Below are 114,199 nucleotides of genomic sequence, written 5' to 3' on the forward strand. Positions count from 1 at the left end.
GCAGTGCATCGTCTAGAATTCAGACTAAGGGCCCTTTCACGCCTTGCTGGTAGTAATACCATATTTATGTTACAGTGACAACGAAATTTACAAAATGAATTGGTTCATTATTTTCTCCATTGGAATGCTGAGACTATTTTTTAAACACTTTATTCAGAAAATATATAATCGCCAAATGGACAGCACACAAGGTCAAACACATGCTAATCAATGTCACATATAGTTAGATGCGGCCCACAAAGGTGATGACAACATGACATGTACTTATGCTCCCTACATTACAGTGTGAAACCATAACTAACCAGGTCGCATGTAAACAATGTAACGAAGACATACAACTTGGTCTGGACATTCAGGTGTTAAAACATTCTAACATGCTTTACATAAACTGAAAGAGTTTATTTAAAAAGTTAATTCAACTTTTTAAGTTGCAACAACTTGATGGATTACTTTAAACTAACAAAGAGATATAAGGTAACACAGTTTAATATAAATACTTATTTATATATATTTACATATTTATTCACCTTCTTCAAGGCAATCGATCAAATTTTCAGATTTTACAATACATGAGGGGACAATGGAGCTTGGTTACCTTGCTCCTGTCCACTGCCCAGTTTATTACATCGGGAGAAAATCCACAAATCTGTCCTGCGAGCCCCTGGTGGCTATTCATGAAAATCAAGAGCACGACAAGGAAGCTTCTGAGGTTTGCACATAAAACCTTTAGTGCCCATCAAGTCAGGCTCAGAACTATCTGCAGGTCACAGTCCCATGCTGATAACATCACTGGAAGATGGATTTAGTCTTTTTTTTGTTTCTTCACAATGACCTCTAACACCAGGCTTGACTTCATGTGATGCATTTGGCACTTCTACAGCCACACAGGGGTCCATCTGTATCTCAACATATCATGAATCATTATTTCTCTAAAACCAAAATTGCTGGTCCTCTGGTGAAGCCCTTTCACAGGGGCCAAAAGGGCAATTTGTATGAAGGAAGCAGTTCATCTTAACTTTGCTCCAGTTTTCTTTCTAATTTCTCTTAGCACTGACTTCCCAGGCAGCTCAAAGCCGTTAACTTAACATCTCACACCCATAAATGACTGAGGCGATCATTCACACGTGAAGTAATGCTGGGCGGACATATTGTTGGTGATGAAATGGATCAGAAACATAGCCAATGGAACTGGTTCTGTCCAATTTAATCATGTTTCTGGATTGCTTTGTTACTTGAAAGCAAACTGTGGATGGAGGTGATAGATTTCCCCATAGTATTCAGCGATGTATAACAATACCATGCACAGTTTACATATATAGTATGTGCTAAGTACATACATATACAACTCTAACTTTTTCTTCAAGCAAAGCCCTGTAAAAAAACTACAAGTATCATGAAAGACAAAGTGGAAATGCTTGTCTTAAATAACGCCCATGTGACCTACTTCTATTACCCACCTGACAGCACTTCATTCATACAAGCTGGGAAAGACCCAGCAGTCCTTGGCCTAAGCACATTACATTTATCCTGCTTTATCTTCAACTGTTTCCTCTTGTTGCGTGAATGCCTGTTTTATTAGAACTGCCCGATCTGTCACAAAGCACAATGGAGGTCTTCTGTAATATTCCTCCCAAGTAAAAACTCTCATGTTCAATGAAAACAAACAAAAAAAGACATTAATAAAGCACATAATTTCAGAGTTTATGAAGTGGTTTTCTGCCAAATGAACCTTTTTATTTGTAAGTCCCCCCCCCCCCAGGTCCTCGCTGCCCAGTCTGAACAATGTCGGTATTATGTTAGCCGCCGCCGCCGTCGGGCAGAGTGGAAGGAGAGCTGAGGGCTTTGATACAAACGGCAAAAGGTAGCTGATGAAAAGATTGACGTCGCTTCATGGTGCTCCCCATTGAAAGTCATCACAGAGACCGATTCACATGGATCACTTAATATTCTGCAGGCAAGGCTAAGAATACACTGTTGATACTTGCTCATAATGAGAGCCCTACATTCTGAGTGCAGTGATACTGTTTGGCTTTCTAATGGGTACACTTGAACCCTGACCCCTCACTCGCTCGGCGGTCTCGACGCTGTCACTCTCCACCAAATGAATGCAAATGGCTCCCTCTTGGGACATTCATGCTTCCAGGTAAACATGTACAGTCTGTTCCCATGATAGACTTCATTAGCAGGCATTAAGTGTTTGTTCAGTAGCTCCAGAACATTGGTTTGCTGGTTACCCACTAAAAAAGATCTAGAATGTGGAGCTATTGAAATCATTAAGTAGCCTGGAGACAAATCAAATCCACCTTGAGCCTTCTTCATCAAACACACACACACACATGCAAGCTGTATGCGTCAATGTAATTACAGGACTTGGATGTTGTTATTGTTACTATGACCCTGTGCTTTGTGCGAAGCTGTGCAGTGTAATGCAGTTATATTTGTGCTCTACTTTTGAAAGAAGATAGGAGTGGCTTGCTTGTCATGCCAGGGTTTTCAAAAGACCCTTTGTGTTGAAGCGTCGCTCGTGGCCAGAGACATCCTCCTGGTATTTATTCTAGAGTCCCTCCAGATGCTGCAAATTGTATCAAATTGGGCCACATTAAGGCGCACTTTCATAACACGCATAGCTGCTCTGAGGAGCTTCAGTGACTCCCAACCGCGGACATTCACGTCCCAGAGCGGACTTTTGCAGTTGCCGTCGGGTATGTGGGAGATTGTTGAGGTTGCTTTCTCCCGTGTTTGTTTGTTTGTTGGTTGTTGTTGAGCAGGATGATGGAAAAACTGTTTTCCACCAACTGGGTGGAGGGATGCGGCCTGTCCCTGGGAAGAATCCATGAAATTTTGGCATCAATACAGATTTAACTATTGTCTACACTGCATTCTACATTGATTCAAAGTGCTGATCATAATTTGGGAGTCTACTTATTGTGGTGATATGTTATAACCCATATTGATATGATGTCAGTATAAGGCAACACAATTAAAAACAGCACAAGCTGCATGCTCCAAACTGACCATACAGATGAATCAACCTTCTCTGTATAGTTTCAGTTGTCCTGCCTCAATTTAACCACACAGGCACAAGAATAAACAACAGGAATCTTCTCTTAAATGAAATGATTTGAAATAATTAATCAGAAAAGGCTGCAATCTGCCAAAAGACAATTAAAAACAACTGCTCTATAGCACAAACTGAAAAACTGTTTGGTACTGTTTAACTGCAGTCGGCTGCTCAACTCACACAGCTCACTGGGCAGTGTAGCACCTCATGGATTTGTCTGTGCATGCCCTCTGGTCGTCCTCAAGGATGGTGGGGTCAACTAGTCCTGACCAGTGTCAGAGGCCCCTCCGACACCAGGCATGCAACATGCCTAGGGGTGGGCTGACACTGCAGGAGAAGTCATAAGACGAATGCAGCCTCTTTCTCTAATTAGATTTCCCATGGGTTGGAAGCTGAGCTGTAGTCAGCTGTGGAGCTGAGGCCGACTCTCCACTCATGTTTGAGATAACAGAAAAGAGGAGTCTGGAGGAAGGACACTGTAGTTAAATTTTCCTGTTGAAACTTTTCTCAGATATGGTGAGAAGAAGAATGGGCAGACAACTCGTCTTCCTCTCCTCTGCTGTGTATTTTGGGTGGCTGTCCAGTGAGTGGTATGCTCATGAACCACTCATGAGAGAGAGAGAGGGAGGCGTATGCATCTTTGTGGGTTGAATGAGAGGAGGGATCCACCTCGCTCTTGATTATTTAAGATCTTATGAGAGTGAAAAAATAAAGAGTAATGTGTTGTTTCCAAGGGGGAAAGTGATGATGCAGCGTGGATGAGAGAGGGAGATGAATGGGATTTGTTACATAACCTGACCAGTTTTCCAAAAAATTGAGTTTGAGGTTGAACCTTCAGCTTCAACATAGAGTTTACAAGATCAATGGGAGTCATAGCCTACAAATTGCCAGGGTTTATGTATATTATTATATTTGTAAGTTGAACTGCAGCAATTAAAATGCTTCACACTGTTATGTAACATAAGGAACGCAATGAATCCACCATGAAAGAGGCAACATGGACTTAAATGATCCAACAATGATGATCCTGACTGAAAAACACATTAAGAAGTGAAAATATATTTAATTCTTATTCAATTTATTACATATTATACCTGATTTAACTTGACTGCAACGATTGACGCAGATGCAGTGGCCATAAGTCAGAGTCCTGCTCAAAGGAACCAGAAAAAAACGCATTGATGTAACTTGGCAGAGAAAGTGCGTGTGGGCACATGGACCGAGCGGTGCAGCGACTGGAAGGTACAGTCGATACATGCAGGGGGAGTTTCTCCTCGCAAAGCTGCGCACAATCCCTGCACAAAAAAAAAAAAAAAAAAGATCCCGGTGGTGACTTCAGATCCAAGGAGGTGGTGATATTCATGGGAGCACGATTCAAACTCTCTCTCACTTGGAGTAGGAGCGCAGCCTCTGGAGCCGACGCGCTGCGCTTTACGCATCTTGTTTAACGCACATTGAAACAGATGGAATAATGTCTGCATAAAGTTGATTCTAGAAGAAGTGCTAGAAGAAGAAAAGCTGAAACTCTTGGAGCTGATCTGATAACCTGAAGACATCCCGCGTCAAGTCTCTACCTGGCCATTATGAGGAGGTATCCAGGCTTTTTTCATTCTTGGGAGAGGATGTCGCTTTGCTGAACACTTGTAGCCTGTAGCCTTTTAGCGACTTTTTCAGTTTTTTCCCCTTTCTCACATTTACTGAGTGATCAAGCGTAACTCGATCTCCCCTTTTTACGCGGTAGTTTCAAAAACTTTGCATGCGTAAAAATGGACCGCGCAGGATTTGCAGTTTTAACAGTTTTGATTGTTGCGCTCATGCGAGTTGGCGACAGTCACAAAGACACAGCAACAGGTGGGAGGCAGGAGTTTGCAGGGGCGCACCGGGCGAAGCAGGAGCAGCAGCCCCGGGTGAGGAGTCAAGGTCACTCGCCAAGAGGACCCGCAGAGGACGGTGCATCCTCACGACAACCATCCGGTGAAAGCTCTCCTGCATTGAGGACACTGGTCCGCCTGCCCAGGAACGCATCCTTCCAGGTGGAGGGCAGGCAGACATCCAGAGTGGGACCGGCTCATGCTGCAGGAGTCTCCCGGGAGGAGCAATCCCCTGCGCCGCGGGATGTTGCGCAGCGCACCGCCAGACAAGCAGCCGGCCAGCAGCAGAGGACCAGAGTGAACCGCAAACCGAGCAGCAAACCCGGCTCTGCCCACACCAGGAGACTCGCTGGGTAAGAGCGACTACCAAGTGTTTTACAGTGTCAAGTTTGAGCAGCAGCACCCTCTTACATTTGTGTGACCTATTTTGCTGTAAATCAGTCCACGTGGTTTACTGTGATGTTGTGTGGTGGCTCACTTCAGCAGCATCTTTATTCCTGTAAGGCAAAAAACATGATGATGTAACTGAACAACCCACAAAAGAAAATCCAGAGCTGCAGTCCAACTTCATATGAGTTACAGTCATGTATGTATTTTGTCATCGAGGTCACTGCAGGACATGGAATAGTAGCCGAGGTTAAACTCTGCACTGCTGATTACTGGCCTGATAATGGATGCTTTATAATGAGCAGCAAATGTGTATGAATGGCTGAACTGTGTCTGAACTGTTTTGAGACTCATGCAGCATTGCATTATCACAACTTCCTCCCATTACCACACATTACAGTGTATTTAAATAGTAGTAGGAGACTGAGGCTGCAGACTACTTCAATGTGTGCCCCAGTTTCGTGCATGTTGCCTGCAGGCCTTGTTTCGTAGCGTTAGCTGGTGAACATTTGTGCAAATTTGCTTAGTGATCAGAAACACCTGTTTCTCAATGCTGCAAATCTGCCCAACTTTTTGTGTCTCTGTGGTGAGATGGAGCGCTGTTTCCATATTAAGAGCTCTTTTCTTTTTGTGAAATGAACCCCTCGCCCCTCCAGTCCTGTTTGTTCCATAGGGACAAAGCATGATACACACTGGAGGGGGGGAGAGTGTTTACATAATAATCTGAGGAGGGGTGGATTTGAATGGCTCACCTTGGGTTGCAGACAGTGAAATAGAAATGAAATATATTTCTTTGTGTGTCATAACAGGGCCCCCTGCCTTTAGGAAGTGGATTATTTATATGACCAATTTATGGGGGACGCTTTACAAGCAATAGGAGGATTCAGCCAAATGATTTGCCATCTGTGGCCTTACATATAACATGTACTCATCCGAGTACAGCGTAAAACGTGGTGAAAACGTAAAGGAGATTGACTAATGGCCTATACATTTCATTTCAAGCCCCAAGTCTGTTCCTTCACCCACCTGCTTGCTATTGATACTCTTGTCATTAAAGATGGTGAAAACTAACACTAACCACTTAACGCCTAAGAGGAGTGAGTGACAGCGATCATGTGCAGCACTTTATGGATCCTGTCTATATAATAAATGTGCTGTACCATCAACAGGCCCTGATCTATCACATGTTAAAAAAAACATGTGTCACTCAGACAGCTGCAGCGAGGCATGGCTGAATTGAGGTGCTGTCTATTTATAATAGAATTTAAAATAGCTGCCTGTAGTATGTGATCCAACATGCTTTATTGCAGCGTGGGGCAAGTGCCTTGGCTGACATTGCCAAAAATACATATTTCAGTGTGAAATGAATAGGGTTCTTTGAGGCATAAAGGTAGCACTACATAAATCTGTGGGAACATTACCTTATAGTAGTCCGCACGGTGATTTTAACACTTTGATTCATTAGCTTCAGATGAATCATCTGCTGCTTGTTAGAGAAAGTGCTCTCATGACACATTTCCTCCTGGAATTCCCACTCGGCGTGCTCATTTACTGTACCCTGCGGCACAGTGCGGCGCTGGGTGCACTTAACGCTCCTTTACATTCACACCGGCTCACTGCATCTCGCCCTCTCCTTTCAGTGCACCTGTCAGACTGATTGATCCAGGTAGCTCAGCGGTGAAATGATACTCCACCTCTTTATGATAGGGTTTAAAGAAGAAAAATATAACAAGGTGTGAACAAGGTGTTATCTTTATTCTAACCTGAGGGCTTGATCCTAATAATGTTGTGTAAAGTTCTCCATCAGAGACGTGCAGTGATGGAATTCAAACGCAATGACTGACGTCTTTGGCGTTGGCCCTGGCCTCATGTGTTTCATTTACGACAAAGCCAAAGCCTGCCAGGGCCCAAACAACTGCATGTTCCCCCTGGGAAGCCTCAGAAACGCTTGCAGTATATCTAATGAGCGTAGTCCGGCCTGAGGTCAATGAGTCAATCCGTGTTATCTTCTCAAATCACTGTGAGTCAGACATCCACTTACTGTAATGCCTTGTGAAAAGATGACGGGGCACAGATCCTTGCCAGTGCGCTGACTGCTGCCCCGAAGTTGCTCTTGCGGTCTGGTGCCTTTTCATCTACCTTGCTGCAAAAATTGGCCTGCGCCGCAAGCGAGGATTAAAGAGTGCAAAGAATCCAGTTATAACTGTTTAAAACTTGTCATCTCTCATTTGCTCAGTGATTTATAGAAGATGCAGGGTGCTTTTCATGTCCCGTGTGTCTAATCCCTTCAAGGCTCAGATAACTCTGTATTTGTTTTCACTCTGGACACTCGCATAACAGAACGAAGGACTTGTGGGTCTGTGCTCAGACAGAGTTTTGTGACTTGTGCCCTGAAAGTAAAATTACAGAGTAAATTCACTGATGTTCATATCAATACAAGAGCCACACCGGTGGAGATCTGAAACTGTGGAAGGCCTGAGACAGATCTGACTACAAAGGCTGCCAAGGTTTCAGATCGCCCCGGTGTGCCTAATCATTTTCAATTATGATTCAGTTTCCTATAACAGTTTTTGTGTATGTCTTCTTTTGTTCAGGCCAAATGTCTGCGGAGGTCAGCAGTGCTGCTCTGGCTGGGCCGTGGCACCAGGAACCAATCGCTGCATTAAACGTAAGGAAAAAAACTTAAATGTCATTTGTAAACTTTAAAAAAACATGTAACATACATGAATACGCTCTCATTCAGCTTAAGATAACAGTTTTATTGCTTGGTAACCAAGGTCATGAAAAGACACACAAACACACTGACAAGCATCAGGTACAGTAGAGCTTTTTCAGCGAGAACACTTTCCAAACAGAGAAGCTTTACAGTCTCATGTGCACAGGCTGAAAAATAACATATTAAATGGATATTAATGACTGTCCTGTCAAGCGGTATTAGTCTATGAAAGTTTTCCTATGGTGATGCTGCCCCATGGTCATGTTCATCATGTTTCTCCTTTTTGTTTCATGTAAGGTCCTTACGTAGAAATTACAAGCACTTAGTGCTTGGCTCTCTCTGAGACACAAGCCCTTAATTATGGGTGGGACTGCTCCTTCTTTTATTGGACCACAGCGCTACTGGATTTCCTCACAGCCAGACAATTAAGAGTGCAGTAGAGGACACGGGCTGAGAACGAATAATTAGTCGCTTTCTTAAAAGCAGCACTGACGCAGAAGCATTCAAGTTTAAAGATATTTCTGGATTTAACTTGTGTGTAGACACGGCAAAGTCTCGATAAAGAGGCCAAACTTAAAATAGAAATGTCAACGGCAATTTTACTGATTGCATGTCATGTGTCCCTTTCATTTTTAACCACCATTGTTTGCTGCAGATTGAAATAACAGTCTGCCATTAGAGTTTTTGCTTTTTTAGAAAAAGTTCTCTTTAAATTTTACAAGTACAACCACATGGCAAACGACATATAGGGACTATAGCTGTGTCTTCTATCTATCTATCTATCTATCTATGTTGCTGCTTCATGCTTATTTTGACTTGTATACTGTTTCCTCTGTTTCCTCTTAGCTAATTCTCCTCTGCACACACACACACACACACACGCACGCACGCACACACGCACACACACACACACACACACACACCATCACCCACATTTCAGCCAGTCCATTACACAACAAGCAGACTGGCTCCAGTAGTCACCTAATTAGATCTCCTTCCCTCCTGTCCAATGCAAAGCCTCCGTCTACTTTTTTTTTCTCAGGTTCCAGCTAAAAGCACAGTTACCAGGGTGTGAATTACATCTAACATGGAGTTGCAGTCACCTAAATTAAAAGAGTAAATACTTATAATCTGCCCAGTAAATAACAGGTCCAGTCTAACACGCCTATGTTAAACAAGGCAGTGAATGAGCAGGCCAGGGTCTTTCCAACCATCTGGACCCTCTTACAGCTTGGCCCTCACCCAGGTCTGACTGGAGGCTATGCTATCATCAGCTGAGTGAAGCCCCAAGGCAGGCAAGGTGCCAACACAAAGACCCCAGACTTGAGCTGGGACTGGAAGCCCCCGCGTAGAGGACCTCCGTGGAGGAAAAAACAGGCTCAGGCTATCTTTATTCCATCCCCAGCCTGAGTCCCTTCTCTTTTTTAAGAGATGGCAGCACAAGAAAACATGTTCACAGTGGGGGAAAGAAAAGGAACAAACCTGTTGGCTGAGAGCATAAGTAAAAACACATAGTTTCTGAGCCGCGTCTGGGAAGTTCTGGCCGAAGGGATTGAAGTAATGTCTGATATTAAAAGTGTCAGCGGCAGACTTCACCCGCGAAGCTGGATTGGGTGTCTAGAGTTATGGCCTCCTAACAATACCTTCTTGTTCGATTGGGTTGAGCTCAGAGCAAATATATGACAGGAATTGGATCACAAGTCGTCCAGGGAGTGCGTCTGTATGTGTTTACTGTATAAAAAGGTCTTCGTCTTGGCTTCCCTGGGTCTGCGTGGTTGGAGGCTCTCTGTAGACTCGGTACTGCCCATGTCCTGGCAGGTTTGGTGCTGACGGCTTTGTTTTCTACTGCAGTGTGGATGGTTAGCAGACCTGTTTGTGTATGAAAGCAAATTCAATGTGCCAGTGTCGTGTGATAGAAAGCTTTGATCCATTAAGAGCATTCATTGATTTTCATGGCTGTCATGTTTATTTCTCTTCTTGTCAAGTTAACCACTTTTATTTTCAGTAAAAAAAGAAAAATCTAATTTTTTTCTGTGGCTGATGTTTTACATAACTGATTTTTTTAATGGTAGCCAAGAATCAAAGGTGTGTGTGTTGTGGTTGGCTGGTAAAGTGAGGCCAGGTGTGGGGCTGGCTCTATCGAGGCTGACGTCAAAGTGAATGGAGCATCTTGTTTCTGGGTCAAGCACTGCTCTTATATTTATTCCCCCTGTTGTGTTGAGATTCACATCTGCTCATGTGTTCCTGTTTCTTAGATGATGAGCAGAGAGGGGCCATATTGTAGCCTCGCCCAGTCACAGCCCAGCAGTAGTCCTGTCTAAGATATAAGACTCAAGACTGACTGTCTGCATTATTGTAAATGTAGACGGTTTGACACAAAAGCAGATCAGATGTTCATGCAGAATGCTCCAGATGGTGCAGGTAGCTGTCAAAGTTCCAGAAGAATCTCACAACAATGTAAAAAATGCTTCACCATCCCATTTTTGATAAAACATACCTACAATAATAAGCTGTAGAAATATTTGTACACCTGCCTAAACAGTAATTGCAAGAAAAGAGAAATAAGAATGTTGGTTCAGTAAAATGTGCACCATACACCACCACTTTGTATTGAGAATGGATGCAGAAATCTGTTTACAAAACAGTTGATTACCTGTGGAATTCGGACAAAAGTATGAATTGCTGGCATGTTTCATAATAAACACAGTAACATCCGATTAAATGTCTTATATATCTGAAAATTACTGTTTTGACATTATGGCTAACAAGATTTCTACGACAAAAAAACAGTATAGTAAGAACTTTTAAAGCCTGTGTTACTGGAGATTAGGTCTAAATTGTATCTCTTCTCCCTGACTCTTGTTTTTGTACACTTAAATGTGGCTTTCACTCAAACCTGGCTGTATAATTAAATCTTGGAAAAGCTAACAGGTCGGATTATAAACTGTAAATAAAGATGGACGACATGCCAGTTCCCAAATGTGAGGCCAAAGCATCTCAATTGCCCCCTGGTGTCCCGCCTCCTCCACGTTAGCAGGGACATGGACCAAATCAAAAGGTCAAAGTATGCTACACGTCAAATTTTAGGTAAATTTCATTTTAATTAGTTATGTGATGCTATAAAAACAGGGTGAAATGTCATGATTGACAGCTCAGACCGACTCATGACTGGCCGAGCATGCTCTCTACAGTGACTCCACCCTGATTGCTAGAGAACAGACTCTGGCTCAAAATGCACAAGATGGAGTTGTTCGTATCTGGGAACTGTGGCTTCATTTCTTGTTAGTGGGAAGAAGTGGAGATGCTTCGTCTATGGGTCAGATTCTCTGTTAGCCTGAGCTATGAGCTGTAAGGTGGGAGTAGTGAAGATACCAACCACCACAAGATGAAGATTCTATAGCAATGCTAGCTGCTCTGTTAGTGTATACTTACTTTGAGTATAGTGATAAATGCTAAAATCAGTATGCTAACATGCCCAATGACAATGTTAGCTAATGATTAACTTACAGGTAATGTTTCAAAAAAGTATTATGTTAAAATCATCATTAGCTTGTTAGCATGGTCATATTAGCAACTACTACTACAGCTGAGGCTGTGGAGAATGGCATACGTTATTTGACTCAGAAATCATAGTATTCAGCTAATTGAAAGTTTGACCAGATGGTGGCACTAGAAGAAACATTAAGGGGTCAACTAAGTTAATGCTATTCATCCTGAGGGTGACATGAAGGAAAGCCTCCAATGGTAAGGCCACTAAAATTCAAAATATTAAAATTGCACCTCATAGTAATTTATTCAATAGTTTTTGAGATATTTCATTCTTGCCCCAAGCAGTGGACAAAGCATCCTAGTATCCTGGTGGAAAACGAGCACTATAGGTGTTGGCGTACATCTGGTGAGGTCACTATGAATCAGAGTTATGTCATGTTGCCCTGGCTTCTCCAGTTGACATGGCTGTTTTAGTAATTGGATTGATGGCATGGTCTACCGCCCACAGAGTGAATGTATGGGAGAACATAGAATACTCCAGAACAGGGGAAGACTCCCTACACGGAACTGGCTTTACTTTATACACAAGATGATAGTACTCCCTAAAGTGCAGGCTTATAGATTCTGCAGTCACCACACTATATATCATAGTGTTTTGGTGAAAGCATGTGCTACATATGGCAGCATGCTGCAAGTGGAGCCAATACTGAAAGCCTGATCCCCTGCTTATATAAAAAAAAGAAAAGCACACACATGGCCCTTGATTCAAATCTGTTGCTGTCTCAGAGAGTGCAGATGAAAGGTGCATCATTCACGTGGAAGAATAAAGTTGTTGTCAGTCTCTTAAGCAGTTGGTGATGGACAGAGTAAAACGCGGCAGTAGAGTTTCTTTTTGATTGCCCTCCAGCTTTCTTTGGCCTGCTGTGCCGCTCAGGGCCCCATCCCAACTCTGAAATAACTCCTTGAGCAGAAAAATCTCTCTCCCTCTCTTGCTTACTTCTGCCATCACAACATTAAACCAAAATTCTGAGTGTAGCATGTTTCTCTTATTCCATCATGTCTCCACATGAGTTCGCACCAACATTTGTTGATACATTTTTATTGTGACCTCCTTTGGATTTTAAAGAAAGCACATTTTAAGCCCGAAAGAGGAAATTAGATTTCCATGGATGCAAAATCTGTCTTTTATGTGAAATAATTATTGAAGCATTTCAAAAACTCTATAAAACAACCCTTCTGCATTATTTGTTGAGTCATTTATCACAGTCAGTCTTGAGATCTAAACCTGATCTTGTGTGTAAAACACATTAGATGCTCTTTTTGTTTTGTTCGACATGTGTGAAGCAGCTGGTAAAGTATCAAGGACCAACATGTGTTAACGTTCTCTGACCTCCAAAACAATACCCAGAAAAATGCAGGTTCACCATCTTTGGCTAATAGATACAAGCCGTCTCAGTTTGCTTTTAGCGACACACCGCAGAATATTCAAACATGGCAGACCCGATCTTACAGGAGGATTTGTTTTCTGCTTTCAGACAAAAACACATGCTAGTTCAAGAAGCTGGCTCAAAGGTAGGTATCCAGCTCTGTAATATGCGCTCTAATCTAAACAAGCCACATGTAGTATCTGTTTTCATCTCTGGCAGATGAGATTTATTGTGCATAACCAATGTTTGAATTGCTCAGTTAAAGGTTTGTCATGGTGTGTACACTGCATAGGACAGTATATATGCAGTAAGAAGTCATGAGTCCAAGCCAAGCACATGATAGAGCCACAAACCACAGAGTCACAAGGACTTCCCTGCTGAATAGCGATGCTAAATGCATTAGCATCAGCAGAGTCACTGTAAATACAGTATAAGTCAATTAACTGTTTACAGATAATTTACAGCAGTTTATTTGATGAAAAAGAATTTCATGATAATCACATGAGTAATATCAACCTAGTTAAATAACACATTTATTCTGCAGCTTTGAGGGGATGAAATAACCAAAATAAAAGAAAGAAAATATTATTCCAAAGGTTAAAAAAATACTGAATAGAACCAAGATTCCTGAGTGGCGTCCTCTGTTTTACAAGAACAGGAGGTTCTTAAGACACTGTCATTTCTAGTGTTGTCACTGAGCCGGGGTTAGAAATTACGGCAACACAGACAGCCAGAGCCCTCCTCTGCTTTATATGTCGTGTGTGTGGATTTGTAGAGGTTGCACAGTTCACAGTTCAGGGGAATAACACTCCCCTGGCAGCCCTGCAGAGAGTTATGGGCCATTAGACAGATCCTGTAATCAATACACACCCCGTCATCCCAAACCCATCATTAACATAGACGCCGGACAGCTCGCTCTGAGTTTGTCTCCCCGAACCAGGAGTGCAGCTTTCTCCACAACCAGCTGGTGCGTCTGTTTGTAGGCTGCAAATGGATCTTGCTTTGGCCTCCTGTGACACATGTTTTTCTAATTGCTACCATAGAAAGAGTGTAGTTAAATGAGGTAGTTCTCAGCATCTCAACCCAGACATGTTTCTGTAGAATTTCTTTTTTCGTTTATTTGTACAACTTGAGGTGTTTCCTTATGCAGAAAAAATGGAGAAAGAAGTGGAACATAGAATCTTGGCCATGTAAATCTGAAAAGCATTCTTCAAGAACACTTGAGCTGTTTTCAGACATGTAACTCTGGACTTTCTCATGAAATGATCTGGATGAGCTTTAGGTGAGAACGTAAGTGTCTAGGTCAGTTCCTGCGAACATTTGCCAGAGTTTTTAAAATGTTTGAAAAATGTCAGAGTGAGCCCAAGTACAAGTACAAAGTACAGCAGGATAATGTGAGAGCGAGTGGGCGTTGATGATGCTTCTAACACAAGAAAAGAATACAAACATCCCCTGATGAAAAAGAGGTGCCTTACTCGAGGAAGACAAATGAAGATGTCCAGAGTTCATGCCTGAAAATTGTTTTGTTTGCTTTTCTATTATTTCATGATGCAACAAAAGTTAACATGCTCCTGCTGATGTTTGCAGCAGAAAAAAACAGGATGAGGCCTTACTGACACAAAGAGAAACATTAACAAGCCAGCACCCCTCCCCTCTGCAGTCACACACACACTCCATTAGGCTGCAGTGTTGTGAGGGCAGCTCATAGACAACAATATATCATGGCACCCTCCTGCTTAAAGACCATATGGAAGTTGTTGGGATGTGATCCCTCAGGAGGATGGGGTTTGTGGGTTTTTGGTGAGCACCACGTCTCACAGAGTCAGCTTTACAAGTTGTGGGCGCACTCCCCCAGATCCAGCTATCCTCCACAAAGTGCATGTGGCTCATTAGGAGCTGAATCTGGGAGTTCGTGGGGTGCGGTGGAGGCATGATATAGCGTAGCTAAAAGTAATGTACACAGTGTCGTGGGTCAAATGTAGGTTAACAAAATCCCTCCACGGAGCTGAGGTGGGTTAGGAGGATAAAAGCTCCAACTACTGTATTGGACAGAAAAACCTCACACTGTGATTGAGAAATGTGGATTTATGACAGAGGCACCTTCATCTGGTGAAATGTTACAGTTGTAAGATTTACCACAAAGAGAAAACAAAGGATCAGTCTAACAGTGTCAGACTCCCGTCTTCTGCTTCTTGTTAGAACAATACAGACGTTAAATTGTGAACCTTTAATGAAAGCATGCAGAGTTACAGTGACAGCGGTTAGGTGCAGCAAAGTTAGCATTTGGCAAACCTGATGATTGCAATTGTTCTGGCAGCCATGTGGAAATCACATGTCTTAAAGAGATTAACACTCACTTAAAATGACTAGCATTGAGAGGCAATTGTATTAACTGCTCAATAGACCAATTCTTACTTCTTCAGTGGATAGTGAGTCAGAATGAGAGGTGAAACCTTGAGCTGGTCTCTCCCGCTGCCTCCCACAATCTTAAACACTTGACCTATTTCATGGGATCTGCGAGGGTCTGTGGTGAGTTCTGCACAGAGCCGACTGCTTTCAGCCCAGGAGATTTGCCAGACTATATATTCAATCACCAGAGGTTTACGATTGTCTGTGATTGTGCAGTTTTGCGCAAAGTTGCATAATATTTATGACCTAAGTTTAAGTGAATATTCCTCCTTTTAACCTCTTCAAAAGCTTCAAAAACCCATCATACCTATATTGGGAAAATGTTCTAGAGTATGTTCGGAGGTGGCCTCAATGCAATAGCTAATCACAGGTAAGTTGCTCAAACCACAACTTCAAATGACATTTTACCTTTTATTCCTACTTCCTCGCTTTGTCTATTTTTTCAGGGTTTGAAAAGGCCTTCAGTTAAGCCTTTTGTCATATTCTACCGAATTCTAATCTCCGGAGCAGCTCACAGCCTCCTAATCTCATACTGGCCATCCCCAGATCATTGCGATTATGCTTTCATTATCAATATTATTTTCAGGACTGTCAGGTTTCCTCTGGTAGGACTGTTGACTTATGTAAAGTGAGGAGAGTTCTCCACGTGTTTGAGTTATCTCAGATATTGGTTTCAAATTGCCCTTTGCTGAATGAATGGACTATAAAGATTTGATGGGTTGTATAACTGTGAGTGAGAGAGGGCAAAGGTGAATCACTGGTGGATTGTAATGGACTGGAAATGAGTGCTGAGTTGGAAATGAGATTTCAGTGGAATGGAGGGGGGGTTCCTTAGACATGCTCATGCAAAGCTAAGCTTATAACAGGTAAGAGCAATCCACTTGAGAAAACTATGAAGAATACTCAACTCAATAAAAACCACAGGGTCGCTTTTAATGTATGAAGAGAATTCCTTCTGTGATCATCTAAAAAGTAACCAAGCACTTTGACAGTATTTGAAAAGGGCCTCTTTAACCTCCAAGTAAAAACCACTGGCAGGAGGAGTGTTTGTATTTACTACAACTGTTCATAGAGTTTCTTTAATGATAACTTTATTCATAAAACTATTTTAAAAACAGCCATTACAAAAAGCAAGAATACAAAACACCAAGGAAAACAAGCAAAATAATACAATAGCATATAAAATCACGTAAATTATATAATACAACATCAATAAAAAGTAAAGGAAAGAAATGTTAAAAGAAACATTTCAAGGAAAAACAAACAATCAAGGAAAATTAATTAGTAAAAGTAAGTTTTGAATGTTTTAAAAATCTATCTTAATAACAAACAACTTTGATATTATGAGATGTCACTCAGACAGTAAGAACACCCTTAAACTTGTTCGATGAGTATCCCTTTGTAGCTTAAGTTTGAGATGTCCCGCTCACTTAAATATGAAGTTAAGGATATTTCAGTGAAGCCCAAAGAAAATGCTGAAACCATTTAAATAATGTGTTTTATTACTGATTCTCCTGGATCAGCATGTTTGTGTGGAAGGTCCAGCGCTGCCAACAACAGTCTTACAGTCTCGTCTTTTCAGATGACTGGATCCGGACACATTCTCCCAGAACTTGGCCAGTCTCTCTTCGTTGTAATTAAGGCTGTGGTAACGCCAGGAATGTTTGCCATTTCTCCCCTTTTATTTCCAGTGGATTCGCGTTTTATTATTACTCTTGCTAAGTAATAATTGCTGCACATATTTGTGAAATGGGCAGAATGTGAGGCAATTAGTTTTAATGATGTGCAAGACAAATCTGTACGACAGCAATTACTGTGACAATGTGCTCAACAGCCCAGAGGCAGGGCCCAGAGACAACACAGACAGGCGGTGATACACTGTACACTGCAGCCAAGCAAGAGGCTTCATGTGGGGCACATGTCAGGCCCAAGTCACTGACCTGTCTGCTCTATTGTCAGTGCAGGCATGTTTGTCTGGTGTCAATTCTGTGCCTCTCAACTGAAAACAGGTCGCACGTCACTCGATTGAAAGCATATCCCAGCGTCAGCCAGCCGTGAAGCACCATTTATTGGGTTATTTTTCTGCCCCGCACTGTTTCTCAATTCCATTCAGATGGTTTATTTGAAGAATGCAGTTTCACACATTACAGAGTTCTCCCCCTGCAGTAAAATGTCACTGGAATCTGTGGCCCATTTATGCCACCGCTTTATCCCCAGACTTGAGGTTAAACAGACTTTGGACAAGGCGATGGCACCCAGCCAGCCTGTACTTTAGTTAGATGATGTATTTAACTCCATGCCAAACAGAGCTCAGGCAATTCCTATTTCATCCCATGATGGAAAATTTGGATCACATACCAAGTTATACAAATCCACAACCACATTTCTCTAAATGTGTATGCTTCATCAAAAAAAGAGTCTACATTTTCCTCAGAGTCGTTACAACGAAATGCTTGAGTGAACTGCTTGGTCTAAATAAAATTTGCTTCAGCATAAAGCAGAGTAGAGTGGTGATTGTCTGATATTTAATCTTCAATTTGTTAGTTTTTCTCATCATACCACAGGCTGACGATGCGTAATGCAGTGGTCTTTCATTTAAGATACTCCCTGATCTGAATAAACCGAAATGCAGGGCTGAATGGAAATAAAAGTCTGACGCGCGTTTTTATTTTTGAGCTCAATCCATCAGGAACAGCATTTTTGGGCTCCACTGTTCTTTCTGTCAAGACTTAAAGCAACAACAAGTGGCCCTGCAGTCTGAGCAGTATCACAATCACAGGAAGTGTGCAGCAGGTACACCACTGTTCGCACCTGGTGGGGCCCTTTTTGACGACAGCTCTCCTTGCTGCCAAGAGCAGTGGCAGCGTTCCTGCCTGCGATCTGTCAGCGTCCGCAGCATCTGTGTCAATAGCATTCCATAGCCCTGTTGACAGAGCGCCGCTGTTTGCTTTTGCCACCACAGACCAGTGGCCTGATTTACTGTTTGAGGACAATGTCATAAATCCTCAAGTGCCGTCTACTACATACATTTGTGTCACAAGATCGAGGGCTTGTTTACTTTACATTGTGTGCCACAGGACTTTCAGTACTCCAAGAAGTGTGATGGGAGGGTGGGATTATATATTATACAGATAATTTTTCCATGACCATAAAGTGACCTCAGCGCTGTGTATTTGCAGACTTGATAAATATTATGCACACATTCATCTTTTATGTTCCATAAGCCCCTTCATATTGGGTTTGTTTTTCAAATAAAAGATACAGCTCCACAGGCATTTTCTCTTCCTTTTATTACCTTTTTAAACTGCCCATTTTAAAGTAAGACACGCAATGGATTCTAGATAAGTGACCAACTGTATTTTTAGGAAATCGCCCTTTACAGGAATTCCGGCGGCGCAGGCTTTACCTCAGTGAGAAATTGGATAAGGGTTTAATGTAAGTGATCATATGAATTTAGACGAAACTGCGCAGTTAAAGACTCAAGAGAAATTGAACATGACAGCCCCTCCAGGCTCTCCGCTGAATGAAAAGGACAAAAAAGGTTGAGAAGTGAAACTAATGGCCCTGTGATTGAATCAAGTTAAAGTGAGCCCCAGTGTTGAGATCAGGGAAAGCCATAAAGGAGCAGTAGCAGGAAAGCCACTCTGCTCCTTCTTACAAGGGGGGCACATGCTTGAACATGACCCGCTGAAAACCTGATCTCCATCTGTGCTCTCTCTTCAGCGGACTGCCAGCCCCCCTGCCAGAACCGCGGCTCCTGCAGCCGGCCACATACCTGTGTGTGTCGCTCAGGCTTCCAGGGCCCCCGCTGTGAGGAGGTGGCCCCGGAGCAGGTGTACTTCCGTGAAGGAGGCGCCCTGAGACGCGTTCATCCCGGCTCCAACCCCTTCCAGAGAGACCAACCGCGGAGAAGGCCCTCGGAAAGGCAGGTCATTGATAGCACCAAGGTTCAGACGCCACGACCTGCCACCACCAGACAGCCTGTGTAAGTGAAGCAGCTGTGTCACCCTGACTTATTATAGCAGGAAGGAGCCTCACAGCTTTGCCAAATAAGGTTAAAAAACATTCAATACTTTAACATGAAGATTGGACATCAACTCCAACTTATTGCCTGGTCACACCAGAAAGCGTTATATTATAGTAATATGATGATCGAGGGACTACTGCTGTTTTTGGTAAGCTAATGGATAACATACTAGCAAGTTAGCATTGCTCAGTCACAATTCTAAATTGAGCTTTTCTCCACACTGTGCCATTTACTTCCCCCTGGCATTTTATTTGTTATTGAAGAGAATTTAATAATTCGTTGATCACAATCGTTCAAAAGAGCAAGATAAAAGAGGCCAAAATAAAAACAAAGTTAGCTAGCTTGTCAATTAGCTGATGCTCGGGTTAATTGGCAGATGACAGTAATACAGAGAGATATTAAAAGGCGGATGCCAAAGTTAGCTAGCTTATCAGTTACCTAATGCTAGCGTTAAATAACAGTTAGCAATACTTATAATAAATTATATATATATATATAGAAAGCTAGGTAATTCATGAGAAAATAGGGTCATTAATTCAACTAGCTTCAGCTCTTGTTTAATAACTCTCTACAAACAAATTGATGTTAGCCTATACATCAGCAAATTGGTTTTCAATATAGTCTTAATTGAAGCACTGACTTTCAAAGCAGCTTTTTTTTAGAGCATATACAACTTGTACTTGCACTAAATGCACAGTATTTAGTGTTTTTCACAGAAAGATATATTTGAAATGATATATATATATTTGAAATGATCTAAAGGCTTTTAAACAAACAGTTAACAAACAGTAGTTCATTACAATTCTACAATTCTATTCAAGGTTTTGTTTATCGTTGCAATAAATCAAACCAGATGACAATTTACATCCTGAATACGCTTTTAGTAAAACAAATAGTAAGTAAGCTTTTAATGCCATTACTGCCATGCTTGAAAAATGTATTAAGGTAAATCTTTAAAATATAGGAAAATATAACATGATATACCAGACTAGAATATTAACAAATGCTATTTGTTATGAAAATAGAGCTTTCAATGTTTCAGTTGGTTCTTTGATTCAATGTAATAACTGTGACGATAATGTATCCAGCTATACATTAGTTGCTCAGACTAAGGCCTCTTTTTGTGCATTCAGCAAATTCTCCAAAGACTGCTAATCAGACAGGTTTAACAGTTTCTTGGCTTGACCATCTGACTGTTTTAGTTCCAATAACTTTTTGGTTTGATTAATCACTTTACCGTGGTTAGAACCATATTCTTGATCAAGGATGTTGAAAAGGAGTAATTGTTACCGGGAGTATTTTGATGGGCCGTTATTGCTCACAGGCTCAGACTTATCTTGTCAAATTATGCTCAATTTTGGACTCTGGCCCAGCGCTATTCTAATCTTCTCATTGTTAGTTATAGTGCCATAATTTGTTTGGGCACTGAGGTCATCATTCACTTTTTAGCCAGTTTGTCATCTGGGATATTTCTCCCCAACAAACCACTTAAACATGTTCTATTACATCTGACATTTATGGTGCTCCTCTTGATAATTAAGAGGATCTTATGTCATTTCGTGCTTTTGCTGGTGTTACGGAATTACGCTGGCTGAGCCATCCACATGTTTGTGGTAGCTAAATGAAAATCTACTAAATGTGTTGGCAGATGGGTCATTAAATAGTTTTATTTATTCATCCCCATTTCCAAAATGTTCTAATCAATACAAGACCTCTGTAGAGTTGCACAGTTGCTATGCATATGTTTGCTTTGTTCTTGAGTCACAGGACATTTTTGCGTCCTGAGTCACATCTGGGACAAGAGAAAGAGACAAGGTTACAGGTTCAACACTGTAAGAAGCAGACAGTGTTCTTGAGTCACAAATGCCCTTACTATGACTACACTCACTGCCATGTTTCTATTGAAAGTGACTAACTGTTTGTAAGAGGTGCTGTTAAGTTCAAGATGAGCCATTTTCCCCTGCTGTAGTGCAAAATTTCCAAGCATGCAGCTCAGACTAATCCAATTACTAGTTGACAGATTTCCCTGAACTCATCAGGACATAATAATAACTTCTGCCAGAATTGTAAAACATCTTCATTAAAACATTAAGCTAAGAATCATTTGAATGCTTTACTCTCTTTCATTGGTACTTCCAGGAAGCAATTTGAATGCTCATGTAATGCACGTTTTAAGCTCAGTCCTCATGAACTGCTGCGAATGCTTGCATGCTCTTGGCCCAGAATGATCTTTTCGGGTGGAACAGTCTTCCCCCTGGAGAAGTGGTGGATGCAAGTCTTGGTTTCATATATCAGCCTGAGGTTCCACTGTTTCCAAAGCCAGGAAAGCACGAGCAATGTGAGGTCACAGAGAGTGAGAGTCAGATAGAGAGACAAAACCAGTGCCAAGGCTCAATTAAGGAGTAAGAAGAGGAGTGGGGGAGGACAGACACTCAGGCTCAGATAAATCCACTTGAGGGAGCAAAGGCCACGTCGTACATGCAGCACTCAGCCAGTCACCTTTAATTTTTCCCAACTAGCGAAGGTGTGAGCTACTATATATGTCTTTCTTGGAGCGGACTAGGCTCGTTATGTCAGGAGCACCCTGTTACTGACCCAGCCTGTCAAGTGGCGCCAAGAACAAGAAATAGTATAGAGAAGGAATGAAACAAACAAGGAGTGACAGAAGAAAAAGAATGATAATAAAAGAGAACATCAATCAGAGAAAGGAAATTGTTCAGGTGACCAAGAGAGGGTGGTTGACTAGTTTAAAGTGTACAATCCGTTAAACTTTCTGTCTAGTCAGCTGTGGTTCCCAATTGTGAAGCCCCACTATGTGCATGTCAGCAGGCGGCAGACAGGGAAAGTGTAGTGTCTGTGGTTGAATTTAAGAGGTTTGTCAGCATCTCAGTTGATGCTTATCTCGATTTTAAGCAGACCAGCACATTAAATGTGTGAGGGGAAACACAGGCTTTTCTGATTAGACATTAAGCAACTAAAACAGGTTTTGGATTCTGTGTGAGAGAATGTTTTTAATAACACTTGATAATAGCAGCCGCCTTTTCTCTGTCATTTAACAGTAGGTGTTTTTAATAAACAGAATTATTGATAATATAATGCATCAAATTATGATTCCTTTGTAGTAGCCTTATTGCTCTTACTCAAGCATACCAAGAAAATTCAGAATTTAGGGTTTTATGCAGCTTACTGACATCAGAAGCTCTAAGAGTGATTCCTGGGGTTGATCTTGACTCCAGCTTTAGCCAGGGTTTGATGCTCTGAAGATATCCTGTCCAGCAGTTAGACTTGCACTTTCCCACAGTTTCACAATGTTCATTTGTAGAATTCTCAGAATAAACCCCTGTCTTCAGATATAACATAAAGGTAATTCTGCCCAGACTTTCTGTTCATATTTGACCATTAGACAATGTGTGTTGTTTGGGCCTATTTTCCCCAAAAAAGCTTGTGCAGACATTACCTGTAATCTACCTAGCAACACAATCAGTATTCAAACTATGGAGTAGCCATCAAGGGGCTTAGCTCCGCTAAAAGAGACAAGTTCTATGGAAGCACAAGTGGGGTGATAGATGTATACAATACAAACAACATTGAATTAAGCTTACCTTAGACGTTAATTCTAATAGTGTATATCCGATATGTGGTTTTAGCCCATCACTTGTTTACTTTGGTTTTCAAGAGAAAAGAAAAGAACCGTCCCGCCATTCCCCAAAAATCCAAAGTTAATCAACCCTGAACACAATGTACCTACCAAACATGTGTAGAATGTGGCGAAACAACGTTTTAATTTTGCGAAGGCACATCTGGCACTAGTCCAGGAGAATTAACATCAATTTGACACAGCACAGTCTGTATCAACACACCTTTACAATGTTTACTCTTTCTCTATTGGGCATACTAAATCCTTCCATCCAAAAGATTTGCTTATTTGAGCTGGAATTTCTCTCTGTCACAATTGAATGATGGCAGACATGTTGTCAACCCTGTTCAGGCACACCTCCACAATGAAATGTTATTTTAGAGGATCAACGGTTTCATGAATAATCCCAATGAATGAGTTCAGCACGTTTATCAGTGACAGCCTTGGGATGGACAAAACATATGGGCAGCCTCCTGTTCTGTGAAAATTGTGAGACGTCAACATAACTCCATACCATACTCCCTCTTCTTGTATTGCTGTCTCTGGTCTTTTCCTCTGACCCTTTAAACTGTGTCCCAAAGGTCTCAGCTGCCTGATCTTTGGAGTTTGAACTGTAAAACTGAAAATAGGAACATCCCAGCACATGCAGCTGGCAAACAAATAACAGTTTCCTCATTTGAGGCAGTAGAACAGCTTTTCAATGTAACCTGGCGTTTCCTGTGAGCCCTGTGCTCACCAGTGGTAAAGGACTTCTCCCTGTCAGCACGGGACCCTGTTCATCACAGCCAGTCCGTCATATCCCAATATGAAGGTCAGGGCCAGTGCTTAACACATAGAGTATGTCATGTAGGCTAAACTTCACATCCCTGCCATTCTCTTACATCAGTCCTCTGCAGGAAACAGAGCAGGGCAGTGCAGGATGTGTGTGCAGTATGCAGGTCTTCCCTCCAAATGTTATCTTCCTCTAGGCTATGTTACATAATCGGAGTCAGGACAGCTGGTAGCACCTACCTGGAAACAGAGCTGTAAAGTGATAGTATACATTCAAATGGCCATAATCTCTAAACTAGAGCGCAAACTTGATTTTATGACTAATCAATTGAAACATATAATGCAACAGTTCTTCATTAAAAACCAATAGACCTGTGTATTTTATTAATAACGTTCATACCCAGAGGAATCTCCAATTTTATTCAAGGTACATTTGATGAAGAAAAAACACACTCCTAGCCAGTTAGCCAGTCTTTTTTTAAAAAATAGATCACGAATATTCATTGATTTTTGCTGCATAATTTTATTTAAACTTTGAACATGATTTGTGCCTGAGTTGCATCAGATTTTCATCTGCAATGGTGATAAAAAAAACTCTCATGATCCCACTCTGCTTCATAACGTCATTAAGTCTTTTGTTATTGTTTTCATTAAGAGACCATTAGTGGCAGAAGTTGTGTTTACCTGAATCTTCTATCGTTTGGTGCATTATGGAGAGCAGTTGTTCTGCTACTGAGACGCAAGGGGTGTTTTGAACGAAAAGTAAAACTAGTTCACTTTTTGCCACAATTCATTGTGACATCAACTGGCAATTAATTCAACTTATAAACCTAAACTTATCATGAAATTAATTACCAACCACTGCAGCCCCAGCAGTGATGTTGTTTACTTCTTAGATGTAATGCTAACATTTATTTATTTAATAGAACAACCCACCTGCAAGTAAGGCAATTATGTATCAATGTTATTTTGATTGATTAATTCCTTGTGATCTGATACGATGTGTTGTATCTATTGAGGGTAGCACAGAACAAATGACATCATTGCTACCATTGCTAATTGTGGAGGATGGTGCAGATACGCCAGTGACTAGCTATAAGAGCGAGTGTATTTAAATGTTCAAAAACATTTCAACGTATCAGTTTTTTGGCGCATTACCTAAAATAACTGCTCTGTACACTTTCTTAAAGTGTGATCTGCTTTAGGGATGATTATGAATTTGGTTACACCCAGTAACACACTGAGACATTGAAGAAAAATAAAAACACCCAGTAACATGGAGAAAAAAGACCCTTAAAAGTGGGTGATACATACATCTTCCTCTGCATTAACTGCTAATATCAGCCCTACAGTTTGCCCAGTGACTAATAGGACTGGCGGTTCTGTGGCTTGTTGACTCAAGGCTTAGCACATAGCCACACAGCTGTTTCTCAGAGGAAACTGTGGTCATAGTGGGAGTTCTCCATGTTAATCATGGATCACTACTTGCTTTCACTCCAACTCCAGACAAACCACACTGCCAGCGCTGACAGAAGTCCCTGTCAAAATCCTGTAGGTGACCTCAGCACCTGTATTGAAATATTATTTTACAATCATCACCAGTTTTCTTGGATGTAATGATGAGAGGAATTTGGGTGTAACAGAAGCACAGGGCTTGAAATAAATATGATCATAAACATTGTAAGGCAGCAGTGGAAATTCACTCAAGAAGTTTCTCATAACTCAGCTGAGAGGCTAATAAATTAAGAGAAGCCCAAATCCCACAGTAGCTTTCCATCTCATAATACTCTTGATGCCTTTGGCTTTGATCAGATATGAGTGTTCATAAACCTAAAACATATATCTAAACATTCAGCCTGGGAAAGTTTTCCTACTGTACCACCTGGCAATGTGCTTTGCTGCTCCATGAGGACATGTACAGTCTTCCTCACGTCTCTGTTTTACTGTCATAGCAGAGGATGCCTACAGCCGAGCTGCGTGGTAAAGTGCAGGGTTATTCCCGCAGGTTGTACGTGTTGTTTCCACATGAATGGGACTCTATCTCTGTTTCAAACCAGGCATATGACCATGTGTCCAGAGCTGTAAATTGTATCCCTGCGTGGGTAGAATGGGAATGAACTCGAACGGGGTCAGGTTAACTGGCTTTCAGCTGGTGTATCGCAGGCATGTTTGTCTTGGCATGCTGGTGCTACAAACCTGACCTTTGCCCTGAGCTCGGTCTCTGGTGAGCATTTTCTCTTGCGATATGAATGGCATAGGGCTTTCCGGAACATGGACATCCTCTGACATGGTTTTGTGATGCTGGATGGCTGCATTGTGTACTTCTGCCACTATGGGTTTAAAATCAGCATGGCAGAGTGCAGACTCAGCTATGGAGGCCACCCTGTCCTCATGTGAACTTTCTACATGCTGGGAAGGGCAACAAGATTTTGCACATTTTGATGTAATGGTAAGAATTAATCAACACTATTTCTGCATATGTTTTAAAAGTGTTTCTAGATTTTTAAACATGTGGAAGCTGAACATACAACAATATTGAATAAGCCAGACCAGGAAGAGTTGGTGTTTTTTTTTTTTTCTACAAACACAGAGCCAAACGAGTCCCATGAGTGTTTGGCTTCCTGCTAAGCCAGAGGGAACAAAAGACCATAGAGAACTCAGCAGTCAGCGTGGGACAGATATGTCTTTCTCTCTCTCTCCATCCCAACGCTCTGGAAGCCCAATGCGAATCACACTCTGTGCTGCAGAGCCAGCAGGCCCGGCGTCTGTAGCCAAATCTATTTCATCCAGCAGGCTTGTGCAGATGCAGCTGTCGGAGAGACAGATACTGTACAGCAGTTATAGGAAGAGGGGCGCCTATCCCAGAATGCAGTCCAGCCTCCAGCTCCGGAGCTGAGGCAGATGGAGGCAACATCAATCAGGCTCGTTCCCAGATATTGGGGAATGTTTTGAAAGCACAAATTAGCGGTAGGTCTGTGCATAGGACCAGTCAATGTGAGCTCCTGAGGGGCCAAGAAGTGTAGCAGACCTCCAAAGGTGGCAACGATCATACTCAAGCTCCCATTTCTTCTTTGTGTCCAGACATCATCTTTCTTCCCTTATGTTCTCTGTGAACGTCTGCTAAAGGTTTTATTGCCGTGCAAACCAATGTTGCAGGTCTGTTCAAATATTCCCTCAATCATGCCTGTTGTTGGAAACCCTCTTCGGTTTACAGTCAAAGCAATCTGACATATGACACTCAGCAGTGTAGGCACAGTCTCAGTCAGCACTTTGTAATGGCTCTTCCTGCTGACCTGTCTTGTGGCATTTTACTAAGTAAATGATCAGAGCAACTACAATAAACTGGGGAGTATTGAATAGCCTCTTTGCTCCCCATGTTTCCAAGCATTTTGATTCTGGCCCCCGAACCACGGCAACCACACTGTCTCGCCTCCATCCAGAATTTGGCCTGTTTGGATTTCTTCTAGCTTGAAACAAAATGCTGAGGTGAAAACAGACAGGTTGCCCCCACCACTCCCCCCCTGGAGATGAAAAGGTAACTGCTTATTCCACACTTTTTGGCCTGTGATCGAGCAGACTGCAGTAGTCATATGTTTTGATCATGTAATGTCTGAAAACCTCAATGAGGTCAAATTCACAGAAAATCTATTTTCATGCCGACAGTGGGGGGAGTAATAGCTATAAAATTAAGTGGAACTTCATCTCTTCATTTGTCTGTGTAGCCCACTGGCTAATCTAAATAACAGCCTTTGCTAAATAAATTTCACAAGAAACTGTGCGCTCTCCAGTGTGCAATAGGCCCAGTTGTTGCACTAATATAAGCCCCATCCCCAGGGGGAGAAGAAAAAGCTTTCTGAATCAATCCAGCCCCTCTGTAATTCATTTCACCCAGGCGCTGGCTGCTACTAACGGGATTCCTGGAAGGCCCGTCCAGACAGAGAAAACATGATTTAATCCAGCCTCTGTGGCTGGTGCGATAAGCCCTCAGACACACCCAGATTTTCACAAGGGGAAATATTCTGCCAGGACCAACAATTATCCAAGTCATAATGAGAAGAGATTTTATCAAAAAGAGACTGGGCCTTAATTGCTCACTGATGTTTGGCCTTATGCATCCACGCATGAAGAACTTTTTTCAGGAGAAAGGAGCTTATCGTTTAAGCTCTGTACATGTTCTAGCAACCTGGTGTTTGCCAGTGATTCCTTTTTTTTAGTATGGAACATATACGAGACTTCTGGCACTACTGACAGCGAATAAATTAAATCAAGCAGCAGTCAGTCAAAATTTCATCATACAGTTTTTTTCTTCTTGTATTTCGACTACTCTGGAAATTCATTTTCATTTTTCCAAGAGTGAAATCTGTTGTTTGCCAAGACACATTTTTTACTTCACCCATTCATTGGTGCTCTAGTGGCAGTGATTGATTGCCATCCAATCTTATAGTTTGTGCACATCTATAATAGAGTGTGGCACACTGATATTATTTTTATATAACCAGTGATATACAATTAAAATGCTTAAAAGGAATAGTTCAACATTTTGGGAAATATATACAAGCTTTCTTGCTGAGAGTTAGATTAGAAGATTGAAAAGACTGATACTGTATCTGTGTAGGGAAGATGTGGTTTCACATTTGAAATCACATCTGTAAAGCATTGATTCGACTTAGTTAGCCCAACTTTGTTGTCCAGGAGGCCTTATTATGGTTTATTTGGATTCATGCAACTCAGGTTTTAATTTAAAATTTAATTTAGATGATTTTTTTCTAGTTTCTAGTCTAGTTTCACTGTTTTTATTTAAAAACCACATCATTTTTGTAACTATGGGTTGTTGAAGACGTTTAGCTGCCTGTGGAGTTACACGTGGACAAAACAATGGCAAAGTTTTCTGATGAAGCCATTTCTGACAGGTGATTGTTTGTCCACCATCTGCAGGCTCCTGATACCTTCATGATTGCTCATGACCACCATCACTGACAATGAGCTACAGTGATGTGTGAGACACATCTAAATCATTTCGATTCAGTAACATGATCAGAAACAAAAGTTGGATGGGTCGTAATAATGCTTCAGTTGTTATCACTGTTTGTAGGACTTCCAAGCTAATAAAATACAAAACCTTTTGGCAATCTCACACAGCACTATCATTGGTAATGGTTGATTTGGATAAAGTGCAATTCAAAGTACATTAGGTGCATGTAACTTATGCTCTGCTCATATCATGTTCACGTAACTTGGAACTCGTACTGACATTTACACATCTTGTTTTTCTGGCTCAGGATGAAAGGATGTTTGTGCTCCAGCTGTAAACCCTTTAGTGGTAAAAAGATCTGGGCATATCCATTTGTCCTTGCACTGACTGGCTGTTTGAACTAGCCTTTGGCATTGTAACACTATCAATTGACAGAGATCTGTCAAGCACTAAAGCTTACTAATGTGCAGATTAAATATTTTTTGATTGTTTAACAACATCATATGGCTGTTCAAGTTATGTTTGAACATGTCCTTCCAAATCACCAGTAGAGAACTAGTGCGGAGCACAAATCTCTGTAAAATTACATGTTTTCACACTTCACACACTGACTAAGAAATTGGGTTTAATGTATCAATTAGTTAGTATGTATGTATGTGGGTTTTTTTACGTTTCGATATGGCCATGGTAACTAGCCATTTATCCCTGTTCTTGCAGTCTTTACACTAAGCTAACTGGCTGCTAGCTTTATCTACTGTAGAGAAATGTTAGCAATATCAATCTTCTTATCTATCTCAGCAAGAAAAAACAATACTTCCAATCAAATCAAACTACCCTTGTAAAACAATTATCAGCATTGTTGAATTGAAATTGTGAAGTTCACATGCAATTATCTTGCAAAACAAGCTGTGAGAAAAGCCAAGACTTTATTTATTACCAGAGATTTAACATCTACAAAAAGCTGTAATTTAAGAAAGGCTTTAATGTGACAGAGGCTCATGTCGGGTTATTTTTACATTCCCAATAAACACAAACTTTACCACCAAGCCATCGAATAACTTTGTTGCTACGCTGTAACACAACAACAACATAATGAAAATGGGGTTGGATGTATGTATTTGTGCCTGCTAAGCATCAAACCTCCAGATTTTATTGGAAGAAACACACAGGGAGCTTGGTGGTGAAGAACGAATGGATGAGGGCGTTCTGCATAAAGCCTAAGGAATGAGATGTGTGACCGCAGTGGGGTTTGACCACTGGCGGTACACATGGTTTGGTGGACTGACTGGCCAAGTAAGAAAGGATTAATTATTTCCCTGCCCGCAGAGACTTCTTTCACCTCCTAAAATACACCATGGTCATTAAGACTGACCAAAATCTGAATCAAGCTTTTCCCATCTTTGCCTGTGAGCCCTTAAAGCTACATCAGACTTCAGAAAACAAACACATCATCTCCCATTATAAAGAAATTGACCTACATTTTTCAAATAACAAACAAAGTAAATCATTTCTTATCAAAAATCTGATATAAAAGCTGACTTTTTGCTAAATCAAATTCTGAACAGACAAGTCATACTTGGAACAGGAATCACAGTCAACCTGTGATAGTATCTGTATGATCTGGAATGTTTTCCTTTTTCGTAGCTACATCGTAGTTAATGCTCTGGACGTCACAGAGATTCATAACACTGTTGGGCTTTGAATAGCAAAACATGAGCAAGTGTGACTGTGTAAGTCTTTGCTAATGTTCTTGAATAACACCTCCTGGGACTAGTTTCAACAGTCTGCACTCTCCTTCCTCATCTACGAGCTTTCGTCTGTGAAATGTGGAGCTTAATCTGTCTCCTGCTAAAAACCATCTCTCTTGACATTCCCAAATCTAGAGCAGAAAAGAGAAAATGATCCTTGTCCATTTCAAGGTGTTTCCCTGTTTAACAGTGTCTCACTAATATATTTGGGCTGCATGATTTACTTGATTCATCACAAACCACATGAATCCAATCTCATAACTGTTGGTTTGTCGCTCCGAAGGGAATGCATAAAAGCTCTGGAATAGAGAATAATAGCCAATATACTTTGTTGAATCCAAAAACTGTTTGTACCCCAAACATAGTGCTCTCTAAAGTGTTCAGTTCTCCTTTTCTGACTATAAAAGTGCGTGTCCCAAGTAGAGTTATAATTCTTGTCTTCCAGTGTTTGCAGTGGTTGAGCAGCACAAAGTTTTCATTGTTTCAGCTGAGTGTTTTAGATTTCTGCTGTTCCCTCCAGTTAGACTGATGATCCACATATTCGAGGTCAAGTTATGAAATGAACAAAAGTCTTTCACACATTCTCTGAGTGAGATGAATGTGTATAAACTTTGATTTACACTTGGTCTGATGGCCATTATTTCATTTCCCATTTACCAAGTAGCTTTCAAATTGCCCTAATTATGTTCAGCTCTTATGTAATAAGGGTTTTTGGCTGACGCTCCATCTTGGAAAGAGGTGAATGGAAGAATTAAACATTTTGTTTAAATAAAAAGATTAATGACTTGATTTTCCTCAGCAGGATAGAGAGACTCTTGTTTCGGCTTGCTGATGGTTTGCCACTCGTCACTCTGAAGGTCATGTCCAGTCCAACACACGAGATCTGTGACGAGACAAAGTGATAAAGCTGGGAGCTACCGAGTTGTGCGGTGGGATCCAGACCGGGATGCTCGTGCTGGACACTTCTGTCTGCTGTCAGACTCTTGTTTTGACAAGCCTGTTCAAAGCCAAATGGCTCCATCCAACCACCAGACGAGCTTTTCATATCAGTCTCTTTTCTGCATTAGCTGCCATAAGCTGACAATCCAAGCCATTAGATGTGGGTTCGGAGTTTGGTATTCTCAAACAAGTCAAAATGAAAAATGAGCTTTGCCAAGGTGGACTTGTGCTGAGCTTGTGCTGCGAGGGCCTGTGAAAAACAATTTAATAACACAATCCTCTTTGACATCCCGAGCCCAGAGAAACTAGGTTATCTGTCTGAAATACATTAACTGACAAATATGCTTCATTTAAAATTTTAATTTATAGAGACAGAGAGCAATGAAGCACCTCAGAGACTTACACTGTAACTGTGAGTGAATGAGTCAGCTGTGGCCCATACATTACTGTGCGGTGCTTCACATAAACATTTTTCTGGTCTAGTCATGCTGAGTGAGCTATGCAAATGGTTTAAGATGTAAACAGTTCCAGAGGATCTGGGTCACTGCATGTATGTGTGTGAGTAAGTGGGTCTGAATTTTAAGGTGAACTGGATCATCAAAATTTCCCTGTCTATCTAAGAGGCTCCTTCTTCGCAGTGGGCAACCTACAGACACAACACACTCACCACTGGGATGATGGCATGTGGAGTTTTCCAAGTCGCCGTTATGGGGTTTCCTGGCACTTAAAAAAAGGCACCTAACCAAATTTCCAAATGTATCTCTCCCCGTCACACACACTTTTCATCAAAACATCAAAGTGCACCTAGTGTTTTGCTTGGCAGTGCAAATCATTTGGTTGACAACATGGTTTATGTACAGCATCAGCGGAAGCTGAGAGATCAGAGGGTTTGCAGTCTTTTTTGACCGTCCTCCAGTTCTTGGTCCTGGCGGGTGTTTTCACAGTGCTCCACAATGTGCTGTTTGCGCTCCAACACTCTCCAACTCATCTGGGTCAAGAGGCTTGGCTGGAACTGCCATCCATACTGCCTGTCATCCCTTCACGAGAGCAAATATTCACATGTTGAAATGCTGAGATTAGTTCAGAGACGAAAGCTATGTAGCAACTCAGAGCCAAGTAATACTTTTGCAAAAGAATTGGACTTTTTCGTCCACAGTGTAGATTCTTGGCCATTAGTTTGATTTTGTAATTTCCACAAATATGATGAGCTTTTGAGGTTTAGTTATAATTGCTCGCCGTACATGTGAAAAGAATAATAATGAGTGAAAGTGGACCACGCCAATGGCTTCGTGTCTTAGTTGGAGGCCTCCTTTGCTATCAAATATGAACCGATGCTTTGATCAAGTATTTGGACTGAGATTTATCAGCTCATGAGAATTTTTTTCTCTTTGAATATAATTATTGAGCACATGTTCTGAACTTGAAATAAGACATGTCATGTACAAAATCCAGTCGAGCCTCATAATGCAACTGAATCTCCCTCATGTAATCAAAGTGTTTACATAACAAAACATAATTTAGTCTGTTATTTCAACATTGTATGTTGTTTTTTGGCCAATTAGATTGATTGTTCAAGGTTTTTATAAATATAATTATTTGCTTTACTTCCAAGAGTAAGATCTGCAGATTGATACTAATGTCAAGGCTATGGAGCTAAAGCCAGGCAGCAATTAGCTTAGCTTAGCATTATACATGCAGGATGTTTGTATACAGATTAGAGAGGACAAGTGTCAATTAGTGTGATTTAGAGATGTTTTCCCCAGTAATGGAGAAGTGTAAAAATTAGATAGCCCAGCCAACGTGACAAAAGCAGAACCAAGTGTATTTTCAAATGGGGCAGAGTCTGATATCGATGGATGTCTAGTCTTTACCATATGCTGAATCAGCAGCTGTCTTATCATCCCTGTTGGTTAAAATTGTATTGCTATAATTCAATACCCCCAAACCTTTTTCCATCTGTCTTTTCAAACCATGTTCTGTGTAATCTTGGCAGAGGTCTTCAAAATTACTTTCAAGTCACCCAGAACAAGGAAGGGGAATGGTTCCTCCTTGGATCGCAGGGGCCTTGAAGTTCCCTAATTATGACATCAAATGTGCAGTGCGAGTTGCGCTTGCCCTCACCACCCCCCTGAACTGCAGGCTGAGAGGGCAGCGCTGAGCTCATGCTCGGCGAAAGTAACTTTGCCATTGAAAGTGAGGGAGACAGAAATAGCAACATCTGGCCAAGCCAAGGAAGCGAGACAGGAAGCTTGCAGGCCAGGTGTTCCAGTCAGCATTGGAAAAACGTGGTCATAATTTGGAGTGGACAGGGTAGCTGGGTCACCTCCTATCTGTCCTTTCCACCTTGACACAAGTACCTCTTATTTCCCTGTGACACGTCCTATTCCTGGGCCTCGCCCTTTACATTCAGGACCTGGATCAGCCGCTGTCAGCTATAGGTGCTGCCTGTAGTCGTATGAAAAGATGACGTAACAAACATTTGTCTCCCTTTTCCCCCTTTCATTTAGTGTCCCGTTTCCAGTGGCTACAGGAATTTAGCCTGTACTCTGTGAGGAGAAGAGACATGCATAGGCTTGTGCTACATCTAGCACAGCTGGGATAGGGTGTGTGTGTGTTTGTGTGTGTGTGTTTGTGCGCATGTACATGTATGCATTTTTGAGTGGTAGTATTATGTGTTATGTGCTTGATTACCATTGTGTATCTTCAGAGACTGATTCAGTGTATAAAAACGTAGTGTGTGGCTAAAAACCACATACAATAAAATGTTAATGCATGGTTTATATCCTCATTTGGTTTCTGATTACAACCTCAATTACATCACAGGGCCACAGGTGTGCTTTGCGGATGTTCTTCTGATCTACCCGACATTGTTCGTCTTTGTCTTGCTCTGTTGACTGTCTGTCAGGGCAGATCAGTGGGATCCAGATGTTTTCTGTGGGGCTGAATCCCAGCACTCTTGGAGTTTTCCTAGACGACTGAAGCCAAGATATGCCGGTCTGCCTTTCTGTCTGAGAGGCACGCACCACCCCCTAGGTCGCTCACATGAGCTCAGCTTCCAGGTCATGCAATACAGGCTCAGTAATTGACCCAAATCAAACGCTCACTGGTTAAAAAACGTGCCCCTTGCATCTCTGGTCGTGCTTTGTTCTTAGACCTTAGTTTTAATACTTCCTCCAACCCAGGGCGACCCTCAGAATGTTGCTCTCTGATCAGCCGCTGTCAGACAGAACAGGGAGTTCATAATCTAGTCAAGCAGACACAATGTGTGATGGAGAGGTTTTGTAGTCGTGATGGAAATATCTAATGCGTTTAATCACACAGTTTTCTCCGAGGCAAACAGACCAGCCACACAGACATGCACACATGTGTGCACACACTCACACACACACAAGATGGAACCTGTGAGTCTTGCTCGCTTTGGTTGCCTGATTTTCTGTTAATCAGTGATGAAAAATTGTCTCTTACGAAATGTCTTTAATGTTGAACATAATCTTTCATTAATTAGTGAGGGTCATGGCTCTCTGACTTACAGCAGATGTTGGTTGAGAAACCCTGTGTGCTTAAAGAATTATTTTTATTAATTTAATTAAAACTCTAAATTGTTGAGTCTTATCTATAAAGTCAATTAAGCAAAGCTATGACCTAAGAGTGCATGTTTGTCTCTCAGGGATATTATTTTCTGTTGCACACAATCACCATGCTTAAATGGATTTCACGGTGATGACCATACGTAGCTGATGGGAGTGTATATACAGTATGTGCGGGACATTAGCCTTTGTCTGAGGTCATATGTTTATGGTCCCGTGTTGATGTGATTGACAGGACCCAAGTGAGACGGGGACCCCCTGACACCTCCCCTCAGCAGACAGGGACCTCCCGCACTGTAAAACGTTATCCATCATCCTCTGGGCCCATCACCTCCAACGCTCTACCCAGCAGTAATGGGCATGGCACTGAGCACAGGAACTGGCATGGACACAGACATGGGCAAAACAACGTACACTCCTTTAACGCTCAAAGGACCAACGGGGACAGTCAGCTAAATGGACAGTTCAACAACGCGCTGCAACCAGCAGGTAAGGACAGAAAAAATAAACACTATCTAATCTCACTTTCCATGCATACTTAACATTTCCAATCTCAAAACAAACATAAGCCAATTCCACTCAATTTACAGAAGCTAACACATCCTGTGGTGTCATTGCTAAATGCAACTTGAGCCACAAACAAATTGGCTGCATCCCAGGCTGCAATTCCCCTCTCCCTCTGTCCAATCATACCACCCCCTCTGTGGTCTTCATCACACTGAACGGATGAATGTTTCATATTGAAGCTACATGCAGTGTGTGTGTGTGTATGTACTGTTTTTGTTGCATTTTTAGGACCTTTTCCAGCATATACATTGACCCTGCCAGGATTATGAGTTAAAATATAATTTCTGAGGTAGAGTTAGGGATAAGATGTGAATTGTGATTCGTCAGGTATAAAGTGGTCATGGCTAAGGTGGTTTAGTTAGGCTGTCCACAATTAATGTAAGTCAATGCAAAGTATTGATTATGAATAGCTGTGCAAACCTATGTGTGTGTGTGTAAGAGAGAGAGATAAGGTATTACTCAGGTTGTGAGGACCTACATTTCTTGACACACTCACATTGTGGGAACTTGTCCTCCTAATGGGGAAATAAAGGAAGTCCCCATAGTGTAAATCATTACACATTTGTAGTCATGTTTTAAGGTTAGGTTACGGTTAGTGTCAGGGTTAGGGTTTGGCAAGTAGTAATTACAGTTAAGGTGAGATCAAGTTTCCAGGAAATCAATGTAAATCAATGTGTGTAGTTGCTGGAGAAGACTATGAGCAGTGTGTTTGTTAATGCAGGTACTATGATATCTTTGGAAATGTGCACTGTCACCTCTCTGACATGACAGGCACTAAACACTGGCGCCTCGACCCTGAACAACAACAAAAAAAATGATCTCGTCTTTCCTAATTTTTAATTCCCTTTCACTACCTCATCTTGCTCTGATCCACTGTCCAGCGTACACAGCTGTCTGCTGCTCATGCTTCCCTTGTTTTTAAGCCGTCTACCAGGGCAACGGCTGTTGAACAGCTTCCCACCATTACACAATGTTCACTTGCACTCACACTTTCTTTGTCTCCTCCACACATACACACACATCCAAAACACCTTCTCCCAAAGATAAAGGGCTTGGATGCTCGCCCGATACCTAATAGTATTCACTCTACCATTTGTTGGCCTGTGGCACATCCACATCACTCATTCAGCTGCAGCGTGCCACTAGCCAGTCGTCAGCACACACCCTCACACACTTATAAACCTCCCTTTGCCCAGATGGGGATTGTGTCACAGTGAGGCTGAGGGAGAAAGGATGCAGCTCGTTTCCAGCCTGTCTCTGCTGGTGCTCCTTCTCAAGCAGGTGTGTGTGTGTCTTCCAGGGGCCAACCTCACCTCCAACCTGGACCGCATCAAAATCGTCTTCACGCCTATGCTGTGCCGCAGGGTGTGCGGCGACGGGCGCTGCTACAACAGTTGTAAGAAGGGAGACATCACCACGGTGTACAGTGAGACCTCGCAGCAGCAACAGCAGCAGGCAAAGAACCAGGGCTTCAGACTTTGTGAGTGTCGACTCCAGGCCCGCTGATCTTTCCCGCCTGCTGCCTCTACTCTGTGCTTTTCTCTCACTGTCTACCTTGCTTACTTTCCAATGCTCACAAACTTTCCTTGTGTCTCCATCCCCTTTTTATGGGGTGTGCTTTTACAAAATGGGTTCCCAGTGGCATGCTGCACTGTTCTGAATACCAAGCTCATAGGAGGCAGAGTGGAGGAGATTAAAACTGAGAGCTATGCTGAAAACTTTCACTGTCAATAAGAAAGAGAGACATGGAAAGTAGGAGAGACGGCGGTAGGGCAGATTAAAAGCGGGCTGTGTAAAAAGGGGACTAATCTCCCCTCGCGCACACACACGTGGTGGTCCAACGCTCACAACACTTAGCCCCATCTCTTTGCGGTTTACGCCTCACGGCTAGCCCCGCTGTTAACCATTTAATGTGCTCCCTGGGAGAGAAGGAGCGTATGAAAGAGGAGAGGGAGAGGCAGAGGGGAGAGAAAGAGTAGCAGCATGAGCAGGATTTTATAGGGATTACATTAAACCTGCCATTTATCCAGGGGGCTTTGCTTCAAATTCACGCAGGAGTGTCCGTGGGAAGGGAGGGGGTGGCCAATGCCAAGGGGAGGGTCGTACCCCCTGCATGTTTCTTAGTTGGGTCAGCAGCTATAAGGGTTCAGCTAAGACACAGACTAACTACTTCTCATGGATTAGAGGTGAAGGGTACACATCCCACACACATCCATACAAGCCCCTCGAACATGCACCCATCCTTCACCTCAGTGTGCAAGGCTCGTTGGGGAGGACCCAGCTGACTTATGAATATATAAACAGGTTGATATTGCAGATTTATGTGTCCATTAATGGGGTTTTGGAACGTGGTGTGGATATTCCAAACACTTCAGCATCCTGGCAGAGGCTGCCCACACGATTACATTCCTGGCACCTCCGCTTTTTCCCCCAGCAGCAGTTTGTTTTTATGTCCCATTTTTTATCATCTACGAATCTCCCTTCATTATGTAAAGGCATGTGTTAAAGAGCATGTTAAAAAAGAGATTGCTTTCCATTTAGGCGAGCATCCTGTTATTTCTCGGGTGTGCGTGTTCGTAGAAGAATGTCAAGTAGATGACAAACAGTTATCTCATGCTGTTGTTATGTTCTTGTAGACAGTGCTGTAAAATCAGGCTGAGCACTTATAACAGGTTCCCTGGGTACAGCACTTATTAAAAGCCTGATATTAAATTGAGTTGAAGTGTGTTTATTGAGGGAGAAGGGAGTGTGTTTATTTGGTTGTTAGTGGTTGTTAATGAGACAGATAGTCAGACAGGGAGCGTGGCGTACAGAGTCGACAGTCTAAGAATAGTTCCTGCCCCAATGTGGGGGTGGAACTGGCCTGAGAAAGACCAGGGCTGCATCTGATAATTCCGCTAATCAGAAGAGGCCCTCCTTTATGTCTGGACACAACACTGGACCCCTCTCAGTTAGTTTCTGTCTCTCCGTCCCTGTCTCTTTTGTTTTCCATCCACTATCTGTTCAATCTCTATTTTTATTCCGTCCCTCTGTCTCTTCCCTCTCCAGTCACACGGTTGCTAATGCTGTGCGACAGGGAGCTAATTACCTCCATGCCACTGAGACTGTCCAGTGTCTGTCTGTTCCCTGTTTGCACCCTGTTTCTGTCTCTCTCGATGATTCAGAGAGGATGCAGCTCAACGGCTCAGTTTCCATCACTAGTGTCCTCTTTCATTACATATTTGGGCCATTCCTATCTCCAGCTATCTTTTTTAACCTTCCTCATATCTGTGTTGTGTGCAATAAAAAAGTTCAGGTCTTCACTTTTTAAATCCTTTGTGCCCCAGAATGGTTCTTTTTCTTATTCGTCACGGTTGGATGGAGTTTTTTTTCCCCATTTGATAGTCTTTGATGTTTTGAGTTAGGAGAGTTCAGGTTAGAATGAATCTGTAGATGGGAGCAGGCTCAGGTATGTAGGGTGCTGAGCTGGCACCCATCCCTTACGCCAAAAGATAAGGCCAGAGAAGAAGTCTGTGAAAGCAGCGCTGTCAAAACCATCTGGCCAGTTCCCTCTTTTTCTCCCCATGGTAAATTGCAACCTATAAATCAAAGTGTGGATAGAAAACGTTTTGGAATTCAATTTACTCACATGATTAAGACCAAGTTTCCCTGCTTTTAAATTGTGTACAGCATTAGATAGTTCGGGAATTCAAATTACTTTTCCTACAGCCAGCCAAGCAAGTGTTTCCTACAGATATGCATAGACTTGTATTTTCTTCAAATAGTAACGGGGTGTATCCTCACTCATCACCCCACAAAGGAGTATGTAATTACCTTGTGAGGCAAAACATGCCAATGAAAGAGGTGCCGCATTAGGGGCAGTGTCCCAGCTCTGCCCTCAGGACAAAGTTGAAACTCTGTAAACATCTAATGGAGCCTGCCAATGCCAAAGCAGAGAACAGCATGACAGTTTCTGTTTGCAAACTATTACTGTTTGCAAACAAACCTCGCCCACATGAGGCCTCTACACATGCCCTTCCTGTTAGGACTACTCCTTCTGTTTCTTATTACTGCATCCTCGTGTATGAGGTTGCATAAATCTGTCGAAATAAATGTAGCGTGTTGTTTTCTCTGACGAATTTCCCACTTGTAATAACCTCTTCATCTTTTTCTCTTGACCACCCCTTCCTCTCATTCTCCCATTTTATGCAGTCTTCTGTCAGATCCCCTGTCATAATGGAGGCAGATGCATCGGCAGGGACCAGTGCTGGTGTCCTTCAAACTCAACGGGGAAGTTCTGTCACCTGCCAGTGCCGGCACCTGCCAGAACCAACCCTCACAAAGATGCCAGCCACCAGGGACCCAAAGCTCCATCCCACTCCATGTACACGCTGCCTCTGTCCAATCAACAAGGTGATCACTTAATGCTGCGACTAATCGAGCTCACCAAACTGACCTTTTGTTGCATGTCGAATTCAGCTGCATCACTCTCTACTGTCTCCAAACCATTCGTCTTTTGTGGAGTAAGTATACCCTGACAGGGTTAAGTGGATGGTGCAACACACATCATCAGAACTGTCAGAGCTGTCAAGACAACTATTAGTCAGTTGAACTCAACACAAAATATTTACACTGTGATTTTGCCACAAAATCTCCCTCTTTTAAATGTTAGATTCATGAGACTTTTATTTTTTGCCAATTGCTCCACTTTGACTCTTTTAAATAAGCAACTGCACACTTGATTTTCAAATCTGTTTACCATGCATCACTCTGCCTTTGTGGGCCAGCAGTGGAGGTAAGACTTTATTTTGAGCAGAGCGAGTAATGGATGACGCAGTGGAAGTCCTTATATTGTTCGCACAATGCTGCTTTCATCAAACATGAGTGAAAATAAGAAACAGAGCGAGGCACCATCATGAAGCTATAAGAAGGAATATAAAAAAAAGATTTGCTCACTTTCCATCTCTTCTGGTATTCTTTATTTCCTCTGTATATCTCTCTCAGAATCTCACTCTGTCTAACATTAAGTAGAAGCAGAAGCAGAAGTCTTAGATTATTTAAATTCCATTCAGAGATCTCTCCCTCCTTCATTTCAAAAATCATAACTAGAAGACATGAGTCTAATGTCTGCATTGTCACGTCGCCACAAATAAGTTAGCCTTCTCCTCTGCCTGCTTTATATACACGCACAGGCAGTTTCATGTTCAGGACTCTTGATAAGGTCTATTTCTTCTTCTTGGACTCACCCTGACATTTGTCTGTGAGCGTATGATTCATGACAGTGGGTCAGGATTCTGGGAAAAAACCCTGGCACTCCCTGAAGATGGATGTTTCCCCTCAGTCAGGAGGACAAAAGAACTCATTCTCTTCACTACAAAAACTTCTCAGCTCCTCAAAAAATCTGTTTTTGGTCTTTAAGATGATTTGATTTAAACCAGAGGATCCCAAACTCTTTGTGTTGTTGTTGTTTTGTAGTATTTTATGGTGTCTTCACTGCCGGGAATCTCCCCATGTAGCTCTCATAACTTAGTGATGAAGCAATCAAGTGTTTGTTGAATAAGTTTGTGCAGCAGGTCAGCTGATAGCTTGTAAACATATGTATACAGCTTTTATCCCATTCATAATTAAAAATTTGATACTGTAAACTATCCACTGTATTGTGTAAACTGTGTGTCCCTTCTTGTCCAGTGTCTCTCCACCCATCCCTGGTGAACGTCCACATACAGCACCCTCCAGAGGCCGAGGTCCAGATCCACCAAGTTGCTCGGGTACAGCCAGGGCAGAGGCCGGCCACCACAGAGGGTGCTCACTCTGTCCAGCAACGCTCCCAGCCTGGGAATGGACACGAAATCATCACTGAGCACAGCAGCAGGCACACACACATCAATGGGAACGAGAACGGAAATGGACATGACCATGCCAGACCGCACAACCGTCAGAATGGCAATGTGGGAAGATGCTTTCAGGAAACAGTCGACGGACAGGTATCATGTTAAAATACACTATGCACCCTGTCATCACTAGCTGGGCTTCACCACCTGGTATGTTCGTTAAACACAGTGGGAGAAAGTGTTGTTTAGCCACAGGTATCATTATGTTTCTGTCTCAAAAAGGACGTGGGCCTGTGGAAGTGATTTATGTAATATCCAGGATTTATGAGCTTTGACCACACTAGTCATCTCATGTTCCACCAGTTTGCTAACAAAGGCATGTTATGAGTTAGGTTGCGTTCAGAGGACAAAGGTTCAAAATGAAAACCAGCCCATGTGGTCCTTCTCCAGGGAGACTTTTCATGGAACCATGTATGGCATGTAGGCTACTGCAAATATATTATACGAGATAATGTATGGATGTCATAGCAAACATGAATGGGAAGGACCTAAGTGGCAATGCATGAGCTTGGCTAATCCAAGGCAGTTAAAGGTGGGGTTGTTAATTTGTTTCTGAAACACTTTTTATCTTATTTGTTGAATCCTCTTCACGTCCTGATAGCCATTAACAAACAAAGCAATCTGTCATCAGTTGACTTCGCAGGACAGATATAAACACAAACTTGAAGTGATTGGTCAACAAACCTGTCTACCTGCAAGTATACTTTCAAAGTATATCCTGCTCTTGCTAGCTTTTCCAGGATTACCAATCCTAGTTTTGCTACAGCATCCGAATGCTTGGCTTTAATAAGGCATTATGATTGACTTTTAGCTTTTAGGTTTGCAGTTGCAACAAAAAAATGATCCGCAGAGTTGTTTTTGCCAGGATTTCTCCTTGAACAAGTTAATTTTTCCTGAATTGAAAATATACCTTGCAGTCACATTGTTTTTTGAACCCTGATAGCAAAATATACAAAATAATTTTTCATTTTTTTTTTATAAGAATGTCCTCTTGGTTGCATCTTGGATTTCAAAAAATTTCTCTTGTGCCAAAAATCCAGTAAGTAAAGCCTGATAGGAATCTCTCGTCACAATTAGCCAAAAGCCTTAATGAAGCATGCCAGGAAGTTTATAGTTCCGCCTGAGGCTAAGTGTTTGTGTCCTCCTCTGAGTAACCAGTCTCAGATGTGTCTGGTTTACTCTGTCCTTGCAAATAGGTATAAACACACTTACAAAATTCAACTCCTTTGTACACACACACCCACAATTGCGCACAAACAACCATGCACAAACATGCAACATTCTTTCTCAATACTTTTTTCTTAGATTTAACACAGATGTGCATTGTTGTTGTAGTGTGGCAAGCCTCTGCCAGGCCTAACCAAACAGGATGATTGCTGTGGAAGTGTGGGTGCCTCTTGGGGTCTCAACAAGTGCCAGAAGTGTCCAACCAAACCAGGTAAGCCCAACTGACTAAAGCCATCAGATCTGAACAATTGTTTACTCCTACTTTGTTCCAATCACAATTAAATCCACTCTTTTTCTAATCTGGTCTAATTCTGTTGGTATTATTTTCTGTTGTGCTCTTGGTATGTTGATCTCTCTGTGTTTTTATATTGTTCAAATCAGCCAGACGCAGCTGGGCTATACTACATTTTGTTTAGTCAATGATGCTTGTTATATTTCCAAACAACAGATCTACACTTGGTGGATTTCTGAAGCATTCATCACAGGCAGAAGCAATACACACGCCTGCTGATGATGACTAGCACAGAGCAGCCATCATTAGATTTCTGATCTACTTTCAGGAGCCTGCGTGACTTGCCCGTGCACCCGATAGTGAAAATGAAGCAGTTTGCGCTTTCATAAAACCAAAACCAGAGAGTGAATGAAAACACATTTAGCATGAAGATGATAGTCTGGCATGAGTGCCACCCACCCTGTGGGCAGAATGAGCCAACCTAGCCTTAAAAGAGTGAGGAAATGAGTAGCCCAACCAGAGCTGCGGTAGGTTTGAGAAACAGCAGCAGGGCGGTTATACGCTGGCTGGCAGGGTGGGTGGTGACACCCTTGCTGTGGATAGAGTCTAGCTCAGCCCGACTGCTCTTGAAGGACATGACTATGTTCTCATAGTCCACAGGGGAGGAGCTACAGTATGGTGGCGCACGGGACACTTTACTTTAAGTCGTTTCCCAGCACTCTATTCATATTACAACTGTTGCCCGCAGATGTCACACTGGCTGTCAGAGTTCTTGTGCATCGTTTAATGTTTGACTGGACCTTAATTAGAAGCAGACATAATCCCTTTGTGTCTCCTCCATCTATCACAGATACCGATCCAGCCTTTTCTCTCCCAGTCTGTATTTCCCTCAGCATGCCTGATTCCCGCTCTTCCTAAGTCCCCGGCACGATCTCTTTTGGCTCCCAGATGTTTTCCTCTGCTCCCTTCTTTGAAGTGTGCGGGAGAAACAGAGCGAATACCCCGCTCACTCATTTTTATGGTTGTTTTGGAGGTGGGGGCTGCATACTGTAGGCCTGGGTCCTAGGTCACACGCAGGCAGGGAGGAAAGGATAGAGAATGAAAGAGAGGAAAAATGTAGTCAAAATGAAGTCATATACTATGACCCAGAAGTCTTGGACAGAGCTTTTATAAGAGAAATGCTTTGAATACCTCCAAAGTGTTATTGTTCTCAGTTTAGACTCTTGGCTTGATCTCTCAGTTACTTTTCTCCCTCACTGGCCTACATGTGTGTTTCTCATGTGTTTCACAGGAATTATGTGCAACCTGGAGACAACAGCCTCTGAAAAATCAATGCTGTTCTTCTCATTTTATTTCACAGTGAATGGGACAGCCATCAGCTTGCAGTGTCGAGAAAAGTCATATAGCTTTAGGAGTCTCCTGTGTCTCCTGTTGAGTGCGTGATAATGATGTCATGAAAGCCCCCTTTGTATTTGGGGGTGAAACGCTACCTTTGGTCACTTTATAGCCGGTTACAAATTGCACTGTTGACTGAGAACAAACATTACAAATTTTTTTTTAATTACATTTAGAGAGGATGCCAATATAACCATAGTTTAATGGTGTTCTGTTGCAGACAGGATTCTTAGTAAGTCATTGCTTCCTGGAATTACTTCAAATATCAAGATATATTTTCTTGTTCTGGGTACATTTAGCTTCCACGTTAATGTCAGTAAATCACTCAATCTATTGATGCAAACCCATAATATATGGCTGTTGTTGCAGTCTGGCTAGGTTTTTATGTAAAGTCTGTGAATATGTATGTATTTCAGCACAGTTGACGATGTATAACAGGATGTAATTTTTATTGTACAGGGACAAGGACCTCATGTTCGCTGTTATGTCAATAAGAGAGGATATTATGTGTGTTTAGTGACTGCATATGTGTCTGTATTTGAAAGGAGGTCTGACATTATGGAGGCTCGAATACCAGTGAGTCCCATTTCAGTGGGAGCTGAAGCCTTTAGGAGCCAGTGCTTTTAAATGTTACATGCTAGTAATAATAAGATCCAGATTAACCAGAACAGGCTGCAGTCAACACAGACCCTCTGGTTCATATGATGAGGAGAAGTGGAGAAAAAAATGTGCCCTGTGCATTGTTTCAATGCTACTTTGATGTAGAATTCTGGTAGAGCTGGTCAAAACTGTCCTCACGTGTCAAGGCTAACCATCAATATAGGAAATAGGTGTGTATGTGTGTGTGTGTTCAGGTATTACTTATGTTTTGGGGTCTGAGGTGCGTCTCATGCATATGTGCCACGCTCCTATAGTGAGTCGGGGTCTCGCCTATTTCCTCCACATTCCACACATGCTTCATAGCAAAATAGACAGTGAAAATAATTTTTCACCACAGTTTCAATTTCCATCTCTCGAATAAATCATAAACATACATTTTTGTGTTACTTCCTGTAACTTTTTCAAAGTAAAAGCTCTCTAGTGCTTCGGTCTAAAACCATTCATTTGTTTTAACAAGGTTTTTATTGTTATTGCAAGACCTGACAATACACAGCTTAATACAGAAGAGTCCTGGCATTTAGTAGAGTAAATAGGCCTGGAGGAAATGGAGTAGTCATACCAGAAACCTTACGTAGCAGCTTTGCAGCAGACACGCAGCAGGCATGCTCCCAGTGACACAACTCTGTGTGTGTTTGTGTGTGTGCGTGTGAGTATGTGTCAATTTATATGCACAAGTAGCATAACAAGCACACAGCAGAAATTTTTATGTTTCGTGCAATCTGATGTTCACGCAGCCATCTGAAGTCCGTTGGCTTTGGCTTGAGTCTGGCCAATAATGTAGTGTTGGCATGACATCTTCCTTCACTGTGTGTTGAACAGCGAAAGGGATTCCACAAACCATTTGTCTCCCCATCTGTCACTGTTGGGCAGCTTCCCTCTCTGTGACTCTCCCCGTCTGCGATGCTGGGATGCTTCCCAGTGAGCCAGATCAGACGTCCCCAGAGCCCAAAAGAATCACCACACCCACAGGAGCCTTGGCTTCCTCTGACTCTACCTCCCTGGGTCATCGAGGTTATGATGTCAATGCCCTTGTGCTATCTTTGCCCAAAACTCTGAAGCTCTAACTCTATCGGAACGAGTAGACAACTCTTGTTCCGATACGCCAACCCCCTCTCTGTTTCTCTCAGTAATGAGGAGAGATTTAGATCAATAAAGGCAGATGAGGCAAAGCAGGAGGGGGCCCCTGGAGATCCACGATGTGCAAATCTTCCCACATGAACTCATCTCTCCCAAATCTCCCATCTATTCCCCAGACATTTATTCTGACATCCATCGAGGGGCCAAAGCCTGCACTTATTGCTTTTTATTAGTGCTGATCAAACATGAACACTTGTTAATGACCAACAAAAACCAGAGATGCAGCGACTTTGCCTTAGAAAAAGGCTGCGAAGAACAGATGCATTGGAACGGCTCCACGGCAGCTTCTCATGGTGATTAGACAAAGACGTCACATGTCTTTGACAGCATTTGATGCATTGATGTTGACTTAGCTTTATCCCTTCACAACTAGAACGATGGAATCTATTAGCTGGGCAGCAGTATGGCTAATCAGGGCTGAAGCAAACCTAACCACTACGAGAAAAAAAATCCCAGTTGGAGGCAGATGGATATGAATTTTTTGTGCATTCGTTAATTGGATACGAGCTAAGTTGAGCAGATTTTTATTTTGAATGTACCGTGGCATGCCTTCTTCTGGAACCAGCCCAGATGGTTAATATTCCACAGTGAGTTGGAGATTATGGAGGAATGTGGATCTGTTTTAAATGTGTGTTCGATGCTTGTTACTTTGCCATCAGCATCTCGCAGATGGGCGTTAAGCAAAGTTGTCAAACTACAAACAGAGATGTAAAATGCATACTTTCGTGAATGGAAGCAATGAAAACTATGTTGAGAGTAAAGATTTAATTTAGCAGAAAAATGAAATAATCTCTTCATCAAAGCTTTGCTTTGCAGTAATGTGTATGTGCTGTGGGAAGATCATGTCTAAGCAATACGATACAGAAATACAGCTACAACTGTTAATGATTGAGTCAGTATCCCGTAGCCTTTAGACTGGTTTCGTGTCTATGTCTGTATCAGGAGGAGAATGTTGATATTAGTCCCATGTGTACTTTCTGATTAGTCTTTGCTTCACGAGCAGAGACACATTATTTACTGGGCACGCAATATGGGCCGTGCCAGAATGGCAAATGTGGTGTGTGCCAAAGAGACGATCTGTTTTAGAAGCAAATGACTTCCAGTTAAACTGTTTGCTCTAATCAAGCATTGGCTCAAAAGCCAAGAAGAGATGGCATTGCCATGTTAGAAACTCTTTAGACCTGAAACCCTCGATGGTGATTAAAGAGCTCTGTTTGCTCCTGGTTTTCTCTCTGAGGCACCAGTTTGTCCCATGGCGGCATGTCAGGAAGTAAATTTCTGGAAAGGGTCCTGAGGGGAGACTTGGCTTTTGCATTTGTATGTAGTTGTTTTTCTAGAGAGTGGACCCCAATGGAATGGAAAGACAATCTCCTGTTCCCGTCCTGTGGATGCCATCCATCCATCCCTTCTCCCTCCTGTCTCCCACACGTTCTCAGGTTTTCCAGCCAGTTAAGGAGAGAAGTCCAACACTGAGGTTGCCTCTCAGACAGGCCCCAGGGGAAGCTGGTGAAGGGCTCTGAGCCCCGTGATTGATAGACCAGACCTCTCAGTCATCTTAGAAGAACAGCCCCGGGCTGGGTGGTCCGCAGAGCGATTGTACCAAATTAACGATTAAAGATTTCTGTATAGCTGAGGAACCCATTTGACTACAAACACTCTCTCCGTTCTCAGCCCGCTGCCTCCCTCTCTCTTTAGTTTCTTTGTCATTTTGCATGAGCTGCCACACAGTAGTGCCCTCCTCACAACAGGTTTAACATGCCTAAAGTAGTCCTAATGGATTTATTCTGATTTGGTTTAGGACAGCATCTCCAATCAAGTAGCTTCAAGGATTTTGAATCAAGGGAATTTGAGCAAATATTTCTGAACAGTTGCCAGAGGAATGCACCACACAATTGAATGGAGACAGACAATAAATTAGTGAAGGGTGACAAGTCTTTTGTTGAACAGGGCTAAATGGATAGACGACAATTGGATGTTTTTGTCTGTAGCCTCAGTGGATACAGACCAGTCTGGGTCTACAGTCTTTGTAACCAAGGGTGACACTAATGATGCGCAGCTTGAGCGCACTCTTGCAAGCCACTGCCCGTGCAACGCTTATGTTTTCTACACAAACGACTGTAGAAACAGGCATGAGAACGGATGCATCATTAAATTCGTCATTCTTGGCTTTTTTTTAATAATTATGAATATTTCATGGTCAGGTTGTCACTGTGGTGAATGTTCTTCCCAGTTTCCAGTAGAGTAGCCAAAGATTCCAACACAAGACTCAACTAAAAGGATTTACCAAGACTTGCTCCAAAATTAGAAATGTAATTAATCAATCACACAGCAAAGACAATCTGTATCTTATAAGTGCATCGTTTAGGAGGCAGCCAGTATTTTAGGAGAGCTGTTTTCAACTTTGGTACACTGAGTTTCAGCAGCTGGTATTTAAACTTAACTGCAAACAAACTGCCCCGAGGGAACAATAAAGATCAAGTGAAAAAAACTCTTGATAGCCAGCATTCTTTGGATCTAAGGGGCACTTGGAGGAAATATTCAGTACAAAATGTCAAAATAGATTATATGTGCAATTAAAATAATAAACATATTCTGTAAATGCATTTTAGGGGGCAACATGTCAATTGTACATCATGTTTCTAATGTCAGTGATATCTTTCATAAATGATCAGATTCTTCACAGAAAATTTTAATTCCCTCATTATCTACTCACCACTATACCGATGGAGAGGTGTGTGTAGTGTTTGAGTCCACAAAACACTTAAGCAGTCTCAGGGATAAACAGTGTTGCAGCCAAATCCAATACAGTTGAAGTAACTAGGGACTCCTTCTTCAGATGTAAAAAACTACAGAAAAAAACATAACATGCCTGCCATTGTGGACAGCTGTGGCTGAGGGGTAGGGCGGTCATCCTCCAACCAAAAGTTCGGCAGTACGATCCCAGTCTCCCCCATTTGCATGCCGAAGTGTCCTTGGGCAAGATGCTGAACCCCAAATTGCCCCTCATAGAAAAAAAAGTGCTGCTAATAGATGCACTGTATAAATATGTGTGAATGGGTGAATGGCAAACTACTGTAAAGCACTTTGAATGGTCATCAAGACTAGAAAAACGATATTTTAATACAAACCATTTAAAAACCAATTACTATACTGCTTGTGTGGTGTCATACAAGTGTCCACAAGCCCGACATTTCTATTCGACTTGACATGGCATATTTTACACCATGTTTTAAGCCTAAATGTCCTCTGATAGCCTCCTTTGAGTAGCGATCATGTTTGCATGCACACACCGTAAACTGCACACACAGCACACAAGCTCCTACTTTTATGCTTAGAATGCAGTGTAAGTGACCTCGTTTCGAGGAATGTCAAGCTTGTGGACACTTGAATGACACCACATGTTTTATTACGTCTGAAGAAGGGCACTTTGGCTGAAACACTGTTTTACCCCTGAGACTCCTAAAGTGTTTTGTATACTCAAAACACTTTATCGTCTCCATCGGCATAGTGTTGAGTAGATAATGAGTGAATTTTCATTTTTCTGTGAACTATCCTTTTAGAGCTGCACACGACTTTTGCAACACAAACAGAATATTGCGAAATATTTTAAAGACAAACAGAGATTTGAAACTTTTGAAACTGTCTCTCAGATTCACGTTGAAGTTGTTACTGATTGCCGAGGTCCTCTCCTCTTTGCTAATAAGCTTTATTGAGACTCCTGAACCACCCCCACTGGGCTTCCCTTGGCATGTGCGTCTTGCTGTCACTCAGGCCAGACTTTCCCTGATCCCATCGCCGCAGGAGGACGTGCCACCCGCCCGACCACAACATCTCATTACCCAGAAACTTTTGGACGGGGGATTATAGGGGTGTGGAGAAAGATGAGGAGGTGGGCAGACAGGAACAGGGGCGTCGCTTTGACACAGTTCCCCCCTTCTCCCCATTGCCCCCTTCATTCTGACCCACTTCTGCTCTGTCAACCCTCAGGTACACTGAACCTACTTGGTCCACTGGGTCACAGCAGGACCAAAACATAACTCAGCTTCTAGGACCTCGTTCCCAGAAAACCTCCATGTGGCACACATTCCAGGCACTCCTGGGAAAATGACACAAACTCATGACTGATTGCTGGGCTGTCTGTTTACATGGTTGTTGTTTTGGTAACTTCTACATATTGGGTGTGGGGAAATCTATTTTTCTAGCAACTGGGTTTGGAACCTCAAAACAGCACAGGAGACTATTCTCTCAATTAAATTGTTTAATTTAAAGCATCTGAAACATTTGAGTGCTCTATGTATGGGTTCCCTTTTGCTTTCTGTCCAGTGATATAGGTGCATGAAAATGACAGATGGGACAGACTATAGAGGGGTCTCTCACTCAGCACTCTGGTTAGCAGGAGATTTGGTCACAAACACAGTGTGACTTTTTCCCCTTTCCCAGAGCACTCTGCCAGGAAAAGAGATGTGTTATCTTTACTGGCAGGGCTAGTTTCTCGCATGCGTCACCTCTGTGTTCAACCCTCTTGTCGTTGTGGCAGCATGTTTTGTGAAATCTTATTTTTACTGGCCTTGGTGTAAATCCAAAGATTGTCATCACATTTGTTCCTGTTTTCTAGAGTGGAAAATGCTGGAAATTATGATTTCTCTCCATGCTGGATGATGATGCAAGTAAAAATTAATGTGAACAGGACTAATTCCACCACTAGCCATGAGAGCCACAGGACCTTGGCTATCGTGACTAGGAAGCAACATACAGCAATCATGGCTTTAACCTGGTTAATGACTGTAACTTGATTTGACTATGAGAAACAGTTCCATCATACTAACAAGCATGTCGGTATTTTCAGAGCCCTCTTCAACCAAACACACATTTTCCCCTTGAAAAGTCAGTAGTTTAAACTTCTCCTTTGAACATGATACAACACAAAATATCTTCACGTCAGTTTATGACAGAAAGTTGTGCTACGAATAATCACCCTGTCAATGTTAAGAAACATATAGCTCCTCATGTAAAAACTATTTCTTTGTCCAACATGTTGATACAGACACACAAACAGAGGCCTCCTCTTTGCCTTATGATCGTCACATTGACCCCTCTCTGCATTTAGTGGAGCATGCAGGGGCTTGACTGGGTGTCCAATTAGTAATGACATGATGTTTTCAGGCCTCTGTCACTGATAGTATGGCATTAATAAACCCACCATGTTATTTAGTGCAGAACTTCTGAGAACCTCTCATGTACACACACCTGAAATACACACTATATGAGTTTTTACTTACATGTGAGCTATACCTCAATCATCATTCATCGTAAAGCATTAGTCTCTTGTTTAGGCGAATTTGCACTGTGGTTGGTGATAAAGGTCAGGGCTGTCATGGAGGCTTCCTCAACATATTTATGATATAAGCACTTCCTTCATGTGTCCCTGGGGGTTGAGGAGAGTTATAGGTAATATGATTATAAATGACGTCGAGTGTTATCGTTACATTCTCCTGGATGACAGTGCTGTCTTGTAAACGTGGTTGATGGGGATCCATTTCCACGCGTTCACTCTGGAGTCCCTTGAGGCCCAGCTGTGGGTCCCGTCATTTCTCTTATTGCCAAGATGCTCACATCTGTAAGTTATATGCCCTCCCCCACCCCCTTCTTTTCTCTCTCTGCGATGAATGCCATGCTTTGTGACAAAGAGGCATGGCACTGTAAGATCATCTAAAGCTATGCTTTCTCTTCCTGTTTTGCAGCATATGCAGTGATTGCAAATGGACAAGTGGAATGTTCCAAAGGTTTTAAGAGGATGAATCAGACACACTGTCAAGGTAAGCTATAAAATGTATTGACGTTTTTCTATTTAGTTTGATATTTTATGATATGATTTATTCTACTGCATATTTTAATAGGTGGTTTAATGCACATACATTGAATATAATGGCATGGATGTGATAACAACAGTCCATATGTTTCCAAGCACACACAGACCCCTTAGGATGCATATAAATGCATATCCCTTGCTGTATGGCTGGCTCCTATGGGAACCATGTCAAGACTACACTTAGCCTTGGTCCAGGGTCAGAGTTCAGCAGCCAATAAGCGCCTGGGGCTGCTGTTTTAATTGGTCTACTGGGTTTTAAGTAGAGAATGGTACGGTAGGCTGCGATTATGGTGAATGTGGCTCTCTGAGTATTTTTGATGGAGCTTTAGTTGCCGAGCTGTTTGTTTCTCAGCCCTCTTAAATGTGGCAGCAGAAGAAAAGCTCAGCTCAGCCATCCATCTGGATACAAAAACAAACCTGTCGTCTTTCACTTCTCACCATCACAGAGGACGCCATTTGGCTGCTGGTTAAAGAAGCGATAACCGCCCACGGTGTCAACCCTGTATAGACCCTGTAGACCATTAAGCTTGTAAATATACAGCATCAGAATTAGTCAACATGAACAAATAAACCTTGGCTCAGAGACACAGGATAAAAACATGGTGCTTGATCTGTAAACAAGGCAGCTGATGCTGAAAACAGAATGACAGTCGACTTGAGCTCCATCCCTGACAATTAATGGTGTCATAATCCAGGGGGCAATGCTTACTGAAGCCTGTGGAGTGTGTGCTCCAATGCATAGCTCTAAACACATCAATAACAGGCCTCATCCACTGGTTCAGCAAGTTCATGTTTTCTTATCCGTGTTATTATTGGCCAGTTAATTATTTCAGGTAATGATTGATCTGGGAAACATATTTTAATAAAGAAAAGCTATGTGGACAAGGACACACTTATGTTCCAATTGTGTGTCAATAGCCAACAAATGTGGAAATTTATCTTATTTATTATTCGAGCCTCTCTTTTATGATTGCTTCAAGATGTTCCTCCTTTTCAGTTGCTCATTCCTTTAGTTCCAAAAAAGCGAAGCTGACAGTTACCCACAATATTTACTGGAGCACTTTTAAGTCTCTGTGCTGTTGGGCTGCTGCACCATTCCCCCCAAAAAATTGTTTCTAATTTCAGGTTGTGCACCGACTGCCAAGGAGGCAAAAACTCACTCTTGGATTTTGTCATTATTATCAGGATGCCGTCCAGCTCGCCAAACTGGGAGCTCCTTTTTTGGGCTATTTGCAGTTTACTTGAAAAGAACAGAGCAGCGCTTGTCTCATAGCCTTTAAAATGCATAATTTACTGTTCTGGCTTTGTATCCTGACCCTTGTGGTCAGTGACGTCCTCGCTACGATACGATAAGATGCCCCATCACAGCCTTACGCTACACTTTGACTTTCAGAGATGATTCCTTATCTTCAAAAGTTCCTTCTTACAAACTAGGTCAGCTAAATTGGCTATTTGCTGCTGTGCCCACTAAGTTGCATGTGGAGGAATACTTTTGACATTTTTTATTAACCTCATAAAAGCTACAAACACTGACATTTGGCATTTATCATATTGAATAATTTCTGGGTCAACATGTAGGAATTTGCTTATGAAAAACTGCTGTTCCCAGTAATGGCTGCTTTGACTGTATTTTGAGAGTGTGCCTTCACTATTGGCAGTCTCTAAATGGATGAATTTTGGCCCCATAAGTTATGTCTGGTTTGAGACTTCCAGAGTAGTCATAAGGTGCTCCCTTTGGCTATAACAGCCAATACATAATAAAGAGAGTGATGTGGCCAATTTCCCTTTGGAGTCTCCATAAATTATGCAGGTGTTTATTTGAGTCTACTTTTTCCAGACTTTAAAAAATGGGTAAGGTCAAGTGAGGTTGCGGCTGACATTCAATAAGCCAGAGGTGGGAAACTTTTTGGAAGTGTTGCAGTCATTGGTATGTATCATTAAACAATAAAACACAATCTTGAGAGAACTATTTGTCAATGAGAGCATCCAAGCATGAACTCAAAATAGATGCTGAGATTAGTGCTGGTCATGACAGGTTGTCATGCGAGTCACTTTCAATCCCAATCAACCCACCAGCAGACTGTAACAATAGCACTAATCTGGGAATCAACCGAACCATGGATTAAAGACCCCATGTGATGACGGCTGAGCCCAACGCTGACCTGAACTCTGACCAGATAACATGCTGCTTAAAACTAAACCACAATATATTGTTGATCCAGTCTTTATAGTGTGAAGATGAGAGAAGCAATGACATCTGTGGTCTGCTTCATTGTCCTCACAGTATATGCCTCATCCTTACACATCCAAACAGGTCTCTTCTGCTAACTGAGACAAAGGCTTGTTTACATTGTCAGAACAGAGACTGGAGGCTCAGGTTCCTTCTATGAAAAAAGAAAAAAAAAAACAACTGCACAACAAAAGGAACGCAGAAGCATTCGCTGGAATTTGCTTCAGTCCACAGACTTGTATCAGCCTCAAATCCCTTATAAGATCACTTTTTCCACTAGGAAGCAAAACAACAAAACAAGAGCAGATTAATTAGAAATGGGAAAAATCTATGGTGGCAGGCTGTCGAGTTCCAGTCGTCAAAGCAATGGGAAAAGACCTTATGATCCACTCTTTGTTTAATACGGTAGAACAACAAACTTTGCCTGGACCCAGTGTGATCGTATGACTCAGCACCTGAAATATGTCCCCCTATGCTTCTGGCTGGCACGTCAACTGACTCGCCTTGCCTCCATTTGACTTAGGTACTCAAGAGCTGGTGGAGAAAAGTCTACTTACCACTATATCACTCAGGCACATGGCACATGGTCAGAAAGGCTGAACAAATCTAACTTTCATCCACTCACAGGATGGTGTGACCTTACTGGACACTGTAAGGGAAAGATGCGGTGAAAGACGATAATCTAAAACATTCTGTGATTTTTGTCTTCTTGTCCGCCCAGATTTCCAATTTAAGGTTACCACAGCCCTGAGAACATTTAATATCTTGCAGTCAGAGGGTTTGATTTTTAAGTGTACTCTGGTTTACAGTGGTCAAATGTATTGTGCATGTTTCCCCTATGTCATCACTCCTCCTGGCTTTCACACAACTGTGTAACCCTCAAAGTCTCAGCATTTCATCACCTTCCAGCAGCTGGTGGTTCTGACTACATGATCTATAGCAATATAATTTGTCACCTTTCAAGGTGAAAATGTTTTTTAAAGCCTTACATCATCTCTGCTGCACTGCAAGCACGAAAAGCTCTGTATAGTCGGCGTGAAACGCAGAAACATTAAATCTGATATTGATACTTATACCAATTTTGGTTAAGGAACTTCAGCAGGAGTTACTGCCAACGGAAAAAAATATTACTGCATAATATTTCCACAATCTGAATGTACTAGATACTGCATGACTGACTGTGCTGCATATTTCACAGACATCAACGAGTGCCTGTTGCCTGGGATCTGTAAGAACGCTGAATGTCTCAACACCAAGGGAAGCTACAGGTGCATATGTTTACTCGGCTACATGTTAGACGCTGACAGGAGTCACTGTGTCTGTAAGTACCTCACGCACACTGATGTTATCTAATGCTGTGACTATTTCCGTATGTGCTGCATTGGTTTTACATGATGCTATCAACTCTCTCCTCAGCGGACAAGGCTGTTTCCAACCAGAGGGCACTGTGCTACCGATCTGTGTCAGCGGTTACATGCTCCCTGCCACTCGCTCAACACATCACCAAGCAGATCTGCTGCTGCAGCCGAGTGGGCAAGGCCTGGGGTGCCGCGTGTGATCGCTGCCCTTTGCCAGGATCAGGTACAGTCAAAAGTTTCCCCATACTGCTCCTGCATTTAGACAAATCCTCTTGAGACTTAGCCTGTCATGGATCTGTAAAACTCAACCGTCCATATCTGGGTTTAACTGTGCCTGCTCACAAACCATTAGCTGGGTTAGGGTTATTAAGGGATATTTGCAGATATAAAATCTCACATGTAATGTTATGCAAGGGACTGCAACAGAGAAAATTTACCATTCAATCACCATTTTTCCTCTCTGCTGGGCATGTCAAGCCGTTCAAAATAAGCAAATGTGTTCGGAGTGGAAAAGGACCAAAAACTTAACAGTTTTCATATTTTGGAGGCTACATAATAATGGGAGTCAGTCTTGTGTTATCACTCCAACCTCCAGAGAGAAACCCCACTAATAGATCGGCAAAGCTTCACAGCAGAAATAAATACCTCGGCCAAGTGAAACATGGGAAGTAGTTGTCATCTTTTTTTTTTCATACTGATCTAATCTTCAAAGTCTCAGAGCGAAACAGGCTGGTCTGGTGTCTGCAGTGGCCGGTGATTCATGGGGATCGTCATAGATCAGATATCACAGACACAGACCTCTGTGGTGATGCTCAGCCAGGACCAACACAGAGCACAGACACAGAGCCTCTGGTTATTTGGGACGCTGGCTTTTGTATTGCCTGACAAGCTGTTAGATCCATGTTCTGGACATTTCTTGTGACTTGGTAACAGGAGCCCACCAACTTTCATTCCAGGCTCACTTCTATGATGTGGATCCTGATCACGTATAGTCTCACTTCCCTCCAGTTTAAAGTCATCATTCAGTAGCTTATCATATCCACGTTTCCTGCATTTACACAAGCATTTTCAGTGACCACATGTCTGTCGTTACTCACGTCTCTACTCCAGGCTCTTTTTGGCGTAGATCTGCTGGTTTTAGGTCAGGTAGGGGACACAGTGTGTCTGACTTGTAATGGATTCACCATTGCTGAGGTTTGTTGGGCTCGGACACAGTCTACCTCCTTTTAAGTGACAAGCCAATCCTCTGTTAGCCTCTCACTCACACCCCTATACAGCAAAGGGTTCAAAGGTCAGTTAGATCATATATTTCCCTCTCTAGCGTGGTTTCGCCTGTTTGTTTGCAGATATTCCCTAAACGCTCTGAATTCTCTCCCTCTGTGACAGCTGTCACAAGCTTGCTAGCTGCGCAGCGCGAGCTGAAACCTGACCCCTCACACAGTAACGCACAGCATGCTCAACATAACAGTATTACACGGATGGCTTTTGGTATTGCTGTGAACATCAGACAGAAATATGAGCCACGATCACACCCTGGCAACATTTTATATTAGCTTTAGAGGTCGGAGCGCACGATTCAGAGGCAATGCTTTCCATGGCTCAGTCTTTGCATGATGTGTTTTCTACCTTGCAGACCATTTCAAGGAGATCTGCCCAGCTGGTCATGGGTACACCTACTCACTGTCAGATGTTCAGATCTCTGTCAGACATCTGGGAGAACATGTTTTGCAGAGCACAGGAGTAACATGGGATGAGCAGAGTCCAGTTTATCCTCAGCCTCCATCTTCCCTGCCATCACTGCCAGTGCCCGGCAGGCCACAGTTTTCCATCTACCCACAGACACCACAAGTGCCTGAGTACCTTGAGTACCCAGAGACGCCACAAGCACCACAGCACCCTCTGACTCCGCAGCAACCTCTCCACCCCTCTCACCCAGCCAGAGAGACACCTAAACAGCCAGAAGGTGAGATTGAAATGCCTGGTGCATGAAACCTCTACCAAGTTGACTTTAAGGTTGATAAACGTTTACTCTGAATGGTAAAAAAAAGATGAATAGATAATGCTGCTGAATGTTTTGTATCCAAACATGGTATTCACTTTACCACTTTGATATTTTTACCACAACCCATGGCATAAACAGTGCCAGGCAGCTGAGTCATTACACAATAGGAATTTCTCTCTCACAGGATGTAAATGGATTAGCTTCTTCTGTTAGAATCCAAACATCAACAGGATGTTTTGAGCTCTACAAATATATGCTTGATCCAAGGTCGAACATATTCGGAGGAGTAGTCATGTTTGCCATCCATCCACACAAAATCCCTGTGAGCATAACTGTGATGCACACGAGTAATCCACATCAGCCATACATCTAAATCCTTGGGATTATCTGCAAATCTATCTTTCTGATTTAATGCCTGTGTGATACTTTACTGGCACCGCTACAAGATTTGATTAATGCGAGCAGACAATTATGTAAATATTTAGAGATTTTTGTCTTCATTATCAGCGATATCTGTTTCCTCGTCTCTCTCTTTGCATTTTTCTTTAGCCAGCAGTCTGCACTGCTTTTATGAAACAACTTTCTCTGTCTGGCCTTCAAGATAAATGTACTGTAAGCTTTGTTTTATTAGAGTTAAACACCTCCAAAGCTGAATGTGGAGTACATAAGTTTTTGTGTATGTAATGGTACTTGTAAATGTGAACTTTTGCCACTGATAAACTTTTTCCTCTTCTCTCTGTCTAATGGCAGATGTGGAAATTCTGATCCCGGTAAGTTCTGCCTCCCTTTCAGCCCCTTGTCCTTTTCCATGTTTATCTTAAAAAGGATATGCTCTAGCTATCTCAGCTGGAGAGTTTGTTTATGATTATGTAACTTATCCAGACCACATTTTGGTGGATACACACAGCTAATTAGAAGTAAATATAATGGAAAAAGCAGACATACTGTATTAATATGAAAAATATAACAAATATCAATTTTTTGACAAGTAATATTTGCTTGTTTTTCAGCCAGCTGTTGTGACTGACTCACCCCTGAAATATCCAGGTATTTTTTCCCTCAACTTTACTCACACAGATCATATAACACTACTTCGTCTTCACTTGACAAATGCCTGAACGCTGCTGTTTAATTCTTGTGGTTTTACTTTCCATGTCTAAGCTCAAGGGCAAATAGTAGTTTCACTCATACACAGACGTGTGATGTGTTTTTCTATAAATTGCTCACTCCTGCACTGTGGTGGCAGTCTCAGTTCTCTACCCTCAAGCCAGTGAAAACATCAACATTAAAGTTGGAAGATTATCAACATACAATGAGTCGACTTGATTTACTTTAGTCATCATACTGTTTTCAGCCCAAAGAAAAGAGTGTATCATTTTTATCCAGCTGCCTAGTGAGTGACACCTGAGGCAGTAGTGGCTGGGAAAACAAGTCGTAATGTTAGTGGAGAATGATTGAGGCAGCGTTAGCAAGGTTTTTTGTACTTGCACTCACCTGCTTCCTCGATCCCTCTTCACAGACACTTCTCCAGATTCCTCCATCAACCTGAGTCCAGATTCAAGGGACTCAACTGAAACGCAGCCATCCAGAGGTAAAATACACGTTAGAATACACTTGTTAAACACTGTGGCTTTTTTTGAAACACTAGTGTGACACTTTTCACCACAGGCTCAGCACTCAACAGAGTATCAAACTCAAGTACAGAGACATTTCCTTGATAATAAATCGTAAACTGTGACTCGTAGGGCTTTGCCTGTTTGTCCAATCTCTGCAAGCAAGGAGACGATTAAAACATTTGCTTCCTGTTGCACTTTCACTGTGTGTGACCATGCCAATAGTTAATGAAAAGTGAAGGAATCCTGGTTTCAAAAAGCCAGTATGATTTTTACCTAAGCAATATAAGAATCAACCTCTTCAGTTGTACAGAGTGTGATGAGAAACAACAGCACAAACACAATATCAACCTTGAATAACTGAACTGAAAATCCACCTATCAAAATACAGAACAACCAAATACTAAAATAAAACAGAACAGAGCAAGGAAATTTCATCTTCACTCTGTGTAAACCTGAGTGCACATTTTAGTTTGTTCTTAAGGTTCGTAGGCATGCTCATTGTTTGAGCTCATGAAGGAACAGGACAGCAATGCTTAGTCTCATGTCTTTCTCAAACATCTCATTCATTAGCGGTATCACTTCCTGAAATGAGACGACAAGGACTTTTCGCTAAGCTGATAAATTCCTCATGAACACAAATGCACACTTTAAAGTTAATTGTTGTTTTGATAGACTTCCCTGATAAAATTAAATGATTTGTTCTCATGACCCTCGAGTGATAGTCAACTGCTCAAATGGCCAGAATCAGGCCCAGCAAGTTCAAGAGTTATGCCAAATTGTAGATCAAAAACTTAAAGGTCATTAAAAACCAGTGTTTGAACTTATTATTCATCAAGGAAACATTAAAACTTGTAAGTCAAAGAGCAACAGCAACCAGGGATCATGAAGAATCTTTACATTGTTCTGCCATGTTTCAGCTCAGTTAGTGAGGCTACACAGTCAGAGCCCTGGTCCAAGATTGAAAGACTTGGTGAGCAATTTTTTGGAATGAACTGATTTCAGTGATTCAGGACACTGACAAGGAATGTTTAAAACATCACTTATTACCTTCTCACAGATTGAGAACAGCCGCAACAACAAGTACATACAAATCACAGTCGCCAGACTTATTTTAGTCTGCAGCTGAACGGCAGCAATGAGCACTGACTGACAGCAGACGATCCTCAGCACCACGACCACTGAAGATTCTCCCGACCACAGGCTCCACTGTCATCAACAATTGCAACCAGTGTCTTACTGACTATGGTGGAAATCTAGCAAACGCAGCTAGCTCATGTCCAGGAAAATACACACCTCGTCAGCAGCAATCAGTCCCAAACTCACAACCGTGAACCAGCAAACAGTTCACAGTCAACCTATAAAATCATAGAAAAACACTATACGTCTGTAATGACTTTTTCATGTGTTTGACTCCCTGCTCTAAAATATTCTGTCTGTCTCCTACTACCAGCAGGATACCAAACTCCTCCAGCTCATTATTCTCTAAAATAAAGAAGAATATTATTAAGCTTAATCGGTACCAAACAAGCCTTGAAACATCCTGAAAAAGTAAATACAATATAAATGTATATGTAACTGAAAATTGCTAAGCAATGAAAAATGGACAGTTGATAACTTTTATTGGAATACAAAACTTTTCAATAAATCTGATACACAATAATGTCAGCTAATAATTAGCAATTCCTCAGATTAGTTTACAAACAAAAAGAACTGATGCAAAGCAGCTTATTACAAGGGATACAAATCTAAAAGCACCGGGTGGCTATAGAGCTGTAGGTCAGCCATGTACTACAACAGCATGAAGCTGAGCTCTTCATTTTTTATGCTTTCTGTCAACTCCTGGCAGACAAGTGATGTATCTCATGAGGCATTTTTGCAAGATGACCCAAAGTTAGGCTGGGGAGAGCTTGTATTGTGCTTTCATTTGACCCCTTTTCTCAAAAGCCAAGTTGGCTTGAAGATGCAGCACTGCACAGAGGGTGAGAGGGCGAGGGACCAAGAAAGAGTGTGCCTTTTGGACAGGGAAGCTATCCTGAGTGGACAGAGGCCAGGTTTATGAGTAATGGAGGAAGAAGACAGAGTGAAAGTATTTGGGTGATGGTGAGAGAGTGTGAAGAGCAATTGGGTGAATTTACAGTAATCCTGTAGAAAAAGACACGCCGTTGTTAGTTTTGTCCTCCTCGGTCGTATACACAGGGGCCCAGCTCAGTGTCTCTGTTTTACCACAGTCCATTTAAACTATAGAGATACAAGAACAACACTGATGTCAAGCTCTACTGTGCGTGACCTGTTATTCTCAACCCCTTCCTCAGTGCTCCACACCACCTGTTAGATCACTGCAGTGCTGTAAAACCTGTCCTCTTGTCCAGGAACCATCTATAAAACAGCAAGATGGGTTCCCATGCAGAACAACATGTGTTACTGGAATGCTCTTTTCATTTTTTACAGTGTTTGTAATGTTGTGTAACCCGTGGTAAAAAAAAAAGAAAAAAATGTCTGCTTTCTGAGTAATGACTTTGCATATCTCTGTGGGTTTTCTTTTAGGGACTGACAAGTGTGCCACCATCCCCACCATCTGCGGACATGGGAAATGTATTCCTGTGCAGACTGGCTACACCTGCCAGTGTGAGCTGGGATTCAAGCTCAGCGCCCTGCAGACCAACTGCATTGGTAAGAAACAGAGAGAGAGAGGGAGGGAGACGGGGTGAGACAGGGGGGACGGTTGGGCACTCAGAGGGAGGAAGGAGGGGGCACACACACACACACACACACACACACCTTAAACCAGAGGCCCCAGTGGCGCTGTCTATCATCAGCACAAGTAATTCTTCAACACCAAACATTACACGGCACAGAAGCCTCGAGAAATGGAGCAAGCCAAAGTGAAAGGGATCCGTTTGTTTATGTTGACCCAATCCGTGATGCCTGACAACAGCGTGCAGGCCGTCCAAAGAGCTGCCACAGTGTTTTGCGATCCTAACCTCACAGTGAAGGCCTTGGCCGGAGCCTCTGCTCCGCCCGGCTCGGCTCAGTCCCATCGCTGAGGAATGTCATTTGTAGAGAAGCTCCAAAGTCAGGACTCGGCAAGTGAACTGTCTTTCCTGGTGAAGTGAAACTGCTCTATGGTGTCACATTCGATATACAGTACCCTCATTCTCTGTCTTTACCCTCTTTCTCCGTCTCCCATCACAGATGTGAATGAGTGTGACGAGGACCCATGTGAAGGGAAGGGCCGCTGCATAAACAACTATGGGTCCTACATCTGCCAGTGCCACAGCGGCTACAGCCAGGTTATCACCCAGAACAGGAAGTTCTGTCAAGGTGAGACACAGCCCACGTGATAGCAAGAGATAAAATGTTCCCAGTGGATGAAAGTCATCACAGGCTGCTCTTAGCTAACTCTCTGTTCGAGCAACGCAAGGTCTCGTCTGTCAGTGCTCTTCATTTTAAAAAGCATCCTTTCCTAATTAATGTCGTGGAACACAATAGTCACTTTCTTTTCCGCTCTCCTTGGTTTTCATTCAAATTGGCAGACATTAACGAGTGCAGCATGCCCAACAAGTGCCAGAATGGTGACTGCGTCAACACAGAAGGATCTTACACCTGTGAATGCAACAGTGGCTACGCCAAGTCTTGGAGAGGCCTCTGCGAAGGTGACATGAATGCACAAGCACCTACACACACACTCAAGTTCATATAACAGCACAACGTTAGCCAGACCCATTTGTTAGCTGCCATGAGTTAATATGTAGCTCAGTAACAAAACACATTTATTTTCCTCTAGTGGAAGCCAGGAAGAGAACTATGTGAAAGCTATGCTCAGTTCGTGACAGAGAAATTGTGTGTTTGTATATATTAGCATTTGTGAGCTTACGCACACTTTATTCCATGCATGTGGACATTGTTTAAGTAATAAACTAATTCGAATGATTATTTTCATGTTCCACCTTCTCCCCGAGCAGATGTGGACGAGTGCAGAGATCCCAGCTCCTGTCCCGACGGCGCCTGCGTCAACACTCCCGGGTCCTTCCAGTGCCAGGCCTGTGACTTGGGCTTCAGGTCTGTCAGTGGAAGATGTCAGGGTAAGACAGCCTCACAACCCATCATAGCATCAGCAGCACTACGCAAATTCCTGAGGGTTTTTCTGACCAATGAATGGAAATAGGCTGGTTTCCCTTCTTTAACCCAATACATGCTTCTGGGTCCAGACAGACGTTTACACTACGCAGTGCCCTACGCCCTAAAATGTACCCCCCGAAAATGTAACTATGCGTCGACGTGATCAGACCACAAGAGCTGTGATTGGTCTGCATGGTAGTGCCCATTTCCAGCCATTTTTTAATTGAGTTGAAGGATCGAACACGGACGACGGTTTCATTTTCTTCGTTGCAAAGAAGTAATTGCTCTTCAACATCTGTCAGCTCCAACTTCAATATGAAAACACTTGCCATCGTTCAAAGTAGAAGTAAACAGAGACGCAAGAGAATTTGTCAACAAGCCGACCAGAAACCGGAAGACACTCAACACCGACATACTAGTGCTTTGGCGGCGTAATTGCAGCACGACTCACACACACCCGCACACAACTATGAACGCTTGGCCCTGTGTGTAGGCTACATACATACCTACGACATAGCTTCGATGCAGAAGCATGAATTTTCCAATTCGTACAAGGTTCCTGTATTAGGTTAACTTTAACCAAGCCTATGATGCAGTTCAGTTAACTTAATAGCACAAACTAAATTAGGGACACTAAGACTGCATCCATATTACTACTTTTTAATTTGAAAATACATCAACTCTGCTACAGATACTCATGCAGCTAAAACAGAGAAACATGGAAATACTGCTGACCCCTTTTTAGTTTTTAAACTCTGGGGCAGCGTTCATCAGGGTCCTATCATATGTCTCCCTTCCAGAAGAAAACAACTTGCATTAGCCTCAGCTACCAGTGTAGAATGCAACATGGATAATCAATTACATGCATGACCCTGTTGTCTTTCCAAACAGTGTTTTCAAACGAAAACATAGTTGCATTGATGTAGCCTAAATTATATAATACATATTTTATTTAATGCTTTAAAAGATTTTATATTGGAGGATTATGTCCACTACTGGGCCCACATGACACAGACCAAAGTCTCAGTGATTGTGGACTTAGCACAGCCCTCCACCCTCTCTCCTCATTCAGAGTGTCCATGTATGATATATCCACTCCTTCACCCAGCAGCCTCTGAATATCCTCAATATTGTTTAAACACATTCACTGTGTTATTGCTGATCTTTCGATATCACTGGCCCCCGTAAAAAGACTGTTTATAATACTTCAATTCGGGAGAGTCCAAATATTTTCTCTTGGCCACAGCCTTGAACAAACAGCCTATTATTGTTAGAGATCTCTGGCCACTGTACTCTGGGGTCCGGCGGAGGCCAGCAAGGCTTCATTACCACAGCCGGACGAGGTGAGAGGACTGAACGCTCAGAGGAGATGGATGAATAGGTCAATTCAAGGCAGCAAAGAGGTCTCGACCCACAAATAGCTTCTATCACTCACCCATAGTCTTGTCACAGTCCACTGCAGATTATTAGATTTGAGTAAACAAATGGACAACAAACTACATTTAGTGTGCGTTGCTTTTAGGCTAACAGGCCAGCAGCGTCCCTGCCTGAATGTCGCTGTTACATAACATCCCGACTGGTGTTACTCATACCACATCCCCTCTTTAAGACCATGCGCCCCACTAATTTGTTTTGAAACCTAAGCTCCGGGAGGGAGAATTCCAGAAATGTGAAAATCTTAAAGACCAAATGGGGAATGGAAAATATGGAAATTTACTTCCCCAGTACTTTAAATCAATTACTTAGTGAATCTGACAACCGGTGCCCTTGTTTAAAGTTTCTTGAGTCCCTTGTCTACAAAGAAGACCATTTTAACTACTTTTCTGTTTGTAAGACCACTAGTATTATTCAGTTTGGGTAATTCTCTACCATATATATAGTAACTTAGAGGAACTCTGTAAATGAGGTCTATCACTGGAGGTAAATATTTTCTCTGTAAAGATGCACTAACAGCCACACAGTATACATCTGGTGCTGTAGGAGTCGCAGCAAACAACATGAGTGCTGGGTTTGCACTATTTTCTTCAGTCAATTGACAGTAGCTCAGTAGTTTGTTCCTAATTGGCCGAATCATGGATAAGCCTAATTGTTAGTGCGATAGAGAAAACAGCCCCATTCCCCTGTCAAGGCTTATCGTGGATGCTTGAGAGATGCCGGATGATTGCAGAAACAAACCATTGGGCCACACTGACAGATTTCTGGCAGTGCCCACGAGCAGGCAAACAAAACCCAGTCTGTGACTCGCTCGCTGTGTTTTCACTCGGGTTCAGAATCTCTGTCACCTCTCACTTACGTCCTCTCTCCACCTCATTCACTCTTCCTTCCTCCCCCCTTCTTTCCCTTCCTCTTTAAAACTCATCCCCTCTGTCTGTTTCACATACTGAGACATCAGTTTCTCTCTCTCCACGCTCTTCATGTAACCTGAAAAAAACCTGCCATAGTTAACACTTGGTAAATTCCACTATAAAACATTATTTCTGCATGAGGTTTTCCACATAATCCTTGGGTCAACTGGTTTGACTCATGAAGTGGAAAAGACAGCTACTGCCGCAAGTAGTAAAAGGCCTTCATGAATGAGGTTTGGGTCTGTGCACTGATGTGATTTAATGGCTGCTGTTTGTAGTCATTTTAAACTCTAATTATGATCTGATTGTTTCCCCTTTACTGCAGTTATATGCTTATACAGCCTTCAGTATGTACACAGCTCTTTATTTATATTTTCTGTATCTTAACTTTGTTTCATGCTGGAAAAGCTCAATTTTCCCACCGGCTTTGTCAACTTTGTATCTTATGTTAAATCTTACGTTGAAGGGTTGGTTCACCAAAAGTACAAAAAGGGTTTTCTCTCTTTTAGCAATAAGCCATGTGGCAACACTGATATGGAGCTAAACTAATTATTCCTCACTACTTGCTGTTTGTTATAACTAGTTTCCACTGGTGCGAACTTCCACCAAAGAAATTGTCCTTAACAGTGATGTCTGTGGATTATTCAGAGATATGGGGCAGTTGTTTAGGAGCCAAAGAGCCATATTCTTGAAAAGGTTTTCATGTTCTTATGTTCAGAAAAACCAGAGCTCCCTTAACTGCAGTCTATGGACTTTTTAACTTGCAGACCTTTTACATAGCTACACCAAAAACCTAAAAAGACACCAGAGGAGAGAAAATTTGCATCATATGTCTCTTTATAATGTAAGTTTTTAATGCTTTTATTCCACAATGCTGCTACCCTCTGTCCTCAGATGTAAACGAGTGCTTGAACCAAACAGTGTGTGGCAGCGGTAGGTGTGTCAACACAGAGGGCTCCTATAGGTGCAACTGTTTCCAAGGCTACAAAGTCTCACCAGACAACATTTGCCAGGGTAAGTGTTTGTCAGAAGAACATTATTAATGGTCCATGTCAAAGTAACGGGTCTGTGAATGGTTCTCCACAGTGCTACTACAGAAGCTTTGTGGCACCATTGAAGGTTTATAAAACGGCTACAAAGAGTTTACAGTTGTCTTTATTTTCTGTGGCCCCTCTTTTTTCCCTCTACATCATCCCTCCAGATGTGGACGAGTGTGTGCTCCCAGGAGTCTGTCTCCACGGCCACTGTGTCAATCTGGACGGCGACCACAAATGCACTTGTAACCATGGTTACCAAGCCACCTCAGACAGCAAAGCTTGTGAAGGTCTGTAAAGGATTATCTAGAGCTGTTGGGTGTAACTCATCACTGCAAACTCCTCTGCTCGTGGAGCTCCTCTGACAGTGGATTAATGTCAGCAAATTGTTTCTCTGTTAGATGTCAATGAGTGCGAAACTGGGAACACATGCCCTTCAGGGATGTGCATCAACACGGCAGGTTCTTACACTTGCCAGAACTGCAGGCACGGATTTGTACCGTCAGCTGATGGATTGAGATGTGAAGGTATGAAATCTGCTGTCTAGTGATTTACACTGAAGTGCAGTTTTCAACAAACGTGCGTAGATGGTGAGGATTTGTCTCCACATTTGTGGTGAATTTGGTCTTTTTGTTTTCAGATGTGGATGAGTGTGCCCAGGGTGACTTGTGTCTCGGTGGAGTGTGTGCCAACACGCAGGGATCCTACACCTGCACCAGGTGTAAGGCTGGCTACAGGGTGTCTCAAGACAGGCAGAGATGTGAAGGTAAATCCAGTTGCCAACTTATTCGGCATAAATCACTCTTGTCACGACTGTTTGCACAACACCTCTGGGTAGTTTGTCAATTCAACAATAACAATCTTTTGTTGTGCAACTGAGTTCCCTCCACAAACTTTCAGTGATATCCAACCATATCTGTGCTGGTGTGTGTGTGTGTGTGTGTGTGTGTGTGTGTGTGTGTGTGTGTGTGTTACCCATAGATATCGATGAGTGCCAGTCCCTGTCTGCCTGTGCCAATGGGATCTGTCTCAACTCGGAAGGCTCTTACACCTGTGAGAACTGCCCCACAGGGTACAGGGTATCATATGACGGGGAGTTATGTGAAGGTTGGTTCACTCAGCACCACTCATTTAAATGGATCCCTGCATAAAACCACATGTAGCTGAAATTCAGGCTCATAGATTTAACTCTGTTGGTGAAAGTTGCTATTGCCTTTCTTCATGAATTTGGATCTTTTTTTCTTGGCTGTGGAGAATTCCCAGTCCTGCAGAGAATGTCTAACAGTGTGTTTTGTTTCACTCCAGATATTGACGAGTGTGCACTGCCCAATACATGCCCCATGGGAACATGTACTAACACGCAGGGTTCCTTCACATGTATCATCTGTCAACCGGGTTTCAGAGTGTCTGAGGACGGACAGCAGTGCGATGGTGAGACTTTTGGCTTTGTTTGTTCAGGAATGTGCTTTCTTATGTTTGTATAGTTGAGCACAGGTGTGTGTGTGTTTCTTCCTCTATTCTTTTATTCAATACCAGACCATGATTTAATACTCAGTGATGTCGCAGTTAGGGGGGGATTGTGCCAGCTCTGTTGAACATGTTTCCCAGCTGGTGTGTAAACAGCATCAGGTGTGACAGCTTGGACCGAAAGCCGCTTCATCTGTGTGCAAAATCCCAAAATACTCCTTCTAGACATCACATCATAGCTGGAACGTGGACCGCTCCGCCTCTGGCACCACTCATTTAATCCTTGCTCAACACAATGTAACACCAGCACTCAAATAGAACAAGATGATGTCAGGCGAATGTCCCGTGGATCGCTCAGCTAAAATGATAGAGGTGTCGACATTTGTAATTCCTAGTTCCAATGATTATCGATGTAACTGATTGCATCTGGTGGGTTTTATTTATTTGAAGCCAGAGATGATAATCTGTGCTATGATGTGTCTGTGTATTTGTGTCCAGATGTGGATGAGTGCTTGATAGCTAACGTGTGCCCGGGCCAGCTGTGCTTGAACACCCCAGGATCTTACACCTGCAGGAGCTGTGAACCTGGTCTGCAACTGTCTGAGGACGGTCACAGCTGCGAGGGTAAAACCACATCTGTATTTACCTACCTGCTCCGGGTAGTTTATTCCTCGGATAGTTCAAGTTGTGCCTGGGGTCAAGATGGACAACAGTAACAGAGGACTGCATTAGACCGAGATCATGATTACAGAAAATCTTTACAGTACTCAGTAATCTGTCATGACATGATTTATGAGATCAATGCAGTGAAACGGCCGCTTTGGCGAATGCAGGGAGTTTAGATCTGTCATGACTTCATGGGAAGCAGCACAGAAATGATTATTTAAATGGATTCAAACATGGCCTCAGTTGGTCATATATACTGCGGTGTGTTGTTGAATGTGAAGTGCGGATCTAGCCTGAGAGGACGATCCCCCGCTGATATGTGTCTTTGTGCTGGGAGAACATTTTACAAAACAAGCCTGGGTCCAAGTCAGCCTCTGATAGGATTTTAATGGATGTGTCTGATGCCATGGAAAATATTAAGGGCTTAATCTGAAATGAAGTCAACCAATCCCCTTGCCTTCCATGAGCTCGCCCTGTTGAACTCAGTCTGTTCACCCGAAGGCAAAAACGCAGCGGTCTCAATCACTTAACAATGGCCCGCACTATTTTCTCCCTAAGAAATACAATCTGTACCATCTCGAGGAATTTCCAATGTTCACGTAACAGCGAGCCAGTGACTGTTTGTAGATACAGTAATTATACGCCACCTGTAATAGCATGCTGTTTTGGATTCAGTGACCATCCTGCATACTTATCTTTCCACCCTTCTTAATAAAACACTGTCAGTGCATTTTAATAAAGAGGGCTTTGCCTGCTGTGCGTTGGGCTGAGTCACACATGGCCATTAATAATTTATACCAGATAAGCAAGTAAATTATAAAAAAGTGGACTCTAGAGGTCCCTTTGCTTCGTAGGATAACCTATAGGTAACCTTTTTCTTCTTCTTCTACTGTGTCGCAGACATCGATGAGTGCCAGACCCTAGGTGTTTGCCCCATGGGTGTTTGCACCAATATAGTGGGCTCCTTCTCCTGCATGGCCTGTGACCAGGGCTTCACAGTGGCACCCAACGGCCTCTCATGTGAAGGTACAGTACAGTGGGTGCTTCACTGCGGTCACTGATGGTTTTTCTCCCAATTTTTTATTTTTTTTCCAGAACAAGAAAATGGAACTCTTTCAGGGTGTCCCCCCACACTTTAATACATTTATAGATATAATAATAATAAAATCAAATAAACTGCTAAAAACAACAATGTCTTCTCACAAATAAATCTGCAGGAAAAACTGGTGCATTATACAATATAGGATAATTTAACATATATGACAAGCACCCTCATCAGGAATTCTATGTTTCAACACCGTCTAGAACTGTGGAAATATCAAATCCAACACAAGAAAGACTGCCAAGTCTTGTGAAACACATTATCTCTAGAGTTTAGCATGGGTTTTAAGTAACGAAACATATTCAAGTTCATTCCTGTCACATTCCTGTGTTTTAGTTGGGACCTTGTTGATAATTTTAAATACACAACAACTGTGCAGTCTACCTCACAGTCATGTGTTCCAGTGGACTGCAATAAGAATTAGTCAATACCATGTTTGTTGTGGTCTGGAAACTTGTTATCCAAGTGACTTAACTTGGGAAAATTTGAAGTGAGACCCAGTGATTTTCATGTGTCATCCTGATGACGTCTGTGTTTGTATCAATGCAGATGTGAACGAGTGTGAGGACACCAGCCTGTGTTTCGGAGGCCAGTGCAACAACACTGTTGGGTCCTTCAGCTGCTCCTGCCCTGTTGGTCTGGAGCTGGAGGATGGGACATTCTGCAGAGGTACACTACATATATACACACACACATACAATATGCAGCGTGGATCATCTGACACGTGTATATACCATTAGTGGTTAACCATTTCTTGTGGCTTACCTCATGCTGGCATCTTGACACAGCTGTGTGTGTATGTTTGTGCTCCTGTGTGACAGATATCAACGAGTGCTTAACCACTGTGGGGATCTGCGGAGAAGGAGACTGTGTTAACACTGAGGGCTCCTACACATGCGTCTGTCCTGATGGTTACACCACCATCAATGGAAGGACCGGCTGCCAAGGTACAGTAACACACTGCAGCAGTAACAGTAACAGTAATGGGAAAATGATCATTTTATAGGTTTTGTGTAATTGGGTGAGGCAGAGTCAACAAAGGAGAAAGTCGGTAATAATGCAATAATGGTTCTTTGTAGATATTGCTTAAGTCATTTTACAGTATCCTTGCTGGCTTGTTCAAGTGTCTTCCCTCAGTGCAGACAGACTGACAGACAGTGTCCCCACCATACTGCCCTGGGCGCTGAGGACCGGCTTGGGACCCCTGGCATGGGTGCCTTTCTGTGTAATGGGCCATGGCTTCATAAACTGTCTCAGCTTGCTTGCTCGCTTGCTCTCAGCACGGACATCAGCGTGATGTTATTCCAGCCGCACCCATTAACCCTTTGGTCACAGCGATGGGGGGAAAATAAGTGTTGCGTGATCATCAGCTTAGAAAGACTTTTCTCTTTCAACCAACCAGAGCATTTGCTGTCAAAATACATGAAATAACTTTGGCTTGGATATCAAAAATTCTGTTGCTTCTGGTGGTTCTTTTGCGCAGGAGGTGAAGTTAAGTAAACAGGGGAATGTCTGGTGGTGAAGTATCCTGTCATGATATGGTACAGGTAGGGTAAGATATGATGCAGGTGGGGTTAGCTCTCTGGGTCCAGGCTGCAGTGAGAAACAGGCATGGTCCTGTAATGGATGAGGGTGACTCTGACGACCTGGGTTCCTCCTAACATTGAGACTTATATTGCCTTAGACATCATCCACAGCCTCTGAGCAAACTGCCCAGCCTGCATCAGGTACTTTGGCCTCCTGCCACAACAAACACTGGACTCTAATTATCCTATAAATCAGCAGTTGTCGTATATTTTCTTGGAGTCTGCCAATGTGTGTACGGTGCTGACACAATGAAAGCCAGACCGCTCTGATATGAGCCTGCAGGGGGAGGTGAAGGGAGGATGAGGATATGAGGGTTTATGGGAATGAAGGATGGGTTTTAGTCAGGTGAGGCCAAAGTGGTGCTTGTCCTTGACCGGGCCTTGTCTTTCAGCAGAACCAGAGAACAGAACATATGCAATAAAGGACTGACAGCAGACTGAAACACACCTAAGCTTAATCCAAATCACTAGGTTGTGCCATAGACTTGCTGTGCCTGTCAATTCAAGTCCTTGAATCAACTCCAAAGCTGTCTAGCCACAGCATATTTATATGTTTGCTTGTAATTGCTCAAGTTTTATTTCCTTTTCTCCCTTTCTTAACAAATGAGTGTTTGCCTTGTCGTCTCTGAAAGATTCATCTGATTATCAAAGTTTGGAAAAGGAAACTGGAATGTGATTTTTTTTTTTCCTTTGCTTTCCTGCCTTTCCCTCAGCTTTTACCCAAGGACTGAACACCTAACAAGTTATGTTGTAATGCTGCAATTATCCACCAATCCACAGCTAATCAGGCATGCAGCTTTCATTATTAATTTTTACGAGTTGGAGGCAAATGTTCTCAGCTTGAAACGTTGAGGTAGAGGTTGTTTTTTTTCTTCTTTTGTTTCCTGTTTGCCAATATATCATTAAGTGTTTCAAAATGGCTAATGAATCTTGTGCTCAGACAAGAGCTTGATTACGAATTCTTCTTGTGATGCTTATGAAAAGGAGTGGTGTTCCCTATGGATTTACCAAGGATGGAGGATATTTAGCAATAATCAATATGTAGCAAATGTCGTCCCACCCTCTCTCTAATTATCCATCTTAATTTGTCTTCCCTTCTCTTTCTCTTTTCCCCTCCTCAGATGTGGATGAATGCAGTAAAGACAATGTGTGCATGCGGGGCCAGTGTCTCAACACCGACGGCTCATTCTTGTGCTTGTGTGAGACTGGTTTCAAGTTCAACGCCGACATGGCTGACTGTGAAGGTGAGGAGGAATAAAATTGCTTCGTCATGTCCTCTTGTGTCTATCATGGTTATTTTTGACACTGTCCTGATATTTTGTGCATCTGAAACCAGCATTTTTGCAACAGCTGTTGATTGATTGTCCCACTACATTTACACTTTAGAATAACTGGTATAGCACAGTTTGCTATGATTGATTATTTATAACCAGTTGGGACTGAGCTCCATTCAAAGTGTCCAAGCTTGGCTCGGAGGTTGGTCCTCCGTGGTTCCAGAACTGAGGGGTGCCTGGATTACGTGGCTGGAGCCCTGAACTCCCTCTCCCCCGAGGGAAGCATGAATGACCCCATTGTGAGCAGGAGGTGTTTCTCCCTCTGGAACGTCTCTCTTTAGCTCCTTCACAAGTTCTTTGGTTGCTGTGATAATATTGTTCTTGGCCACTCCTGTTGCCTGCTGCGTTTACTGAGGACAGCTACACCACAGGCCCCCTGGCCAACTCCCGGCCATTACTTTAAAAGCAGAGAAGCAGAAAAGGGAGTGATAGCATGCGTGCGGGGGTGCATGCGTCCGTGTTAGTGTCTGATTGCACATGTGGTTGTGTTTGTGCCTCTGTTTGTCAGTCACTAACCAACGTCTTCTCTCGATCTGTCTTTTCACAGACAAGGATGAGTGCAAGGAGTTTGGAAGCACAGTGTGTAGTACCTGGCGCTGCGAGAACACCATTGGCTCCTACCGGTGTTTCATGGGCTGCCAGCCTGGCCTCGAGGGAGAAGACGCCAAAGACTGTGGTGAGCGGTCAAACCACATGTAGTTAAAGACTAGCACACACGTTTTTGGGCTTGTATCATACATGTACCCTGATTTGATCCATTTACCAGGGAGTATAGAGTGAGAGAGAGTACAGAGGAGCCTCAACTCACCACTCTAGTCTTCAGGGGTCTGTGTTTGTGCACAGATAATGTTATCTGTTTGGCACGCAGACACAAAGAGCCCGATGTGAATCAAAAGCTATCAGGTACTCGAGATCCTCCTGCACCACAGACCGGGGGGGAGATGGGGAGAAGTGGCCCCTGAAATTGGGGCACTTTAGAAAAAGGAGTGCACTGTCAATGCAGCAGCCGATAATAGTCTCATTCTCCTGACAACGAAGCAAATGGAGTGGTTCTGGCAGAGACACAAGATGGAACCTGATCTGATCTCCTTTGCAGAGGGGGATAGGATTGTCAGGCCAGCTTATATGGTCCCTTACCTCTTTGTACGCCCCATGGAGCAGCCCGCTCACACAGGTTGACTGGCTGGGTTTGTACTTGTGCTACATCTGGACCCACAACCAGCCAGCAACAACAGACTCATCCCCACAAGCTCCAAAATACATGAAGCCCTACAGTGTGTTTACTGGCAGGATTAGACACCTTGAGCTTGTAATATTAATGTGGTTTCTTGCACAAGGATGTTAGTTTATCTCTCTTTATTTTCCAGCAGTGTGTAGCTTGTCGTTGTTGCCTTCACAGAATCATAAAGCAACAAGTTGGGTTTATGGAAGATGAAAACACGAGGCCAAATATTTTCCTCACATTAAGACAGGATCCAAACAGTCATTGGAGATTGACAAGCCAAGAAGAGAAAGCAGTCTGAGAGCATCAGATTGGAATGATGTGTTGGAAGCTGTGGGTGTTTGTGGATGATGTGTGTGCGACTGTGTGTCTGCATGATGTGGTTTGACTGTGGGGAGTGTTTGCATCCTCACTCATCTGTTTGCGTTACTGAATAAGAACCAGGGACTGTCGCGGTTGTAGACGAGCACTCGGAGCTTGGTGCAGCTTCATGTAACCTCACAGTTTTTATTGGACCATCAACAGATGGAGATCAGGCGGGAACATGCTGCTGCAGCGCTGATCAGTGACTGATCGGACCATCACCCTCATCCCGACTTTGTGCAGCTGCCTCCTCACTGCACTTTATGATGTTGTCTGTCTGGCACCAGCTGTAGAGTGCAGGGGCCTGTAGTGTGATAAGGGCCGATTGAAACCAGCTGCTCACCTCTGCTCCTCTATAACTACTAATACATAATGAAGTGTGATTTTAATATATGTCCCTGATAACTCTATAAGGGGCCAAAGACTTCCACAGGCTTGTTAGATGCTATAACTCACACATTATCGTGCCCTGTGGAGCATGATTGAATCTGTAGCTGGGACCTGCCTGAAAAAAGGTTTCACATTGCTCCCTATGCCACAAAACTCTCATTCGACTGAGTCATGACCAAATCTGCCCACCCTCCCTCGGTTGCTACGTCGTGACGCCAGCTGTTCTTGTTATTACTAGACCCCACAACAAACACTTACACTTCTTAGCATTGACTCCAAAGCCCCCAGTTTGAAACCCAGCCCTCTTAGCCTCTATACACAATAGTGGCTTGTTTCACCTCACGATGGGAAGTTGTGGGAGATGCTGCCGTCACCCCAATAAAAGTCTATGGAGGGAGCTCAGTTACTCTGGGGCATTTTTGTCTGCTTGTAAAAATCATCAAATATTTAAGAAAAGGCCAGACGCGGTAATGTGCAGTTTCTGTGAGGGGCGTTGTTTTATTTTTACTCACTGACCTTCGAAGGGGCAGCGGTTGTCTTTGGCTCCGCTCACAACACTCATTTAGATTTAGAGGCCATGACACAAAGGGGAAAAACAGGGTTTTCTTTCCTTCCCCGCAGCAGCGCGTCAGCTGCAACTGTGCTCTGAGGTCTGCGCTCAGCCCTGCCATGATACCATACTGTGAACTGGTGTATGTGTAGATGTGTGTATTCCCAGGTCATTGTTTTTAGCTTTGACTCACCATCGAGCTCATAAATCCCCTCGAGCTATGCCTTGTCTTTAATAAGACTTTCCCAAGAGAGGAAATTGTCTGCGGTCACACTCTTGCCAACCTCCCACCCCTGCAAACATATAGAAATCTAAAGACTTCACCATGTGTGAGTGTGTGATCGCTCATTCTGTTTCCCAGATGTAAGATAAAGTTTTTTTTTCTTGGAAGTACTCACTCGAGGTGACAGGTTGACATCCTCTGTAGTTAACCCGAGCGGTTGGCGAGGTTGTAGATCGAACACCAGATAAAGCTCATAAACATTCTTCCCTGAAAACAAATACCCCAACTCATCTTTGTCCAGTCACGTGTTAAACCACCTCTGCATATGGGTCCAATCAAAAGAGGGGTTGCCCAGAGATTACGGGAGAAGTTTGGGCTGCGGAGGGTGAGCTTGCAGTCACTGATTCCCTCTATTCCTGTTCCCTGCCACCATGTGCTCCAGATTAACACATGGCACAGAGACCCACAGTTAACCCACCGCCACCCTCAATCACTGCATCACCGGATCCAGGAAGCAGGTTCTCTTGGTCAGACCATTAGAGTAGGTGCCTATCGCCCCTTAACCCCCTCCTTATCCAGATGAACTCCTTTCCCTCTTCCCCCCTGGTAATTCACAGTGCTGCATGTGTCCTAATGTAAGTCATTAGTCCATGGAAAGACAAGGTAAGGCAATCCCACATCCTGCTGGTGTGAGATGAGCTCTTGCTGGAGTTATCTCATTTTCTATTGTTAATTTATCCCCCACAAACCATTAAAGCTGTGATGAAGCGAGCTGACTCTCTGCTTGGATGACAGATCAAATAATGCTGATTAAGTAACGCTGCCACTCAAACACTACATAGTCACATACACAGCAAAACAAAGGCCATTATGAAAAAAGTTTTGCTCGATGTTCTCATTCCTCCCTGGGATGATACTTTGATTGCATCTCATCACAACATGTGGTTTTGCACCAGATTTTGTTCCATGTTACACATGAATGAAAAACCGCTTGCAGACACTGATTATTTCATATATTAGCAGAGCCCTTTCATCGCCCTCCTCTCAGACCTCACAGCTGGCGGCCGCCACCATTCCAACATTCCTAACGCTACTTAAGTGCTTCACACTTGAGGAAATGTTCCTCAAACTCTGATATACAATACCAGTCACTTTATTCTCTGAGAGTAGTCTTGATAAAGTTTTGCGAATATTCTTCTTTAGAATGTTTTTTTTTATTTTAAATGTGCCACTTCTGCACTATTCTCCACAGCTATAAAATGCTAATCTGATGGGTTGGTGGTTTTCAGTATGTCTCCATCCAGTCCCCCTCTATTATCTCGCTGCCATCTGAGCCCACATGTCTATTCTAGCAATTCTGGCACTTGTCAGCGTTTTCTGTGAAAGGTTTTACAAATGACAAAGACGATTGTGTCTCTGCAGTTTTATTAGCTTGTGGGAGTCCCTGTCTCTGACCCATGAGGCATGTTAGAGACAGGAACACTGACAGAGGACTGTCCCCCAGCAGGCCTGAGAAAACGGTTGTCTGTGTTGGAGGGGAAGACAAGGCCCTGGCTAAGCAATCTCTTCAAACCAAATGGCTTGTAATTTCCCTGGCTCTCTTCCTTCGTTTCTTGAATGAATACCTCATGAGCACTCAGAGACAAAATAAAACTGGTTTCGACAACATGTGAGCGACAGAACATCAGTTTCTTTTAAACATCTGCCATTTAAGTTTTTTTCTCAACAGAGCAGACATATCCAACCCGAGCCTGTCAGGACCTGTTAAAACATAATTTCAAAATGATATTTGGGTTTGAATTGGTTTCGGTCACATTGGCTGGGCTATTTATGTGATTTTTTAAAAACTTCTTATGCGTGTAAAAAAACATCAGACTCGGGTCAGGTTCGGACACAAAAAACTGAATTCCTGTCGGATTCTGTTAGTTTTCTCACGGGACTGGACGGGTTAACACAGAACATTGCAGCCTGAACTGCACTTTAAGTCCAAGTGAGCTCAATGAGGCTGTCAAATGAAACGGGTCAAAATGTTTTTTGAATATTGAAGTTGTTGAAATAGGTCCTTCCTGTTTTTCTAAAACTTTGCTCCAGTGAAAGTTACTAGTTATGGAAACTTTGAATAGAATGATCTTGGAGACTTGTTATGAAACTAAAGTCAACAAAAAGAAATCAAATCATGTTTATTTCAAAACAGACATAATGGTCTGTTCTCTAATATCATAAGTGCAGTGCATATGGAATAATAGATCTATTTGTCATCACATCCACAACCCAATGACTTACAGAAAATACAAGCACTGACTTACTATAACTACATTAGTGGCTAAAATAGTTTTGACTAACTTTATTTTCTTTATTCCATAACTAAAAAGAACAAGATGTTGTTTCTAACATAACTTTAACAAATTTTAAATTCTTAAAATTATCTGGAAAAGCTGCTTGACCACAGCAACACTGGAACAGATGAGTAGCTGTTTTGTCTTTTGTCTGTTTATTCTTTAGAACAAGTAAACACTCACTAAAATACACAGTGGAACTCTGGGGAATTTAAAATCTAAATAAAAACATTAGTTATGTCTCTGCACTAACGTTTAACTTGTCACAGTTCTCAGAAAACGACCCAAGAGCACCACTCAGGAGGTAGATTTAAAAGTAGAATCTTGTAGAATCAAAGTATCTTGTTCAAAAAAAAAAAAAAGGAAGAATATGAAAATCCAAGCAGGCAAACAAAGCACAAAAGGTCGGAATGAGCCAAAATCAAAAAGACACAGGCAAGATCCAAAACACGATCAGGATGATCAGGCAGGCAAAGAACAGAGCGCTGGAAATCTAAGACACATGGCACAAAGACAATCTGGCAGAGAGCGAGTGGAAACAGAGTGACGGTAGTGTATATACACCGGGGAGCTTATGAGGTGATGGAGAACAGGTGAGCAGGTGAGTGGCGAGGACGAGCAGGTCAGGTGGTTCTGCTGCCAGGAACAACAGGCAGGTGGGAGAGGTGGGGTCTGACACGGCTGCAGAATTAGAACGTGTACTAACGACTGGACTGAACGAATGAAGGAACTCAAAACCGTGACGGCAAACTTGTCAAAAAATAGTTGTGTTAACACTGAGCAGTGGCAAGTTTTAAGTGACCACAGGACAGAGCCACAAAGTGTGACTGTTTTTTTTAAACAATTATAATCAGACCTGTCCTCCAGTGTTATCAGTTTTTGGCCAAACTCCTGCACTGAAGACGCCAAGAAATACAAAATCTTGTGTGTCAGAAATTACTAACAAATGTTGCCTTTCCACAGCGAGTGGTAGAGACTCAGCAGTGCTGTTATATAGTCATGTGTTAACAGTCTCAATATGTACGTCTCCACATACTCTGACATATAGCAGCGTCCCTTCACTGGTTTTATTAACCTTGCATTATGATTTATTACCATGCAAAGAATAAAACCACTAAAAGCTGCCGTCTGCCACATTTCATTTCTAACTACCATGTCAGACTTAAAATCAAATCGTTCAGTTTGCTCTGAATCCTTCTTGATTTTTAAGGACATCTACAGCTGATGTCAAACGCATTCAGTGGGTTTCAACAGATTTAGTGGAACGTTGTCAAAAAACGCTTCAGATGAAATCTAAACTCCCAGACATCTTTCTGTAAAGGGTGAAAGCTGACGGCTCAGGAGGTAGAACGGGTCATCCACTAATCAGAAGGTCAGTGGTTAGATCCCTTGCTCATCCATTCCACGTGCTGAAGTGTCCTCGGGCAAGACACAGAACCCCAGCTGTGTGTGATGCACTGTGTGAATGTGTGTGTGTGTGTTTGTGTGAATGGCAATAGTTTGAGTGGTCATCAAGACAAGAAAAGAGCTAGATAAATACAGACCATTTACCATTTTACTTCAAAATGTATTTAGAAAAATTAAGTACAGTAGGAGGTAGTACTTTTGTTACATCTCCTCACTGATGCTGCCTGTGTTGCTATAAACTCCTCTAGTGTCGCTTCTCATGTCATCAAACAAATAACATTCACTTGCAGTTTTCCAGACCCACAGCACCTTCACGTATCCTGAGCTGGTGCAGAGAGAAACTCTCCCTGAATTAACTAACACACACCACAGTTTGAAAAGTCTCTTAATGGATCGTCTCATCTGTTCACTGTGTCTCACATGTTATGATGGAAGCCATCTCTGTTGTTATTGTAAGGTTTCGGAATGGTAGTGGTGTTTATTTTGGATAAGCGGTGCCGTGTTTACTGAGCCGGTTTGGAAGTCTATTGTGTCGACTGACACTGTAAATATTAATGCTCACCTCTCTGTGTGCTCGGGCCTTGCAGATATTGATGAGTGCATCAACACTACCATCTGTGGGAACCACGGCTTCTGCGAGAACACGGACGGCTCCTTCCACTGCCAGTGTGACCAGGGCTACACCAACCCGCCCGGAGACATGAGCAGATGTATCGGTGTGTTAACTGCTGTCCAATAAATATGAACCACATAGAGCTATTAAAAACACATCAGTGCTTCACTATGGTAAACATGGGCACTGTAATACTTTGAGTCAATCACACACATCGTCCATCCTGCTGCTATAAGTAATCACAAGAGCAGTAAATGTGTATTTGTATTAATGTGCAACTGAAAACAGTGCCAAATATTAATGAGCTAATCAGCTCTGTTTATTCCTGTTTCAGATATGTTGCTGTTTTTGAAAATTACCCAGCCTTTTCTGAAAGATTATGTTTTTACATGTGACCCATTTTAAGATCCATCTCTCTCTCTCTCTCTCTCTCTCTCTCTCTCTCTCTCTCTATCTCTCTCTCTCTCTCTCTATCTATCTATCTAATTGATTATGAAAAAAGTGCTTTATAAAGAAATGTATATGTTTATATAGGATTTTGTGCCTTCGCCTTTGCGTGACCTTTTCTTGACCACGTCGAGCACGCTCCTGTGCGTATGCGCCTGATCCCGTTGACTGACCCAGCGCCCTCCTCTCCTATCTTTTCTCAGACGTGAACGAGTGCGAGATGAGCTTGGCGCTGTGTGGGGAGGCCCTGTGTGAGAACGTTGATGGCAGCTTCCTGTGCATCTGCCCCTACAACAATGAGGAATTTGATCCCATCACCAACCAGTGCCGCTCCCTGGGTAATAGAGCAGCACCGGCGCTCATAGTGACTCACAGGACTTAATTCTCCGTCCCATCGGAGACGGAGTTGTCCCTGATTTAATGAACCGTCTCTCATTATCCAAACAAAAAGGGTGAAGAGGTGGACATGACTTAACTCCACGTCTCTTACAGTATCTTTCTGACCTGGCTGTTTCCATTTGTTTTATAGGCTGGGGTTATGGTTGGGTGGGTTGCCTACAAAAATTTGTATTAGCCTAATCCCTTGGACAAATGATTTAGTAACTCCTCTGCTAGAGCCAAGCCAATGCCCTGAGGCCTTAGTTACTGTAAACCCATTTCCCCACCAAGACAAACATGAATAAGGTGTAGCTATTGGCAATTAGAGCTGAAGACACATTGCTCTCTTCCGTGCTAAAATGATCTTAAATGCAGAGGTTACACATATTTAGTGTATTGCAATTTCAGAATGACAGAACGGGCCTTTTTGAGTCATGGAAATACCATCACCTCTCCAGCTTGATAGGCGTATGTGTACACAGTTTGGGCGTATTTACATTATCAAGCGGCGCGCCCTCAGCCGGGATGTTTTTCCTCCTGCCTGGGCACTAAACCCCAGCTATGCCTTTGTGTACCTTTTTGCCACATTCCTCTGTTTGCTTTCGACGTGTGTTAATCAATCATGTGAGAGTGAATGGTGTGTTTACTCACATGCCAGTGTTTCCATTTGGTTAAGCCGGCAGCTTTGGGTAAAATGCCTGAGCCCATGCCTTTGGACAAATGAGCAGGCACAGCAGTGGCAGGGCAGGGTAGGGTAATGCATTACCTGCTGGAGGCATGTGGACGCACTCTGATGGATGAGGAGCAGAGGCCACTTGACTGTTCTACAGTGGGATGATGTGCTAGGGGAAATGTGGGATCTACTGTAACCCAATGTGACTGGAGGATCCCACCTCCACATTGGCTTTTCCTACCAGGACATTTGACCTCTGACCTCCCTGAGTGAAGAAAATGACTTTTCCTTGTCCTTCTTCAGTAGACATCGAACTGAAACCTGCCGCACCACCTGCCCCCTCAGCTGACGAGAGGAAGGAGTGTTACTACAACTTGAATGGCGCCAACTTCTGCGACAACGTTCTGTCTCGCAACACCACCAAGCAGGAGTGCTGCTGCACGGTGGGGGCGGGCTGGGGGGACAACTGTGAGATCCACGCCTGTCCTGTCCCAGGAAGAGGTAGATGATCCTTATTCAGACTTCATGAACATTTTTGTTTCAAACTCTTTTTTGCTTTTCACTAATGAGGCCATGTCTTCTTTTCCAGATGATTATAACCAGTTGTGTCCTCATGGCAGCGGCTTGTTGCCTATGCCTGTTTCCTCTGTACAACCTCTGGGAGAACAGCACCCTTTCATAGGTACTCTCTCTTTCATACATGAAAATCTATTATTACTATCCATCTATTCTGCTACATTTTTGTTTGCAAACACTTTAACTCTACTACGAATGCACCTAGTGTCCACACTACTCTGGAGCTTTAGAGCCCGATTTAGTCAGAGATCATTTTAGTTTGATGTCTTCAAACAAAATGTAGTAGTAATAAGCATGTGGCTCAAGCTCTTCACACCAACTTTAAAGTGGCACAGCATCTGTTTTATTTCAACCTGCGGCAACTTTTAAAGCTTGATATACAGACATAATCCCTCAGTGTGTTTATTAGGCTGCCTCAACAGCAGGCAGAGGCTTAATGGGGAAATTGCATACCTGACTAATTACTGCAATTGTGGTGAGACAGCTTCTTACAAGCAGAGTGAATGACATCTTAGGCAGCGAGCCAGTGCTTTGGAAAAACAGAATTGCGTTAGTTTTCAATTCACATTTACGTAACACCAAGGTGTGAATCTGTCTGTCTCCCCTCAGATGCAAACGAGTGTGAGATGTTTGGATCAGACATTTGTAAGAATGGAAGGTGTTCAAACCTCTTTTCTTCATATAACTGCTACTGTCGCTCTGGCTTCTACTACGATAACATCCGGCTGGAGTGTGTGGGTAAGGAAAACATTTGTGTAACAATCGGATTAACTCTACTCCAGCTATCCAGCATTATCGATAAGTGAGCAGCTACACCAATCCACCATATTGTACAGAAGTCAGATTTAACGACTCATATTAAAAATGTATTGTGACAATCTTCAGATCTTTTAATCTCATTTGTGTTCTAATTAGACAATTTAATACTCATGTGTTAAAATGCAATGAATTTTCACTGATGATTGATAAATGTGTACCTCTGCTCATATGTGTGTTTTTAGATTATGATGAGTGTAAATTTGGAAGCACCTGTGAGAACGGAGCCTGTGTGAACACGGCTGGGTCCTTCAACTGTTTCTGCAGTCCTCCTTTAGTGTTGGACAGCACCCGGCGCCGCTGCATTGGCCTCAACATCACAGAGGGTGCGACACACACACACACACACACACACACTTTTCTTATATTTGGTGCTTTCTTTTCAGATGCTTTTAGAGATTACACAATGGATCAATTAATTGGTTATTTAACTCAAACAAATCTTAACGCAAAAATTAATCTGCAGTAAAACAGATTTACACATTGTGTGGTTGTAGCTTCTCAAATGTGAGGATTTGTTGCTTTGATATTTATTTAACTATTTTCAGATACTCTATAGACCAAACAATCAGTTTATTGGAAAATTAATCTGTTGGTTTATTAGCATTGGAAATTATCATTAGCTGAGATGTGAGGTGAGTGTAAAGTCTTCTTGTGGATGGATGTGAGGCTCAGTTCAATCATTAGCATATACAGTTTACATTTTTCATTGCAGTGCACGATTGTATTGAACACTGTGGATGTGTTCAGTCACTTTTGTTGATCCTGCCTCGTTTTCTCTCCCAGAAACTCTTGAGCCTGATCACGATGTGCACATGGATATCTGCTGGCAGCGACTGGAGGGGGACGGCATATGTTCAGAACCCCTCCAGGAACAAAGAACTACATACACTGAGTGCTGCTGCCTGTTCGGCATCGCCTGGAGCGGACAGTGTGCCTTCTGTCCCAGGAGAGACTCTGGTGAGAAGAACGATGCACATGGCACAGTGATGACTGTTTGATTGTTGTCTTTCTCTTAACTTTACTGTTATTAATGTCCTACATATAACTCCTGTGTGATGTTGTGCTCAGATGACTATGCAATCATGTGCAACCTGGCCCGGAGAGGAGGTTCAGACAGTCTGCGAGAACGACAGGGTTATGAATACGGTATTGAGGAGCCAGAGGGACCTTTTGTTCCTCCATACTGGGACAATTATGGCAGCCCTGCAGGACCCTATGACATCCCTGAAAGCGTTCCGCTCTTCAACGACAATGATTACAGCGTCCAACAGCCACCTGTCCGCATCTCCATCCCACGACCACGGGAGCAGCAGCCACGACCAGAGGATTCTTACGCTGGTGGGTAGATGCTTCCTTCTTTTGCCTCGTTTCTACACAAAGCTCCAATCAACCAGAAGAGTATTCATTCCTATGGCTGTGTTCTTCAGTGTATTGCAAAACTCCTCTCCTATGTTTTAAAGTTAAATTACTTGGGGATACTTCTTTGTTACATTCATATATATATTAATATATCTGTATATATCAATAGATATATTGATAATAATATAATTTACATCAACAATGGGCTTTAACCAGCAATCTTTAGGCAATGGTATTTGTACTGAAATAGTTCCAGGTGCATATTCTTCAAAGGCAAAAGTAAAGAAAAGTAGTAAACATTATCGTTATCCGTATATGAACCAGAACTATGGACACAAACCAAAACTTTGTGGAAACTAGATGATAGACATGGACGCACTGTTAAGATTCTCATCTCCGGTATGTCCATTGGAATGTTTAAGAATATCTATTGTTATGTGTATTAATGCATTGGCAAACTTAAATACAGACAAGCTATGAGCTCCACCAACAATTGTCATGCAATGATGGATAAAGAAGCGATAATTAAATTGCAAATTACTAATACAATTCTATCAAATTGCTCAGTGTCATCAAACTTTGTTGATTGTAAAGAATAAAGTACAAGCTTCTTGTTTAATAATGTGATGTGTTTTTTTCTTTCACATTCCTGCGTCCAGGGCGCTATGATGGCTTCGAGGGTCTCCGGGCGGAGGAATGTGGAATCCTGAACGGCTGTGAAAACGGTCGCTGCGTTCGTGTGCGAGAAGGCTACACCTGCGACTGCTTCGATGGATACGAACTGGACCTAAACAAGATGGCCTGTATAGGTAGGGTGCTTTCTTCTCAGCAGACCACCCATATATAAACTCAAATGTTCAGGGATTTCCCAAAATCAATAGAGAATCAATCTCTTCATTTTGTTTCGAAATGCGGAGCTGAATCTTGAAATCAAACCGCGGTGAACTCTCCCTTCAGATCTGAGCCTTTTCGGGCAAGCTCTTGGTTTCATTTCAGTGAGGTAACTCTTCATGTAGTATATCATCAGGCTCAAGGAGAAGCTTTGAATTTGACAGCCTTGCATTAAGTTACGTTTTATGGGAAACTAATGAAAGGAGTGAACTCGTCAAAACCATTGTGTTACTCTTTGGTCTGAAATTCCCAGGTCGCACTCTGCCAAAAGAAAGGAGGCCTTGAATCTCAGCCACTCTGTGTATTACAGGAGATATTATATCTTTTAAGTGTACTCTGTTTGCTTTGTGAGAAAGTGAGACTGTCTTGTTTTAATGAAATCCTATGTTTGCAATATTCTGAGTGCACACAACCTTATCAGCTCCAAGGCCATTCTCCCAAGGAACGTGATTGAATGCCGACGCGGTGGAAACATGTGGGAGCTGCACAGCTCGTGCCATTCCTCCTCTTACAAATATCACCGCCAGCAGAACATGACATAAACAGAGGAAGGGTCCTTTGAGATCAGCTGCTATGAAACTACAATCAGACCTCCCATGCTGAAAAAGAGGGAAAAATTCTCTTCAAGGCCAAAAGGGAAACATAATCCAGTGCAATGTTAATTTTACCATCATCGTGAACAGTTCAGTGCTCACCATGGCTGGGAAGTACAGTTCAGACTCGATCCGGCCGACACGCAACATGACGGCATGCTTGATTAAACATATACAAGATGAGATGTTACGCAACAACATTGACAACTTTGAAACTCTGACAAATTTAAACGCCTGCTATTATTCACAATGTTAAACAAGATGTTCAGTCATCTTATTTAAATGTGCATTTAGTAGCTGTTGTTGATTGTGTCACAGGATCTTGACCTTTGGCCTCAGTGTACACTCCAGGTCGGCCTGTATGAGGCCAGAACACATCTGCTGGCAGCTAACACCTGATATCTACCGGTAGTTGGTGCAGGTGTAGTTTGTACAGAAGACCTTCAAAATTGAAGTTAAGAAAGTAGCTCAATCAAGATTTTGTTATGCCTCAGCGACCAGAGGCAAAATGTTCATGGGTTTTCTGTCTGTCCATCACATTGTTGTGAACACACTTGTCACTTTGAATCAAAGTGATTTTGGTGGTTGAAAGTCAAAGGTCACAGTGACCTCATATGAATCTGGAAAAAAATGTATGTTGATTGAAACTTCACTGGTGGGCGGAGCCATACAACCAAAGGAGGGGAATTTTTCCCAGAATCTCAAACTCCATCTGCTAACGAAAGTCATGCGAGATGACAAAATGCTGCAGAATCGCTCCTAAATGAACCAAATACTGTTTCTAATGCAAAGAATTAATGTTCCATTTCAATGTCCTTGAAAATACTAAAATCACCAAACTCAGTGTGAATCTGACGCCAGTGATTAACTCCTCACGTCTCTTTTTTCACTGCAGACATAAACGAGTGTGAAGACATCAATGACAAGGTGCCCCTGTGTCAGAACGGGCAGTGCACCAACACGGAGGGGTCGTACAAGTGCACCTGTTTGCCGGGTTTCGTGGCGTCTGCCCAACCACACAAATGCATCCCGACAATCCCAGAGTCGGGGCTCAGAGAGACGGGAAACTGAGACAGTGACTGCTGAAGCGCTGGCTTCTACTGCTTTTTCAAAGATCACCTTAAACACCCCTCTGCCCTTTTCCCCTGAAGGGCCTGGCCCTAAACCTCCAACAGTGACACTGAAATGTCCAATATCATCTCCCTACAGTCACACACACACACACACACACACACACACACACACACACACACACACACACACACACACACACACACACACACACATTCAGCACAGAAAACACACGTTTCCCTCTCATACACATTCAAGAGGACCAGGAACACAGTGCAGTGAATGTATTACATGGGATTTAATATTCACCAGATATCCATTTGCCTTAAAGGGATTTTGTAGACTGATTGTTTTTTTATTCAGTAACCCCTGGCAATTTGATTTACAGATTTATTTTCCACACTCTTTTCTCTGTCACTTCTTCTTTTGTTGTTGTATTATTTATTTCATCTCCATGACTCGCCTCTGCAAAGTAAGGAAACAATTTCAGACGTCATACTTCCTTTGGTTTTATTTGTCTCACCGATTGATTCAGAGACAGTGTGGCCCGGTGATATTGTAGAAGAGGAAATCAACTCATGACACAGCTTCTGCATCACTGTCAAACCTCTAATGTCTAACGCTCAGCCATTGTAATTCGCCTTGGCCTTGGACTAAACGGGCGCCAGGGTTTACAAACGTCACAAATTCGAAGAACTTTTCCCGCCGCTGGCTTCCTGAACTTCACCATTAACTACGAGTTGAAGTTGTAAGAATCTCTGGACCAAGAAGTGTGAAGTCAGCAACGCCAAACCTCCTTATTCAAAGCTTCAGCCTGTATGTGGACATGAAGAGACTATAGATGTATATGATGATCTATGTAATGTTTTGAAAAAGGTGCAATAACCCGCCTTCCTCTGTTTGACACCACTTTCATAATATTAGCAATGAAGTATGCTGATCCCATTTTTGTTTTCTTTTTAACAGTATTAACCTGTTTTATACTCAAATCAATGCACCACGACTTAAGTTTGATTCTAGGCTGTGTTGAAGCCTAACACCGGAAACTATAAGAAGGTACGTTAGATGAAATTATCCACAAATATCACTGTTTTCAAACTGTAAGATTGGTTTCACGCACCACAAGGATTCCTCGTTGTCATCCAGCGCCCTCACATCAGACTGTTCCCACAATTCTGAATGCACGTAAAGACAAAAGGCTTCGTTGGAGAGGTTTGGTTTATTTTGTACAGATCTAGTACTATGTATTATTTTTGTTACATATTCTCTTAATGCATTATAGCACAACCAATATTTTGTTTGACGTAAAACATTAAAGTGTAAGAAAAAAAGTCTGGCATTATAGCTTTGTAGATTTATTCATGTCTGTAAAAATGTTTTTTTTAAAGCATATCTTTTTATGTGTGAGGAGAGAGTGGCTGACACTGTACTAGAGGAACTGTGTGTATAACCTGCCCTGTGGAGCAGACAATGAATTATATATATTTTTGGAAGTGGCAGCACTGTTCAAATCACAGACATTTTGTCTCTTCAAGTACATTACAAAGACGACGCTTTGGAAAATGCAAGCACCAGCTTAAATGTGTGTTACAACTTTTTGGCTAAATATGATTCATTATTTCCTTTAGTCTCTGTTTGATCCTTCGGTCATGAATGTATCATAGACAGTATCAGCCTACTTTATTTGGTTTCTTTATTCGCTCTAATACCTTTTTGACTCTCATATTCAGGTTTAAGAAAGTTATGGCATTATTTGTCTGATGGACTGAAGTTCAGCAGTAATGTAAAAGTCTGATTCTAACTTTAGTGGATGAAAAAACGTATGCCCTTAACCTGCATTATCATCTTCAGATGTACAAACACAACATATTTTTGTTTTACTGTACTTTACTGTTCATATCATCACCTGAACCGGAGCAGAAATCTGACATTGAGGAAAACGTTTCAATATTTAAAACCTTTCAAACACACAAATAACTTCAATTTCTTGTTGTAAATCTGTGTTCATTGGAAATATAATGCTCATTCATTTTGTTTACCTCTCGACTGTAATCACTATCAGTCATCAAAATAAAAACGTACAAAATACCTCTTGTCTCTTTGAGCATTTACTTTGCAAAATGGCAGCCGACACACTTCACGGTCTCCATATGTGTAGTCACACAGCAGTTAGCCCACAGCAGTATATTCTATTCTATTTGGAGCAGGTTAGTACAACAGTGTGTAGCTGTGATGGAAGAAGTATTCAGATCCCTTAGTTGAAATGTAGTCATATAAATGTAAAAATATTCAGAAAGAGTAAAAGAAAAAGTACTAAATATTTTTTAAAAGGTAAAAATCATAATCACCAAATGTAATACAACTAAAACTATCAAAATTGAAAGTATTTTTTTATGCAATCTGACCTGTTTGGGTTTAAATACTTGGATTATTTAAGTATTGTTTCAATAAAAAAAACCTGTAAGATGCATTTTATGTTTTAGCTTGTCAAAGCTGAACTAACTTTACTTAATTTCAAAATTATTATGGAAGATAATTTGTTTGAATGTAAAATCTGAATCTACGAACCACTGTCGAATAACTGTATTGGTATGGAGGATGTAATATTTAAAAATAAATGTATTCATTTCAAACTAGCTGAGGATTTAAAAAACGTACTTAATTTGACAAGAACAAAAGATGTGGTGGATGCATCACATCATTAATAATAATGAATAAACACATATTAACATAATCAATTAAAACAGGTCGCGTCAGACTCAATAAACGTGATTTATTATACCACATCTCCCTCTAGTGGCCAAATCGAGCAGCACAGCGTCCTCGGGTCCGTCTCTTTTCTCCCATTTCACTAACGGGGGACAATCCAGAGGGATTCTGGGAAACCGTGTTCACCTTGCGATATCCGTGTGGAATACATCTCCCAGAAGCCCCCTCGCTTCCTACGCGTTCGCCGGCTGCGCTGCTAACGTAAATATTTGAAGAATACAGGGTGAAGCGGTGGAGGAGGGTTAGCACGGCGCTAACTGTTTCTCTAGTGGACCTGATGTTTGGGTGGAAACTTAGACGCCATGTTGAGTGAGTTGTCGATGGAAACGTCCCGGTGGCTCAGAGACAATGTGACTGACACAGTGTCTGGTGATTTGTGGATATAATTATTAAATATTAATGTCTGAGCTAAATGAGGGCTACTTGTTCTGCTAGCATAATTAGCTACACGTCACCTGGCCTTTAGTTTCCTCATGGCAACAGAAGAATGTATCTCACAGAGGAAGCAAACAGGGGACACGTCCACACTGAGGAACAGGAGATCGGTCGCCTCCTCCGGGTCTGTGACAGAGGACTCACACCGTCCCCCTGCTGGACCCTCCTCAGGACATGACACCCACTCCTCTAACGGGACGTCTGCCCGGCTCTCCCCCAGAGGAGGCTCCAGTGATGGGGATGCAGGCAGGGAGCTGCTGCTGCTGCTGGTGGTGGTGGGTCTGTCCTTCTCCACACGTCTGCACAAAATAACAGAGCCCCCCCATGTGTGGTGAGACAAAGTCCTCAGTGAACACATGCACATGATTCCAGGTCGAAAGCTTTGCAATGTTTCACACTGATGTGTTTTTGTAGCTGGGATGAGACCCACTTTGGAAAGATGGGCAGCTACTACATCAACAGGACCTTCTTCTTTGACGTCCATCCTCCTCTTGGAAAAGTAAGACAGCAGAATAATCCTCAGGTGTAAATATTATACGGTGGTCCCAAACACAAACTAATAACACTCTTAATCTTCTGCTGTACAATTGGCAGATAAACACTCAAATACAAAAGTGCTGTATCTGTATAAAGTGTGGAAAAGACAAAAATAAACACTTTAACACTGTCTTTGGCAGTACAGTCGAGTGAAGAAGTTATGTGGGGCGGTGAGAAAATGTATCCAGGAGGTTTTGTCCACACAAACACCTCAAGACCCAGAGTTTCTCATACAGGTTTATACCCACGTAATCATAACAGTAGAAAGAGACGACACATGTTTTTTAGTAAGTTTGTTGCTGACCAGATGAGTTATTGTTCTATCAGGGAAAAAGTTTGGCTTGGCCAAGTTATTATCCTCTTTTACTGTTTCCTAGATGCTGATTGGACTCGCTGGTTACATGAGCGGCTATGATGGCACCTTTCCTTTCATAAAGCCTGGAGATAAATATGAACACCACAACTACGCAGGGATGAGAGCGGTATGCAGTTCTTTTCTAATCTACTAACAAAGCTGTTAGTTAGACATGTATTTAAGTGCTGATGTTTCCTGTCATTCCTCTCTCTCTCACAGTTCTGTGCTGTGCTGGGTTCCTTCCTCCCGATCTTTGCCTACCTCATAGTGCTGGAGTTGTCTCAGTCTTACACTGCAGCTCTCATCACGGCAGCTCTGCTCATATTTGGTGAGTGTTGATCCGAAGGAGAGGGCCTGTAGTGTGTACACAGTTTGGCCAATGGTAGATGGATAACACATTGTGTCCACTTCATTTTATCAAACACCTTTTGTGATGAATATCTTGAGTGTCTTGTTTTTAAATCACTCAGCGTATTGAAAAGTCCTGCAGCATGAATTTGTGCTTCATGTCACCATCCTGACAGACACTGGCTCAATCACCATCTCCCAGTACATCCTGTTAGACCCGATACTCATGTTCTTCATCATGGCCGCAGTGCTGAGCATGGTCAAGTTCAACAAGCAGAGTCACAGGTGAGAAATCCAGTAGAGCGTTTGTCATAGTTTTATATCTCCATACAAGTCGCTGGTCAAAAGTAAACAGTGATTATTTAGATAATTTGTGGATCATTTATATTTGTTAATCATTAACTAATTTTACTTTTAATAAAATAAACAGATACAATTTGCTGTTGGGCATTAACATGAACATCTATCTTTATTTTGGGAGATTTTGTGGAGCAATAATGCTAGAAATCACTTATGATGATATGATACACCAGTTGTAACTACGCTCTTAAAGTAACACCAGTATATTCAGATAGGGTGTGTTTAATGAGTGGTCATCAGTAAATACATGGTTTCCTGTTGGATGTTGCTCTCAGGCCCTTTACTGCTCCCTGGTCGCTGTGGCTGGTACTGACTGGTGTAAACCTTGCTGGGGCTTTGGGGGTGAAGTTTGTGGGTCTGTTCGTCATCCTCCTGGTCGGTCTGAACACAGTCAGTGACCTCTGGAGACTTCTGGGGGACCTCAGCCTCTCACTGGTAAACAACATGTTTTTATGCTCTGTTAGTGTTGATAAATAATGCCTGAAGCTCATCCGTGCTATTTTTTCATGTCTCCAGGTCAACATTGCAAAGCACTTCCTGGCTCGTGTGTTCGGGCTCATCCTGCTTCCTCTCCTCCTCTATGTTACAATATTTGCAGTCCACTTTGTTGTGCTGAACAAAAGGTGAGTCTGATTGTTGTATAACAGATAAAGTATGATCACTGCTCAGCTCACAGATGACCTCCGCTGCATTATTTTAGTGATTGTTCTCTCTCACCAGTGGACCTGGAGATGGTTTCTTCAGTTCAGCCTTCCAGTCTCGTCTAATCGGGAACAACCTTCACAACGCCTCAATGCCTGAGTGTGAGTCCTAAACACGTGTGGATAAAAACCCCATGATGCTGCAGCACTGTTTACTGAAACACTAATGAGGTCAAAGACAAATGTATGATTTCTGTTATTACTGATGATAGAAGCCAGATGGGCTCAAGAGTTTGCTTTAGAAAAGCTGTTCTCAGACATGAAAGAAGGAGATTTTCTGGGTCAGACACTTTCACAATAACAGGAAATGTCCAGAACATTCGGGTGAGGGGTGGCGCCTGGAAGGAGCACGTAGGAGGCAAGATATAAAAATGTCACTGTGGAACGTTTGTGTTTTTGTTTACAGCACATCAACACCAGCGCCAGCCATTTTTTTCCTTTTGCGTCCGTCATCATGACGCCCACTGGCTGGGATTATTTTAGACATGTTCCTTTTGAATTGTCAAACGGGCACGCTCCAGGGGGCGAGCAGGAAATGTTATGGAAAGTGTCTGGAGCAACTGACTTTCACATTTGCGTCCTCACATACAGCCCCTCCAGAGAATGTCAGTATAGTCCAGGCTTCAATACATGTCTGAAAGCATCTTAAGTCACATATCAGGGATTATTGAGGCTGACTGACAGGCTGGTGTCGGCTTCACTTTAAAAGGGCATTTTCCATGAACCGTACTTGTTCGACATGTTTTAATGATGTTTTCCTCTTTCTTTTTTGTTTTTCTGTAGATCTCGCATATGGCTCCACCATTACTGTGAAAAACCTCCGTATTGCTGGAGGCTATTTGCACTCTCACTGGCACTTGTACCCAGAGGGAGTGGGGGCAAAGCAGCAGCAGGTCAGGCTACAGGTTCAGCTGTGACACATTCACCAACATAAATAAACACGCCAATACCCAAGATGCATTTATTTATTATTAAAAACGTCTTTATTCTTCCAGGTGACGGCCTATCTTCATAAGGACTACAACAATCTGTGGATCGTTCACAGGCAGGATCATAACGAATGTGAGAAGATGAGGTTGATTTACTGTTTAGAGAAACAAATTATATTCATTTAAATCATAATGAAGTCATGTATGAGCCTCTCATTGTTATTCTCTTTTGTTTATCCTCATTAAGCTCAATCTGGGACCCCTGATCTGGTTCGTCATGGTGACATCATTCGCTTGGAGCACAAAGAGTATGTGTAACACAAAAAAAATGTTACACTTAATCCCAACTAATTTAAAATTATAAATGATTAATCTCCTCCTGTGTTTGATTATGGTTTTTTTTTTCACTCCTTCAGAACAACTCGTAACCTTCACAGTCACCTCCACGAGGCCCCTCTGACCAAGAAACACTTCCAGGTTACAGGCTATGGAATAGTGAGTACAGCCCAATTTATCTGAAACACAGCAGTTGACTCAGAAACTGAAGTTACCTTCCACTGCCATTTAGAGATTAAAATATTTAGAGCTAACTTCCAACTCAAATTTGAAAACAAATCAATACTATTCAAATGCTGTATAAACTATTCGAATGTGTATTTTTATAAAAATGTTTGTATTATATTGGCGGCTCAGGCTCTGCCTCCATTGCTGAACTGCTGCGGCCAATGCGTGAGTGCTCTCCACACAGGGAGAGTGCTTACAGCAGCCACAGCTATCGTTCTTCATTTAACAATGTGGTCTTGATTACTCTCCTGCTGAGAAAGACAGGGAGAGAGAAAGAGAGACACTTTTTCAAATTAAATTTTAGAGGAAGATTGCCAGCCCTAAAACTATAATGTAACATCATAACATCAGATTGTGATTTTTGTATGTCTGAGTCTAACACACAACTGAATCTGCGCTGTGTTTGTAGAACGCCACAGGAGATGCCAATGACCTGTGGCAGGTGGAGGTGTGTGGAGGTCGAAAGGGCGACCTGGTGAAGGTGCTGCGCAGCAAAGTCCGCTTTCTGCACCGAGCCACCGGTTGTGTTCTTTACTCCTCTGGCAAGACTCTTCCCAAGTGGTAAAAGCTGTCACCTCTGCTCTGACTTAAAGGGGGATTCTGTTTTGTTTTTTTCTTAGTGAGTATATGGATGAAGAGTAAAAGGGGAGATTGACAGAGGCAACAAGCAGACAACAGGCTGCTGGACGGTTAAGAGTGAGACTTGTGTAATGTTGCCAGACTCTTAACCAAGACCCAGAAAAACAAAGCCTGTTATTGGTGAAAATAGCAATTTTAGTGGACATGTTGTGCACTGTCAAATGACCACGTAAAATTACATCGTAGCCACTGCCGCCATGTCACGGCTGCCAGCAGAGACAATCTACTGGACTGATTCTAAAAGTTTTTGTTAGAAGCATTAATTTTCATAGGGCCTGGTGGAAAAATATCGTAATCCCCCTTTGACTTCCCCTTCGACTTCACAAGATTCTTTTGTGTGAGTGGAACAGTCAAATCATTTTAAAGGTTTTGTCTCCATTCAGGGGCTGGGAACAGGTGGAGGTGACCTGCAGCCCTTACTTGAAGGAAACTCCGAGCTCTCAGTGGAACATTGAAGATCACATCAATCCCAAATGTACGATAAACTTGTCACTTGTGCTGCTTTGTATTTTTAAATACTTTTTCAAATAACCCGTACTAACCAACATATTTACCTCTTTATGTTTTGACTGCAGTACCCAACATCAGTCTGTCTGTGCTGAAGCCCCATTTCCTGGAGATCTTACTGGAGTCTCATATTGTTATGATCCGAGTAAGAAACCTTTAAAAAATCGATCTGTGTTTAAAGAAACTATTGGAAAAAACAAAAAATAAATACTTTTTGTTTTCAGGGCAACAGTGGCTTGAAACCCAAAGACAATGAGATGAACTCTAAGCCCTGGCATTGGCCCATCAACTACCAGGTGAAATGAATGAGGTTTATTTTTTAACTTAATTCAAATTAAGAACTTCTCTGTTTTAACCACCGATGGGTTTATTTCTTTGAAGGGACTGAGGTTTTCAGGGGTGAATGACACAGAGTATCGTGTTTACCTGCTGGGGAACCCGGTGAGTCTTCTCTCCCTCATGTCGTCTCCCCCTGTCTGATCAATAAACATTCAAATCCTCATGATTAAATCCTGTTTTCAGGTGATCTGGTGGATGAACCTGGCCAGTTTGGGCATGTATCTCATCATGGTGGCAGTGGCGTCTGTAGCTCTCCAAAGAGGTTTCACATTGGACCAAAAAAGAATGGGTAACATTATTGATAGAGCAGCAGCAGCAGATAATTCATTAATCAGTTTATTTTAACATGAAGTAAATGACCTGTTGTCCTCTCTGTGTTTCAGAGCACTCTCATGTTCTCATGAGAGGAGGAGGCCTGCTTCTCCTCGGTTGGATTCTTCACTATGCACCTTTCTACACAATGGGCCGCGTCCTCTACTACCACCACTACTTCCCTGCCATGCTCTTCAGCAGCATGTTAACAGGTATCCAATCCCACTACTGCATTTTGCCCCAATTCCTCTCCATCATACACAGCAGAGGTTTTCATATGGAGCTGATTGTTTCAATCTTTCTCAGTCTCAGTCAAATACACATAACCTGATACGATTATTTTTAGCTTCAGTGTGACTGTCTCAGGATATCATTATACCCTTGTTTGTGAATGAATCTGTATATAAATCTCAGAAAAACTGTTCACCCTTTTATCTTAGTTGTTAGTTTTTGTTCTTAGTCGTTTTTTATGATTAATTTGTGTCAAATTCATCCAGTGATAGTTGTGGGTTAACATTTTGGTACAATTGCTGACAGTTACTTCTAATGGCTCATTTTAATGATGCAGATTAACTAAAATGTGAACAAATATATGTTGAACGTAACAGATTTGTAGTCTTCACCTACATTTGATCTCATGGCGTTTATTTTCATCCTTAATGCTGTGTGATCTTCAAACTGCTTTCCTATTGTTTCTGGTTTCATCATTCTGTTTCTTTGTCATAGGAGTTACACTTGACGTCCTGTTAGAAAGCACTGACCTGCTGCTCCGCCCGCCTTATTCTGATTGGCTGCAGAGAGCTGGGCAGATGGTCCTTCTGTTTACTGTTCTTTACAGGTGAGGTCACAACGAGAGTAATTACTGTGAAGGCCACTTTTTATTGTCTTCCATTCTTATGATGTCATAAAGGTTTTATCATCCTTATGTGTTGTTGGTTGCATATAATGAGTTTCTTGTGATGATACAGCTGCTTTTTAAACCCATTTTCCCTTCTTAGTTCCAAAATGCAGGAGGCTAGCTTAGTTTAGCAGAAAAACAGGAAGCAGAAGGAAACAGCTAGCCTGGCTCTATTTAAACCTAAAAGAAGAAAATACCTGTACCATATAAAACTCAGTAATTTCTATGTAAAAAAAACTCCTACAAGCCAGTCTACATTTCTTGGGGTTTGTATTAGTCACTCAGGTGGATTGATGAATAAAACTTTAATACATGACCTCATTTATTTATAAACGTATCAGGTAGATTTTCATTAGCAATGGTTGTGAAGACGACGCCCATGATCCGGCGCAGCTCAATGACGTCATCAGGCTAGATCTTACATTGTTGTTTTGATTGAGGGACCTGTAGCAGCCGAAGTTCAATATTGTATGTTTAACATATTACATCTCATTTCCACTTGCTTCATAAATAACAATATACATGTACATTTTTTAGATTTGGAGATGGATTCTTTCAGCTTTTACCTGCTTTTCGACTCCTCCAGTGTTTATTCTTCTCCTTGTTGTAGATTCATATTTACTGTACACACATGAGAGCAGCATCTCTATGGAGGCCGCCATGTTTTTTTACAGTCGTCCAAACTGAAAAAACTAAACACCTTTTGAGTTTTTACACTAGATGTTTCTAAATTCTACTCACTGAACCTTTAACAAAGCATTGACCTCATCGTTGTGGTCTTAAATTACAATGATCACATTCCCTGTCTTGTAGTTTCTACCTGTTCCATCCACTCTCCTATGGGATGACGGGTCCTCTGGCACACGAGCCAGGCAGCGCCATGGCAGGCCTCAAGTGGATGGACTCCTGGGAGTTCTAGGCAGCTCCGCACAACGACGACACAAAAATGTTCTGGATATGAAGGACTAATTCATGTCTCTCACAGACATTAGTTTTTTTATTGGTCTTTAATTCAAATAAGGTACTGACTCGACACACTGCTAAACTACCTGTCCAAGTATTTATGCGTGTCATAATTTCCAAGTATTGTTGTATAAAGAAAGGTGGAGAAGACAGACTTGAATCAGTGCAATAAGAGAACCAGAGTGTTGTGGAGGATCATCACCGAGCTGCCTTGACTCACAACGCAGCTTACATCCAGAACTCTCGTGTGTCTCCTGTCTGTGTCTCGATAATAAGCTAAAGTGCCTGAAAGGAGCTGGTGAAAGAAAATCAGAATAATAAATGCTGCTCAGTTTCAAAAAACAAACTTTATTACACCGTTATTGTCTGTCAGACACTATTTTTGGCTGTTGTGTTGATTTTAGTTCTGTTATTTTTGTATCAGTACCAGCTTCTGTTTATATGACACTACAAGACTACTGCTGACTCTGTGTTATGTACATTTCAGTGTTATCAATAAACTGTGGTATTCTTATATTCTGTGTTTATTGATTCTTATATCGTCAAGATTGTACCCAAGGCTATAATTGTCTACATTGATATGTTTTTTTTTTTTTTTTTTTAGAACATAGGACAAAATAGTGAATATCCCTTGTATGTTAAAAAGTCTTCCGCACTAGTTTGATAAGTTGCCAACCAGCAGCAGATGTTGGCGACCAGCAGCAGATATAAGTGACATGTCATCAGTTGTGTACCTCAGCATCTTCAAGTGTATTGGCTGTGCAGGCTCACCACAGGCTGGTCAGACCTGGGTCCATGTCCCTAACATCTTGGGGCCCAGTTGGGACTCTACTCATATCCAAAGTCATTTGTTACAGTGTTTTACCGTCCATGATGTTTCTTCTATGGTCTGGCACTGGGCCTGTTTTCATGACCCTTGACCTGTCTCACCAAATAAAGCAACATGCTATCAAAATGAATGACCAAACAAGAGCCAGTCACTCTCACCTACTCCATCATTTTAAGTAACAGCTTTACCCTGCAACATTTTTTTATTCAAACTGTCCTTTGTCAAACACTGAAGCGTTTGAAACTATGCATTTATTTCACAGTTCTTCTGTTGTATATATTTATTGATTATCACTGCTTTGATTGTTTTCTTTTATTAATCTCAGGCACACTGTGACTTCAGTCTAAGTTGGCTAAGGTGCTATACTAAATACATCTAAATAAATGATAATAAGGTAATGTAAATAATAATTGATAAATTAAATAAAACTTTACTTTCTTTACAGTTGCATGATTACAATTATTATTATTATTATATTACTGATATTGTCATTGTTGATGTTAATATAATAATCGTTATTATTATTACTTGTATTATTCTTATTAAATTATTATTTCTGATGTTAATATCATCACCATCATTATTATTGTTATTATATTGTTAATATTAGTGTCAGTATTTAATATTCTAACCATTATTGAAAACCGTGCAGCTTTACTGAGAACACACATGGGGGGGTACACACACAATGTACGTATGTTACGTAAAGAACGTGCGCTGTGGCTGCATCACGTAAATAGAACGTATATTTCCTACCTCTCTGTACTTGACGTCACGCCCCTGGTGGCGTGTTCGGGAATTACAAATGAAACACGTCAACTCCGAGCGCGGCCGTTGTGATTGGCTGTCGTCGGTCACGTGCGTATTCTGAAGATGGCGTCTCCAAATGGAGGTAAATTCTAATTCTCTTCTCCGCTGCGCCGCGTTTAAACCGTGATTTCGACGTTATTACGCGTTGAACTGTGGACTGCTCCCCCGCTGCTCCACACGAACACGCGGAGACGACGGAAAACACGTGTTTAGCTGTGTTCTTACCGTCTGCCGGTGTTTTTAATCGTTAGCTCACAGGAAGCACAACAGTAAACACACCGAGCTGCCGTCCGAGGCTCCATCACCTGTGTGTGTGTGTGTGTGTGTGTGTGTGTGTGTGTGTGTGTGTGTGTGTGTGTGTGTGTGTGTGTGTGTGTGTGTGACAGTGAAGTCACAGCACCGACACACTTTACTGACCACTGTAGTTGTAGTTGCTTTATTTCTCACGTCTCACCTTGGACGTAACGTTGTATTCACAGCAGGTTGTACGCTGGTTTAACAGTGTAATGAACTGTACACACCCAGTTCACACCAACATGTGCTGCAGATAACATATAATGAAATCTAATACATGACTGTTGTGCTCTTGTGATGAGGGTAGTGTTCAGGTCTGTATGTTTCCGGGAAGAAATCAACCACTGATTATCATTGAGTGATCTGCCCCTAGTTTATTTCTATCAATCGCTTAATTGTCTGGTGTAAAACAAGAATCCACCGCGAAGTGATTCTTACAGTTACGTCTGGGCTATTTGGCCAAAGGCTATGCCAAGATGAACATTTTCATATATGTCTTTATTGATAAGTATCAGGACAAATGTGATATCATTATTTCTTTTAAATCTAAAGACGAAGTAAAGTTTTATGGTTTTAAACACATCTGATGTAGATCAAATACGCGTAATACCTCCTCACTGTGCTTGGACAAACTATAAGTATTATATTGAAGGACATTGAACTTTTGTTTTTTGCTATTCATCAAAATTGTGGTGGTTTATTAATATATAGTTGCACTTTCCAACATCCCCAAGCTGATTCCTTCAGATCTTTTTTCTGACCAACAGTCTAAAACTTAAAGATATTAATTTCACCATAACATCCAACAAGAAAAAGCATCAAATGGTCACATCTCAGAAGCTGGAAACAGAAAATGTTTCATAGAATATTTAATTCCTAAAAAAGCTGCTGATTCATCAGACATTGGTCAGTTAATCAACTGTTAACATGAAATATCGTACAGTAATACAACACAGGTGCAATGTGAGAATTGAAGTGTCAATCTTAAGACCATTCATTTTCATATCAGTGAGGGTTGTTGTAGAATCAACTTACATTTCAAACGTTGTCTATACATAGCTGTATCTGACAGAAAAAAGAATAAATATGAAATATGATGTTGGCATGTGTCACTTTTAAAACATTTGCATGGATTATTGTATGAACTTTAAAAAACAACTTGCATTTATATAACATAACCTATAACCTTTGGCCAGCTAAAGGTTAAACACTTTTTAAACCCAATTATGATTACACATACTTACCAATGCAAAACAAATATAGTTCTTTGTTTGAGTACATTGGTTTAACTCTAGGAGTGACTGGGCTTGTGGTGGAATTCCCCCTAGAGAGATCATCAGTGTATCACAGGACCAACATACAGAGAGAAACATTTACACTGACAGTCACACACAAAGTCAACTTTAAGTCTCCAGTCGACCTGAGCTGCATGTCTTTGGGAGGAATCCGGAGAAGACCCACGCAAACATGAAGAGAACATGCAAACAGAACCAAAAACCTCTTGCTGAACAGTGTTAACTGCTCCACCACTGTACCGCCCTCATTGTGTTTTCAGGTGATGACTTTGAGTCGTCTTTGCTGAGTTTTGAGAAGTTGGACAGAGCGTCACCAGACCTGTGGCCAGAACAGTGTAAGTTTACACTCTTATGTCTTCTTATTATGGAGTTATGTTAAAATGTTGTGTTTAATTATCTTGTAATCTCTCACACAGTGCCTGGTGTGGCTGAATTTGCTGCATCTTGTAAAAACGTGAGTTATAGTCACCATGACTCGCTTTGATTTACAAACCAGATCATTCAGTAGGCCAGACACATACTCTATAATATTCTATAAGCCTGCTGTGTAAATCTTTGGTGAGTTGTCTGCTGAGACTTTTGTTGTGTCTTATGTTTCAGCCCATCACTAACTCACCTCCCAAGTGGATGGCTGAATTAGAGAGTGAGGACATTGAGATGTTGAAAGGTGTGTACCTGTACTTTATTTCCAGATGTGTGGTTATTTTCAGTTCACCTGCAACAGTTGGTGATAAAAACAAGATGATTGTAGTGAAACAGCGTTCAGATATAATCCTGTCAAACGGGATAACATTTTGTTGAAACTAGTTAAATAAAGATTTTATTAACGGTCCTGTTCTGCCTCTGCAGAGCTGGGGAGTCTGACCACAGCCAACCTGATGGAGAAGGTCAAAGGACTTCAGAACCTGGCTTACCAGCTGGGCTTAGAGGAGTGTAAGTACATGAACAACACACACACACACACACACACACACACACACACACACACACACACACACACACACACACACACACACACACTCACACTCACAGCACAGACAATGTTCATAAAAGCGTTTGGCTTGATCCAAATATAAGGTGTCTTTAAACGTCACATGTCACCACTAGATGGTGCTCACATCCTTTTGCATCGAGCGGGTGGATTTTCACTTTCACATTCAAAACCCAAACAGGTTCCCTGCACACAAGCTTATGTGTTTTTTACGCAGTGGTCAAATGTAGAAAATAAAACTTTGCGATTTAGAGTCAGCTCTTCACGCCTGACAAACAGCGTAAATAAAATGACCTTGAGGTCTTAAAATAATGGATTTGGGTCAATCTTGTTAAATAGGAAAAGGTAAGAAATGGGGTCATGCCCCACAAGAGCCCACACAACAAGTGCTCGAGCATTTGATGGAGGCAAAATCTACATTTTAATCCAGTCCCCACTACCTCTATTGTCATAATCCTTGTGGAGTGTGGATTAGAGAGATGTAGATAAGTGCTCATATTTTCCTAAGAGAAAGATGGGTATTTATTTGTCCAGTGAAAAAGCACACAAGCAGTGAAGAATTGTGGTGTAGCCGCCCCCTCACTGTGAGCGGATGTATAAATAAATTTACATGTAGGTTAAATCAGTTAAATCCATGTGTATAAGGGAAAAGTGACCTAATGTAGAGAAAGAGCAGTAGAAATAATGCAGTGTGGCCAGCAACCCTTTTGGCTTATAACAAGCTAACTGCTCATTCTTCATAAAGACAGATGGTATTTATGAATTTATTGATGTCAAATAAAGTGATGCATAAGTATAAACTTTTTAATTATCTTAAGAAATCCTCCAGACTTTAAAAGGAGTTGCACAAATATCTAAAAAGACAAACTACATGAGTCAGGGGAGCTTAAATACATATTAACAAACTACAGGAAGCATCTATAGATTGTGTGGCATGTGTTGTATTTGCATAGACGACGAGTCACAAGGTGATTTTGTTGGGAAAGTGTCTAATCTGCATGACTCTAAATCCAGAGAGGCGGTAATCTGGCTGGAATGAAGATGTTAGCTGTCATAGGTGTAGGACCGCAGGCTTTGCAATCATGTCGTGTACCTCGGGATGATGGGATACAATGATGGTTATTATTGGTGTCGGAGCAGCCCTGTAATGGGTGCCTGTTTAATGCTCTCTGGTTTAATTTTCTCCTTTTCCTGGCTGTCATGGGAGGCCTTGTAAATCTCAGCTACTTTTTCATCATGTTTGTGCACTCTTCACTCCCCATAAACGAGACACCGCGGAGTCAGGGCAGAGGAAGGGCAGGGGACAGGATTTACTGCCCCTCCCCCTTCAACATGTGGACCATTAAAGAGGGAGCTTGTTAATGGGCACAGCACAATCAAGCTATGAAAACTCACCCACCCGACTGCTGTGAGGACCTGAACCAGACATTACAAAGAACATCATTCCCCTGTGGATGGAATCCACCTAAGCAGCTCTGATGCTGGTTCCTGCTCTTTCCTGCAGCTCATGTACTGTGCACATGTTGCTGCATGCTCCTGTTTGCACACATGTGTTAACATAGATGTGAAGGGAGGATGTGACGCCCCCTTATGCCCACTTCCCCTCCCTAACAGCACCCCCAGTAATTTACTGTGTGACGCTGGCCGGGCCCGGTCTGGTCCCACAGGGGCCTGACGCGTGTCTCTTCCTCTGGGCCCCAGCTGTTACTCCGCCCCATGATGAATGCCCCTGTCGTGGGCCGCTGATCGCCGGCATCAAGCCTGGGGTCTCTGGGGAGAGCTGAAGACTCTGATAAGTGCTGTTATTGGAGGTAATTGAAAGCTGAGTGTTCCTCTGGGATTCAGTGTAGGGCAGAGACGACTGGTAACATGGCTGCTGGAGCTGGTGGTGGTGCTCTATCACACATGTAGGCTCAAGGTGACGTTGACATTTAACACTTGTCTCACCAGGATGCTCATTTAAGGAAATACTCTTGTTAATTTTATAGTGTCTGTAGTGCCGTCGTTTCTGTATCTCCAGCTAGCTTCAGTCACCAATCATAGAAAATTCCAACAATTGTACTCACAAGTTTTGTTAAGTTGTAGGAAAAAGTTAAAGTGACCTGTGTTGGCCAAACTAACTGTGGGCTTTGAAGAAAGCCAAGAATGTTTCCTTTAAAATTATATGAAAACATTTCATAGTATGACATTGATAAAGGTCCTCAAGAGGATATGCACCAGTGTTTAAATTACCATTCCTTTATTGTCATTGGTGGGAGCATTAAACAGAGAAAGCTGCCACTCTGCATGGCTATCTTGTAAATATTTTGGCTGGTGAAATTCACAGGTTCATAAAAAATGTTCAGACACGAACTGACCCTATTTGGCCAGACATAACGCAGAGTTTGTCCTTCACATATGAAGAATGCAGCAGGAGATTCTCTCGGTCAGACGTGTTCACAACAACAGAAAAATCTCCAAAGCATTCAGTTGACAAGTGGCATCTAGGTAGAGCAGCAGGAGGCAGGACATGATGTATAAAGTCTGCAGAAAGCACATATTATTGTTTGCATCTCATTGACACCAGTGCTTGCCCATACAACCAAAAGCTCATGAATCTCATCTTTCCAAGTTGACATTTTCTTCAGCGTCCTCTAGGGCACCCCTTTTTATCCTGAAATGTTTGTATTCTTTTTGGGGTTATTTTTCAGTTTGGCATCTGTCCCATGTTAGAAATGTCATCAACATTCTCACTCACTCATGGTGGATTCCCTGGATATTTTACCAGAAGGCTGGCAGGAAAAACTCAGAGAAAGTCCAGAGCAACTTATTCAGACATTGGCACTCTCACGTATACACCCACGAATAACTTCAGGAGAAGAATCTGAGTGCATGTCTGATCTGAAGGCAGCTTTAGCTAGATCGTTCCATCTTTAGTGGTACAAAGATATTGTCACGCACGAATTTTCTCTGTACACATTATAACGGAAAAACAGATATTGGTAAAAACATTGTCACTCAGTGTATTCTGGGTGTACGACCACCTGTTGTCACCTCCGTAGCACCACAGAGCACCTGTCCTCTGTCCCTGATGCCACCCAGCTTAGACCCAGGCTGACCCCCTGTTGAATCCCCCCCTGTGAAGGTGAGGCTGAAGGTTGCCCTGCACTGACAGCTCCTAATGGGCCCTCATTCAACACCACCACCTCCTCCTCACCCTCAGGATCAATCTCCGGCCTATTAGAAGCATGCCGCTGCTGAATATGATTGCATTCACTGGGCCCCACTGGCGCTAATGTGCCTCCATCAATCCATCAGGACGGGCTGACCGCGGAGCGGGCGGTTATGAAGTGCCTGAGCTGACAGCCGCTGAATGAGGAACAGGGGATGCCTCCCCACCACTGCCGTTACTACCCTTCCTCCTCCTCCTCCTCCTCACCCTCTACTACTCCTCTGTGTCTCTGTGGGCTCGTAGCTGCGATGAATGTCAGGGTTGTGTGTTTCCTTGTAAGGAAACTGAGACAAGGATAGAGGATGGTCCAGTTCAGAGGCTCAGTGTTTATCATCTCAATATTCAGTAACCTGGTGTGGTTAGATCATTCAAATTGTTCTTTTCCGAATTATTGGGTGTGTTGTTTGGTAATACTGCTGCTACTTATAGTCATTGCCTGTTGAAAGAAATGTGAGCCATACCAAACATGTTTTGCAGCAGGGTGAAGTATCTCTTTCCTCGCTATAGCAGGTTGCAGCTGTGTGTGACAGAGCCTGTCCACATCTTAACCAGGATCAGTGTTGGAGAAGTGTGAAAGAAGAGGGAGGCAGCGCTTAATACACACACACACACACACACACACACACACACACACACACACACATTCATACACACACACACTTGAACACTGCTCCTTAGTTCTGCCTGCTTGCCGCCTCCCTGAGCAGATCGGAAATGACACCTCATTTCCATAAAGGCATTAGGAATTCATTGGATTTTCTTTCCCAGCTAATCATAGTGCGGGTGTAAAACCTTTTAGGCTTTTTAATGAATGATTTTTGACTGATTGCCTATTAATAAGGACACCTCTTGAACAGGCATAGGCTGGGGCAGGGGATGGGAGGTGCAGATGTGTTTGTTTTTGGGTGTGTGTATATGTGTGTGTGTGTGTGTGTGTGTGTGGTGTGTCAACCAGGCGAAAATGCATTGGAGAAGTGGGAGGAAGAGGCGAGGAGGGGTGGGCCCTCTCGGTTGGGACATAAAGAGGAACCAGTGGCTCCCCTGGGAAATCACAGCTCGTGTCTGCATCTTAAATATCCCTGTGAAGTATCAATAAGTGGGTAATTGAATTTTGAACACAAACATGAGCGTCAGGTGTATGTGTTGCAGGGCGGGGGTGTCTGGTTGTGGGAGGGGGAGTGGGGGTGGGGATGTGTATGCTGAATGTGTGTGCCTCCAAGTGTTTCTTTGCTCATGTGTTTGTGTGTGCGTTTCATCTCCTCCGTGTCTCCCTCGTCCCCGGGGAGGATAGCAGTGAAAGTGGATGTTAAATCCATTAAATAAAGCTTAAAGCCCGTTATAGCTGAGTGGCACTCGGACATGGGCAGTGAGGGTCAGATAAGTCCTCTTAACTCTTAATGAAAGTGAATCGGGGCAGTCGCGGCCGGGGGGCCAGGACTCCTGTTAACCCAGGTGGTCATCTATCTTTGGAGCTAACAGGGGTCCAGCCGCTCACTGGGAGCATGCCATCTTGTGTGTGGGAGGGGAGGCGGGGGGGGGGGCAGAGCGATGATTACTCTCATTTTATACACAGGGGAGTTGTGGGGTAGGGGCCTGGGGGCGGGTTGTGACAATGACACCCAGCTCACTCACCGTAAACGAGGGGAAAGTAAGATGTTACTCCACCGCGTTTCCTCTGCATTTACATTTCAGCCACCAGGGATTTGGCAAATGAAAATCATTTGCTGGCCTGGAGCTGAAAATAAAATTGCTGTAACATTAAGGTTTGCACCACAGAATTTCCTGTAGTGTTGGCTTTAATTATAAAAATCCGAATTGCCTCAGGCTTTAGAGTGAGTTTTTCTTCAGATAAGTTCATCTCCATTGTTATTGTTACAGCTTAGCAGCAGTAATCAAACGTAGATCTATATCCAGAGGATCAGTGGACTGATGATGTGGGAGTGTGGGCTACAAGAGGCAGAGACCTTTAGCAGGCTGCTCCACTGTTATCTGCTCTATAGTGGCCTATCTATCTGGGCGGTAATCCCTCAGCCTGATGATAACTTGACTAATTTCTGTTTCTTTTTATATTGTGTCTGTTTATGCATGAAAATGAAATGTCCCTGAGATAAAAAGTTGAATACAAGCAACGCTGAATATCAGATTTAGGTAAAAAAAACTATATGCAGGACAATGTGGCTGTTTACTGAATGACCATGTTAGACTATGATGGAATCTCACACCAGTCGCGGCTAAATGATAATAGGATAGCAACAAATCAACAGGGCAAGGAAATGGCCCCCAGAATCCATAAGGTGTCATTTAGTATGGATGGCAGCCGTAACAAGATGCTGATTAACTTAGTGCAAAATTAGTAATTGACCTTTCTAATCAACTAAACAAATCTCTAAATCCCACTAATCAGTATTGATCTCCCATGTTGTATGACAAAGCGCGTGTGTGTCTGTCTGTGTGTGTGTGTGTGTAGTAGTGGGTGATTTAGAGGCTCTCTAAGCTAAGCCTGTCTGTTAATACAAAATAAATGATTGATAAATAATACTTGATAATACAGCAGTTACAGTCACATCTGAAATCATCCATTTATTATCACATTTTTTCTTCAGATTTTTATTTTGAAATTTTTATGACTAGTATTTTTCACTGAAGACATTTAACGTGTCTCAGGTGTGAATGAATAAAGGATACATTTCAGTATCAGTGTCTCACATACTAACTCACTGTCACGTAACTACAAATATTTTATGAATTTTAAGCAAATTTCCAAATAATTGGTAAATAATCATGCAAATGAATTCATGTTTCTGTCCAGTACCCTTCAAAAACATAAGCAGTTGGGTGCATCGAGACAAGTGGTTGGTGGTAATAATTCTCCAAGTCAGGACCATTAAATTATTCCAGAGGAAATGGTTTGCAATGAGATGATGTAATTAAAAGAGCGCAAGTCTAACCTCAAGCAAAAACAATGTGGAAAATGCGATAGAAATATGTAGTTTGTTTGTTTTTCTGTGTTCATTTGAGGAAGTCAGTCTCCTCTTCTATCCACACATATCTGATGGTTCTGTCTGTAACATCCCTTCATTTCTCCAGTAGAATAGAAGCCTCGGTGACATTTAAGTCAAGTGATTTACATACACCAGGTCATACCTGCTGAATATCTGAATATCTTTTCATTGCACTCTGTTGTACTTTCTTTTGTGACATTTTTACTTATTGAATTCTTGGCTTTGTCACTGATATTTTTATATGACTGAAACTGAAAATGCACAGAAAAACAGGGTGTGGCTTCCTGAGCCACTTGAAAAGAATAGAGCTGTTGTTGCCATTAAATCTGCGACTTTGGCAATTGTTTCTCTTTCCGTGGTCCCACTACCTATGCACACTTTACCTTGTCTTGCATATATTGTAACACATTTCTTAAATTTTGTTTGGCCTCATCACCAAAATCAGATCCCACCTCAACTTGCCAGTCACATCACTTTTCTATATATTTAGTATTTTTATAAAAAAGAGAGACATTATAAATTGATCACTGATTTATATTTAATTGGGTCTTTAATGAGATGATATCATGTCTACGAGTCTCTGTCTGAGTAGCGGGAGGCTGAACTGAGCCATAATTAATAAAATGCTTGGTGGGCTGAGGGGTCTCAGGAGGAGAGGGCTCCGCCCTCTTTGATCTGTTTTACAGTTTGGGCTCATCAAGAGATGGAGGAAGAGATAACAAGAGAATCAGAAGGATGACACCTTTAGATTCAAAAATATGAACTGCTAGCCCATACCGTTCATACCATAACTTCTCCTAATAATGAAATGGCATCAAGGCACTTGTGGTTTTAGGGTCATCTCAATTTAATTACTTTCTCTCGCCTAATTTTGATGGCTTCATTTCAATCTGAAGCACCCGTGCATGTGCAGGGTTCCCCTGATGACTTTGTTTAGCGTGATTTGAAGAGACAGCAAAGTGCAAAATGAATCTGTCCCATTCCAATTAGCATCATCTTTAACCTAATGACGGACACCTCAAGGTGACGTGGCCCCCACGCCCAGATGCACCATTATCATTCCACACTGTGCGACTCATCTAAATTAGTAACTGACCCGGCTTTTTTCATTAGCTACCGTGGACAGGGGGAGGCGGGGCCCCTTCAAACCAGCACACAGGCACTCAGCAGTTGAGATCCTGATCACATTCTTCTTAGATGCATCGTTAAGGTGGATGACTTTAATTCCCATTTGAAATCAGTCCTCACTCGGCTGCGCTCCTGTGTTATATTTGTGTGGTGTACAAGGTTAGTTAAAATAAAGTAGCTGAGGTGATTCCAGCTTGGTGCTGATAAAGACTGTAGTGGTGCCGAGAGGCTGATCCTCTTCTTATCTTTAACAGAGAGTGATTACTGTACCTGGGAGGTGGCTCTCCAGGGTTTATGACGATACTGCAGGAAAGTCCTCACCGTCTCCATAGTGACACAACAGTTTGACTTTGGCAGAAAAGCCTCAGAAATGATTTCACTCCCAGTGAAGATCAGTTTCACAAAGGGCCTTCTGCAGGGACTTGGGTGGTATATAGTTCACCTAGGTGACTGGAAACCACCCAGACATCTTGTCGACAAGGAATTACCTCTATGCTTTGTTTACACGTGTCAATAATTTAACCAATTTGTTTTATTGGCATCACAAATGTCAGATGTGTGTGACAGAATGAGTAGTTGGGTCAAATTAGCAAAATCAAAGATACTAGTTACAATTTTTTATATAAGGGTTCATTAATTCACAGGTTTTGTGATTTGGTCTCAAAGAAAATAGAATAGAAATATAATTGTTTCTCGCAGCTCTGCGGTAGCAAAAATAAATAAATAAGTTATTAAAGTCAGAACAATATGAATTATAGAACTCTGTATACTGTGTATAACCAAAAATAATGGTTCCTAATCCTTAAAGAAACAAAAATATGTACTTAAAATACAGTACAGTAAAATATCAAGATTATAACAAAGATATTATATTTACTAAATTAATAATCTGTCACTTTTTTATAAACATTCCATATTTGCATGTCGAGGGTAATAGAGACATTTTGCACCTTTTCTCTCTAATGACGTACAAAGACACAAATCACCGTTTAATGCAGTAGGTCTGAGTACGTGAGCTTCACTACACTGAGATACCAATCAGGCATATCACAAGACTATGTGGTAGCTATGTCTCCATTTTATGTTGTTTTCCATGTCGTGAATGAACAGATGTTTGTATAAATTACCTCCCAGCGTGATGCTGCAGATATTAAATACATGCTTTGCATAACTAAACAACGGTTCAGACGTGGTAAGAGCTGCAGGCAGACGTGTGAGGCTGACGGCTTTGTTCTGGTTTTACCAACTTATCTAATCTGGAGACTTATGATCATAATAACAACTCGATTAGCACTCAGGAGAGCAGGCACCTCCGCCAAGGGCCAACAGTCCTCTTAACTTCAATCAAGCCGCATCGGACTTCAAATACTCATAAATATCAGTCCACCAAAAAAAGCTGTTCTTTGTTTTTCATCTAGAACAATGAATTATTTGGTTAAAATGTTGAAAAACACAATTTTAAAAAAAGTGCCAAAAAGAATCCTGGATCCGCTCCCTGATTCGGATCTACACCAAATTTAAATGGGTTCTTTCCTGACATCCTTCCACCAAGTTGCGAAGTAATCCGTCCGGTAGTTTCCAGTAGGTAATGATTATAACTGGTCTCTTAACCTGGGCAGCTCTTTATGCTGATGATGTGATTTTGTGTCTTCTTGTTTTTCCAGCGAGGGAAATGACCAGAGGCAAGTTCCTGAACATCTTGGAGAGACCCAAGAAGTGACAAATCCGTCTTTTTCTTTGTTCTTCAAGTGGCGGGACATTTGTGATTTCAAGCTGAATCAGATCTGTGTTTAGCGATATCATCTGAACATGTTCAGACCTTTACGACAAAGACTCTCAGACAGTGAACTGCAGCTAAACGCTGACGTCATCTTTCCACACTCCTCAGTTTACCTCCTCTAGATAGATGCCTTTCCTTTTAATGGAAACTTCATATGATTTACTACTTTTCACAGAATGTCTCTGTAGCTTGTAGACCTGCCTTGATTATATTTTCTCTATTTATTCTTATTTCTATTTTAAACTTGATTTACATCTTTTTTGCAATTTGTGAGGTTGTATTAATAAAGTTTTAACATGAGAAGAATTTGGCTTTCATAAGGTGATAGGAGCTTGCAGCCAGAGCAGCTATTTCTGATGATGCAGCAGTTTTTATGATGCTAACTCGGCTGTGGAAGTGAAAGGAGCCCCCGACGTGGGAGTGCTCCCACGACTACCAGGGCAGGTTTTCCGTTTAATGAGCATTAGAAGCAGGGTCCCACTACCTACACAAAACATTGCGTAAAAATAATATTGCTCATTGTCGTCGCAGTTAATGAGAGTTGACATAATTACTAGGACCATTTCTTTTCTAATTAGCACACTTCAGCGTCGTCGGAGCTAGCAGCCGGGCAAAAAGAGAATCAGACAGGCGTGCCGAATGGGAAACAAAAAGAAGTCCATCCGCCATAATTAGGTAGGACAATGCCTCGGACTGTTCTCGGCTGGAGATGTCGCTGAGGCTCTGGTCGCTCGCTCCCAACAAGTTACACTTCTCCCCAGGCCTCTTAATAAGCCCCCCGAGCGTCTTTCCGATTCACACGGACAGAGGCCGCCATTGCCTCGGTGGCTGCACCCCCTGCCTCTCACACGGACCCTGGCTCACCCCTCTGAAAAAAATATGGGTTATTTACACAATTCCTCAGCTTTCAGAAACACCTACTGCCCCCGTGTGTGCTGAGACCGGGACAGAGGGTCTTGGACACAGCATGGACCATGGGGCCAGAAATCACATTTAATGGGCTAACAGCTGCAGTCAGGACTGTGTAGGATAATCCAGCTGCACAGAAAGTGGCCTACACACAATGATATAGGCTGTAACGTTTATCCAATGATGTTAATAATGTTACTGTTACACAATTATCGCAAGTATTGACATGGGTAACACAATCCCTATACAATGTTTAGTACCACTTTATTTAGAAACGTAACACTTAAATTCACTTTCCTTTATATTCTGGAAACAAGTTGTGGAGCTAGTGCAGAGATATGGATTGCTATTTAAAAAGATAAACACTATTGATTACTTATTAACATCCATAACTGCAGACTGAATGGCTTATTAGAAACAATAACACCCTCTGTTTATTTATGCCGTGGAAACATTTATAACAGCAAATATCAAAGTTTCAAACTTTGCAACACAAACATGAAATTTAAATAAATGGTACAGTTACTGCTTAAAATAAAAAAAGTACTTAATTAAATGTTAAATCCTGCTTTGAAAATGTCAATAAGAAAACTAATCCTTTCTGTGTTATTTAGAGTGTTCAATTATTACAGGTGCTGGTGTATCCTACGTTGCTTTTTACTGTTATATCCAGATTGATCTTATTTCACTCAGTTTATGCACCGTTTGGTTTAAACAGTTACAAGTTAATTTTTCCATTTAATATGTAGTGAATTAAAACGTTACAAAGCCTGACAGAGGAAGTTAAGTACAAGTATCTCAAATGTGTACGTAAGTAGACTAACAATACAATAAACATTCTTGGTTGCTCGGTCCCTGGTTACAAAGAGAATGGATACTTTGCAGAATCCTTATACAGTACTTTAAGTCTCAGTTCACACAGGATGTGACCAGACACTTGTTGATGCCTGGTGACTGTTGAACGCTGCTCAGTCTGCTGAGTGTTGATGTGAAAACAGACCTGGCGTCCTCAATATGCTGCAAGCACTGGTGGCTGCCTGTCACCCTCAGCAGCCACCCTGCAGCTGAGCAGCCTCTTCGGGGCAGTCCATGCAGAGCTGCTCCTCCATATGGAGGGGTGGGGGGGGTCACAGCTCATCCATCCATCCATCCGCAGTGTGCTGCCTTGACCTCACATAGCCTCTGCTCCCCTATAAACGTCAATCCGATGTGCCCCCAGTCCTTAAATTAGCTGTCAATTAGTACAAATTAATCAACTCCTCGCCTAATTAAGCAATGTCGACGGGCAGCTTCCAAACATGCCATTGTGGAGGAGCCATGAGAAAGCTTGCAAACTCTTTCCTCAGGCGGAGGGAGCGAGGGAGGGGGGCCGTTTACATGGCATCACATCACGCCCTGCAAGTGCTTTGGGAAAGCATGAGGCCCTGGCTGTGCTTCAGTGTTTTTTCCCCTGACTCGGCTCTGCATGTGTGCTGTCATCAGGTTCCCTGCTCCGAGCGTCCCGCTTGATTCAGCAGAGACTGAATCACACAAACAGGAGGAAAATCACTCTCTGTCTTTGTGTTTGAGAGCAGATGAGTACATTCACAACACCTTCCTCCTAAAAAACAGAAGACACTGTTAGAGGAAGAGAAGCTCATATATGGGCTGAATGTGATGAGTTGAGAAATGGTCTGTATCTGCCTGAGACCACCTAATGTATTCAGTTGTGTTTCCACTTCTGCTGTGACCTTCCCGCTCATAAACAAGTCGTCTGCTTATTCATTATCACAGATGCATTTCAAGCTTTAGCAGCCACATCAGCGGGACGTGATATTCATTACAGTGGGCGGATTTTATTTTTACCTTCAGCTCTTTGTCTGCGTTTGACCTCTTTTGAAGGTTATAGCTGGGATAAGTTTACCTGAGCTGCTAAAATGTGCTTTTACAAAGGTTTGAGGACACTTTGTAAAGATGCCAGGACAGGAGCAGGAAAAGTGAAGGAAGAGAAGAGGGGGAGGCAGATAAACAAAAAAATTCCCAACAGCTGTTTGCCTTTTAATCTGCAGCCGTCAGATCCTGCATGTCTTTGATGGGCAACCCAATCTACACGAATGACTGAGCTAAATCTTCCCTTAATCTAGAACCTTATTAGGCGGCCTCTCTCCTGCATGTAAATCAGCCATTTGCACAGGAGATGGATTATTAGAAGTCACACAGAGAAAGAGGAGAAAGTGTCAACAAACTAACAAACAAACAGGAAGAGAGAGAGAGATATGGATTGCAGCAGGACTGATGATGGAGTGAGAGCGGCTGCAGTGACTCGCCTGTAATTGACGGGTCAGCCTGACTCACACCCCTCCATGTTAATAAATGACTGGATCCCAGCAGGCCGATGTGTCATTAGCATATCCTAATAACATTGATTTCTTCATTAATAGAATTTCCACTAAATAGGCCCTAATTACTTTCAACTGGCCAACCACTAATTGCAGCAGCAATATTTTTCTCCATCTTAATCAGCAGCTCCCTTCACACTGTTTGATG

General features: G+C 42.3%; 3 protein-coding genes across 4 annotated transcripts; all 3 read left to right on the forward strand.

Annotated features, from left to right (window-relative positions):
- Positions 1 to 4,372: 4,372 nt before the first annotated feature.
- LOC109627899 (latent-transforming growth factor beta-binding protein 2) lies at positions 4,373 to 88,856 on the forward strand. 2 transcript variants are annotated; one of them, XM_069535706.1, is made up of 41 exons: positions 4,373 to 5,285; positions 7,914 to 7,987; positions 19,084 to 19,345; positions 35,277 to 35,530; positions 36,909 to 37,088; positions 39,800 to 40,000; positions 41,276 to 41,571; positions 42,814 to 42,916; positions 51,871 to 51,945; positions 55,427 to 55,549; positions 55,645 to 55,809; positions 57,220 to 57,549; positions 58,339 to 58,358; positions 58,599 to 58,635; positions 59,108 to 59,179; positions 61,749 to 61,874; positions 62,397 to 62,525; positions 62,738 to 62,857; positions 63,167 to 63,286; positions 66,563 to 66,682; positions 66,870 to 66,992; positions 67,104 to 67,229; positions 67,343 to 67,468; positions 67,684 to 67,809; positions 68,008 to 68,133; positions 68,668 to 68,793; positions 69,736 to 69,861; positions 70,487 to 70,606; positions 70,759 to 70,884; positions 72,645 to 72,767; positions 73,405 to 73,533; positions 79,936 to 80,064; positions 80,612 to 80,746; positions 81,763 to 81,960; positions 82,049 to 82,141; positions 82,645 to 82,773; positions 83,037 to 83,177; positions 83,638 to 83,811; positions 83,923 to 84,192; positions 84,873 to 85,022; positions 86,593 to 88,856. In XM_069535706.1, the coding sequence occupies exons 1-41, from the start codon at positions 4,828 to 4,830 to the stop codon at positions 86,766 to 86,768; spliced, it is 6,237 nt and encodes a 2,078-aa protein (XP_069391807.1). In that variant the 5' UTR covers positions 4,373 to 4,827; the 3' UTR covers positions 86,769 to 88,856. The 2 variants fall into 2 exon arrangements, with proteins under 2 accessions (XP_069391807.1, XP_069391808.1); XM_069535707.1 differs by having other exon boundaries at positions 81,766 to 81,960.
- Positions 88,857 to 89,570: 714 nt separating this feature from the next.
- pomt2 (protein-O-mannosyltransferase 2) lies at positions 89,571 to 97,938 on the forward strand. Its single transcript, XM_020085182.2, has 21 exons — positions 89,571 to 90,303; positions 90,387 to 90,471; positions 90,887 to 90,991; positions 91,084 to 91,192; positions 91,389 to 91,497; positions 91,848 to 92,007; positions 92,089 to 92,195; positions 92,293 to 92,375; positions 93,057 to 93,166; positions 93,269 to 93,335; positions 93,450 to 93,510; positions 93,619 to 93,697; positions 94,176 to 94,327; positions 94,789 to 94,880; positions 94,981 to 95,057; positions 95,137 to 95,208; positions 95,294 to 95,353; positions 95,435 to 95,540; positions 95,635 to 95,775; positions 96,290 to 96,401; positions 97,275 to 97,938. Exons 1-21 carry the CDS (start codon positions 90,011 to 90,013, stop codon positions 97,378 to 97,380), a joined length of 2,286 nt encoding a protein of 761 aa, XP_019940741.2. The 5' UTR covers positions 89,571 to 90,010; the 3' UTR covers positions 97,381 to 97,938.
- Positions 97,939 to 99,042: 1,104 nt separating this feature from the next.
- Positions 99,043 to 111,064, forward strand: lin52 (lin-52 DREAM MuvB core complex component). Its single transcript, XM_069535956.1, has 6 exons — positions 99,043 to 99,145; positions 100,913 to 100,987; positions 101,069 to 101,106; positions 101,253 to 101,319; positions 101,502 to 101,585; positions 110,649 to 111,064. The coding sequence occupies exons 1-6, from the start codon at positions 99,127 to 99,129 to the stop codon at positions 110,702 to 110,704; spliced, it is 339 nt and encodes a 112-aa protein (XP_069392057.1). The 5' UTR covers positions 99,043 to 99,126; the 3' UTR covers positions 110,705 to 111,064.
- The last annotated feature ends 3,135 nt before the right edge of the window (positions 111,065 to 114,199 follow it).

The sequence above is a fragment of the Paralichthys olivaceus genome, chromosome 12 (assembly GCF_024713975.1).
Source record: "Paralichthys olivaceus isolate ysfri-2021 chromosome 12, ASM2471397v2, whole genome shotgun sequence".
NCBI lineage: Eukaryota > Metazoa > Chordata > Actinopteri > Pleuronectiformes > Paralichthyidae > Paralichthys > Paralichthys olivaceus.

Excerpts from the sequence above, each read along its gene's own strand:
- LOC109627899 (XM_069535706.1), top strand. The coding sequence starts at position 4,828 with ATGGACCGCGCAGGATTTGCAGTTTTAACAGTTTTGATTGTTGCGCTC. Across the intron at positions 67,810-68,007 it reads TGACGGGGAGTTATGTGAAG|ATATTGACGAGTGTGCACTG; the intron begins GTTGGTTCACTC and ends GTTTCACTCCAG. Across the intron at positions 69,862-70,486 it reads CAACGGCCTCTCATGTGAAG|ATGTGAACGAGTGTGAGGAC; the intron begins GTACAGTACAGT and ends GTATCAATGCAG.
- pomt2 (XM_020085182.2), top strand. The coding sequence starts at position 90,011 with ATGGCAACAGAAGAATGTATCTCACAGAGGAAGCAAACAGGGGACACG. Across the intron at positions 90,992-91,083 it reads ACTACGCAGGGATGAGAGCG|TTCTGTGCTGTGCTGGGTTC; the intron begins GTATGCAGTTCT and ends TCTCTCTCACAG. Across the intron at positions 93,167-93,268 it reads TGGGGGCAAAGCAGCAGCAG|GTGACGGCCTATCTTCATAA; the intron begins GTCAGGCTACAG and ends TTATTCTTCCAG.
- lin52 (XM_069535956.1), top strand. Across the intron at positions 101,107-101,252 it reads TTGCTGCATCTTGTAAAAAC|CCCATCACTAACTCACCTCC; the intron begins GTGAGTTATAGT and ends CTTATGTTTCAG. Across the intron at positions 101,586-110,648 it reads CCAGCTGGGCTTAGAGGAGT|CGAGGGAAATGACCAGAGGC; the intron begins GTAAGTACATGA and ends TTGTTTTTCCAG.